This window comes from Dipteris shenzhenensis, chromosome 14 (assembly GCF_047967505.1).
Source record: "Dipteris shenzhenensis isolate YYH24624 ecotype China chromosome 14, Dip_SZ_1.0, whole genome shotgun sequence".
Classification (NCBI taxonomy): Eukaryota; Viridiplantae; Streptophyta; class Polypodiopsida; order Gleicheniales; family Dipteridaceae; genus Dipteris; species Dipteris shenzhenensis.
The window spans coordinates 12,405,428-12,549,606 of NC_141609.1; the positions used below are offsets into that span (position 1 = coordinate 12,405,428).

At 42.1% G+C, this 144,179-nt stretch overlaps 2 protein-coding genes across 2 annotated transcripts; one reads left to right on the forward strand and one right to left on the reverse strand.

Annotated features, from left to right (window-relative positions):
* Positions 1-16,856: 16,856 nt before the first annotated feature.
* On the forward strand, positions 16,857-97,216 carry LOC147894206 (uncharacterized). The gene is made up of 5 exons (XM_087384687.1): positions 16,857-16,941; positions 89,064-89,137; positions 94,477-94,535; positions 95,970-96,056; positions 96,142-97,216. The coding sequence occupies exons 1-5, from the start codon at positions 16,857-16,859 to the stop codon at positions 96,962-96,964; spliced, it is 1,128 nt and encodes a 375-aa protein (XP_087240813.1). The 3' UTR covers positions 96,965-97,216.
* Positions 97,217-117,883: 20,667 nt separating this feature from the next.
* Positions 117,884-120,005, reverse strand: LOC147894207 (UDP-glycosyltransferase 74E2-like). The gene is made up of 2 exons (XM_087385146.1): positions 119,475-120,005; positions 117,884-119,317 (listed from the first exon to the last, which is right to left on the reverse strand). The coding sequence occupies exons 1-2, from the start codon at positions 119,989-119,991 to the stop codon at positions 118,347-118,349; spliced, it is 1,488 nt and encodes a 495-aa protein (XP_087241272.1). The 5' UTR covers positions 119,992-120,005; the 3' UTR covers positions 117,884-118,346.
* Between the last annotated feature and the right edge of the window lie 24,174 nt (positions 120,006-144,179).

The following is a 144,179-nucleotide window of genomic DNA, read 5'->3' on the forward strand; positions in this document are numbered from 1 at the left end:
AATACTTTGCACCTCACTCGACATAGGTGGGATAGACATATGTGCAAAGAGGGATATCCATCGCATATGCAAATAAAACACTTGCAAGCATGTTTTTTTAATGATTATGCATGACACTAGGTAAAAAACATGGTTTAATGTGTGATCAAGCATGTGAACCACATCTGATGGGCACGATATTTGCACATGTCTGAAAATAGGTGGGATTGACTCATGTGCAAAGGGATACATCCATCGGATATGTGTAGGTTTGAATAACACACCTGCAAGCGTGTTTTTTTTAGATTATGCATAACGCTAGGTGAAAAACATGGTTTAATGCGTGATGGACTATACAAGCCACATTTGATGGGCATGATATGTTGTACATGGATCAACGTAGGTGGTATTTACGTGCATGAAATCTAGAATGCTCTTCGGATAACACACCTTGGAGCATGTTTTTTTATGATTGTGTATTACACTTTGGTGAAAAACATGGTTTGATGGGTGATCGACCATGCGAACCATATCCAATGGGAATGATAATTTACATGTGCCTCAATGTAGGTGGTATTGATATGTGTGCAAAGGGGGATGACCATTGGATATGTGTAGGTTTGAATAACACACCTTGAGGCGTGTTTTTTGACGATTGTGCATGACACTAGGTGAAAAACATGATTTAATGCATAATCGACCATGGGAACCACATCCGATGGGCATGATACCTTGCACATGACTGATCATAGGTTGGATTGGCATGTATGCAAAGGGGTATTCCCATCAGATACGTGTAGGTTTAAATAACACACCTCAAGGCGTGTTTTTTTATGATTGTGCCTGACACTATTTTAAAAACATATTTTAATGCATGATCGATCATGCAAACCAATCAAATGGGCATGATACTTTGCACATGACTCACATAGGTTAGATTGACATGTGTACAAAGCATGATGCCTATCGGATATGTGATCCTTTGAATAACACACCTCGGAGCATATTTTTCGATGATTGTGTATGACACTGGGTGAGAACATGGTTTGATGGGGGTAATCGATCATGCAGACTATATCTGATGGGCATGATACTTTGTAATGCCTCAACATAGGTGGGGTTGATGTTCATGCAAAGCAAAGTGCTTATTGGATACGTTCATGTTCAAATAACACACTTGGAAGCGAGTTTTTTGATGATTGTGTAGGACACGGTGAAAAACATGGTTTCATGCGTTATCGATCGTATAGACCTCATCTGATGGGAACCCTACTTTGCACATGCCTCAACATAGGTGGGAAAGCACATGCAAAGAGGGATGCCCATGGAATACATTCAACTTTGAATAACACACCTCAGAGCGTGTTTTTTGACGATTGTGCATGACACTAGGTGAAAAATATGGTTTAATGCATGATCGACTATGCGAACCACATCCGATGGGCACGATAATTTGTAGTTGCCTCAAAATAGGTGGGATTAACACCTATGCAAAGGGGTATGTCCTTCGAATACATGCAGATTTGAATGATACAATTGCAAGCGTGTTTTCTGAATATTATGCATGAAACTAGGTGAAAAACATGGTTTAATGCGTGATCAACCATGCGAACTACATCCAATGGGCAGGACACTTTACATGTTCCTCAACATAGATGATATTGACACACGTGCAAAGGGGGATGTCCATCGGATATGTTTAGATCTGAATAACACACCTGCAAGCGTGTTTTTTTATGATTATGCATGACACTAATTGAAAAACATGGTTTAATGCATGATCGACCATACAAACCGTTTTTTATTGGCATGATAATTTGCACATGCCTCAATATAGGTTCTATTGATGCATGTGCAAAACGGTATGCCCTTCGAATAACACACTTCGGAACATTTTTTTAATGATTATGCATGACACCCTTAGGTGAAAAACATGGTTTGATGGGTGATCGACCATGCAAACCATATCAAATAATCATGATACTTTGCGTGTGCCTCAACATAGGAGATATTGACATGTGTGTGAAGGGAGATGCCCATCGAATATGTGCAAGTTCGAATAACACACCTCAAAACATGTTTTTTAATGATTGTACCCAAAAGAGGTGAAAAACATGGTTTAATGCATTATCGACTATGCGAACCACATCCTATGGGCACGATACTTTGCACATGCCTCAACATAGGTGGTATTGACATGGATATAGATAAATATGCCCATAGGATACGTGCGCCTTTGAATAACACACCTCGGAGCGTATTTTTTTACGATTGTGCATGACACTAGGCGAGAAACATGGTTTGATGGGTGATCGACCATGCGAACCATATTTGATGGGCACTATACATTGAACGTGCCTCAAAATAGGTGGGATTGATGCACGTGCAATGCGGGGTGCTCATCGGATACGTGCATGTGCAAATAACACACCTGGAAGTAGGTTTTTTGATGATTGTGTAGGACACTAGTTGAAAAACATGGGTTCATGCATGATTGACCATATGAACCACATCCAATGGGCATAACACTTGTCACATGCCTCAAGATAGGTGGGATTGACGTGCGTACAAATTGAGATGCGCATCAGATACATGCACTTGATGATTATGCATGACAATATTAGGTGAGAAACATGTGATCGACCATGCGAACCATATTGGATTAGCATGATACTTTGCACTTGCCTCAAAATGGTGATATTGACATGCATGCAATAGGATACTCCCATTAGATACATGTAGGTTTGAATAACACACCTCGAGGCATGTTTTTTGACGATTGTGCCTGAAACTAGGTGGAAAACATGGTTTAATGCATGATCGACCATGCAAACCACATCTGATAAGCATGATAATTTGCATGTGCCTCAACAAAGGTAGTATTGATGTGCAAATAATACCTGATGCCCATCGGATACGTGCACCTTTAAATAACAACCTCAAAGCGTATTTTTTGACGATTGTGCATGACACTAGGCGAGAAGCATGGATTGATGTGTGATCGACCATGCACACCATATCTGATGGGTAAGATACTTTGGACGTTCCTTAAAATAGGTGGGATTGATGTGTGTGCGAAGCGGGGTTCTCATCGAATATGTACATGTGTGAATAACACACTTGGAAGCAATTTTTTGATGATTTTGTAGGACACTATGTGAAAAAAATGGGTTCATGTGTGATCGACCATATGAACCACATCCGATGGGCACAATGCTTGTCACGTGCCTCAAGGAACATACAATTTATACACGTGTAAATCAGGATGCCCATTGGATACATGCGCCATTGAATAACACACCTCGAAACATGTTTTTTGACTATTATGCATGACACTATTAGGTGAAAAACATGCTTTGATGGGTGGTTGACGATGCGAACCACATCTTCTTGGCACAATCCTTTGTGCTTGCCTCAACATAGGTGGGATTGATAGGTATGCAAAGGGGAATGCCCATTGGATACGCACAGGTTTGAATAAAACACCTCAAGGTGTATTTTTTGACGATTGTGCTTTACACGAGGTGAAAAACATGGTTTAACGCTTGATCGATCATGTGAACCACATCCAATGGGCAAAATTATTTGCATGTGGCTCAACATTTTTGGTATTATATGTGTGCAAAGTGGGAAGCCCATCAGAAACACCTTGAAGCATTCTTTTTAATGATTATGCATGACACTAGGTGAAAAACATGGTTTAACGAGTGATCGACCATGCAAACCACATCCGATGGGCACAATACTTTGCACGTGCTTCCACATAGGGGAGATTAACACACATGTAAAGTGAGATGCCCATCAGATACATGTGCCTTTGAATAACACACCTCAGAGCATGCTTTTTGACGTTTATGCATGACACCCTAAGGTGAAAAACATGGTTTGATGGGTGATTGGCCATGCGAACCATATCCTATGGGCATGACACTTTGCACATTCCTCTACATAGGTAGGACTGATGAGCATGCAAAGGGGGGTGCTCATTGGATACATGCATGAGCAAATAACACACCTTGAAGTGGGGTTTTTGACAATTGTGTAGTATACTAGGTGAAAAACATGGTTTTATGAGTGATCGGCCATACGGACCACATACGATGGGTAAGATAATTTGCACATGCCTAAACATAGGTGGTATGATTTGCGTACAAAGCGGGATGCCCATCTGATACATGTGCCTTCCAATAATTCATCTCGGAGCGTGTTTTTTAATGATTATGCATGACACTTTAAGGTGAAAAACATGGTTTGATGGGTGATCAACCATGCGAACCATATCCAATAAACACAATAACTTGCACGCACCTCCACATAGGTGGTATTGTTGTGCGTGCAAAAGGGGATGCCGAGAGAATATATGCAGGTTTGAATAACATACCTCGAGACATGTTTTTTTATGATTGTGCCTGACACTAGGTGAAAAACATGGTTTAATGCATGATTGACCGTAAAAACTAGATCTGATGGAAACTATACTTTGTACATGTCACAACATATGTGGGATTGACATGCGTATGAAGGGGGATGTCTATCGGGTACGTGCAAGTTCGAATAACACACCTGCATGTCACTAGGTGAAAAACATGGTTTAATGCGTGAGCGACCATACAAACCACATCCGATGGGCATGATACTTTGCACATGCATCAAGATAGGTGGTATTTTTGCATGTGCAAAGTGGGATGCCATTCGAATAACACACCTCAGAGCGTGTTTTTTGATGATTGTGCATGGCACTCTTAGGTGAAAAACATGGTTTGATGGGTGATTGACCATGCAAACCATATCCGATGGGCACAATACTTTTCATTTGCCTCAACATAGATGATATTAACTTGTGTGAAATGGGAGATGACCATTGGATACGTGAAGGTTCAAATAACATACCTCGACGCCTGTTTTTTAATGATTCCCAACACTAGGTGTAAAACATAGTTTAATGCATGATCGACCATGCGAAGCACATCTGAAGGGCATGATACTTTGCACATGCCTCAACATAGGTGGTATTGATCTACATAAAAAGCAAGTTGCCCATCAAAAATGTGCACCCTCAAATAACACACCTCGGAGTGTATCTTTTTACGATATTCATGACACTAGGTGAGAAACATGGTTTGATGTGTGAACGATCATGCAAACCATTTTTGATAGGCACGATACTTTGAATGTGCCTCGACATAGGTGGTATTGATGCAAGTACAAAGTGGGGTGCTCATCGGATACATGCATGTACTAATAACACACCAGGTAGTGTGTTTTTTGATGATTGTGTAGGACACTAGGTGAAAAATATGTGTTCATGCATGATCGAACATATGAACCACATCCAATGGGCACAATACTTTTCATGTGTCTCAACATAGGTGGCATTGACATGCGTGGAAATTAAGATGCCCATTGGATACGTGCTCCTTTGAGAAACACACCTTATAGCATGTCTTTGATGATTGTGCAAGTTCGAATAGCACACTTCGATGTGTGTTTTTTTACGATTGTGTCCAACACAAGGTGAAAAACATGGTTTAATGCATGATCGACCATGGGAACCACATTCAATGGGCACTATACTTTGCACATGCCTGAAAATAGGTGCGATTACCATGCATGAAAAGCAAGATGGCCATCGAATTCATGCACCTTTGCATAACACACCTTGGAGCGTGTTTTTTGACAATTGTGCATGACACTAGGTGAAAAACATGGTTTGATGGGTGATCGAACATGCGAACCATATCTAATGGGAACGACACTTTGCTCGTGCCTTGAAAGAGATGGGAGTGCTGAGTGTGCAAAGGGGTGTACTCATCAAAAATGTGCATGTGTGAATAACACACCTAGAAGTGGGTTTTTTTACGATTGTGTAGGACACTAGGTGAAAAACATGGTCTCATGCGTGATTGACCATACAAATTGTTGGTTCATAAATGGAACAATGAAGCAAAGATGAAACACAATGAACAAAACTTTATTCATGAGTGGTTACATATATAAGCAACTGCCTCCATGTAGGTAGATCTCAGATCCACAATCATCTCCCTAATTATCTCAACCAATCACCTCCTATGATCACTCACTCATCACACCAACCTGACACACCTAACTAGAATCTTCTAGCACACATACACACACACTTCTTGCATAGGACTCCAAGCCCATAGGCACACACACACACATCAATTTGCCCCTTCATTCCCCCTCACAAATTGATGACCTCATCCCTTAGCAGTAGTACATGGGATGCTCCATGGCTTGCCCACTATCATGTGGCAACACTCATGGCCCCAACTTGTGACTCACTCATAGGATTCTTGGTTTACAACTGGGAGATGGACATTGACTGTGTATGTAAAGCCCAATGAGTCCAACAAGAAAAAATCTCAAAAGACTAACAATCATTTAAGGATGGACTATCCATGGCAGAGAACCATTATTGACTCAAAGACACAACATAAAACTAGTAGGCAGGGCCAATGCCCTCCTGGATGAAAGTCTCCTCATTGATAGAGGTCTTTGCAACATCTTGGTCTGGTTCTTTCTTCCTAATCTTCATAGTTTCCAAGAGCACAAACATGTCAATGTTGATGTAACTCTTTTTCTCTTTGTCCTCTCCACACTCTTTAATGCATCTTGTCCATATTTTGCAATACAAGATCTTTGTAGTCCTTTGCCTTCTTCGAGTGTCCAAGCCTTAAAAACATTTTGTGAATAATATGGATTGAAGAGGGTCTTACCACTTGTCATGCAAGGGCAGTGTCTACTCTTGTACAAGAGGAGGTCATGATTGGAAACCATCATTTAAGTCATGATATACTCTTTTTTCATGTAAGCTCTTGTCATAGTCAACCCACACTAGTCAACTAGTCAACTAGATAGTATGACTTGAAATCCACTTCAAAGTACCATAACTTCAATCCTCAATATAAAAGATGAAAAATGCATTCAAATGAACTTCAAAGAGCATTCTCAAAACTAAAAGAGCAATCTCTCAATCTCGAAACTATACTTTAACTCCTCAAGCATCACCTTAGCATTTAGTGTAGCATAAAACTTCAAGAAAGGTCTAGAAATGCTTGCAAAAAACAAAGGAACCTTGGAGGCTTGATACCTCACTCCACATTGCATCAAGATTGGGGCATTTGTTCCGCAATCAAAGGTACCTAGTAAGAGAAGACTTAGTATAAATCTGAGGCGAAATGGCGCGTCATACTACCCGGGGCGGCAGCATCTTCTTCAATTGTAAAAGCTATGTCTTCTCTTAAATCGACTGGTTTTTCGTCGATTTCTCCCTTGTTACTAGACCAAATCACTCCATACTTTTACTGTGGGTAGCTCTAGTAGTAGAGAAGACATGGCTAAGAGGAATTGCAAAGTGAGAGACTACAGTGACCAGCATTGCAATAACTTCATAGAGGAGATAGAGAATCGGTGCGTGAGAATGGCGATGAATGGCATCAATCCCCAGGCATAAGGAGAGTCCAGCTGAGAGGATTTCTCAATCCATTGCTTGGATGAAGAGAACTCAACTTGCCAAGGTCACGGTGGAAGAAGGAATGATGAGAAGCATTTGGGGAAGAAGAGAGAATCTTCTTGGAATCTTGTGGATACTCTTCCTAGGCACTAGGATTCTCAACAAGCTCTAATACCACATGTTGGTTCATAGATGGAACAATGAAGCAAAGATGAAACACAATGAGCAAAACTTTATTCATGAGTAGTTACATATATAGGCAACTGCCTCCATGTAGGTAGATCCACAATCATCTCCCTGATTATCTCAATCAATCGCCTCCGATGATCACTCACTCATCACACCAACCTGACACACCTAACTAGAACCTTCTAGCACACCTACACTCACACACTTCTTGCATAGGACTCCAAGCCCATAGGCACACACACATCAATTTGCCTGTTCACAAACCACATCCAATGTTCACAATACATTGCACCTACCTCAACATAGGTGGGATTGATGCATGTGCAAAGGGGGATACCCATCGGATACGTGCACATTGGAATAACACACCTCAAGGTGTGATTTTTGATGATTGTGCATGACACTAGGTTAAAAACATGGTTTAACGCGTGATCGACCATGCAAACCATATTTGATGGGCACCTGCACATTCCTCGACATAGGTGGGATTGGCGCACGTGTAAAGAGGGATGTCCATTTGATATGTGCAATTTTAACTAACACACCTGCAAGCGTGTTTTTTAATGATTGTGTAGGACACTAGGTGAAAAACATGGTTTCATGCATGATCGACCATACAAACCACATCCAATGTTCATGATAATTTGCACTTCCCTCAACATATGTGGGATTGATGTGCAATCTTTATATCTACCTCAACATAGGTGGGATTGACATGTGTGCAAAGGCGGATGCCCCTCGAATACATGCAGATTCGAATAACACACCTACAAGCCTGTTTTTTGACGATTATGCATGACACTAGGTGAAAAACATGGGTCAATGTGTGATCGACCATACAAACCACATCCAATGGGAATGATACTTTACACATGCCTCAAAATAGGTAGTATTGATGCACATGCAAAGTAGGAGGCCCAGCAAGTTCACATATGCCTTCGAATAACACACCTCGGAGCAGGTTTTTTGACGACTATGCATGACACTAGGTGAAAAATATGGATTGATGCATGATCGACCATGTGAATCACATTCGATGGGCACAATACTTTTCATGCACCTCCACATAGGTGGGATTAACCTGTGGGCAAAGCATGATGCCCATCGGATATGTGCAGGTTTGAATAACACATCTCATGGTGTTTTTTGATGATTATGTATGACACTATGTGAAAAACAAGGTTTAATCCGCAATCGACCATACAAAACACATCTGATGTTCTCGGATACTTTGCACCTATGTCTACATAAGTGGGATTGACATTTGTGCAAAGGAGGATGCCCATCGGATACGTGCACCTTGGAATAACACACCTTGAGGTGTGTTTTTTGATGATTGTGCATGACATGACTAGGTGAAAAACATGGTTTAATGCGTAATCGACCATGGGAACCACATCGAATGGGCATGATACTTTGAAGGTGCCTCAACAAAGGTAAAATTGACATGCACACAAAGGGGTATGTTATGTGCAGGTTTGAATAACACACCTCGAGGAGTGTTTTTATCGATTGTGCATGACATTAGTTGGTGAAAAACATGGTCTAATGCGTGATCGACCATGTGAACCACATTTGATGGGCACGATACTTTGCACGTGCCTCAACATAGGTGGGATTGACATGCACGCAAAGTGGAATGTCCATCGGTTACGTGCAGGTTCGCATAAGACACCTGTAAGTGCGTTTTTTTACGATTATGCATGACTCTAGGTGAAAAACATGGTTTATGCAAAGTAGGATGCCATCGGATACATGCACCTTTGAATAACACACCTCGGAGCGTGTTTTTTGATGATTGTGCATGACACTAGGTGAAAAACATGGTTTGATGGGTGATTGATGATGTGAAACATATCGAATGGGCATGACACTTTGCACATGCCTTGAAATAGGTGGGACTGATGAGTGTGCAAAGGGGTGTGCTCATCGGATATGTGCATGTGCAAATAATAGTACACCTAGAAGCGGGTTTTTTGATGATTGTGTAGGACACTAGGTGAAAAACATGGTCTCATGCATGATCGACAATACAAACCACATCCGATGTTCACAATACATTACATCTACCTCAACATAGGTGGGATTGATGCGCGTGCAAAGGGGGATTCCCATCAGATACATGTATGTTGGAATCACACACCTCGAGGCATGTTTTTGACGATTGTGCATGACACTAGGTAAAGAACTTGGTTTAACGCTTGTTCGACCATGCAAACCATATCCAATGGGCATGATAATTTTCATGTGCCTCAACATAGGTGGAATTGATATACATGCAAAGGGGGATGCCCATCGGATACGTTTAGCTTTGAATATCACACTTCGAGGAGTGTTTGTTGGTGATTCTGCATGACACTAGGTAAAAAACATGGTTCAATGCGTGATCAACCATGCAAACCACATCTGATGGGCATGATACTTTGCATGTGCATCAACATAGGTGGGATTGACATGTGTGCAAAGGGTAATGTCCATCTCATATGTGCAGGTTCGACTAACAAACCTACACTTAGCGTGTTTTTTGATGATTCTGCATGACACTAGATGAAAACTTAGATTTGAAACTTTATTTAGCATGCTTGAAAATAAAAACGATTTCAATGAGCTATCATTTTTTATAGTGTGTTTATAAGTATATAAAACACATAAGAGTGACAAAATTTTATTTAAAAATCATTTTAGCAAGATTGATTTGGCAATTAACAAGAGTGGTTAGCCTAGCGGGTTGCATTGTAAGTCACATTTCATAAAGAAGCATCGTTACATACTACACATAATAGCCACAATGTGTCATACCTTAACTATAACAATATTATATGATAAGGAAAGTCACCACATCATAGTAAAGGCTAAAACTGAAATAGATTATATGCTCCTAATTTGAACTACTAAAGCAGGTTCCATATTAAACCTCGCTTTTATAGTTTTGAATTATCTCGCATATAATTGTTCCACATATAGCTTTTTAATTGGTATCACTCATTCATGATTAGAGTAACCCTATAAGTATAATTTAAAGTCTTGAAGGTTCTTATGATACCATTTAACCCTTGCACCTTGAAATCAACATCAATTACATCATGTAATGAACAATCAAAATATGGTTTGAATTTTGTGTTCTACATGATATTAAGCCCCTTAAAACTCACACTACTCCATAACATCCTATTCAAGACATATACAAAGTATGGTTGAGTTTGGAACTTATTATATGTGTCAAAGAATTTGCAAAAGATCAAATTTTGCCTTGTTGGCCAGCATTCTCTAAAATTATGATTGAGGCCATAAATCATAATAAATATGATTATCTAGCTTTAAAGCAATCTAAATAGATGTCAAAACTCATTCTAATGAAGAAGTATGGCCCATTTATCTAAAACTAGAGAAAATAGCTTGAGATTTTGGTGTTAGGTTGACCTTAAAACTTTCGGTAGAACTCAAAGTAATAGGTGCAAGTTTTAATCCATAATAATTCCAAGTTTTTTTTCAGCATATAAGGTATTATAGAAGATTATAAAAATCCCAAAATAGCTTATGGATGATTTTGAATAATTCTAGGAAGTGGCAAAGTTAACAGGACATAAAAGTGTCCTAGGACATTTTTATGTCCTTCTACCAAACTAGTGCTAAAGATTGGAACCTGGCTATGGCCTAAAGTTCAAAACTCTCCCATAGTGTGCTATAAGCTAGAAAAAAGAAAAGAAAATAGAAACTTCTATATATAGCTAAATACTTAACTTACTATGCATGCATTTGTGAACAATTGCATGCGATGCAATTGTTCATGTGGCCTGCAAAATTAGCAATAGGATATGGACCTCACATGCAGCAGCAATCTTCTGATGCTCACAATTTTTGTAAAATGAGCTTCTTAGTATAAATTTTTGGCCACTTAATATATATATAACTATAAATTTTGGAAACTGAGCACATGTCTACTTTTCACCGAGCGACTATGGCTTGAAATGTAAACTATGATCAAACTCAATACCGTGTATACTAATATGATAATGATCCATTATTATGTTTGTTGATGTAGAAATTTGCATGTTTGAAAATTATCATAGATTGTCATTGAAATTATAAATATTTCACAAACACTTTGATATCAAATTAAACTGCATATCAAATACTTTACATATCAAATAAATTGCATTTTAAGTGGCATTTTTAATTGCATTTTAAATAAATTGCATTTTAGAAGGATTTCATGTCAAAAAAATTGCAATCGCAACATGTTCCAATTATAGCCAACCATCAAACCAACATCTCCTCTTCTGAGTCACTAGAATTTGGCTCAGGGTGACTTAGTACAAGGGCATCATGCAAGGGACTTGGAAGATCAGTATGTACCCACTTTGGCATATCACCGTCACTAGATACCCCTTTCACATCATCCAAAACTCTACCGTTCGCATAGAGGTAAACTAGCTTTTCCAATCTTTCTGATGTCAAGCGTGAAAGTGCTCTCAACCGAAGCAAGAAAGGAAGAGGGAGAGAGAGAAACAGAGAGCCACACAAGTTTTGGTGGGTGCAAAACACACTAATCTTCTTTTTCATTCATTTATATATGCATTTGAGTATTGTACATAACCGGGGTAAAGGCAGAGTGACCTTTAACCCCCACAACCTCCCACTTAAAGGACAATGTGCCTTTAAGGGAGAACAACCAGTGAGCATACTATCCAATGCCCATCAATACACGACAATACTCAAACCACTAACTAGGTAGACTCTTCATCAGCATATCTATAGGGTTATCATCTGTATGAACCTTGACAAGCTCTATGCGCTTGTCCTCAAGTACCTCCCTGATGAAATGTTACCTAACCTCAATGTGTTTGGTCTTTGCATGAAAGACCGGATTTTGTGCTAGCTGAATAGCACTCATGGAATCACTATGCAATGTCGGTACACCTGTATGAATCCCCAAATCTCCCACTAGCTGATCAAGCCATATAGCCTCCTTGCAACCCTCTATGGCTGCAACATACTCACCCTCTATGGTAGACAAAGCAATGCACTTCTGTGCGCGAGACATCCACGACACTGCACCACCTACAAAGGTGAACACATAACCAGAAGTGGATCTCCTACTATCCACATGCCCTGCATAGTCTGAATCTGTGTACCCAAGTACACACATGTCTCCTTTACAAAAGCAGATGCACATCTCCATGGTACCCTTCATGTACCTCATTATGCACTTAACTACCTCCCAATGCCTCTTTCCTAGATTAGCCATATACCGGCTAACAACTCTCACTGCAAATGCAATGTTTGGTCTAGTAGCTATCATAGCATACATAAGACTCCCAACCACTGATGCATAAGGAACCTTGGCCATCATGGCCCTCTCCTCATCTGATTTGGGACTATTTATATGACTCAGTTTCACATATGGAGGCAATGGAGTACTCACTGCCTTCCCCCCCTCCATATTGAAATGTTGCAATACTTTTGTAACATACTCCTTCTGTGAAAGCCAAAGGAGCTTCCTACTCCGATCACACGTGATGCGCATACCAAGAATATGACCTGCAAGTCCCAAATCCTTCATATAAAAGGCCTCATGCAACTTGGCCTTTAATGCATCTAGCTCATAAGTATTCTTACTAGCCAATAGCATATCATCCACATATAGTGCCAGGATTATTAGGCTATTATCCTTAGCTCTTTTAGTGTAGAGACAATGATCAATTTCACTCCTTCAAAAACCCTGGGACCGAATGAAAGCATCAAACTTCCATTCTCTAGGCACTTGCTTAAGACCATAGAGACTCTTCCTCAGCTTTTAAACTAAATGCTCTTTGCCCTTTTCTTCAAAGCCTTTCGGCTGCACCATGTAAATTTCCTCATGCAAATCCCCATGCAAGAAAGCTATCTTGACATCCATCTACATAAGCTCCATATCCTCTGATGCCACTAGTCCAAGCATGCATCTAAGTGTGGTCATCTTCACAACCAGAGAGAATATCTCATCAAAGTCCACACCCTTCTCTTGCTTGAACCCTTTAGCGACCAAACAGGCCTTGTACCTAGGCACATCATCACCTGTGACCTTCATCTTGTAGACCCATTTACATGGCAATGCTTTATTTCCATGTGGAAAAGAAACCAAGTCCCAAGTCTTATTCTTCATAAGTGAACTCATCTCTGATTGCATAGCATACTCCCACTTGCATTGATCCTCGTGCATCATAGCCTCTCTGTAGCAAGAAGGCTCCCTGCAATCAGTAAGCATCACATAGTCTACCCCTGGAACAAACCTATCAAGCGGTCTAGACACTCTAGATGATCTTCTCAAGGGCATTTTAGTTTGCTGTCCCACCTGCATATCAGCCACATTTGGCTCATCATTTCCACCAATAGATGATCCATCATCTACCCTTGATTGTATACCTGTGGGAGTACTTGGTGGTACCATTTCTTGCACATTTGGTGCATGGACAGCTTGCTGTCTATCAACATATGCAAGTGGATTCACATCCTAGAAAGTGATTCTTCTCATTTCCACATCCCTCATGGGTGCCTTATGCATCTTCTTCTCATTGAAGACTACATCATGGCTGCGTATGATCTTCTTTGCTTCTCGATCCCAGAGACGAGAGCCCATCTCTCCACTTTCAACATAACCCAGAAAGATGCATTTCCTAGACTTAGGACCTAGCTTCTTTTGAAGCTCTTTTGGCACATGTGCATATGCCTCACACCCAAATATATGCAAATGAGAGTAAGAGGGCTTCTTGCCACTCCATGCCTCTTCAGGAATACCACCATCCAAACTTTTACTAGGTGATCTATTGATCACATGCACTGCAGTCTTCATTGCCTTAGCCCAAGTGACAAGGAAGTAGGTCCTTCACAATGCCAATGCTTTTCATTTTGATGTTTAGGATTTTGGTTTTACTTTTAATGTGATGGATTTAGGGTATTGCATAGTGTTTGAAGTTCAAATTGATGCATGTATTTAGGTTTTAAGTATTAGGATGGGATGCAAATGATTTACTTTGAATTAAATTTGTATTGTTTAGGATTTACTTTCAATTTTAATGTTTTGGGTTTAAGGAACCCTAATGTTTGGGATTTAGGGTTTACGATTGCATAATATTTAAGATTTAGGGTTAATGGTTGCATCATGTTTAAGGATTTAATACGATGGATTTAGGGTTTGCATAGTGTTTTAAATTTGAATTGATGCATGGGTTTAGGTTTTAAGTATTAGGATGGGATGCCAATTCTTTGGGATGCAAATGGTCTGCTTTGAGTTTAATTTTATTATGTTTAGGATTTAACTTCATTTTTTAATGTTCAGGGATTAGGGAACCCTAATGTTTAGGATTTAGGGTTTATGGTTGCATAACGTTTAGGATTTAGCATTAATAGTTGCATCATGTTTAAGGATCTAATGTGATGGATTTAGGGTTGGCATTGTGTTATAAATTTGAATTGATACATGGGTTTACGTTTTAAGTATTAGGATGGGATGCAAATGGTCTACTTCGAATTTAATTTGCGTTATGTTTAGGTCTATTTTTAATTTAATTTGCATCCCATAGTAGGTAACCAAGCAACTCTTTCAACGAGGTTTCCTCAAATGCATTAATATATTGATATATTAGCAACTAAAAATGATTATGATTGTTGGATGCATAAATTATCAGAATATGGCCATTGGATTATAATTGTTAGATGGAGATTAGAATATGTCCATTGGATTAGATTTGTTTTTAGGTTTAGTCTTAATTGACCATAGCCTTCCTAAAATTCTTTATTATGAAATAATCTATTGACACTACTCCTTAGTTAAACAAGTAGTTGTTTCAACAAGGAAAGAATTAATTGATCATAGCTTTCCCCAAATGGACCATTATCAAATATTCTAGTCATACATTAGAAATGTAAAATGATTATGAACATTGGATGCTTAAATGATTAGTGCATGGCCATTGGATTATATTTGTTCAATGTAGAAAAGTAAAATTGGAGTTCCATACAATGATTATGGCCTACGGTGCCAAAACTCCAAGTATTCCACTAGATCATATAGTTGAAGTTTATTTTGCCTCTGAAAAATAAAATTTCATTTTCATGAGCAAGGACACAAAGTATAGAATAATTATGATAGCCATCCAATGAGAAAAGTTAATCCCTAAGCACAAAATCATATAGTTGAAGTTTTTTTTGTCTCTGAAAAATAAATTTTAATTTTCATGAGCAAGGACATAAAGTATAGAATGGCTATGATAGCCATCCAGAAAGAGAAAAACTCATCCCTAAGCACATAAATAAGGTACAAATCATATTATAACAATTAACAAATGTCAAAATTGATGAGGAACCCATGAACTTTGACTTGTGATGCAAATCAAGGCCATACTATTATGTTTTATAAATGAATTCCACGAGATCATATAGTACAATTTCTTTTGTCTTTGAAAAATATTATGAAAATTTCATGAGCAAGGACATAGATATAAAGACACATTCATTGTATTGCACAATTCATGAGAATTCTTTTGGATTGCACATGTCTCATTAAGAGTAGTCTAAGGTAGATTTTAGTAGACTAAAGCGAGGCACAAAGAGCTTCTACAATGATACCAAAAAAGGCTCTAGGATATATGTACATACTTTAATATTTAAACCATTAAGAATAGTATAGATACAACAATCTAGCATCTTGCACATGAGTTAAATGGATTGTTAGCCATCTTATATATTTTTTATGTGCTTGTGCTCACATTTACTATGTTCAATGGCATTTTTCAATTCATCACATGTCTTGAATTTTGACATCCTTTGCTTTGATGGTGTCTTGACATGGAAAAACTGTCCACGCCAAATTTTATACAAGGTTGCCCTTGAAATCATGCTCTCTTCTCTATCTTGTAAATTTTTATTGTCTATTTCTAGCACAGCCTTCTTTGTCATTCCCAAAGGAAGATGATGTTGGCATTCCACACTTCCATCCAACATTGTTTGTGGAAGATGAGGCTATGGTAATGCATGATCGCCAAGGATTTGCTTTAATTTTGTAGTTGCATTTCTAGTGCTTCTTTTTTCTTTAAGCTTGTAGGAATTTTCATCAATTTTATGAACTTTATGAACCATTTTTCCTTTTACCTCTACCTAGATGGTCCAATATATACCATGTGATAGTCCAATTAACCATTGATATCCTCGATTACATATAGATGTCCCATTAACCATGGGTTTCAATTTGGGTAAATACAGTTTCTTGTTCTCGAGTCCTTATCACCTTGATGAAGAAAACAAGAAAACTCTTGAAGAAGGTAGGTATGTCTACTAGTCCCTGCCTTACTCCAAGTGCTGATGCACATGGCTTCATAATCATCTTTTCCAACTTTTCTTATGCAACGTTTCCTGCAAACAAACGTACATAAGAGTCCTTTCTATATTCTCCTTAGATAACATTGCATGTCTCTTGGGTTCTAGAATTGGTGCCATGATTCATTGCCTCCTGACACTCACAAAAAGAAATGCCATGATTCATCACCTCTTGACACTCACATACTTTCTTTTGTTGAATAGTTTCTTGTGTTTCCGAGTTGTGGGTCCATTATCTGGAATTGAATCTAATTCTCTTGAATCTTCATCTCTAAAATCAAATGCAGAGTGCCTTTGGGAATTATTTGATGTCACTTTATAATATCTTGGAATCGACAATCTAGAGACAACTTGTTCATTAAAGTCAACATGTTGCCAATGCCTCTTGAATATTTTGGTTGAACTGTTTCTCCTTCACAAATAGATGTTCTTCCACATTTGCTTGGGTGTATCCAATTGCAAAACTATTTTCAAGGCCATTTTGGGGCTGCAATGCAATGCACTCCTAGGTAAATATTTGAATTTTGTGCAGACCCCCACTCTCGTCGGAAATTTTCCCAATGTCATGAAGGCGCATTGACGTAATAATGAGATGCAATCTATTTGTTTTGAACACCGCATAGCTCAACACATGACATCTCTACACTACCTCATGTAGCACAGTCTCTAGCCTATGCCGCCTCATCACTTATCATTGTGTAGCCATTTGCCATAGCTTTGCCACCTATCACTGGGCACCGCACCCATGCAGATCATTAAAAGTGAAGGTTGGCTTGGAGAAACCACTGTGTTGGTTCTTAGCATAAAAATTAGATGCAATCTATCATTCTACACATCGCTGAATGCAGTCTTGGTATGACCATGTCTCATCATGTAACCTTTTGCTGCATCTTTGCCCGCAGCCCATGCAAATCATAGGTTGGCTTGGAGAGACCACCGTGCTTGTTTTTTGCATAATAATGAGATGCAATCTATCATTTTAGTCCTTATCATAGTAAATATAAATGAGGGCAAAAGTATAATTTATCGAGTGAAATTAAGCAAAAGAGATTACAATGTACATATACATCCAAGAACAGGTTATCTAAAAATTATCAACTTATACCAAGAAAAAATGGAACAGAGGATAAAACTTGATAATTGCTAAGAGCCTTAAAGGCCAAAAGATTATAGGTAGCAGCCATGACCATTCAAATATAAAAGTTAACAACAATGCATACTGAGAGCCTCAAATTGAACAAAAAGAGATTACATAAATGCCTTAGCGACCAAAACATTATATCTATTGAGCCAAAATATCATTGAGAGTCCAAAGGATTACATCCAGCCATTTCTGAGAGCCTCGTCTAAGTAAGAGGGAATTTATACAACTCAATTTTCCGTCAGTCTAGTGTTGCATTAAAACTTTTTAGGGAGCTAAAGGAGGATATGATGGAGAGCCCAAAGACCATGTACATTGCCAAGACTCACATTACGACCCCCCCAACAAGTTGAGAGTACTATGTTTTGAAAATACTGAGGCCTTTGTTGACATCTAGGGGGAGGAACCCACACAACACAGCCATAAAGAGGCCCTCTGGGTGTAAAGAAAGAGGGAGAGAGATAGGAGACTCAAGTTCAGCTTTCTTCACCACACACAAAAGAGAGAGGACACAAGGTTGGAGGGTGAAGCTTTTCTTCACTTTTGCACAAACCAACAATAATACAATAGAAGAGGGAAATACCCTATATGTCAAAACCTAGAATACGTGGTTCATATGTGAACACAAACCAAAAACATACGTGGTAGTCTAACTACACCACGAGTACAACTAACATAGGCGGTGACATAAATGATAGTCATCCAAGAGATGTATCGGAGGTAGAGCTTGATATCTCAACACTCCCCCTCAAGCTCAAATCCATCTCACGTACACCAAGCAAGCTCCTAAATCTGCGAAGCTTCTCGGTACCCAATGCCTTCGTAAAAATATCAGCCACCTGCTCCTCAGTGCTGACATAGACAAGATCAATCTCACCAGCTAGAACCTTCTCTCTCACAAAGTGATAATGCACCTCAATGTGCTTCGTTCTAGCATGATAAACTGGGTTATTAGCAAGCATGATGCTGCTAATGTTGTCACAATGAATGACAACTGCTGCATGAACTGACTGTCCCATATCTCCAAGTAGCTTCCGTAACCAAGCTACCTCACATGCAGCCATTGCTGCACCCCTGTACTCAGCCTCTGTGCTCGACAAGGCAACTGTTGGCTGCTTCTTGCTGCTCCAACTGATGGCACCACTCCCAAGGGAAAACATAAAACCACTAGTAGATCTCCTGTCTGAGACACTACCAGCCCAGTCAGCATCTGTGTATCCATGTACCTGTAATGCACACCCAGCTTCATAAAACAGTCCATAATGCAATGTGGACTTCACATACCGCAGTATGCGCCTAGCCGCATCCAAATGTGGCTTCCTTGGTGCCTGCATAAACTGACTCACCAGCCCCACAGCATAGCTCAAATCTGGTCTGGTTATAGTCATGTAAATCAAGCTACCTACTATGCGCCTGTACATAGTAATATCTTCAAGAAGCTCACCTGTCTCTGCATTGAGCTTCACATTCTGCTCCAATGGAACAGAAATAGGCTTACAGCCTGTCATCCCATATTTGGACAGCATGTCCAAACCGTATTGCCTTTGCAACAGCCATATCCCACTCGGGGATCTAATAACCTCAATGCCCAAGAAGTAACGCAGCTCTCCCAAATCCTTCATCTCAAATTTCTGCTTCAACAGCAGCTTCACTTCATTAATGTCTGCATCACTATCACCTGTAATAATCAAGTCATCAACATAGATGACTATAAGCACAATCCCTCTGTTTGTCCTTTTCACATAAAGTGAAAAATCTGAATTGGAAATCTGAAATCCTATAGTGACAAGATATTGCCCTATCTTGTCTGACCATGCCCTTGGTGCCTGTTTTAAGCCATACAAGGCTTTGCGCAACCTGCATACAAAATCGGGGTGTGAGTTATCTTCATAACCCTCTGGCTGCATCATATAAACCTCTTCCTGCAAATCACCATGCAAGAAGGCATTTTTCACATCCATCTGATGCAAAGACCATCCCTTTGCAGCAGCCATAGCAATTACTACTCTCACGGTTGCCATCCTTGCAACTGGGCTGAAAGTTTCCTCATAGTCAATTCCATATGTCTGCGCAAAACCTTTGGCAACCAATCTTGCCTTGTACCTGCTAACAGACCCATCAGCATTGTGCTTTACTTTGTAAACCCACTTGCAGCCAATAGCCTTCTTATCATGAGCCAAAGGCATCAAATCCCAAGTGTGGTTTGCATCCAAGGCAGCCATCTCTTCATCCATAGCTGCTTCCCAATTTTTATGCCCTGCTGCATCCTCAAAACATGTGGGCTCTGGCTCCTCTAGAACCTTGACCATATAAGCATAGTGATGTGCTGTATACCCATCATATCTCAGCCTATCAACTGGATACTTAATACGAGTGGACCTCCGTACAACTGGATCAGTTGCAGGAGTCTTTAAATCATGCCTGCTTTTCCTTGCACCAGGTGTAACAACAGAAGGAATCCCAAGTTCCTCATCAAGGCTCATTTCAGAGCCACTTGACTCTCCATCAACATGAGAGCTACCAGCAGACACATCAAACACTGGAGCATGGTCCACTTTTTCTTTTCCCTTATGTGATACCTGCACAACACTATTAGGACTGCCATGTGACGATTCACTAGATCTCAATCTCCCTGTCCATGCATTAGATCCACTAGTAGAGGACTCTCTGGGTCCACTCAAGGCTTGAGATTGCTGCTCTGCATTTATTGCAGCATTCCCATTTCCTACATCTGCATCTCCTACCATAACAGTTGGTGCATACCAGCTGCTCATTTCATCAAAAACAACATCTCTGCTCACTTGCATTTTGCGGGTGGAAGGGTTATAACAGCGATACCCTTTCTGGTGCTGAGCATATCCAATAAAGATGCATTTTTCTGCCTTTGGATCCAGCTTTGTTCTCTTCTCATCAGGAACATGAACATAAGCTATGCAACCAAATACCTTCAAGTGAGAAATATCTGGTTTTTGGCCTGTATACATTTCTTCAGGCGTCATGCCATGGACAGCTGCAGTGGGGGTTCTGTTCATAATATAAATAGCAGTTGCTACTGCTTCAGCCCAAAAATAATCAGGCATGTTTTTCTCATTTAGGATCGCCCGTCCTACTTCTGCAATATGCCTGTTCTTCCTTTCTGCAACCCCATTCTGCTGAGGGGTAGACCTGCATGAGTACTTCCTTTGAATTCCCTGTTCTTTCAGATATTCACAAAATTCTTCTGAAAAGTACTCTCCCCCTCCATCAGATCTTAGCACTTTAATATGCACACCTTTCTCTTTTTCAACCATGGCCTTAAAAGCCTTGAAATGGCTGAACACTTCACTTTTGTGCTTCATAAAATAAATCCACACCTTCCTAGTGTAGTCATCAATAAACGTCACATAATAATGGCATCCACCAAGAGAAGCAGCTTTGGTTGTCCAAACATCCGAATGGATCACTTCCAAAGGTCTTCTGCTCACCTTAGCATTTTTGGGAAATGCATGTCTGGCCTGCTTACCCATTTGGCATGCTTCACATACCTTTTGCATTCCCTCAACTCTGAACTTAGGCAAACCTGCAACAATGTTTTTCGTTTGCATAGATTTCAGCCTTTGTATATTCACGTGCCCAATGCGCTTGTGCCATATCTCAATATCTGCAATGACACCTCTCCCATGCGCAAACATAGCAGCTTTCACCTCAGGCATATCAACATCCAAGGTGAACATTCTTCCATTTTTGTTGCCTTTCGCAACCAAGCGGCATTTATTTTTCAAGTCCTCAACAAAGCATCCATCAGGATTAAATCTAACCTGCAGACCTTGCTCAACCATCTGGCCAACTGAAACCAGGTTCTTAGTGATTTTTGGAACATGAAGTACATCTGCCAAGTACTTCGTTTTGCCATCCTGCATAGCCAATGGCACTTTACCAACCTGCGTAATTGGGTGCGCAGTATCATCACCTGTTTCAACATAACCTGGCTTATCCAAATTTCTAACATCATGAAACCACTCACCATGACTGGTCATGTGGTTAGAGGCACCTGAATCAACATACCAAACGTCATTGCAAGCTGCAGCATCTCCTGACATGGAGTTAACCATATGCTGCATCACAAAAAGGTGCTCATTTCTGTCGTCACCATGCCCACTTGATGATGCATAGTTGCTTTGTTGCAACTTCCCACTTTTGATGTCATTCTGTTTTTTATAGCATGTATTCTCCTTGTGTCCAGGCTTTCCACAATAATAGCATTCTGTGCTGCTATTTACTTGCTGGTTCCTTTGCCATGAACCACGGCCTCTTTGGCTCCCCCTGCCTCTAGAACTACCACGTCCTCCTCCATAGGACTGGTTTTCCTGTTGTTGCTGTTGATTCTGATTTCCTGCACGGCCACCAAAACGGCCTCTTCCTCTACCCCTGCCTCTACCTGTATTCGAGTAGAAAGCAATCTCTTGAGAAGTTGAGGTGGCTGAACCACCATTCCTTTGCTCTTCACTCAGCAAGAGAGCAATAAGTTCCTGAAAATCAGGAAATGTTTCACGGACTCCAATGGATGTCCGAAATTGTGCATAATCTTTCCCAAGACCATTCAAGGTCACAGACACTAAGTCCTCATCATCAACAGGTGCTCCAATGGAGGCAAGAGAATCTGCAAGGCCTTTCACCTTCAAGGAATACTCATTTATATTCAGATTTTTCCTTTGCACATTGTGCAACTCCTGCTTTAGCTGCATCTTTCGTGCTTTGGTATTTGTGCTATACAGCTTCACCAATGTATCCCATGCTTCCTTAGGCATCTCTACATCCTGTATATGCACAATCATAGAATCTGAAATGCTAACAGATAGCCAATACAAGCATTTTCTGGCTTTTTCATGCCATTCCTTAAAGGCCTTCAATTCAGCAGGAGTGGGAGCAGTACCCAAAACTGGTTCTGCAGTTTCACCACTGATGTAATCCCAAACTCCCTTTCCCATAAGGAAGTTTGTCATCCTGAACTTCCATGCTTGGAAGTTGTTCTTGTCAAGCTTCTCACTGACAATGGTAGACAGATTCTCAGACATTTTACAAATCACGAATTGCAACAGCAACCTGTAAACACAGCAAATGCCTCACAAGGGCAAATAGCAAAACTTCTGCGAAAAGCCTCACAGGGGCAGATCTGCAACACTGACGAAAGTGGTATTTCACCACACAGTCACTTCCTCGTGACGATTTTGCATCAACAGGCAACAGGCATGAATCTGCAACTCCCAATATCTCTGCACATAGGCATACGATGCAATTTCTATGGCACCTTTCCACCGACTAGCCGCGCGGTGGTCGCACAGCAAAAACAGGGCCTTTTTCTGAGTGCCTGCGAAGAACTTCCGCCTCCAAAACGGGCTTCGAAACGGCCTCAATTCAAAAAAATAATGTCACCAAGGGCTTCGCCCGCTCCCGCAGCATATACTGCGCTCTCGCCACACCGCGAAGGGCCTCTCAATCTGAAACAGTGCACTCCTGCACTTCTGGCTGTGCTACCTGCAGAGATTTGCTCCCAAACTCGAAATAGGAAAGCAACACTGGTCCTCTTACCAGGACACCACAAACTTGGCTTGCTTTCTTGAGCTCCTTACCACGAACAAGGCTCTGATACCATGTAAAGAAAGAGGGAGAGAGATAGGAGACTCAAGTTCAGCTTTCTTCACCACACACAAAAGAGAGAGGACACAAGGTTGGAGGGTGAAGCTTTTCTTCACTTTTGCACACACCAACAATAATACAATAGAAGAGGGAAATACCCTATATGTCAAAACCTAGAATACGTGGTTCATATGTGAACACAAACCAAAAACATACGTGGTAGTCTAACTACACCACGAGTACAACTAACATAGGCGGTGACATAAATGATAGTCATCCAGGAGATGTATCGGAGGTAGAGCTTGATATCTCAACACTGGGAGCATGTCATCTAACGTGGTGACATGCAGATGTGTGGGGAATCAACTATGGGAACGAAGGGTCTCCACTAGTGGTAGCATTTCCACTCTAAGAGCTGAGTGCAATGCAATCACCTTATATGAGAAGACAGATAACATTGGGATCACAGGGGTGGTTGTAGGCATGCTGAAGATGAGTGGGTGAGTAGCAAATGAGCAGGGGAGCAGATGAGTGATGAGAGTTAGAGGAGGCAATGTGGAGCAAAGTAGAGTAGGGGCGGAAAAGATCTAGAGTGTGGAGCAAAGTAGTAGAGCATGTGGAGGAAAGTAGTAAGCATGGGCAGATCAAAGAAACGTAGTAAAATGCCAACCATCAAAGCGCAGTTGACCAAATGTTCCTGCGGCCTTCTTTGCTCCTTTAATCTCTTGGACTAGCGGTGTTCGGATGGTTCCTCCTCAATGGCTGGAGGTTCTCTGTGGTCCAAATGCTCCTTTACCCCACTTCGGGAATGGCTGTTGCCGTTGTGGGTCCGCAAGCTCTTCTTCCTCTTATTTATCTTGAATCCTCCCAAGCACCATTGGGGGAGTTCGGTTTGCTATTGGTAGTTGTATTGGATGGATATCCTGGTCTTGGTTGTCTGGAAAGGAAGCATCCTCCTCCAATTGATGCGGCTGTTCTGAGAAGACCACATCGCAACTTACTATTACCTTCTTGGTAACAGGATTATAGAGACGGTAACCCTGTGCCTCTTCACTGTAGCCCAAGAAAATACATTTTCGGCTCTTCGGTTCCCATTTGGTCCTATTAGCATCAGGGACATGCACAAAACAATCACATCGAAAAACTCTGAAATGTGCAGGTGAAGGTTTCTTACCAGAAAAGGCCATTCACATCCTTCGTGTAGCTATGAATCAGAATGTAAACTACTGTGTTACATGCTTCAGCCCAGAAAGTCTTTGGCAAATCTTTCCCTTGCATCATACTCCTGCCCATTTCACAGATGATGTGCATCTTGCGCTCTACTACTCCATTTTGTTGTGGTGTATGTGGCGGGGGTTTCTGCCTCTTGATCCCGTGACTTTTGTAGTAACTTTCGAATTCACTTGATGTGAACTCACCACCTCTATCTGATCTCAACTTCTTCACCTTCCTCCCCATTTCTTTCTTAACCATTACATGCCATTCTTTGAACTTACTAAAATCCTCATCTTTAGTCTTCAAGAAGTATATCCATATCCTTCTACTGTAGTCATCGATCAGTGTCATGAAGTAGTAGGAACCACCCAAAGCTTCCATCTCCATCTTTCCACAGAGGTTCGTGTGAACGAGCTCTAGAGGAGCCTTTGCCCTGCTGGCCTCTTTAGGAAAGGGATGCCGATGCTGCTTGCCCATCATGCAAGCTTCACATACATCGGGCAGATCTGTAATTTCTGGTAGGTCTGCAATCATTCCACTTTTATGCATCTTCTTTAAAGAACTAAGGTTTAGATGACCAAACCTCTCATGCCACAATTTAGTGTTCTTCACATCAGCTTGAGCACTGAAAGCTGAGAGTTCATAAATGTTGTTGTGCCGTGTACCTTTACCAATGACCTTCCCTTGAAGATCCAAAATTTGTGCACCATTCTTATCGAATTGAACTTTGAGGTCTTGATCCGTGATCGCAGAAACGGACAACAAGTTCCTCTTGATATCTGGCACATAAAGAACATCAGACAACTGTTTTACAACTCCATCTGACTTGAGAGCAATCATACATTTTCCTTTTGCTGGACATTTTGCATCATGGTCGACTGCTACCAGGATGTCATTCCCTATCGGATGTAGAGAGGTATACCAATCCTTCTGACTGGTCATGTGGCACGATGCACCACTGTCAATAATCCAAGGTTCTTCCACAGGTACATGAACTGCCTCCATGTAAATCTCCTCAATTGCTACGAATAGCTCTATTGGTATTGCCTATGCGCTATTGTTGGACTCTTTCTTTACTCCATTCTTCTCATCTACAATCTTCTTCCAGCACTCATTCTGCTTGTGCCCTGCCTTATTGCAATAGAAGCACTTGATCTTCTTCTTTCTCTTTTTATCATTAGAAGAAGATGGATTACCAGAGTCCTTACCCTTACCTTTCTTTGATCCAACCAAGAAAGCCGAATCTTCTCCAGTCCTCATCTTTTGACGCATCTCATTCTCCAGAAGCATTGCGCTAAAATCCTCAAAGTTGAGGGGCGGATTTCTATTCTGCATATTTAGCGCCATAACAAGACCATCGTACTTTGGTGGGAGAATCCGTATGCACCTTCATGCTAGATTCTTGCTGGTGATGGTGATGCTAATCGCAGTCATCTGATCACGCAGATTCTTCACCCTGGTGATGAACTTCTCTGCCGCTTCAGACTCAGACAATTTCTCGTTCGTGAGTTGAGTCTCTAGATTCTGAATCCGCGTTTGATTCATGGTCTTGTACTGATTTTTCAAGACCCTCCATGCCTCCTCCGCTGTGGTGACATGTTGAATTAACGCCATGACGAAATCACTTACACTGCAGACAATAGAACATAGTGCATCTGCATTTCTTCTTATCCACACGAGAATCTCATCTACAGTTGGTACTATCTGTTGTCTTGCATTGGCTAGATCTGGTCTCACAACTAGCTTCACGTCCACCCCAGTAGCAGTATCCCAAAGCTTGTATGTGCTTAGGATGGTCTTCATCTTGAACTTCCAGAGTGGATAGTTAGTGCCATCCAACTTTCCACTTTCGTCGAACAGTGGGATTCGCAGTCTTGCGGGCTCGGCCATCTCTCACAATCTGCTCGCAAACAGAAACACACTACCAAATCTTCTTGCTAGAGCCCAAGCTCTGATACCATGTAAGAAAACAATACAACGTCTGTGCTCAATAGATAACAGGATCTCGTATGCAATAGAGAAAAGCAGATAGTATGGAGAATCAAAAATTTGATTACTATAGCACTGATACAATAGGTGGCGCTGCCTTCCAGCCGTGCGCTTCTATGAGAGAAGCCTCAATGGAATGCGAGAAACAGTAGAGGACGGAGGCTGGATGCTAAGGAATCAGGGTTGTTGTAGCCAGTGATGAAATGGGCTTCACGGGCTTGCTCTTATATAGCCACCAGTCGTAGTTGGTTAGACCCAATTGGGTGACCGACCCAGTCCGCCCAAAATGGCCGACTGGGGGTCTATCATGAAATAGGCCATCGACCACACGATAGAACCGTGGCACAAAATATAGCAACTCACCTACAGTATCCGTTCAGCTCAGAGCCATCCGAGATCATCTGGGGCTCCAAACGGGCCCCGTAACCTGAGAGTGGGCTTCCCTAAGAAATGCTCCGTCTACCCTCAGTGCGGTCAGTCATGGGATGCTTTCCCCCACTTGCATGTAGCCTAGTTGGCAGTGTGCCAACTCTATCTGAAGCCGTCCAGCCATCAGGCCACACATGGCCCCCATCTGGTGTCCAAACCAGGACCTACTAGATAACCGAGCTACTCAAATGCCTTCTCCTCATATGGGGGGCTTACAAGTAGAGTTAGCTGGTTCCCACGTAGTTACACGAGAGTGGAGCATTGATATCTAACAGTCTCTTTCTCAAGGACAATTTCCAAGAGCATGATAATCAACTTGAAGAATTGCATAGATGGCAAATATAAATTGTCATCTCATTCCAATGGAGTTGCAATGCACCTGATGACATCTACCCTCAAAGAAATTTTTGAGCAATATGATAAGAAGATGTCTCAAACTTTTCTATAAGAGAAAGCCACCAATGTAGCAAAGGCATGGCTACATGAGGAAATTCTCAAGAGGGGTGCAGAAGACAAGGTAGAGCAGAAGAGTAGAAGAAGAAGAACATAAAGGAGCTCTAGGATAGTAGGCTTGAAGATGTTGATCTAGTGATAGCTTTTGCGTGGACCGAATGCCAGAAGGTTTGTGAGGGGCAAGTTGCTGCAATGATTTGGTGAAAGGAATGGATGGGGACATTGCGAAGAAGGAGCTAGCAATGATGCAAAAACATCTTGAAGATCAGAGAGCCAAAAAGGAGGCTCTTTACAAATGGCTCTACAACATGCAGAACGTATTGAACATTGAAAAAGACTAGATGATGGATGAACTGAAAAGGGAGAATATAGAAACTAGAGACATGATGCAAGAGCTGGAGAGAGATTCAAGGCTAGGGAGGATGGGGTAGAGAGCACCCATAGTGGAGAAGACAATGAGGCAATTTTCCAGCCCAAGAAGGATGCAGAGAGGGATCTCAAAGAAAGGAAAGAGAAAGCAACATGAAGGGATGGGTCGGGCCCCTCAAGGGATGAACCAACCCCCTTCAAGAAAGGAGCAAGGAGGGCCAAGCTTACAATCAACTTGCCCTTGAAGGGAGGAACCTTTCCCCTTGAAGGGAGGAACCATCCACCTTCAGGAAAGTACCAAAAGGAGGGCTGATCCTATAGTCAAGGAGTTCAAAAAGGTGATCTCCTCAATGTAATGTGGAACCAACCCTTGAAGGTGGGAACCAGTCCCCTTCAGGAAAGGAGCAAGGAGGGCCGAGCCTACAATCAGGGAGCTAAAAGACGTGACTTGCTCAAATCAATGTAGAACTAGCCCTCCATAGGAAAGGAGTCTTTGAGATGTAATCTATGTAATGTATTGAATTATTAACATTATACAAATTTTACTTGGGCAATGTATCTATTTTAGGATAGCACTTTGCAAAAATGCAATTCGTTTAAGTATAGCATAAGTTGGTTGCAGTGATTGCACACTAGCATATTAGCTGCCACTAGCATGGTGGTTTGCTTCTATTATTATGAGATGAATGGAATACAATTCATTAGTCTAGGATTTGTGGTAACCAGCCCGATGGTTGAAATTTGATAATACAAAATAACACAAAGCACCCATAGACGCGCACACAGATGCGTTTCCTTAATTGAAAAAAAAACTTACAGGCGCATCTATGTACGCGTCTATAGACCCGCATCTATCAACGCATCCATATAACAGACATGCACCTATAGACGTGCTTTTAGATGCTCTGTAGAATTTTAAAAAAATAGAAAGACGCGTACATAGATGGGCTTATAGACGTTCTACAGAATCTTTTTTTTAAAATAAAAGTAAAATTTTGTGTGGTTGAATAGAATGATGTGTATGTTGTGTATGCTATGTTGTTACAACCATTATCGTGTTGTGTAATTCAATTCTTATAGCCAACCGCATTTTGATTAGCATGATTCCAAGCACGTCTATAGCTGACAATTACAATTCTGAATAAAACATTACAACTCCAAAATGTTTAGTTCACAAGGCATTCATTGATAGAACGTTGCACAATGAAATTGAAAGCCAAAAAAAATAAAAGGAGTGTATATTAATTCATAGCCCAAAAAGTGCTTGTATATACATATAGCATGAAGCCAAAGCCACGTCCTGTGGCTTCAAGTATAAAAAATAAGAGTGTATATACAAGAGAGGATGAAGCCAAGCCAATGGCTTCAAGTATAAAAAACTAGCACTACTTCTACGACTAATTTAAGTTCTCCGCATCCTCGCTCCCTTCTTCACTCCCTTCTTCCTCATCTTCTTCCTCCCAATTAGCCCTAGGGCCCTGTAAACGAGGGACATCTATCAATGTATGAAAAATCAAATCTTTATTTACAATATTGACATTATTTAATTACTTTTAAATACCTGGAGGCCCACATACACTGCTCCTCAGTAATCAATCCGTCATCATAGAAGTGCCTCCATGTATCTCCTCTGCGATGGTGTCACTGTATCAACAAGAGTAGGGTACCTGCCCACGATATCAAGCTACAAGATAACACAATTTGCGGAGGGGTTAGTACAAAGAAACAACTTCCTAATAAACCACATAAACACAATATAATTTGAGATCGATACAAACAAATTGGGCCTCCCATGATTCAACACCCCCTGCTCCAAAATGCACGTTTCCATATTGCTCCATTTGGATCCTTCTTGCCTCCACATGTTGTAGAATAGGGTCCGCCGCCTTCACTGCTTTCATTGCTTTCTTCCACTCACGCTTATGAGCGGTGTGGGGCTGGCCCCTTGGTGGTTGACCTCCCTCTTTCCTAGCAATCTCGACTAGTGCCTGTCTGTTAAGCGAAGATCTTTTATTGGCAAGTATCATAACAATATTTGACTTTGCCCATTTACTTGTGAACTAAACATTGGGGGGATTGAGATACCTAGAGCGAACACAGTGATGGTCTCATCAGCCAACCTTTTTTGCTACTCTTTGTAGTGAATCAAGCAATCTCTGTAGTTGTTAGCAATTACAAAGTGCATGAAGGCCATGATGTCCTTCCCTCGTGCATCCATCAAGATGCCTCCTATCTAAGTGATGTCATAGAAGATCGTACCATCACCCTGTGGCACATTTGCATCATCTGAATCATCCCTGCACCCACCACTACCCCCCCAAAGCACTGTGCCATGCATCCCCCACCGCTCTCCCTGCTACTACTCTTGCTGCCCTATCATGTTGAGCTAGTACGTTGGCCACTCGTAGAGCTGGAGAAGCGACTCTCGATTGTACGGGAGTACATTGGCCACTCGTAGCTGGAGAAGCCACTCGCGACTGCACGGGAGTACGCCAATGGCTTTGCGAGGCAGAAGGGCCTCCTAACCATAAGGGGGGAGAAGGGGCTCGGCTCTGTAGCCTACTGGGCTATCTCGACTCCACTAGGGTAATCTCAGCTGGTGTGGGATTGGCGTGGTTTGGAGTCTGTACTGACGAATCCTGGGGGGTGTTTAGAGTACCCGCAGGTCATGTATGTGTATAACTCTCCAGGAGTGGGAGGGTGCCCCAAAATGTTATATAACTCCCAAAAGATGGCATCCCGAAGATCAGGTGAGGCTGAAGAGCTTCCTGTCCACATGATGAACTGAATAAAAGAAAAGAACAAGATTATTATCGAGCATGCCCTCTTTCTATCATGCATGCCCTCTTTCCATCATGCAAAAGAAAAAATAGAGTGACAACCTGACATTGAGCAAGCATTTACAGACTCCTGCATTAGTTGAATTAGAGCGACAGAATTCTGTATCTGCTTGCTCAAATGTCTGGCTATTGAAGCTTCACGTGGGGAAAAAGAGAGAAGGAAAGAGAGGAAAAAAGAGAGGAAAAGAGAGGGAAAAAGAGAAAGAGAGAGAGGAGAAAAGAGAGGAAAAGATAGGAAAAGAGAGGTAAAAAGAGAGGAGAAAAAAAAGAGAAAAAGAGAGGATAAAAGAGATTAAAAGAGATTTAAAGGAGAAAAGAGACGAAAAGAGAGAAAAGAGAGAAAGTGAAAAGAAAAAAAGTGAGGATAAAAGAGAGAAAAAGAGAGAAGGAAAGAGAGGAAAAAAGAGACGAAAAGAGAGGAAAAGAGAGGAGAAAAAAGAGAGAAAATGAGAAGAAATAAGAGAGAAAAAGAGAGGAGAAAAGAGAGGAAAAGAGACAAAAAGAGAGGATAAAAGAGAGAAGGAAAAAGAGAGAAAAAGTGAGGATAAAAGAGAGAAAAAGAGAGGTGGATTCACATCCTGGAAAGTGATTCTTCTCATTTCAACATCCCTCATGGGTGCCTTATGCATCTTCTTCTCATGGAAGACTACATCATGGCTGCGTATGATCTTCTTTGCTTCTGGATCCCAGAGACGATAGCCCATCTCTCCACTTTCACCATAACTCAGAAAGATGCATTTCCTAGACTTAGGATCTAGCTTCTTTTGAAGCTCTTTTGGCACATGTGCATATGCCTCACACCCAAATATATACAAATGAGAGTAAGAGGGCTTCTTGCCACTCCATGCCTCTTCAGGAATACCACCATCCAAACTCTTACTAGGTGATCTATTGATCACATGCACTGTAGTCTTCATTGCCTTAGCCCAAAAACCACCAGAAAGACTTGCATTGGAAAGCATGCATTGCAACCTTTCTTGAATGGTACGGTTCATCTTTTTTGCAACTGGATTTTGCTCTAGAGTAAGAGGGGATGTGAGCTCCCTCTTAATCCCACATGTATCACAAAAATGCTGAAAGTCATGAGAGAGATACTCTCCACCATTGTCAGTCCATAGGCATTTAAGCGTTCTACCTGACTGATTCTCAACCAAGGCCAGCCATTTCTGAAATACCTGGAACACATCACTCTTCCAAGCTATAGCATAAGCCCACACTTTCCTAATTGCATCATCAATGAATGTCACATAGTATTCAGCCCTGCCTAATGACCGTGTAGGCATGGGACCACATACGTTTGAATGCACCAAATCAAGCTTTTCAAACTCTTTCTTTCCCCTTCTTTTATGGGCTGATTTAGTCTTCTTCCCATAGAGACAGTGCTCACAAAATTCAAAATCAGAGAAACTCAATACGGTACATAACCCAAATGGCATAAGAGTTTCATTCCATTCTGCTCATGTGCCCCAACTTGCAATGCCACAAAGAAGTGCTTGGCTGCTCGGTTATTGCAACAACATGATCAAATACCCCTGATACATGTAAGGGATATAAAGTCCCACACTTGGCACCCCTGGCCAAAAGCATAGAGCCCTTCTGAATTTTCCAACTCTGAAAGCCAACAGTGGTGTGAGAACCAGCATCATCTAGCTGACCCACTGAAATAAGACTCTTGGTCAACTTAGGCACATGTCTCACATGTTTCAAAATAAATGCAGACCCATTTGCAAAAGAAAACTTTATGTCACCTACTCCCACTATGTCACATGCATAGTCATTTCCAAGATGCACACAACCTGTCTTTCCACTATCATAACTGGAGAACCATTCCCTATGGGGAGTAACATGGAATGAAGCACCAAAATCCAAAATCCAATCCTGGGAATATGCATCATCTGAAGTGGTAAGCAACTCTGTAGATAAACTAGACATGAAGAGAACGTCATTGTCACTATCATGTGTGACTGCATTGATCTCCTCGATCTTCACTTTTCCTTTTTCCTCCCTTGGACTCTCTTCCTTTTGATTTGCACCCCAATTTGCATTCTTTTTCTTATCCTTTTGCTCTCTTTTCAGCTTGTAGCAATCCTTTTTCATATGGCCCTTCTTGCCACAATGGTAACACTCAATGTTCCGTGCCTTGGATTTGCTATGAGACTTCCCTCTTTCTTGGGACTTCCCCCTGAACTGTCCCCTTTGCACATTTAAGGTTGCATCTTGCTTGTTGCCATCCATAGACTTCCATCTAATCTCCTTGGCCAACAAGCTACCCACAACATCATCAAACTTTAGTACTCCACCAGGTGCAGAGTTACTGACAGCTGTACAAAGGTATCCCATGAGGATGGCAATGAACATAAGAGAAATATTGCCTTAGTCTCCGCATCAAAATTCATCTTCTGAGCCTGAAGCTGGCTGAAAATAATATTGAATTCATTCAAGTGAGAAGCAATGGAGACCCCTTCCTTCATCTGCAGCTCAAACAACCTCTTCATGAGGTAAACTTTATTAGAGGTTGTTTCCTTCTCATAAGTGGCACATAGTTTCTTCCACAAATCTTCCATAGTGTGCTCATTTACTACTGTGAAATAAACTGACTCTGCAAGATGAAGTCTAATAGTAGACTTTGCTAATGCATCCAATGCATTCCAATCATCCTCAGACATATTTGTAGGCTTAGCTTTAATACCTGCCAAGGGTTTAATCTGCTTCTTTTGAATAAGCACATCCCTTATTTGTTCTTTCCACAAAGAAAAGTTTGTCCCATCAAACTTCTTAATGTTGCAAAACTCCTTTTCAGACATGGAAGAGGATGCCATGATGCAAATAAAGCAAAATCCCAAATGCTAGTGCCTGTAAGAGAGAATCACACCAAATACCAGGTGCACCCAAATGTGTATGCCACAATAGAATGAAATATCACCAAAACTCAAAGCTCAAAGCATCAAAAGATGCAGTTGACTCATGTGCATGTACTATGCATCCATATGAGCAAATCTGGCCCAAAAGAAAATGCCAACTACAATGGTAATCCAAAATGCCAATAGGTGCCAAATGGCTCAAGCATAAACACCGTCCATGGGCATATGCATTAATAATATCTCATCCAAGAGAGCATAACACTATCAGTGCATCACCTACAATGTGTCAAAGCTGTCCCTCAGCATAAAATAGCATCCATGTGCAAAGCGTCCATAAAAATAGCATCTCACAAGGCAATCTAGGCCTATGAGCGCATCCAATAAGGATTGCAATGCATCCAAATGGCCTATAAATCATCCACTGCAACCCAATGCACACCATGAATGAGTGCACATGGCTCAAAGTGCAACCAGAGTGATCTGCATAAGGTATGCTCAAGAAATCATGGTCCCACGAAAAAGACCACTACTAAAAATAGAACCTGAGATGCCTGAAAACATGGGCGCTAATGCATAATCGGACTCATCAAGAAAATCTGCAAATATCTCTCTTCTGTCGGAACTCCAAAATCCCAACCGGTGAGAGAAATGGGAGTCAACACTTATCCACTACCATGTGGCATAAATCTAAGGTTTCAAAACCTTGGAATGAAAATTGCATAACAGAGAGACGAAATCGAATACACAGAGATCTATAACTCTGAAAATACTCCACCGAATCATGAAATAACTGATAGGTAGGGGTTTTTAGGCGTCAGGAACACAATGGGACAGACGGTTTTGGAAACCGTGGTCTCAATCACTGGGTCCAACACACAGACTAAAAAACTTTTTTGGAAACAGAGCTATTTGTAAACTCCACCGGAGTGCGAATGATGAGCAACATAGAAGTTTTCGAACCTCCTCAGTCCACCAGAACAGACAGATCTACAAATGGTTGCTCCAAACTTGAGTTCCAACACCCAGGCAGAAAAAACGTAGGAACTGACACAGTGAGTCAGAAATCCAATGAAATGATCCCAGATTCAAGAATGAAGGTGTTTCCAAGCTCTTGAAGTGAAGTGGACACCAAAAGCAAGCAATAGTTTCCTCTACAAGTCAATGCGGAGTTCTGTCATCGAACGGAATAGGAAAAAGCTCAAAAAATGACTTTTTCTTTGAAAACACTTAACAGGCTCTCAAAACCACTTCACAAAACCAAAGTGACTTTTGCAAAGGTCCTTCCAAGGTCTCTACACACTCAGATGCAAGTAAAGTCACCCACAAAGCTTCCCACAGAGCTTCTCCTTCCTCCCATAGAGCTGCTAAACTTCCAAGCATTCACGCACACTCAGCTAGATCACCCGGGCTCTGATACCAGTTGAGAGTGCTCTCAATGGAAGCAAGAATAAAAGAGGGAGAGAGAGATAGAGAGCCACACAAGTTTTGGTGGGTGCAGAACACCCTAATCTTCTTTTTCATTCATTTATATATGCATTTGAGTATTGTACATAACCGGGGTAAAGGCACAGTGACCTTTAACCCCCACAGGAAGCTCTTGTCCTTCTTCAAAGCTGCTTCTCTTTCTTCTCTTCCTTGTTCACCCTCTTCTCTTGTATTCTTGGGGAGGATTGTGTAAGCCTAGAGATGAGTGTGGGTGCTTGGGGATGATTGTGGAGTTGTGTCTGTTAATAGGAAAGCAAGCCGCGCGATGCTAAAAGTATGTGAAGGAAAGCAAGCGCGCTAAAAGTAGGTTTGAAAATTAGCTCGCAGTTTGCGTGTCTAAAAGCGTGTCTAAACACGCATCTAAAAGCACGTCTAAACATGCGTCAATTAGTGCGGCTACACTATGTTTTAGACGTGCTTATAGACATGTCTCATAGTACAGACATGGTGTTAGACACACTTTTAGATGCTACACAGAGTTTTAACATTTATAACTCATGCAAGAACACATTTTTTGGGTTTTTTATCTGTAGGATGCCTTCATCTTCAACAAGTAGCTCTAGTGAGGATGAATCCCTCTATATCCACCATCGCAAAATGTGGTTGGAGCAAAAAATCAAATGTATGTGTGATCAATGTCGAGGAAACATGTATCGTGCATGCAAAATTACACTCAATCATGGAGATGGAGACAGGGACAGAAAGAGGGAGATGGAGAGTGGGATAGAGAGAGAGAGAGAGAGAGAGAGAGAGGGGGGGGGGGGGGGGAGAGGGAGAGAGGGGGGGGGAGAGAGTTAAGATTGCATTTATTCATTTGCACCTCTAAGTTAAGAAAGACAAAAAATAAGAAAGTTAATTAAGGTCTCCGAGAGACTATGAGACTGAAAAAATCCCAAATACAATTGATCTAAAGGGTGGAGCCGCTAACAAAATACAAAAAATGTATATGTAAAATCTAGTGTCCAATGTCCATTCATAGCTAAGGGCAACAAGGCAACAAGATGATCATCGGGTGCCACAGAGAGAGAGAGAGAGAGAGAGAGAATAGGGACACAAAGAGAGAGAGAGAGAGAGAGACAAAGGGAGGGAAAGAAAGAAAGAAATATTAACGTCCTTGGAAGACCTTGCGGGTCTATGGGACAAAGTACAATCATAGATCGACATGCAAAGCCATTGTGGGCTGAGGTAGAGAGAGGGAAGAGACTCAAGGGAGGGAAAGATGGATTCGGAGAGGGAAGAGAGAGAGAGAGAGAGAGAGAGAGAAACTTTCCAAAGTAAAAACAATATATATAAAAATATTTTAATTAAAAGAATTTGTAACGGCAATGCCCATTTTATAAAATACACTTCTAAGGTCATTTTCACATTTTCAGTTTTTCACTCTTGAGTAATCTTGCATTCCACAACCTCCTCTTTCGTCTTCCCAAGCATCCTCCTGCACTCATGGCTTCCCCTAGAGAGCTTTTTGATGAGTGGATTTCATCCACTGATTCCCATGCCTCTGCAGCTCAGGTTTATCCTATCTTTTGCAAGGCATTCCAGCTTGATTCTCACTTGAGAGCTCTCCATCCTGCTAATAATCCCTCTCTCCAGTTTTTTTATAGATTTATCTATGGGCAATCTGTCGCGATTGCTGACTCCCCTCACCAATGGGTTTCATTGCATATTTTGAGCTCTTTTGACCAGAGTGCTAAATTGAAGAAGACACTAGGTAGGGCCATGGATAATGTCCCTATATCTCTCCATGAGTATGCTATTCCCATTGAGGATGATTCATTTTTCCCAATTCATTTGATCGATAGAGATGCAGCCCTTACCGTTCTCCTTGCAACTAGCAAGTTTGATGATGATGTTGGCGAGTAGCCCGAGGGTCCTTCTGCATCCACAAGTGGTGGAGCAGGTCTATCAACAAGTGGAGGAGATGACGTAAACCTAGACATAGAACCTGAGGAGCATACTATTAACCTAGCTGAGGAGCAAGTTGAGAGCAAGGTCATCTTATCATCATATCTGACTCATGCATACCCATCCTCCACCTATAATCCAGATGAGGCAGCAACCAAGCCACATCTCACTTTGGTTGATCCAATCAGAATTGAGTGTGAGGAATACCTTACCCTATTGGAAGTCATGGAAGAAATTGGTCTTCGAGAGAATGAGGTGCTATGTCGGCTCTCGAATGACACCTTTGATGATGTCACTGACTTTGATGCTCCAGTTGATCCAGCAATCGATGATATTGCACGCTTTGATGACTCAAGCCTCATCAATCTGCCAATGAACATGGAAGGCAATCAAGGATGCCGCACTAGAGTATGACATGTCCGATGAGGAGTTCATGAATTTGTAGAGGGAATTGTTTGGGGAGAGACATGAAGAAGCTGGCACCTCAAGCTAGCATGAAGTTCAAGATCAACCACAAAAGGGAGTCTAGTTGGACAATGTAGCTGACATAGTCCGTGATGAGGAAGAAAAGGTATGTAGCTTTGCCAGCTTCGTCATGTGATTCGATATCATCTGTATAATTCTAGGTTCCATTTCAGCAACGAAAATCCATGCTTTGTCTTCAATTGGTAGGGAATTAAATATAGGGTTTAGGGTTTAGTGTTCGAACCCCAACCAAATTTTGTTATTTTAAACCCAGGCCATGCATACCAAGCATATTTATGCATTTTCTGAGAGTGCTCTCAATGGAAGCAAGAACGGAAGAGGGAGAGAGAGAAACAGAGAGCCACACAATTTTTGGTGGGTGCAGAACCACCCTAATCTTCTTTTTTCATTCATTTATATGTGTTTGAGTATTGTACATAACCGGGGTAAAATCACAATGACCTTTAACCCCCACAACATCCCACTTAAAGGACAATGTACCTTTAAGGGAGAACAACCAGTGAGCATACTATCCAATGCCCATCAATACATGACAATACTCAAACCGCTGACTAGGTAGACTCTTCGTCAGCATATCTGCAGGGTTATCATCTGTATGAACCTTGACAAGCTCTATGCGCTTGTCCTCAAGTACCTCCCTGATGAAATGGTACCTGACCTCAATGTGTTTGGTCTTTGCATGAAAGATTGGATTCCGTGCTAGCTGAATAGCACTCATGGAATCACTATGCAATGTCGGTACACCTGTATGAATCCCCAAATCTCCCACTAGCCGATCAAGCCATATAGCCTCCTTGCAACCCTCTGTGGCTGCAACATACTCAGCCTCTGTGGTAGACAAAGCAACGCACTTCTGTGCACTAGACATCCACAACACTGCACCACCTGTAAAGGTGAACACATAACCAGAAGTGGATCTCCTACTATCCACATGCCCTGCATAGTCTGAATCTGTGTACCCAAGTACACGCATGTCTCCTCTACCAAAGCAGATGCACATCTCCTTGGTACCCTTCATGTACCTCATGATACACTTAACTGCCTCCCAATGCCTCTTTCCTGGATTAGCCATATACCGGCTAACAACTCCCACTGCAAATGCAATGTCTGGTCTAGCAGCTATCATAGCATACATAAGACTCCCAACTGCTGATGCATAAGGACATTGCAACCTTTCTTGAATGGTACGGTTCATCTTTTCTGCAACTGGATTTTGCCCTAGAGTATGAGGGGATGTGAGCTCCCTCTTAATCCCACGTGTATCACAAAAATGCTGAAAGTCATGAGAGAGATACTCTCCACCATTGTCAGTCTGTAGGCATTTAAGCATTCTACCTGACTGATTCTCAACCAAGCCCAGCCATTTTTGAAATTCCTGGAACACATCACTCTTCCGAGCTATACCATAAGCCCACACTTTTCTAGTTGCATCATCAATGAATGTCACATAGTATTCAGCCCGCCTAATGACCGTGTAGGCATGGGACCACATACGTCTGAATGCACCAAATCAAGCTTTTCAAACTCTTTCTTTCCCCTTCTTTTATGGGCTGATTTAGTCTGCTTCCCATAGAGACATTGCTCACAAAATTCAAAATCAGAGAAACTCAAATGCGATACATAACCCAAACGGCATAAGAGTTTCATCCCATTTTGGCTCATATAGCCCAGTCGGCAATGCCATAAAGAAGTGCTCGGCTGCTCGGTTATTGCAACAACATGATCAAATACCCCTGATACATGTAAGGGATACAAAGTCCCACACTGGGCACCCCTAGCCAAAAGTATAGAGCCCTTCTGAATTTTCCAACTCTGAAAGCCAAAAGTGGTGTGAAAACCAGCATCATCTAGCTGACCCACTGAAATAAGACTCTTGGTCAACTTAGGCACATGTCTCACATGTTTCAAAATAAATGCAGACCCATTTGCAGCAAAAGAAAACTTTATGTCACCTACTCCCACTATGTCACATGCATAGTCATTTCCAAGATGCGCACAACCTGTCTTTCCACTGTCATAAGTGGAGAACCATTCCCTATGGAGAGTAACATGGAATGAAGCACCAGAATCCAAAATCCAATCCTAGGAATATGCATCATCTAAAGTGGTAAGCAACTCTGCAGATAAACTAGACATGAAGAGAACGTCATTGTCACTATCATGTGTGACTGCATTGATCTCCTCGATCTTCACTTTTCCTTTGTCCTCCCTTGGACTCTATTCCTTTTGATTTGCACCCCAATTTGCATTTTTTTTCTTATCTTTTTGCTCTCTTTTCAGCTTGTAGCAATCCTTTTTCATATGGCCCTTCTTGCCACAGTGGTAACACTCAATATTCCGTGCCCTGAATTTGCTACGAGACTTCCCTCTTTCTTGGGACTTCCCCCTAAATTGTGATTTGCCCCTTTGCACATTTAAGGTTGCATCCTGCTTGTTGCTGTCCATAGACTTCCGTCTAATCTCCTCGACCAACAAGCTACCCATAACATCATAAAATTTTAGAACTCCACCAGGTGCAGAGTTTTTGACAGCTGTACGGAAGGTATCCCACGAGGATGGCAATGAACATAAGAGAAATATTGCCTTAGTCTCCGCATCAAAATTCATCTTCTGAGCTTGAAGCTGGCTGAAAATAATATTGAATTCATTCAAGTGAGAAGCAATGGAGACCCCTTCCTTCATATGTAGCTCAAACAACCTCTTCATGAGGTAAACTTTATTAGAAGCAGTTTTCTTTTCATAAGTGGCACACAGTTTCTTCCACAAATCTTCCGTAGTCTGCTCATTTACTACTGTGAAATAAACTGATTTTGCAAGATGAAGTCTGATAGTAGATTTTGCTAATGCATCCAACTCATTCCAATCATCCTCAGACATATTTGCAGGCTTAGCTTCAATCCCTGCCAAGGGTTTAATCTGCTTCTTTTGAATAAGCACATCCCTTATTTGTTCTTTCCACAAAGAAAAGTTTGTCCCATCAAACTTTTTAATGCTAAAAAACTCCTTTTCAGACATGGAAGAGGATGCCATGATGCAAATGAAGCAAAAATCCCAAATGCTAGTGCCTACAAGAGAGAATCACACCAAATACTAGGTTATCACCAAAACTCAAAGCTCAAAGCATCAAAAGATGCAGCTGACTCATGTGCATGTACTATGCATTCATATGAGCAAATCTGGCCCAAAATAAAATGCCAACTGTAATGGCAATCCAAAATGCCAATAAGTGCCAAATGACTCAAGCATAAGCACCATCCACTGGCATATGCATTAATAATATCTCATCCAAGAGAGCATAGCACTATCAGTGCATCACCTACAATGTGTCAAAGCTGTCCCTCAGCATAAAATAGCATCCATGTGCAAAGCGTCCATAAAAAATAGCATCCCACAAGGCAATTCGGGCCTATCATCGCATCCAATAAGCACCACAATGCATCCAAATGGCCTATAAATCATCCACTACAACCCAATGCACACCAGAGTGATCTGCATAAGGTATGCTCAAGAAATCATAGTCCCACGGTAATGACTGCTACTAAAAATAGAACCTGAGATGCCTCAAAACATGGGCGCCATTGCATAATCGGACTCAACAAGAAAATCTGCAAATATCTCTCTTCTACCGGAACTCCAAAATCCCAACCGATGAGTGAGAAATGGGAGTCAACACTTATCCACTGCCATGTGGCATAAATCTAAGGTTTCAAAACCTTAGAATGAAAAATGCATAACAGAGAGACAAAATCGAATACATAGAGATCTATAACTCTGAAAATCCTCCACCAAATTGCGTAATAACTGACAGGTAGGGGTTTTTGGGCATCCGGAACGCAATGGGACAGACGGTTTTGGAAACCGTGGTCTCAATCACTGGGTCCAACACATGGACTGAAAAACGTTTTTGGAAACAGAGCTGTTTGTAAACTCCACCAGAGTGCAAATGATGAGCAACATAGAAGTTTTAGGACTCCTGAGTCCACCGGAACTGACAGATCTGCAAATGGTTGCTCCAAACTTGAGTTCCAACACCCGGGCAGAAAAACGCAGAAACTAACACAGAGAGTCAGAAATCCAATGAAATGATCCCAGATTCAAGAATGAAGGTGTTTCCAAGCTCCTGAAGTGAAGTGGACACCATAAGCAAGCAATAGTTGCCTCTACAACTCAATACGGAGTCTCTGTCATCGAACGGAACAGGGAAAAGCTTAAAAAACGACTTTTTCTTTGAAAACACTTAACAGGCTCTCAAAACCACTTCGCAAAACCAAAGTGACTTTTCCAAAGGTTCCTCCAAGGTCTCTACACACTCGGATGCAAGTAAAGTCACCCACAAAGCTTCCCACAAAGCCTCTCCTTCCTCCCACAGAGCTACTGAGCTTCAAGCATTCACGCACGCTCAGCTAGATCACCCGGGCTCTGATACCAATTGAGAGTGCTCTCAACGGAAGAAAGAAGGGAAGAGGGAGAGAGAGAAACAGAGAGCCACACAATTTTTGGTGGGTGCAGAACCACCTAATCTTCTTTTTTCATTCATTTATATATGTGTTTGAGTATTGTACATAACCGGGGTAAAGGCACAGTGACCTTTAACCCCCACATTTTTAGTCCAAAATATGCCTTGGAAGCATGATATCCGACATCCTGTGACCAATGCCCTATTTTTAAACATGATTTTCAGTCCAAAATATGCCCTGGAGCATGATATCCAACATTGTGCGACCAGGCACCTGGTTTTGAAAAATCAGGACCCTGGTTGCACGATGTCGGATATCATGCTTGCTTCTAGGGCATATTTTAGGCTGAAAATCCATATACATGCCTGGTATGCATGAAAGATAGCCTGGGCTTAAGTAAAAAAATTTGGTTGGGGTTTGAACCCTAAATTATATCTTTTATTGTTGCTACCACTTGAAATTGAATAAATTAAACTCTCCACTCCCACAACCCTCCCCTTGTTCTCGACACTCCATTTGTGGAAAAGATTAGGGTTAGGGTTTTCTCACATAGGGGAAAAAATAGGTTTAGGATTTTTATTCAACCAATAGGGGATACAATAAGGTTAGGGTTTTCTCACACAGGAAAAATAATCTATTAAAACAATCCTTTCTGGGGGACCATTGAGACATAAGTTACCATGCGCATGAATTTTATGCAAAGAACCCCCCTTCAAACCCTAAATCCGACATCGGGCCCTGGTTGCACGATGTCGGATTTAGGGTTTGAAGGGGGGTTCTTTGCATAAAATTCATGCACATGGTAACTTATGTCTCAATGGTCCCCCAGAAAGGATTGTTTTAATAGATTATTTTTCGTGTGTGAAAATCCTAATTCTTATTAATTCTTGAAAAATGAGTGTTTTCTTAATTTATATAATCATGATTCATGGTTTAGGGTTTTTATGTAAGATGTTGGTTGCAGGATATCTTATGGGTTGATGAATATGCTGGATGCAAGGGTGGAACCAGAGGGTCTTCTAGTTGGGGATGGCTTCGATTGTGGCCACACTTTAACAGAGTGGCTCAACACATTTTGGTCTTCCATCGACAATTATCGCCAGCTAGAAAGTTGAACGTTATGAAGTTTAGGGTACTTAGTCGATGAATGGTGAAGATGAGGGTCATTCATCCTACTGCGTGTCGTGTTGTTTTGGTTAGGCGTAGTGTAGCTTTATTTTTGTCCTCAGACACACGATCCAACCCTCTCTTCTTTAGTAAGCAAAAAAGGTATCTGCTGAACCAAGCAAGAAGAAGCGTTGGCTATAGTAACTTGTTCCCTAAAGTGGATTCTCTTTGTAATACCACTCTATGTCAATAAAGAATACAATTTTTAAATTATTTTCTTGTTTGATACGGAATATTGTTTCCTTTTGCATGTAAGTCAATTTGAGTATTATTTCCTTTTGCATGTTCCATTGAGATTTGTTGTTTATTATTTCATTTTACATGTAAGTAAATTGAGATTGCATGTAAGTAAATTGTAGATTGCAAATACAATGAAAATAAATTTGAGATTGCACTTACAAAGACAATGCAAAAAAAGACACTTTATTATATTGAAAAGAGGATGATACAAAATTGATGCCCAAAGGCAAAGTGCATGAACTCTACCTATCGCCCAAGGAGTATATACAAAAACCTAAGGGTTCTTGGGCTTCCTAATACAGACAATAAATTGCATATCTTTGGCGGTCATAGTGATCCTTTTCCTATGGATTGCAGCCAGCTGGGTGTCATCCATGAGGTCTACTAGGTAGGCCTCGATTGCATGCTGCAAGGCAAGCGTGACATATCTAGAAATATGCTATGGAGCCTCCACAAGTCCATGCCTATAATACTGAGACATGGGGCTATTGTTGAAGTTATGCATGACCTCGTGTACCAACCTTACGAAGCTTGCCATTGGGATGGATAGATCGATAGATTTTTAAAACTTTCTGATTTCTTGAAGTGTCATAGTCTCTAGCTTGAACCTGTATCTCCTCACTGGAGGAGGACCTCTTTGCGCTTGACTTGGAGGGTCTCTTCCTGGATGGGGAGGGCATCTTTGCCCTAGACCTAGAGGTGGGTTTCCTCTCCCCCGTGGACGTGGACGTTGATTATCTACTCTTGACTTGGTCCTCTACTCCATCCTTCGTTGTTGCTCTTCTTGGTGCTTCCACCTCCAATGCAGTACATGGGGTGGCAGCAGTGAGAGCTGCCATCTCTTGTCAAAGTTGGTGCATCTCCTCACCCATACTCTGAATAATACGAGTATGCTCCATCTCCATGTCTCACAGATGATGTACTCTATGGTGTTTGCTGGGATCTAGTGATGTGCCTTGGGTGAGGGGACATGTGGCATGGTGTATGTTTGGGATGTATGAGCCAGAGACTGATAATGGGCCGGAGTTACCGAGGCAAGGCCGGTTGTATATGGGGGAGGGGTGGGAAAAGGCGGCTATGTGAGGGCCAATGGTGACATGAAAGCTGTCCGAATTGGATAGGACTATGAAATAGAGGGTGAGCTAAGAGAAATATAGCATCAAAGGCCAGGGGGGGGGGGGCAAAGCAACAAGGGAGGGGGGACTGAAAAGACATGCCGGGTAGACTGTAGGCATGCAGGGTAGGGCAGAATGGCCACGCAGGGCAGGGCGGAATGGCCATGCAGGGGGGGTGCGAATAGGGCACTTGCTAATCTACCAAAGATTGACGTGCCACAGTCGGGGGGGGGGGGCATGGCAAAGCAATGGGAGGGGGGCTGAAAAGACATGCAGGGTAGGCTAGAGGCATGCAAGGCAAGGCAGAATAGCCACGCAGGGGGGGTGCAAATAGGGCACTTGCGAGACAAGGTAGGTTCAAGTATCGACTTTGACCCCTTTTAATGTTCGAGTCATCCAAGTCTTCAAGTCTTGTTTGAGTCTTTGGCTTGTACACTTGGACCTTAACAAGAACTCCAAAGACTCAAACAAGAACCTTGAGACTTTGGCTTGTACACTTAAACCTTTTAATGTACGAGTCATCCAAGTCTTCAAGTCTTGTTTGAGTCTTTGGCTTGTACACTTGAACCTTGACAAGAACTCCAAAGACTCAAACAAGACTTGGAAGATTGGAACGACTTCAAAGACCATGAAAGGCCCAAACGACTAGCTCGTTCAAGTCTTTTGCATGACAATCAAAGTTTGAAAGTTGAAACTTTAAACTTTGCATTTACTATTTACTATTTTCAGTTTGATCATGTTAATTGTGTGCAACTTGTAAGTTGTGTATTTGAATTTAACAATTAAACAATGAAGTTATGTAACCGATTCAAGAACATGACACTGGTGATTGTAGTTACTGGTTAGAATTTAAAACTTAATAGTTACGACATACTAGTATCATGTACACACTATTTACATTGTATAGGACATGTGTCACATACTGAAAAGTTTAGCAGAAAAGAAAACTGTAGTAGGAATGACTCCATTGAATTTTAAAGACTTCGAAGATTTGAACGACTCGAACAACTTGAATGACGGCTCTAAAGACTTGAAATGAGTCCGAGTGACTTTATCGACTTAATCTGATCGAGTCGTTCCAATCCCGACTCCGAACAATTACAACAACTTGAACCACCATGCTGCAAGAGGGGCTGAAGCGTGCGAGGGGGGGCAAGGCCACACAAGGGAGGTGAAAGGGATGCAAGGGGGGGGGCAGGCTAGGGTGCAAAATATGTGTATGAAGAAAGGAATATGAAAGATTCTCCTTGCTTTGCTACTAGTGTATTATTAGCATCATAATGCATTAGCTTGTGTAATGATTGTTAGAAATGACCCAAAAGAGGGTACACAAAACGGAAGACTTATAGTAATGCCGAGGAGCTCACATAGTGTGCATGTGGGGTGTGGAATCACTTTATTTAATGTGCATCACATAGATTAGATGTGCAGACTCATCAATAGACAATGAACCAGCTAGATAGAGAAACCACCAAAATAAAATATTTCCATCCAAAACTATGGACACAATACAAAAGAGATAGATCCAGAGTGCCACCAATGGTGTGGTCCTTTGATCTAACCACAAGGTCCTTCTCCTATCTACTAGCTATCTCTAGACTCGAGCCCGCATGCTCCACCTCGAGCGTTTATAGACTTTTCATCCAGTGTGTTCTTCTCCACCTTACTGCTTATGAATCAGCCTAGGTGGGCAGCCCCTGCCAAGCTTTGTCTGCAGCACACAAGTCCCTGTTCCACTGCTCCAACCTGCTTGTGAATGGCTGCTCCAGAAGGTATGATGATCTCAGCACCTTGCTACCCTAGAAGACAGCCAAGGTCCAGCCTTTCCTAGAGCTAAGTCTGCAGCACCTGTTGCACTCTCTCACCTCCTGTAGATAGGCTTAGAGAGTAGGCTTCCTACTGCTCCTTTCTGCCCTGGAACTGCTGGCTGCTGGATGTATTGTGAGGCATCAAGCCTCTCCTTTTATAGGCCTAGGGGCCTGTCAAAAAAACCGACCAGCCTACCCTAATCTGGTCGACCAGACTGTGGTTGGTCCAGGCCCTTTGGCCCTCCAATCTAGGCAAGGGCCCAGTCCTATATAAGGCATGCCACTGCCCACTGGCAGCACCATGTGCTGCTCCACCAGGCCCCAGCCATGTTAGCACCTGTTCACCCTGCTGCTGCTGGTTCTACCCTCTGCCAGGCTCTTCTCCATCCACGTGTGCAGCGTTGTATTGAACCGTACTGTTGCTGATGTCATCGCACCTTGGCAGGTCAGATCTAGGGCTTGCTGTCCCCGCCTTCTACTCCTTCCACAGGTTCTGTCCTTTGCAACCTTCTTCTCTTGTGAGGTGTTGCCCATGTGGCAGCCCCCTCTCTCTCTCTTCTCTAGGCATCTTTTGCCCTAGGTCTCCATCCCCCACGCTCTCCTCATTTGGGGGCTTACAGATGGGGAGGTGACCTTTCCGACAATGATGACTTCTTGTGTCTGATCCTTTACAAAGCTAATCTGAAAATACACAAAGCTTTGACAATCAACAAAATGCCTTAGAGAAATGGTTAAAGTATGACCTCATTACCTCACCTTATTACATGTAAAAAGGTATTATATTTTGCTTTTGGAATCCCCCCATGTTTCTATCCAAGTGGGCATTATGTACTTGTAAAAGTTACATGCGTATACTTATGATTTGCAGTAATCACCTGTTCATAAATATGAGCATTTTTTATTGCATTGAGAAATACCTGTGTGCCAATGTGCCATCTTCTGAATCTCAAATTTTCAATACCAAGCACAAGGTGTTGCAAGAAATTGAAGGTATCAACTTGTCATATCAAATATCTAAACGTAGAGGCTTGCTTAAAGAAAACAAATAATACAAATTTTTGAATTGATTCCTCTTTGCCAAGAAGCCTTAAAAGGAAGTTGCTAAAAGTCAGAGCATTATTTGGCTTCATGAATAACTTGCAATATGAAGTCTTTGCTTCTCATATGAATATTTTTTGCATGCAAAGAGAGTGTTGTCAACAAGAGATACATTATAGGAGATCATGTGATCTCAAAATACACTTGACATTCATAATTTAAGTATATCAAAGGATGGCTAATGGCATTCCTACTATGAGCAATATTGAAGAATAGTGATTATGGTGGTGTATACATATCCATCTCGATATTTAATCCAAAATAAATAAAATTGCATAGAGCATATGCACTTAAAGCATATAGTTCTCATGGTAGCAGCCTAAAAATCTCCATTGCAATGTATCCATTGTTATTGATGATCTCTTTGTCTTTGTATACAGCTCCTTGAAAAGAGGAAGTAAGGTACTAGTGAAGTGGATGAAAAGAGAAACTAATGTGATGGAAGCCAATCGAATGTTGTCAAGTTGGGAAATATGACCTGTTAAAGAGAAGGTCCACTTAGAGTCCTCTTTGCCTTGCATAGTAGGCAAGTAGGAAGTACATAAACAATTCTTCCTCATGCAAGAACAAATGGAGCCTTTCTTATAGCAATTATGAATCTACAAGAAGCTTGCCATATGAGGGCAAGTGGGTAAGACTAAAGGAAATGCTTGCCCGTTTCCTTGCCTTGCGTGCACATCTAGCAAAATGGGGATTGGTTGAGCATTAGTATGTTAGAGAAGTTATGAGGAAGAAAATGATTGTATTCAGAGAGTGTGCCTCAAAATGAGTGAAAGAGTATTTAAAGTAGCAAGGCAAAAGAAACCTCTTGAACCTTTGTCTTGATCTTGTGAACCCACTTCGTACCAATGGCCTTATTGCTAGAAGGCAAATCATTCAAATACCAAGTGTCATTCTTGAGATCTTGCATGGTACACATCAATTGTTCACACGTGTACTTTGTGAAACGGAAAAGGTTGCTCTTTGTTGGATATGTGAGCATTGAAGGTTCAAAGACTTGAGGGGGGGGGGGGGGAATGTGTCTCACTAACATGGTCTCATGCATGCTTGCCATGCAAAGGCTATGTGGTGGACCAATGACAAGGCAATGGTCTCGCAGTTCAAAGTTTAAGGCAGTGAATATTGGTTTCATAGTGAGTCTTGGTTGCATCAGATGGGTGTACCCTCTTTATGTTTGAGGTGTCTGCTTGCAAAGGAGTCGTGTAAGCATGGTTTGTGAAACTGTCACAGTGTTTTGGTGGTGTGGATAGGTGTATTCAAACTATACTTTTATGTCACTTCTGAGTCTTTCATCATGGCTTGTGGTGCAATGGTATGGGGCAGAGGGTACAGAGCTTTTGCCTTAGATAAGTCCGAGCCCAATGACTTAAGTTTCTTTATGCAGCATCGATGGGAAGATGAGGCCCCACCAGCTCCACTCGTATGGATCCACAACCCTTTTTTTAGATTCCAGCACAGCACAGATCATTTGCATCCTTCTATGGCAGGATCGGCTTGAGAGGTTATTTCTAGTATTACTTTGTGGCGGATTGGTGTTCCAAGTGCTCTCATGTTTTGGGAGGCCACCACAGTATGGCAGCATACATTTTGTCTTCCATCTGGGTAGATATCATCTTCATGATTAGGAGCCAATGGGAGAGATGTACAGGTTCCTTAGCTACACAAGAAGTTCTTCAGGGCTCACTGGCCGAGGTCAGCAAGGGACTGGATCTGCAGCCTCAGAGACCAGGAGGGCCATCTACACATCGCACCAGAGGAGGTCATGGGGTTAGCCATAGATTATTATAGGACTCTCTTTCAGCAGGAGCAGCTAGCCCTGCGAGCTGCGAGATGTAGAGAGGAGGTCTGGAGCCATATGCCACAGGTGGTTTCGTCCTAGATGGGAGTCTCTGATGGCGCCCTTCATGTGAAGATAGTGGGAGAGAGGGAAGGAGTCTCACTTGAGGCTTTCTCACAATCACAATGGGGGAATATACACAAAGGTGGAGGCTGAAAACAGTTTTCCTCTTCTTAGTTGTGAAAGCCAAAAGAACTCAAGTACAAAGAAATAGAAGAACCCTATATGTGGGTCTCAAACCAAACTCAACTAACTAAGGTGGCATACTAACTGAGCCACGAACTAGTGTAGATAAGGATAGCTGTCATCCAGCTATTATTCGTGGGCGGTGTACCAACCGCATCTGTAGCTAACAAGTCAGTGACATAAATGCACAACGGTCACCCTGGCATATCGCGAGTGGAGCTCGATATCTCAACACTCCCCCTCGAGCTCAATCCCAATTCCTGCACACCAAGCAAGTCTCTGAACTTGCGCAGCTTCTCTGCGCCCAATGCTTTTGTGAAGATGTCAGCTACCTGATCCTCTATGCTGACATAAACTAGATCAATAAGACCTAGTAACACTTTCTCCCGCACATAGTGATAATGCACCTCAATGTGCTTTGTTCTAGCATGAAAGACTGGGTTCTTTGCCAAGTGTATACTGCTCATGTTGTCACAATAAATGACAATTGGCCCATCTGTAGACTGATGCATATCATAGAGTAGCTTATGCAACCAAGCTACCTCACATGCAGCCATTGCTGCACCCCTGTACTCAGCCTCTGTGCTCGACAAGGCAACTGTAGGCTGTTTCTTGCTACTCCAAGTGATTGCAGCACTCCCAAAAGAGAACACATACCCACTGGTAGATCGTCTATCAGAAATACTACCAACCCAATCAGCATCAGTGTATCCATGCAACTGTATCTGAACCCCAGCCTCATAAAATAGTCCATACTGCAATGTGGACTTCACATACCTGAGTATGCATCTAGCCGCATCCAAATGCGGTTTCCTTGGAGCCTGCATAAACTGACTTACCAACCCAACAGCATAGCTCAAATCTGGCCTGGTAATAGTCATGTAAATCAAACTTCCTACTATGCGTTTGTACATAGTAGAGTCTTCCAGAAGCTCACCTGCATCTGCGCTCAGCTTCACATTCTGCTCCAAAGGAACTGAAATAGGCTTACAGCCTATCATCCCATATTTGGACAGCATGTCCAGTCCATACTGCCTCTGCAAGAGCTGTATCCCACTTGGTGATCTAATCACCTCAATGCCCAAGAAATAACGCAGCTCTCCCAAATCCTTCATCTCAAACTTCTGCCTCAATAGCATTTTCACATGAAGGATATCTTCATCACTATCACCTGTGATGATCAAATCATCAACATAAATGACAAGCAGCATAATCCCTTTCTCTGTTTTTTTCACATAGAGTGAGAAATCTGCCTTGGAAATCTGAAAGCCAATAGTGACAAGATACTGTCCTATCTTGTCAGACCATGCTCTAGGTGCTTGCTTCAAGCCATACAAGGCTTTCTTCAACCTGCAAACAAACTCAGGATGAATAGCATGAACATAACCTGCTGGCTGCTCCATAAAGACCTCTTCTTGCAAATCACCATGCAAGAAGGCATTCTTTACATCCATCTGATGTAAAGACCATCCCTTTGATGCATCCATAGCAATGATTGCTCTTACGGTTGCCATCCTTGCAACCGGGCTGAAAGTTTCTTCATAATCAATGCCATATGTCTGTGCATACCCCTTGACAACTAATCTTGCCTTGTATCTATTCACAGAACCATCTACATTGTGCTTGATCTTATAAACCCACTTACAGCCAATTGCATTCTTTTCTTTAGGCAAAGGCACCAATTTCCATGTAGCATTTGCATCCAAGGCATCCATTTCTTCATCCATGGCTTTCTCCCATTTTTCATTTCCCATGGTTTGCTCAAAAGAAGTGGGTTCTGGTTCCTGTATCACTTTGACCATATAGGCATAGTGAATGGCTGTAAATCCATCATATTTCAGCCTATCCACAGGATACCTAACCCTGGTAGACCTGCGCAAAATAGGCTCACTTCCAGGTGCTCTCAAAACATCCCTGGTCTTCCTTACTCTAGGTGTAACAATAGAAGGAATACCCAACTCATCATCAATGCTCTGCTCTGAGCCACTGGATTCACCATCCACATAAGAGTGACCTGCATTCACATCAAACTGTTGAGATATCAAGCTCTATCCCCGACATATCTCTTGGATGACTATCATTTATGTCACCGTCTATGTTAGTTGTACTCGTGGTGTAGTTAGACTACCACGTATGTTTTGGTTTGGGTTCACATATGAACCACGTATTCTAGGTTTTGACATATAGGGTATTTCCCTCTTCTATTGTATTGTTGTTGTGTGCAAAAGTGAAGAAAGGCTTCACCCTCCAACCTTGTGTCCTCTCTCTTTTGTGTGTTGTGAAGAAAGCTGAACTTGAGTCTCCTATCTCTCTCCCTCTTTCTTTACATGGTATCAGAGCCTTGTTCGTGGTAAGGAGCTCAAGAAAGCTAGCCAAGTTTCTGGTGTCCTGGTAAGAGGACCAGTGTAGCTTTCCTATTTCGAGTTTGGGAGCAAATCTCTGCAGGTAGCACAGCCAAAAGTGCAGGAGTGCACTGCTTCAGATTGAGAGGCCCTTCGCGGTGCGGCGAGAGCGTAGTATATGCTGCGGGAAAGGGCAAAGCCCTTGGTGACTTTATTTTTCTGATTTGAGGCCATTTCGGGGCCCGTTTTGAAGGCGGAAGTTCTTCGCAGGCACTCAGAAAAAGGCCCTGTTTTTGCTGTGCGACCACCGCGCGGCTAGTCGGTGGAAAGGTGCCACAGAAATTGCATCGTATGCCTATGTGCAGAGATATTGGGAGTTGCAGATTCATGCCTGTTGCCTGTTGATGCAAAATCGTCACGAGGAAGTGACTGTGTGGTGAAATACCACTTTCGTCAGTGTTGCAGATCTGCCCCTGTGAGGCTTTTCGCAGAAGTTTTGCTATTTGCCCTTGTGAGGCATTTGCTGTGTTTACAGGTTGCTGTTGCAATTCGTGATTTGTAAAATGTCTGAGAATCTGTCTACCATTGTCAGTGAGAAGCTTGACAAGAACAACTTCCAAGCATGGAAGTTCAGGATGACAAACTTCCTTATGGGAAAGGGAGTTTGGGATTACATCAGTGGTGAAACTGCAGAACCAGTTTTGGGTACTGCTCCCACTCCTGCTGAATTGAAGGCCTTTAAGGAATGGCATGAAAAAGCCAGAAAATGCTTGTATTGGCTATCTGTTAGCATTTCAGATTCTATGATTGTGCATATACAGGATCTAGAGATGCCTAAGGAAGCATGGGATACATTGGTGAAGCTGTATAGCACAAATACCAAAGCACGAAAGATGCAGCTAAAGCAGGAGTTGCACAATGTGCAAAGGAAAAATCTGAATATAAATGAGTATTCCTTGAAGGTGAAAGGCCTTGCAGATTCTCTTGCCTCCATTGGAGCACCTGTTGATGATGAGGACTTAGTGTCCGTGACCTTGAATGGTCTTGGGAAAGATTATGCACAATTTCGGACATCCATTGGAGTCCGTGAAACATTTCCTGATTTTCAGGAACTTATTGCTCTCTTGCTGAGTGAAGAGCAAAGGAATGGTGGTTCAGCCACCTCAACTTCTCAAGAGACTGCTTTCTACTCGAATACAGGTAGAGGCAGGGGTAGAGGAAGAGGCCGTTCTGGTGGCCGTGCAGGAAATCAGAACCAACAGCAACAACAGGAAAACCAGTCCTATGGAGGAGGACGTGGTAGTTCTAGAGGCAGGGGGAGCCAAAGAGGCCGTGGTTCATGGCAAAGGAACCAGCAAGTAAATAGCAGCACAGAATGCTATTATTGTGGAAAGCCTGGACACAAGGAGAATACATGCTATAAAAAGCAGAATGACATCAAAAGTGGAAAGTTGCAGCAAAGCAATTATGCATCATCAAGTGGGCATGGTGACGACAGAAATGAGCACCTTTTTGTGATGCAGCATATGGTTAACTCCATGTCAGGAGATGCTGTAGCTTGCAATGATGTTTGGTATGTTGATTCAGGTGCCTCTAACCACATGACCAGTCATGGTGAGTGGTTTCATGATGTCAGAAATTTGGATAAGCCAGGTTATGTTGAAACAGGTGATGATACTGCGCACCCAATTACGCAGGTTGGTAAAGTGCCATTGGCTATGCAGGATGGCAAAACGAAGTACTTGGCAGATGTACTTCATGTTCCAAAAATCACTAAGAACCTGGTTTCAGTTGGCCAGATGGTTGAGCAAGGTCTGCAGGTTAGATTTAATCCTGATGGATGCTTTGTTGAAGACCTGAAAAATAAATGCCGCTTGGTTGCGAAAGGCAACAAAAATGGAATAATGTTCACCTTGGATGTTGATATGCCTGAGGTGAAAGCTGCTATGTTTGCGCATGGGAGAGGTGTCATTGCAGATATTGAGATATGGCACAAGCGCATTGGGCACGTGAATATACAAAGGCTAAAATCTATGCAAACGAAAAACATTGTTGCAGGTTTGCCTAAATTCAGAGTTGAGGGAATGCAAAAGGTATGTGAAGCATGCCAAATGGGTAAGCAGGCCAGACATGCATTTCCCAAAAATGCTAAGGTGAGCAGAAGACCTTTGGAAGTGATCCATTCAGATGTTTGGACAACCAAAGCTGCTTCTATTGGTGGATGCCATTATTATGTGACGTTTATTGATGACTACACTAGGAAGGTGTGGATTTATTTTATGAAGCACAAAAGTGAAGTGTTCAGCCATTTCAAGGCTTTTAAGGCCATGGTTGAAAAAGAGAAAGGTGTGCATATTAAAGTGCTAAGATCTGATGGAGGGGGAGAGTATTTTTCAGAAGAATTTTGTGAATATCTGAAAGAACAGGGAATTCAAAGGAAGTACTCATGCAGGTCTACCCCTCAGCAGAATGGGGTTGCAGAAAGGAAGAACAGGCATATTGCAGAAGTAGGACGGGCGATCCTAAATGAGAAAAACATGCCTGATTATTTTTGGGCTGAAGCAGTAGCAACTGCTGTTTATATTATGAACAGAACCCCCACTGCAGCTGTCCATGGCATGACGCCTGAAGAAATGTATACAGGCCAAAAACCAGATATTTCTCACTTGAAGGTATTTGGTTGCATAGCTTATGTTCATGTTCCTGATGAGAAGAGAACAAAGCTGGATCCAAAGGTAGAAAAATGCATCTTTATTGGATATGCTCAGCACCAGAAAGGGTATCGCTGTTATAACCCTTCCACCCGCAAAATGCAAGTGAGCAGAGATGTTGTTTTTGATGAAATGAGCAGCTGGTATGCACCAACTGTTATGGTAGGAGATGCAGATGCAGGAAATGGGAATGCTGCAATAAATGCAGAGCAGCAATCTCAAGCCTTGAGTGGACCCAGAGAGTCCTCTACTAGTGGATCTAATGCATGGACAGGGAGATTGAGATCTAGTGAATCGTCACATGGCAGTCCTGATAGTGTTGTGCAGGTATCACATAAGGGAAAAGAAAAAGTGGACCATGCTCCAGTATTTGATGTGTCTGCTGGTAGCTCTCATGTTGATGGAGAGTCAAGCGGCTCTGAAATGAGCCTTGATAAGGAACTTGGGATTCCTTCTGTTGTTACACCTGGTGCAAGGAAAAGCAGGCATGATTTAAAGACTCTTGCAACTGATCCAGTTGTACGGAGGTCCACTCGTATTAAGTATCCAGTTGACAGGCTGAGATATGATGGGTATACAGCACATCACTATGCTTATATGGTCAAGGTTCTAGAGGAGCCAGAGCCCACATGTTTTGAGGATGCAGCAGGGCATAAAAATTGGGAAGCAGCTATGGATGAAGAGATGGCTGCCTTGGATGCAAACCACACTTGGGATTTGATGCCTTTGCCTCATGATAAGAAGGCTATTGGCTGCAAGTGGGTTTACAAAGTAAAGCACAATGCTGATGGGTCTGTTAGCAGGTACAAGGCAAGATTGGTTGCCAAAGGTTTTGCACAGACATATGGAATTGACTATGAGGAAACTTTCAGCCCAGTTGCAAGGATGGCAACCGTGAGAGCAGTAATTGCTATGGCTGCTACAAAGGGATGGTCTTTGCATCAGATGGATGTGAAAAATGCCTTCTTGCATGGTGACTTGCAGGAAGAGGTTTATATGATGCAGCCAGAAGGTTATGAGGATAAAGCACACCCCGATTTTGTATGCAGGTTGCGCAAAGCCTTGTATGGCTTAAAACAGGCGCCGAGGGCATGGTCAGACAAGATAGGGCAATATCTTGTCACTATTGGATTTCAGATTTCCAATTCAGATTTTTCACTTTATGTGAAAAGGACAAACAGAGGGATTGTGCTTATAGTCATCTATGTTGATGACTTGATTATTACAGGTGATAGTGATGCAGACATTAATGAAGTGAAGCTGCTGTTGAAGCAGAAATTTGAGATGAAGGATTTGGGAGAGCTGCGTTACTTCTTGGGCATTGAGGTTATTAGATCCCCGAGTGGGATATGGCTGTTGCAAAGGCAATACGGTTTGGACATGCTGTCCAAATATGGGATGACAGGCTGTAAGCCTATCTCTGTTCCATTGGAGCAGAATGTGAAGCTCAATGCAGAGTCAGGTGAGCTTCTTGAAGATATTACTATGTACAGGCGCATAGTAGGTAGCTTGATTTACATGACTATAACCCGACCAGATTTGAGCTATGCTGTGGGGCTGGTGAGTCAGTTTATGCAGGCACCGAGGAAGCCACATTTGGATGCGGCTAGGCGCATACTGCGGTATGTGAAGTCCACATTGCATTATGGACTGTTTTATGAAGCTGGGTGTGCATTACAGGTATATGGATACACAGATGCTGACTGGGCTGGTAGTGTCTCAGACAGGAGATCTACTAGTGGTTTTATGTTTTCCCTTGGGAGTGGTGCCATCAGTTGGAGCAGCAAGAAGCAGCCAACAGTTGCCTTGTCGAGTACAGAGGCAGAGTACAGGGGTGCAGCAATGGCTGCATGTGAGGTAGCTTGGCTACGGAAGCTACTTGCAGATATGGGACAGTCAGTTCATGCAGTAGTTGTCATTCATTGTGACAACATTAGCAGCATCATGCTTGCTAATAACCCAGTTTATCATGCTAGAACGAAGCACATTGAGGTGCATTATCACTTTGTGAGAGAGAAGGTTCTAGCTGGTGAGATTGATCTTGTCTATGTCAGCACTGAGGAGCAGGTGGCTGATATCTTTACGAAGGCATTGGGTACCAAGAAGCTTCGCATATTTTCTCTCTGCACATTGTGCAGCTCCTGCTTGAGCTGCATTTTCCTGGCCTGCGTATTTGTGCTGTACATTTTTGCCAAAGTATCCCATGCCTCCTTTGGTGTACTTGCGTCCTGAATATGCACAATCATGGAGTCTGAAATACTGATAGACAGCCAGTACATAACTTTCCTGGCTCTCTCATGCCATCCTTTGAATGCCTGCATTTCCTGTTGATTGGGAACATTAGGAAGAATAGGTTCTTCTTCATTTCCTATAATGAACTCCCAATAGCCTTTTCCCATCAAGAAATTCGTCATTCTAAACTTCCATGCCTGGAAGTTGTTCTTGTCAAGCTTTTCAGTGACAATCTATGAAAGAGAATCAAATGCCATTACAGAACACTGCAAAATATTCTGTCATTGCAAAAAACACAGCTTTTGCCTCACACGGGCAGATCTGCAAAACTGACGAAAGTGGTATTTCACCACACAGTCACTTCCTAGTGACGATTTTGCATCAACAGGTAACAAGCATGAATCTGCAACTCCCAATGTCTCTGCGCACAGGCATACGATGCAATTTCTGCGGCATCTTTTGACCGACCTGCAGAACAATGGTCGCACAGCAAAAACAGGGCCTTTTTTTGAGTGCCTGCAGAGAACTTCCGCCTCCAAAATGGGCCCCGAAATGACCCTGCAGCATATAATGCCCTCTCGCCACACCGCGAAGGGTGTCTCAATCTGAGACAGTGCACTCTTGCACTTCCGGCTGTGCTACCTGCAGAGATTTGCTCCCAAACTCGAAAAAGGAAAGCAACACTGGTCCTCTTACCAGGACACTACGAACTTGGTTTGCTTTCTTGAGCTCCTTACCACGAACAAGGCTCTGATACCATGTGAAGATAGTGGGAGAGAGGGAAGGAGTCTCACTTGAGGCTTTCTCACAATCACAATGGGGGAATACACGTAAAGGTGGAGGCTGAAAACAGTTTTCCTCTTCTTAGTTGTGAAAGCCAAAAGAACTCAAGTACAAAAAAATAGAAGAACCCTATATGTGGGTCTCAAACCAAACTCAACTAACTAAGGTGGCATACTAACTGAGCCACGAACTAGTGTAGATAAGGATAGCTGTCATCCAGCTATTATTCGTGGGTGGTGTAGCAACCGCATCTGTAGCTAACAAGTCGGTGACATAAATGCACAACGGTCACCCTGGCATATCGCGAGTGGAGCTCGATATCTCAACACTTCACAGCACAAGAGCTCCTCGATGCTTTCAGGGAGCAGGATGGGCAGAAATGCTTAGGGCAAGATGGGCTCTCCTTAGCCTTCTTCCTTACCTTTTGGGATAGATTGCATCAGCCTCTTCTAGCGGCATTTCAGGAGATTTTCAGGACTGATAGTATGTCAGAGAGCCTCTCCGTAGGACTCATTTGTTTGCTCCCTAGGGGGGGCAACAGACAAGAGATCATACAGTGGCAACCCATTACCCTCCGTTCCACTGCCTACAAGGCCATTGCTAAAATGATCAGCGCCTGATTCCGACCTCTCTTGCTAGACATCATTCATGATACCCACATAGGCTTTGTCCAAGACAGGAGCATGCTGGACAACATCTTCACCTTCTCGGAGGCGATCGAGTGGGCTTAGCACAGCGGATGACATATTGCTGTCCTTCTCGACTTCAAGAAGGCCGGTCTATTGGTCCTTTTTGGAGGGTACACTATAACGGTTGGGATTTCCTGCGTAGTGGATCCTGGGTGTCCCGGCACTTTATCGTTCGGCTACCATCCGAGTAATCATTGGTGGGAGGATGGGGGAGAGCTTCCATCTGGAGTGCTCTGTGCGACATGGTTGCCCTCTTGCCCCTTATCTCTTCCTCTTCTTCACAAAGGGTATGACCTACTTTTTGAGGGCTTGGGCCACAGGACTCTGATTTGTATGGTCACAGAGATCCTGGACTCAGAGTACGCAGATGACACAGAAGATATCCTGCTAGCCCCAAAGGCAAAGAAAACATTTCCTCCGAGTATGCCTTGCTCGTGAGTCACCCTGTTACTGACCCTTGAGCAAGTGAACTGATTCGTTCCAAATATATGCCAGAACTTGGGATGTAGAAGGCTTCTCTCCGTCGAGAACATGTGTAGAATTGGACTTCCAAAGTCTGGCCCCCCACAATACTGCTAACTATCTCCCACACTTGGTACCACTCATGGACCCCTACATTTGATAATGAGCATGCCAAGGGGATCACCTCCATCTGCAACCAAGTGCCATCCATGATGTGGTCGACTAGATCCTAGACCTCGGCCTTGAAAACAAGATGTACCCCATCCGCCGTGCTAACCTAATAGAACGCTCCCCAAGTATCAAAACCAAGATCTGAGGCAGCATGAGCCAAAATCCTAAGTGCGCCATACCACACCTCCTATGCACGAGAGACAATGCTTTGGGGTCTCGAGGAGACAACTCGTGCACCTTTGACACATTCCATCTTGCCCCATCTGGGCTAGCGCCCACTGGCAACCCATTGTACGCTAGAAGTCAACTACCAAGATCCGAGGCAGCATGAGCCAAAATCCTAAGTGAGCCACTGTTGGCTCTTTCCTACTGCTTTTGTAGGAAGAGCTGGGTATTCTATGTTGCAGGGTTCCGAGGCTTTTTGTCACCTACAGATATATTGGGATTGTCATTGTAGTATATGTGTAGCTTAGGACCTCGAGTCGTGTTCCGGTGAGAGACGTAGGCTTAAGTGTGGTGAGTAAACAAAATGCAAGCATGTGTAAAAGGCACGTAAACCATTGTTGTTGGGGTAATGAAGGCTTTCGCCTTCATTGGGGGTTGTAGGGTTTAGGAGGAGTTTAAGGGTTCAGAAGGAGGTTCCAGGGTTTAGAAAGAGTTCAAGGGTTCAGAAGGAGGATCCAGGGTTTAGAAAGAGTTCAGGGTTAGAAAGAGTTCCAGGGTTTAGAAGGAGGCCAGGGTTAGAAGGAGGGTCCAAGGTTCAGAGTAGAGTACATGGTGGAGAACTCGTCTCCCTCGTAGATCATGGAGTTTAAGGGTTTAGGAAAGCATAGGAGTGGGAGAGGAAGAAGGTGTAAGAGCATGGGAGAAGGAAGAGAGAGAGGAGGAAGGAGGAGGAGGGAAGAGGAGGAGGGAGAGGGAGGAGAGAGGAGGAGGAGGAGGAGGGAGGAGGAGGAGGAGGAGGGAGGAGGAGGAGGAGGAGGGAGGAGGAGGAGGGAGGAGGAGGAGGGAGAAGGGAGGAGGAGAGGAAGAGGGTGGGTTGCAGGGTTGGAGGAGAGGGGAGAAGGGTTGCAAGGTTAGGACATGCTTTTGGACGTGCAGTGCAAGGAAGCATGGACACTTGAGACAAATGCTTGGAATACCAATGTAGACTCAACACAATGCCCCAAGAGTGTGGGCTTCATTCCATTATGGGGTATTTATACAAGTTGGAGAGCTTCTCTCTCTGCATGTAACACAAAGTCGTATCACAAAGTTGTAACACAAAGTTGTATCACAAAGTTGTAACACAAAGTTGTGTCACAAAGTCGTAACACATTCTCTCTCTTCATGTAAAAGATGTAACACAAAGTTATTACACAAAATTGTTACACAAAGTTGTAACACAAAGTTGTGTCACAAAGTCGTAACACATTCTCTCTCTTCATGTAGACAAACTTGTAACACAAAGTTGTTACACAAAGTCGTAACACAAAGTTGTGTCTAGAAGTTGTAACACAAAGTTGTGTCTAGAAGTTGTAACACAAAGTTGTAACACAAAGTTGTATCACAAAGTTGTATCACAAAGATGTATCACAAAGTTGTAACACCTTCTCTTTCTTCATAAGTTCATGTTGGCACAGAGTCAACATACTCCCGGATCCATTTTATTACCCGTCCTCGGGTTATGGATTATTTTGATTTCAGAGTTGGGATGCCATGTGCGTAATCCAGTGGTGATTTAGCTTGTGGTATGCGAGTTGTTCCTGCTGTAATTCTTTTGCACCACACAATGTGTAGTCAATAGTCAAGAAACTTATCTCCTCTTAAGGAGGGGTAGATGACTATGAATGTCAGAGGGGATCTCGTTGCTGAGGTTGCGGACGCTGCCATCGAATCTTCTTGGGAAGAGGTTTAGCGGGGGTCTCGTTGTGGAAGATTGGTATAAAAGGATGTTGGTCAAGAAGCTTATCTCCACTTAAGGAGGGGTAGATGACTATGAATGTCAGAGGGGATCTCGTTGCTGAGGTTGCGGACGCTGCCATCGAATCTTCTTGGGAAGAGGTTTGGCGGGGGTCTCGTTGTTGAGGCTGTCATTTCTTGCTATCTTGCATACATGTTGGATGCGATTGCACCCGTAGCATTGAGCTTGTAGATAATTAGTATGCAAGTTTGATATTTTTGCATATAGGAGACGGCTGTGATGTTTGGCGGGGGTCTCGTTGCGGAGGCTGCAGACTCTGTTGCCAATTCATCTTGAGTTTTGGCATAGCTTCGTGTACTGCGTGTGAATTCATTGCATGCTTTGAGAGTATGGAATGAAAGTGTGTGATACTATTTTTTATGCAATCTATTATGTGCCTATGCAAAATCATGTGAGTGCAGGTGATGTGTCTAACTATATGCTTATTTGTGGGATTTGATAGGGAAACTAAGACTCAAACATCCCTAATGTGCAAAAAACGTGCGTATGCAGTGAGTGTGCGTGTAACAATCTAGTGCAAACTATATGTGCAAAAACGTGCATATGCGAGTGAGTGCTTGTGATACAATCTAATCCTAACTAAGGAAGACTTGGTTTCCCAAATCTTCGTTTTTGTTGGGGATGGCTCGCGTGTTGATGTAGTAGCGCTTCAGTCGGCTCTCGTTTATTGTTGTGTTGAATTGGACTCCATCTAGTGTTTCAAGTAGCACAGCTCCAATGGGATTCATCTTTCGTACTCGGTAGGGTCCTTGACCTAGATACTTCAGTTTTCCCTTGTGTACTTTAGCATTGTATAACAGGACTAAGTCGCCTTCCTTGATGTCTTTAGCTTTCAGATTCCTGTCAAACCATGCCTTTCTCCGACGTTTTTCTGTTGTCATGGCATGATAAGCGACTAGTCTTGTCTCTGTATGCTTTTCCAACTGACAGAGCCTTTCTTTCAAGGACTCATGATCACCCATGCGTTCCTGTATTGCGATGCGTAGACTTGGTATTACAAATTCGAGTGGGACCACGGCTTCAAGGCCGTACACCAATTGAAAAGGTGTGTTCCCTGTACTGACCTTGAATGTGGTTCTGTATGCCCATAAGGCTGCATTCAGTTTCTCTGCCCAATCAGAACGCTGTGGTTCTACTACCTTGGTGAGGATATTGCATATGATTTTGTTTGTGGATTCTGCTAGTCCATTCCCTTGGGGGTAGTAGGGTGTGCTTTTTCTATGAATGACCATGAAGCCAGACAAGAGTTATTGGATTACATCATTGACAAAATGTGTGCCTCTATCCGACACAATTTCAATGGGGCATCCGAATCGGGTGATCACATGTTCGTACAAGAATCTTGCTGTGCTTTTGGCATCAGCCTTTCTGACTGCTTTAGCTTCAGCCCATTTTGTAAAGTAATCAGTGGCCACAATGATGTAGCGTGCCTGTGTTCCTTTTGCTGCTGGATGTATGGGACCCACATAATCAATCCCCCATTTTTCAAATGGCTGTTGTGCAACAACTGTTGTTAGGGGATTGGAGTCTTTGTGTTGTGGTTTAATAGTTCGTTGGCATACATCACAGCCTTTTACATATTCATAGGCATCTACCCACAGTGTTGGCCACCAGTAGCCTGTGAGGAGAACTTTTCTTGCTGTGGCTTCCTCTTGGAAGTGTCAACCTGCAATGCCTTCATGGACTTCACTCAGGATTGGCAGGATCTCATGAGGCATTACACATCTTCTTAATATCTGGTCCTTGCCCATCTTGTATAGTTGTCCTACAATGAGTTGATAGGGTGCAGCCTTTAGAATCAATTTTCTGGCATCTACTGCTTTCATGTCTTGGGGTGGTCCTCCTGCCATCAAGTACCCAATGATATCTCCACACCATTCTGGAACAGCATCTATTTGAAATAGTGTGGCATCTGGTAAGTCATCTTCTACTCCAGTGGCTTCTTCTCCTGTCTTGACTCGAGACATGTGATCGGCAATGTAGTGTTGGGCACCTTTGCGGACCACAATTTTGAAGTTGAATTCTTGCAGCAAGAGGAGCCATCTGGTTATTCTTCCTGTGGTACACGGACGGTTCACAAGATATAGCAAAGCTTGATGATCGGTGTAGAAGACAAAATCATTTGCAAGGAGATAGTGCCGAAATTTCTTTACACTGTACACCATTGCTAGGGCTTCTCTTTCTGTGGTTGTATAGTTGATCTCTGCATCATTGAGTTGTCGACTGGCGAAGTAGACGGGGTAGTCTTTCTTATGTTCACCCGGTTGACAAAGCACACTCCCAATTGCATACTTGGATCCATCAGTATGAACATGAAAATCAATATCCCAATTGGGAGATAGAAGGATGGGTGCTGTGATTAGGCGCCACTTTAAAAGCTCAAAGGCTTGGTCGCACTCTTCGGTCCATAAGAACTCCACTAATAATTTGTAAAGTGGTCTAGCTATCATGGCATACCGCAATATAAATCTTCTATAATAGCCGGCATGTCCCATAAAGACCTGTACACCTTTGGAATTTGTAGGAGGAGGCAATTCCATGATGATCTTGATTTTGTCCATGTCAGTTGCAATCCCATGTTGAGAGACGATGTGTCCCAAAACAACTCCGTGGGTGACCATGAACTGGCATTTTGTTGGATTTAGGGAGATGCCATACTCCCTGCATTTGATTAGTACTTCTTCCAGACATTTGAAGTGGTCCTGTTTGGTTGAATGGATGCACAAATCATCCAAGAAGACCTGTAAAAACTTATTCAAAAATGACTTGAAAGCTGTGAACATGACTCGCTGGAATGAGGCTGGGGCATTACAAAGGCCGAATGGCATGACTCTATATGCAAAAATACCCCATTCTGTAGCAAATGCTGTTTTTGATTGGTCTTGAGGAGCAATTTGTACTTGGTTATAGCCACTGAAGCCATCCAAGAAGCTATATATTTCGGTTCCTGCCACCTTTTCCAACACTGTTTCTGTTAAGGGTAGGGGGTAGTGATCCCTAATTGTGGCGGCATTCACATTTTTCAAGTTTACGCATATTCTGAGCTTCTTGTTGCGTTTAGGCACAATGACAATGGGTGAAACCCAATCAGTGTGCTCTATCTCGTAGATGAATCCAGCATCTAGGAGTTTTTCCAGCTCGTCATAAACCATGGTGCCATATTTAGGATTTGTGCAATAAGGTCCACATACCTTAGGGAGAGCACCTTCCCTTATAGGGATCGTGTGAGCTGCCACTTCTGGTGAAATTCCTTTCATCTCTTTATATGACCATGCTAGGCAGTCACGGTATTCCATTAGGAGGTCTTTGAGTTTGCTTTCATCTTCTTGACGGAGTTGTTTCCCAATGAAAACCAACTTTTCTTCCTCCCCTTCAAGGGCGAGGTTTATTGTGTGTGTTTTTGCCGGTTCCTCATAGATTGGAGTTTCTCCAATGCTATCGGTTTCTTGAACTTCAGATTCTCTGATTGGTCTTGGCATTGCTATTGGTGCACTGCCACTTGTATAATTCTTAAAGTATTCCGGCACTTCTCGAAGATCGGCCTCTGATGGGGTTGAACTAGCTTGAGATGTGTCATATGTACTGGGTGGCATAGTTGCATTTAGCAATTTGTTAGGCTCTTCTTTTCTTTCTTTGTCTGAAGTCTCTTGATCGAGCTTCATCCGCACATGTGGCTTATATTTCCGAAACTTCTTACGTTGGGAACTGTGGGGTAACTTTTCCACTGGCAAGGTGTTTCCAAGTAAGGGTTCATGTGCTGCACATACTCCTTCCAGTCCCTCAGGGGACTATTCAAGAGGTGGTGGTTTTGACTTTGAGGGGACTGCCTTTGCAAGATACAATTCCACAATCCGTGTTTGGACTCGTTCGAATTCATTGAAGTGCTCGGCCTTGGCTCTTCTGCGATTTCCTCCGGCAGCTTTCTTGCGGGATCCTCTGCTGTTATTCAACTGTGGAGGTTCAACTTTTGGGAGCTCAACTGCCATTAGGGCATGCAGAATGGCTAGGTCATTAGCAAAGATTTGATCTTCAATTTCAGCATTTGCAGCCTCTGTTTCAAGGTCCCAAGGAAAATCTGAGTCATCATTGGTATGGGGACCTTCTTCAGGTTCATTATCCCATTCGAGGTCAACCATAAAGAATGGCATCTCTAGATCGATTTGTTCTTCATGTGTCGGTGGAGGATCGACCTGTAGTGCGTTAACATCTATCTGTGAGAAGATGGGGTCTAATGAATGGCAGTTGTCGATGGTTGCCAATGTTTGTATCCAGTTATTGACATTGCTTTGTGAGTCACCTGCTATGGCATGCTGTTGCAAGGGATCTGATTTGCTCGAGATTGTCGTGGAAGATGTGTCATCCAATGCTCTAGGAACAATTGGTTTAATAGCTCCTGTCCCCACATTCACCCTGACTACAGTGTCGCGATTCTGGATTGTCAATCTATCCGTTCCCCAGTCATGGAGGACTGATGCTTCCCGTAACCAAGGACGTCCCAGTAAGATTTGATAGGATTTTTTGGGGAGATCCAAGATTGTGAATTGAAGGGAAAAGCGGACTCCTGCGATCTTTGTGGACACGCCATTCACTATTCTTAAGGGTTTAGCCCGTGAATCATCGGCAAGGCGTATGTTGAAATTAGCCTTTTGCATTGGTGGGAGACCCCATTCTTCGTAAAGCTCCTTTGATAGGACATTGACACCTGCTCCACCATCCACTATGGCTTGGATTTCATTATATGCCTTGTGGATCAAAGGCACAGTGATGTTGCATATGTCATCTTTCTCACCCATCCGCACAGGGATATCTTCAATGTCGTTCATAGGTGGAGGGGGATTTGCGAGTTCAATCCATCCTTTGAAACTCTCCCAGAGATTGGGACAATTTCGTAAGAGGATTCCGATGGGAATGGACACAGGGCAACTCAGGATGCTAGAGAGTGCAGCTCCTTCAAGTTGACGTGGCGGTACATTCTGTTGTGGAGTCTGTTGTTGGAACAAAGGCTCGAGTACAGTATCAATACTTTGTGGGGCCAAGTCATGGAGTGGGTCTTGAGCTTGTTTCTGAGCCTCAAATTGAGCTTGTTCATTTTGGACCCATTGCTGAAGTGCCTGAAAACGAGCCTTCTCCACCTCTGCATTCGGGAATGGAGCTTCTTTTATTCGAGGCTCGGGAGTTGATGTGGATGAGCTCGGCTGCTCATTGCTTGGCGGAGGTGGAGGCACTTGTGCTTTCTTTTTCAGAAGTCGCTTCGGTTGGATTGGAATGATAGGGTCCTTCGTAGCCGCTTTCTGTTGGCGTGTAATTACATTGATAGGTTGTGACCTTAGACTTGCCGGACCCAGACTTTGATGGTCCACCCCAATGATGCCGATGGGGATGTCAGGCTTAACCTCTGTTTGTTCTGGGACCTTATTTTTCATGGGACAATCCATACAGGCATGTCCTATGCCACAATCTCTACAGAGCGGTTGGAAAGTGGCTGGGCTACCACGATGAGGGCACTCTGCGATCCTATGATTTTCTCCACAACCGTAACACTTGATTGGTGCTCGAAATGTGTTGGGTCGCACTTGATTCGCATAGACTGGTATTAGACCCTCTGCACCTTCTACATAGTACACTGGGTACTCTGCTTTATACTCAAATAGTGAATCTACTTCTTCGACTTGTAATTGATGTATGGGAACTGCCTGAGGAGCTGGATTTGGTGCTCTTGGATACGGTCGTGGATTCAGATTCCTGAGTAGTTGTGGGACTTGTGTCCGAACGGGAACAGGATTTAGTCTCGGAACTGGGGGCGCTTGTGCAAGTGCCGGTTGCCTGTATACTGGCATGGGTGCCGCTTGGTATTGTGGTGGTCGAGGCGGATTGTTGCGCATGTTGAAGATGCAACTGGTCTCATCATGGCCGCCGATGACACAAATATGGCACCACAACCGTGGCGGTGGATTTGCTTGTGCAGTGATTCTTGCTCTTAGGACTGGGCATTCATTTGCTGTATGATTTGCCAAGCAGTGTGGGCACCAGACATTTTCTCGCCGTGGATATGTTTGAGTTGGCGGCTGAGACAAGTGAAGTTTTTGATCCATGGCCTGCATCATATCTTCTTTCAGCTTCAAGGTCATAGCCTCGAGGCGATCTTAATTGGATGTTTCGGCAATGTCCTTTGATTTACCTTTTTTCGAGCGCTTATCTCGTGTATTTGATCTGGCATCATCACTGCTAGTGTCTGAATCTGTCATGCCATCTTCGATGTCAATGGCTGCCGCATGAGCAGCACTGAATGTTTCATAGCTACTTATCTTTTTCATATCCTTGCGGATTTTCTTTCTTAGACCTGCTATGAACCATGCCGTGAGGTACTTTGCATCTGGGCGTGGGTCACATTTGGCGATGAATCTCTTCATCTTTCCCAGGTATGTGCGTACATCTTCCCTCCGGCCTTGTTCGATCTTGCTGAGTTGGAGAGCGGGATCATCTTGTAGCCTCTCCGTTTGAAAGCGACGTTTGAATTCGGTTTGAAGTAAGTCCCATGTAGCACGTTCTTCCACAAGAAGGTCGAGGTACCATTCTGACGCCTCATCAGTTAAGGCCATTGGAAACCAAGCCACCTTAGTTTCATGGGATTGATCACCACCTGCTCGACATGCGGCATCAAAATGTTGGAGGAAGCGAGCAGGGTCTCCCCTACCATTATATTTGGGAAGTTCCAGTTTTCCCAAGGGGCGTCGGCCGTGATTGTTGTGATTTCGTCGATTGAAGAAGTTGTCAGCCTCGGCATCGAGCTCGATGTCCCCATCATGCTCATGACGGCGTCCAGCCATGTTGGGGCGTGGAGGAGTTAAAGGAAGTTGTTGAACCTCAGGGGAGGATTCGGGGTAGAGGATTGGCGGGGGCGGTTGTTGCAGTGGAGTAAGTTGCGGATTGGGCGAGCGTTGGAGTCGAAGTCGTTGGCCGGAACGTAACTGCATGTAGATGGTGCGTGATTGGCCAAGGGGATCGCTACCCCAAGGGCGGGCATGGAGGTGGTGTCGTTAGGAGAGTTAGAGTGATGTTAGTTTGTGTAGGGACCGTCGTGTTAATAATGTGCCTAGGATTGTCCTACGTGTGTAGGGAAATGTGCCGGTGCAGACGGATCGTTAATCGGAGGTCGCGGCGTGAAAATACGAGTGAATTAATGCAAAATGAGACCCACACGGGGGCGCGAATGAACGTGTGCTAGGGATAGGTGTGCAATGGGCTGGAAAAATACCCCGTAACGTGGTGTTTCCGTGTGTGAAATCTGGGTTCAAACGGGTTCAATTTGGGTCCCAAACGGATGAGTTTCGAGGGGTTAAAGGAGGGCTAAATTTGGCGTTTTGGGGGGTCCTAATGGTGGTGTGAATGGACTTTAAGTCCAACCGAGGGGTTGAAACCAAGTGACTCTAGTTAGACTAACTAACCTAGATCCTCCCAGTTACTGTAACTGGGAGGTTTAACTAACTGTAGTTAGATACTAACTGAAGAGTTAGTCTAACCTAACTGAGGGCTAACTAAACTAACCTAACTTCAAGTACCTACGTCAACTAATCTAACCGAGGTTAACTAACCAGCCTAGTTATCCTAACCTAACTAACCTAACCTAATTGTAGTTAGGACTAACTATCTAGGCTTAATCGGCTAACCTAACCGTAGTTAGTAACTAACCTGAGGTTAGTTTTAGGTTAGGTTTTTTTTTTTTTTTTTTTTTTTGGGTGGTTCTGAGGGGGGCTGCCCGACGGCGGCGCCCTCGGGGGCTGCCCGAGGTGGCGCGGGGGCGGGACGGGGGTGCGCGGGGGGCGGGGTGGGTGCGGGGGGTGGGAGGGGGGAGCGAATGCGGGCGCGGGGCGGGGGAGGGCGGGGGGTGCGTGAGGAGAGGGGGCGGGGCGGGGGGGGGGCGGCGCTGTGTGCGTCGCCGCGGGGGCGGGGGGCGGGTGGCGGGGGGTGCGTGAGGCGAGGGGGCGGGGTGGGTGCGGGGGGTGGGAGAGGAGAGGGGGCGGGTTGAGTACGGGGCGCGGGGGGGGGAACGTGCGAGGGGGAGGGCGGCGGTGGCTGCGGCGGGGGTGGCGAGCGGCGGGGCGGGGACGTGCGAGGGGGAGGGCGGGGGCGCCGCCGCAGGGCGGCGGTGGCTGCGGCGGGGGCAGGCGGGCGGGCGGGCGGGCGGGGGGGGCGCTGGGCGGGCGGCGCTGCATGCGCCGCCGCGGGGGGGTGGGGGGTCGAGAGGGGGTTTACAGAGAGGGGAGAGGGGGGTAAGGGGGAGGGGGTAAGCGGGAGAGAGAGGAGAGGGGGCGGGGTGAGAACGAGGGGGAGAGAGGAGAGAGGGAGTGAGAGAGGGGGTGGGAGAGGGAACGAGGGGGAGAGAGGAGAGAGGGAGTGAGAGAGGGGGTGGGGGAGAGAACGAGGGGGTGGAGAGAGAGGGGGAGGGGGAGGGGGAGAGGGGGAGGGGGGAGGTGGTAGTGGAGGGGGGGAGGGGAGGTGGTAGTGGAGGGGGAGGGGGAGAGGGGGAGGGGGGAAAGATGGTGGTGGAGGGGGAGAGGGGGAGGGGGAGGGGGAAGAGGGGGAGGTGAGGGGGAGGTGAGGGGGAAGTGGAGATGAAGGGGGGGGAAGAGGGGAGGTGGTAGTGAAGGGGGAGGGGGAGAGGGGGAGGTGAGGGGGAGGTGGAGATGAAGGGGGAGGGGGAAGAGGGGAGGTGGTAGTGGAGGGGGAGGGGTAAAAGAGCAACAACAAAAAAAACTGAAAGACGGAAATTGAAAAGCAAGGCGAAGTGGTTACCTGACGCTCTCCAAGTCTTTCTCGTTGGAACGGGATTGTCGCGGAACAATGGACGGTGGGTGGAAGGCTAGGTCATCGCTGCGAGAAGGGCTCGATGTCAGTTACATGGCGAGGATAGGAGTAAGGGGGCGGTCGATGGAGAGGGAGGAGTGTCTTGCGTGGGGCTCGGAAGGAGGAAGAGAATGGAGGCAAAAAGTGAAAGATGAAGAATGAGGGGGGGTGGAGTAGGTTTTTATAGGTTTGGATTTTAGGTTTAGGGTTTAGGTTTAGGGTTTAACCCTAAACTCTTCCCGAGCCATAACTCTTTATGGAGAGCTCGGTTTGCCTTTCTGTAAAAAGGTAAAATGATCGTAATTGAAAGCTCTACGCAACCGTGTCCACTACCTAGCCTAATTGTACATCATGTGGCTTTTACACCTACCTACGCATGTTTACTCGCTACTTGAGACGCTAGTCTCCCCGGCAACGGCGCCAAATGTTTGCTCTTCCCTACTGCTTTCGCAGGAAGAGCTGGGTATTCTATGTTGCAGGGTTCCGAGGCTTTTTGTCACCTACAGATATATTGGGATTGTCATTGTAGTATATGTGTAGCTTAGGACCTCGAGTCGTGTTCCGGTGAGAGACATAGGCTTAAGTGTGGTGAGTAAACAAAATGCAAGCATGTGTAAAAGGCACGTAAACCATTGTTGTTGGGGTAATGAAGGCTTTCGCCTTCATTGGGGGTTGTAGGGTTTAGGAGGAGTTTAAGGGTTCAGAAGGAGGTTCCAGGGTTTAGAAAGAGTTCAAGGGTTCAGAAGGAGGATCCAGGGTTTAGAAAGAGTTCAGGGTTAGAAAGAGTTCCAGGGTTTAGAAGGAGGCCAGGGTTAGAAGGAGGGTCCAAGGTTCAGAGTAGAGTACATGGTGCAGAACTCGTCTCCCTCGTAGATCATGGAGTTTAAGGGTTTAGGAAAGCATAGGAGTGGGAGAGGAAGAAGGTGTAAGAGCATGGGAGAAGGAAGAGAGAGAGGAGGAAGGAGGAGGAGGGAAGAGGAGGAGGGAGAGGGAGGAGAGAGGAGGAGGAGGAGGAGGAGGGAGGAGGAGGAGGAGGAGGAGGGAGGAGGAGGAGGAGGAGGGAGAAGGGAGGAGGAGAGGAAGAGGGTGGGTTGCAGGGTTGGAGGAGAGGGGAGAAGGGTTGCAAGGTTAGGACATGCTTTTGGACGTGCAGTGCAAGGAAGCATGGACACTTGAGACAAATGCTTGGAATACCAATGTAGACTCAACACAATGCCCCAAGAGTGTGGGCTTCATTCCATTATGGGGTATTTATACAAGTTGGAGAGCTTCTCTCTCTGCATGTAACACAAAGTCGTATCACAAAGTTGTAACACAAAGTTGTATCACAAAGTTGTAACACAAAGTTGTGTCACAAAGTCGTAACACATTCTCTCTCTTCATGTAGAAGATGTAACACAAAGTTGTTACACAAAGTTGTTACACAAAGTTGTAACACAAAGTTGTGTCACAAAGTCGTAACACATTCTCTCTCTTCATGTAGACAAACTTGTAACACAAAGTTGTTACACAAAGTCGTAACACAAAGTTGTGTCTAGAAGTTGTAACACAAAGTTGTGTCTAGAAGTTGTAACACAAAGTTGTAACACAAAGTTGTATCACAAAGTTGTATCACAAAGATGTATCACAAAGTTGTAACACCTTCTCTTTCTTCATAAGTTCATGTTGGCACAGAGTCAACAGCCACACTAGACCTCCTGTGTACCCCAAAGACACCCCAAAGACAATGCTTTGGGGTCTCGAGGAGACAACTCGCACACCTTAGACACATTCCATCATGCCCCATCTGAACAAGACAACTGCCCACTGGCAACCCACTGTACGCTAGAAGCCAGAGGAAAAAAGTAATGTGATGGGGTTGGTGCTTAGATGGTGGATTCCTACTGCAAGTGTTGTTAGTTATGCATATTTCAGCCATGTTGGGCTGTGAAGATTGATGTCAGAGTGATGATGTGAATTGGATGCTTCTTGACTGCGATGTGGCAGAGGGTTCAATTGCCAGTGAAACTTGTAAATATTGTTTGCTCAAAGAAGTAAAGAAACACTGAAACGGGCACCAATGTTTGGGGCCAATCGGCTGTATTATGTATTGAGTAGGAGCACTCTAGCTACCCTGTTGTTTTATGCACTTGTGTTATTGAGGCAAAATTGTTATTTGTCTATAGATAATTGTTATTTTACCACCCTTATATTTGTAGAGGCCGGTTGCACAAAGATGTATACCCCACTATGAGGTGGTGCTCGGGTTAGTGAGAAAACTAACTGACATGTGCCAGTTGATTTTGGCGCTGGCTGCAAGGCAAGAAACTTCTAGAGCTAGCCTAACTCTCTCTAACATGACAATATCATCTTGGACATACAAAGCTATGTCGTTGCATACTTTGAGTCAAGAAGCTCTACTGCATTCTAGAGATAGGTAGTCGAAGACCATTGAGCCTAGTAGCTGGGCACGAAGGAAATATGCCATCGCCTCGATGAAGAAGAGAAAGAGATAGGGGACAAGTGGGCAGTCTTGCCTAACAGACTACTCCAAGGAGAACCACTCCCCCATTTTTTGATAATCATCATACTAAAAGACATTCAATAAAGAGCTAACACTCTAGAGATCCACTGCTCGAGGAAGCCAATCCTAAGTAAGGTGTCCTGCAAGAAGGACCAGTCTACTCAGTCATAAGCCTTCTCGAAATTGAGTAAAACCGCAAGGTGCTGGCTGTTGTGCTATGCCCACTTGATAAAGGCCCATGCTCTATAAAAGGCGTGACCATAGACTAGTGCATCCTAGGGGTATGACTCAACACCTGCTCTTTGAGAGCAGGGTGGGTCGCTCTGGAAGGTTCCTGTAGTAGTCAGTGAGATGACGATGCCCATAGCCTCCTTTGGCCATGTTTGGAAACTCCCGTCCTTAGCACGTAAGCACTTGATCTACTCTGTTGGCACACGGAAGAACTCTTTGCTCATACAATCACCCTTCCTTGTCCAAAAGAATGTGGAGGTGTGAAAAGAAAACTCTGACATCTTGAGTGTGATCTCCTCCAAAGCTCTGATTTGTTGTATTCGGAGCTCCTTGGCCGCAAGGAGGATTGCAAGAGCCTTTGAATTGAAGCAAGGTCCTTATCGAGGCCCCTCTCTTGGGCCCACATCTCTTGCTTGGCTCAGATGGTATCAAGGCAAATTTGGAAGGGCTTGGATGACCTGACATGCTATCCTCTTTGAATCATCCCAATCATGGGTCTACACATCTTTGATGCGGCTCCTCACCTCCTCCTGATTGTATATAGAATCAAGTATGCCCCATGATCGTGGGGTGGGGCTAGGCCCTAAGGGGGGGAGTCCAAAACTAGCAAGGTTGGAGTATGATCCGAAAGCGTGGTCCCTGGGACAATCACTGACTGACCACCTCGTGCCGCAGTCCACTTGCTGATGTAGAAGTCATCCGACCTCTCCAACATCTCCCACCCAATAAACTTGACATGTCTAGGTACACATATCAAGTCTTCTTTCCTATAGAATGCCCAAGAACTTCGATGATATATCAAACATAAATAGAGCTCTCATGATAGATGTGGATATGTGTACCTATGTCATTAGTAAATTATGGCATGAGAGGTCTACATACATACATACATATATATAATTGAGTGCTTACATGTAGATATGTTTACAAAGGCTAAGATATACATGTATGTATGAAGATTACACAAATTGGATGCTTAAGTGTATGTATGCTTGTCTAACTTTTGTACATGTGCACACCAATATGTCCAGATATGTATACGCATGTGTTTGCCTACATGGGCATCCTTTCATAGATGTCTGCAAGATGGGTTGTCCTCTCTTACCGTGCTAGTGCATATAATATATTCTATGCACGGCAAACAGGACCTTGTCATTGAATCATCCAACCCTTAAGGCAATCAAGATTATTGGGTGGGAGATGTTGGAGAGTCAAATATACATTGTTAACAATCTATTTAAACACATTGTTATTTTCCATATGAGTACCTACATGCAAGAAATAAACTTAATTTATTTTCAAGTTTAGAATGTTAAATTTTTCAAGAAGAGATTTCTTGAGGGGTTCACTATGTATAAACCCTATGTACTATGTGCATTCAAGGATTATATTATAAAATCACTTATCTATGAGCTTTGCATAAATACAATGCACCCTTTTCCTATTCAATCTTTTTCTCAAAATCGTTTTGACAATACGTTGTTTTTTATGAGATGAGCAGCTGGCATAAACCAGTAAATGTGGTTGATGATGTAGATGCACAAAATGGTAATTTCACAGCAGCAATCACAAAATATTAGTGGACCTGTAGTAACCTCTAGCAGTGGTTCACATACTTCACCATGGGCAGGCAGATTCAGATCAAGAGAATCTCTTCAAAGCAATGCAGATAGTGGTATGCAGGTATCACGAAAAGGAAAAGAGAAAGTAGATTAGCCCATGGTTGATGTGAATGCAGGTCACTCTTATGAGGATGGTGAATCCAATGGCTCAGAACATAGCATTGATGATAAATTGGGTATTCCTTCTATTATTACACTTGGAGTAAGGAAGATCAGGGATGTTTTGAGAGCACCTAGTAGTGAGCCTAATTTGCGCAGGTCTACCATAGTCAAGTATCCTGTGGATAGGCTGAAATATGATGGATTTACAGCCATTCACTATGCCTATATGGTCAAAGTGATACAAGAACCAGAACCCACTTCTTTTGAGCAAGCCATGGGAAAAGAAAACTGGGAGAAAGCCATGGATGAAGAAATGGATGCCTTGGAAGCAAATGCTACATGGGAATTGGTGCCTTTGCCTAAAGACAAGAATGCAATTGGCTGCAAGTGGGTCTATAAGGTGAAGCAGAATGCAGATGGTTCTGTGAGCATATACAAGGCAAGATTAGTTGTCAACGGGTATGCACAGAGATATGGCATTGATTATGAAGAAACAATCAGTCTGGTTGCAAGGATGGCAACTGTGAGAGCAGTCATTGCTATGGCTGCATTCAAGGGATGGTCTTTACATCAGATGGATGTAAAGAATGCTTTCTTGCATGGTGATTTGCAAGAAGAGGTCTATATGGAGCAGCCACTAGGTTATGTGCATGCTGTTCATCCTGAGTTTGTTTGTAGGTTGAAGAAAGCCTTGTATGGCTTGAAGCAAGCACCCAGAGCATGGTCTGACAAGATAGGACAGTATATTGTCACTATTGGCTTTCAGATTTCCACGACAAATTTCTCACTTTATGTGAGAAAAACAATGAAAGGTATTATGTTGCTTGTCATTTATGTTGATGATTTAATCATCACAGGTGAAAGTGATGAAGATATCCTTCATGTGAAAATGCTATTGAAGGAAAAGTTTGAGATGAAGGATTTGGGAGAGCTGCGTTACTTCTTGGGCATTGAGGTAATTAGATCCACAAGTGGGATATGGCTCTTGCAGAGGCAGTATGGATTGGACATGCTGTCCAAATATGGGATGACAGGCTGTAAGCCTATTTCAGTTCCTTTGGAGCAGAATGTGAAGCTGAGTGCAGATGCAGGTGAGCTTCTGGACGATCCTACTATGTACAAACGCATAGTAGGAAGTTTGATTTATATGACTATTACCAGGCCAGATTTGAGCTATGCTATTGGGTTGGTAAGTCAGTTTATGCAGGCTCCAAGAAAACCGCATTTGGATGCGGCTAGACGCATACTGAGGTATGTGAAGTCCACATTGCAGTATGGACTATTTTATGAGACTGGGGTTCAGATACAGTTGCATTGATATACTGATGCTGATTGGGCTGGTAGTATTTCTGATAGACGATCTACCAGTGGATATGTGTTTTCTTTTGGGAGTGCTGCAGTCACTTGGAGCAGCAAGAAACAGCCTACAGTTGCCCTGTCGAGCACAGAGGCTGAATACAGGGGTGCAACAATGGCTGCATGTGAGGCAGCTTGGTTGCATAAGCTGCTTTATGATATGCATCAGTCTATAGATGGGCCAGTTGTCATTTATTGTGACAACATGAGCAGTATACACTTGGCAAATAACCCATTCTATCATGCTAGAACAAAGCACATTGAGGTGCATTACCACTATGTGCTGGAGAAGGTTCTAGTAGGTTTTATTGATCTAGTTTATGTCAGCATAGAGGGTCAGGTAGCTGACATATTCATGAAGGCATTGGGCACAACGAAGTTGTGCAAGTTCAGAGACCTGCTTGGTGTGCAGGAATTGGGATTGAGCTCGAGGAGGAGTGTTAAGATATCAAGCTCCACACTCGTGATATGCCAGGGTGATCGTTGTGCATTTATGTCACCGACTTGTTAGCTGCAGATGCGGTTGGTACACCGCCCATGAATAATAGCTGGATGACAGCTATCTTTATGTACTCTAGTTAGTGGCTCAGTTAGTATGCCACCTAGATTAGTTGAGTTTGGTTTGAGACCCACATATAGGGTTCATCTATTCCTTTTTGTAAGAAAGAGAGTTTTTTGGCTTTCACAACTAAGAAGAGGAAAACTGTTTTCAGCCTCCACCTTTGTACGTATTCCCCCATTGTGTATGTGAGAAAGCTGCAAGTGAGACTCCTTACCTCTCTCCCACTCTCTTCACACTTTTACCTTCCTTTGGCTCACTTATATATAGAGGGCTTACCCCTCTTCTTTGTATTAGTTTCTACTCGGGCTACTACAAGGGTGATGTCTAATACCTTATGAAGATCACCTCGAGTTCTACATGCAAGGTGTGAGGATTTTAATAAGGTTCCAAACTCTTATCAACAAGTATGTGATGAATTCAAGGGTTTAATGTGTGTTTACATATCTCTCTTGAGATAAAATTTTATGGTGTGTTGTATACTTGTACATTTCATTGCTTTTCTTTGGACATCGATAACAAGTCCATCGCCATGTTGAAGGCTATCTTCCCAACTAGGCCTAGTTGGTCTCTACTAATTTTGTCTTTTTGGATGGTGGGAGGTGAGTGATGATGGTTAAAGAAGAGGCAGATGACAAAGATAAGTTCATCTATTTTGAACTATGTAGCATTCCATTAAAAAACATTTCATTCAATGTGTGATATATTAGTGGTCCATTCATTTGGGATTCTTTTCTAATTTATACACACGTGCACATGCACATGCTTGCACAACAAATATATAGGCAAGGGATACACACACATACACATATTGTACACGTGTACACATAGGCACTAGGCAAACACACATATAGAAATGTACACATCCACATGCTTACACAACATATACATAGGCAAGGAGTGCACACACATACACATACACACATGCAAGTACATACTCACACATACACACACATGTGTATGCAAAGGCACAGTCATATGTGCTAATAGATGCATATGTACACACACACACCCACACACACATTCTCAAATGCATATGCACATCTTCATGTGGTCACACATACACATATGGACATGCATACACATGCGTACACAACACACAGAGGTAGCACATGCATGTACTCACATATACACATAGGCATGGGACATACACACATACACACACATACACATGCACATGCTTATACAACACATTTATATGCACGTGATGCACACATATACACATATTGTACACACATGTACACATAGACACGAGGAAAAGACACATATACATATGTACACATGCACATGCTTACATGTCAAATAATGTAAAATGAATTTGCACATTCCAATGTGGGTGGAGTTTATTGAGTTTATTGACTTGCCTGTTGCTTTGAGACCTTTGCTGCATACAATTTCCTCTTCTTTGGGTGAAGTTAATGATGACGCCCAAATTAGTTGAGACAAAATTGTAGAGGGCCACACATATTGCAATTACCAAGAGATTATAGAAACCTCATTAGAGACAAGGACTTAGCTTTGTATGAGTCTCTAAGATATGGCAATACTACAAATATAACATATCACTCCATTGATGATGAATCAAGTGACGATGCGACATATGACATACTACATGATCATTTTTAAGACTGTGGATTTTACAATGCAATAGAGGGACAAGGACATTGATAAAAAACAAGAAGGCATCTACAGAAGTCATTCATACCTTGAAAAGGAGGGCTTGACACTTGTGTTGAAGGATGCAAAGCTATCAAGATTATCAACTATTCTTTGGATTTTCAATCTTCAAACCAAGCATAGATGGAGCAATAGCTCGGTCACTGACATTCTTGAGTGGAAAATGTATGAAATAGTTCGTAGAGGGCATAGTAGTTTTCTTATTTCAATTCATCATGAGCAATGCAAATTTCAGCAACTATGTTAGATGAGAGTATGTATTTCATATTTAAATATTTGCATGGTTTATGTCTTCGCCCTCACAGGTTCTTGTCGACACAGTTGCTTCCCGATAGTAATACTCTACCAAAATTAAGAGAGGAAGCAAAGTCTATGCTATTAGCTCTAGGGATGACATATAATGAAATTCATGCCTGTGTGAATGATTGTATTATTATAGAGGAGAGTACATGAACAACATCCACTGTCCAATTTGTGATAAATCACGATATAAGAAGGCCTCAACAAATAGATAGCTTTCTCAAAAAATCCTTCATCATTACCCTCTTAAACCATGACTTAGATTCATGTTCTCTTGTCCTTCAATTGTAGAGGACCTGGACTGGTATTCACATTACAAAAGTACGGATGGAATGTTGTGAATTTTGGTGGGTTGTGAAGCATTTCAACATATTGAGAGGGAGCGGCCTATTTTAAAAGATGAGGCACGCAACTTGAGGCTCAGGTTACGGCACTTGATGGAATAAATCCCTTCTTAGTACAGTCCACCAAGTGGTCAACATGGCTTGTCATTCTTGTGAGCTACAATCTTGCCCCATATTTATCCATAAAGAAGGAACACCTACTTCTTAGTCTACTACTTCTAGGTAAGTTGGTTGATTTAAGTTTACATCAATCTAAATGTGGACAATGCTCTTCAATTCTCACTACCTTTACATTCGATACTTCTTGTGAACCAAGAAAGTGACAAGTTAAGGATATGAGCATGTACTTAGTGCCATTGATCGATGAGCTAAAGGAGCTTTGGAATGGATTTCAAGTCCATGATGCAAGCAGGGATGAAAACTTTATGTTACAGGGCATACTCACTTGGACCATGCATGGCTATTCAGGATTTTCTATGTGTTCAGGTTTGTTTCAACTACACTCTCTACTTTTTGAAGAATGTAATGTTACTCTCAAAATTTCATGTGTTCTCTCTATTATATGAAATGGTAGGTCTCGCAACAAAAGCCTATTACAAATTCCCTGCTTGTGGGCCTCAAATTCCATCAGTATATAGAAAAATCTTGTAGAAGTGTGTGTTTCCCTGTTATAGGAGGTTCTTGCCTTTAAACCATCCATTTTGCATTGGGCACATAGATTTTTAGAAATGGGTAAAGTGGTTGAGGAAACAAAAGTACTTCCATCCAAAATGAGTCCACATGACTAGGAGTTACAATGGGATGCTTTTGTAGAAGCCCATGCACAAAATCCAAGGATAACACCAAAAGGAATGAAGGAACATAAGTCCATTTTTTACGAGTTGGAGTATTGGAACAAGTTGAAAGTTGTACACCTACTAGATCCAATGCACAATTTCAAGAATGTAGGAAAGTCTTTATGGAGACACCTCTCATGTGAGAAGAATACACTTGCAAGCAAGGTAGATCTTCAAGAAGCGAGAAGAAAACCACAACTATGGGCAAGATTCTCTAGAGGAAGTGACAATGTCATCTAGCAACTTGCTCCATGGGTCTTCTCTAAACAAGAGCATGCAAATGTTTTGGAGCGAATAAAGAGAGTGTGAACACCTACTAGCTATGTGGCCTCATTTTGTAATCTTCTACCAAAGAGGATGATAATCTCTCAGGCCTCAAAAGCCATGAAGTCCATTTTTTATGAGTTGGAGTAATGGAACAAGTTAAAAATTGTACACCTGCTAGATCTAATGCACAATTTCAAGAATGTAGGAAAGTCTTTATGGAGACACCTCTCATGTGAGAAGGATACAACTACAAGTAGGGTAGATCCTTAAGAAGCGAGAAGAAAACTGCAACTATGGGCAAGGTGCTCTAGAGGAAGTGACAATGTCATCTAGTGACTTGCTCCATGGGTCTTCTCTAAACAAGAGCATGCAAAAGTTTTGGAGCGAATAAAGAGAGTGTGAACACCTGCTAGCTATGCGGCCTCATTTTGTAATCTTCTACCGAAGAGGATGATAATCTCTCAAGTCTCAAAAGCCACGACTCGCATAACTTCATATAGGTACATGTAATAATGCAGCTGCAAATTCATTTTGACTTTCATTATATCACATTTGTTGACATATTGCAACAACTCACATCACATTCTTTCCTTACCAACCAAAGGTTTTGCCTTACACCTACGATACACGATATTGTTTCTTGACTCGGCATGCTTGCTCGGTAATATCTTTTTTTGTTGAGTCTTGCAATGATGGTCATTAATTCCGTTGAACATTTTGAGAGTGCTCTCAACAGAAGCAAGAACGGAAGAAGGAGAGAGAGAGAGATAGAGAGACAAAGAGCCACAAGTTTTGGTGGGTGCAGAACCACCCTAATCTTCTTTTTCATTCATTTATATATGTGTTTGAGTATTGTACATAACCAGGGTAAAGGCACAGTGACCTTTAACCCCCACAACCTCCCACTTAAAGGACAATGTGCCTTTAAGGAAGAACAACCAATGAGCATACTATCCGATGCCCATCAATGCACGATAATACTCAAACCGCTGACTAGGTAGACTCTTCGTGAGCATATTTGCAGGGTTATCATCTGTATGAACCTTCACAAGCTCTATGCGCTTGTCCTCGAGTACCTCCCTAATGAAATGGTACTTGACCTCAATGTGTTTGGTCTTTACATGAAAGACCGGATTCCGTGCTAGCTGAGTAGCACTCATGGAATCACTATGCAATGTCGGTACACCTGTATGAATCCCCAAATCTCCCACTAGCCGATCAAGCCATATAGCCTCCTTGCAACCCTCTGTGGCTGCAACATACTCAGCCTTTGTGGTAGACAAAGCAACGCACTTATGTGCGCGAGACATCCATGACACTGCACCACCTACAAAGGTGAACACATAACCAGAAGTGGATCTCCTACTATTCACATGCCCTGCATAGTCTGAATCTGTGTACCCAAGTACACGCATGTCTCCTCTACCAAAGCAGATGCACATCTCCTTGATACCCTTCATGTACCTCATGATGCACTTAACTGCCTCCCAATGCCTCTTTCCAGGATTAGCCATATACCGGCTAACAACTCCCACTGCAAATGCAATGTCTGGTCTAGTAGCTATCATAGCATACATAAGACTCCCAACTGCTGATGCATAAGGAACCTTGGCCATCATGGCCCTCTCCTCATCTGATTTGGGACTATCTGTATGACTCAGTTTCACATATGGAGGAAATAGAGTACTCGCTGCCTTCCCCCCCTCCATATTGAAACGCTGCAATACTTTTGTAACATACTCCTTCTGTGAAAGCCAAAGGAGTTTCCTACTCCGATCACGCGTGATGCGCATACCAAGAATATGACTTGCAAGTCCCAAATCCTTCATATCAAAGGCCTCATGCAACTTGGCCTTTAATGCATCTAGATCATAAGTATTCTTGCTAGCCAATAGCATATCGTCCACATATAGTGCCAGGATTATCAGACTACTATCCTTACCCCTTTTAGTGTAGAGGCAGTGATCAATTTCACTCCTTCTAAAACCCTGGGACCGAATGAAAGCATCAAACTTCTGATACCATTCTCTAGGCGCTTGCTTAAGACCATAGAGACTCTTCTTCAGCTTGCAAACTAAATGCTCTTTGCCCTCTTCTTCAAAGCCTTCCGGCTGCACCATGTAAATTTCCTCATGCAAATCCCCATGCAAGAAAGCTGTCTTGACATCCATCTGCATAAGCTCCATATCCTCTGATGCAACTAGTCCAAGCATGCATCTAAGTGTGGTTATCTTCACAACTGGAGAGATTATCTCATCAAAGTCCACACCCTTCTCTTGCTTGAACCCTTTAGCAACCAAACGGGCCTTGTACCTAGGCACATCATCACCTGTGACCATTTTGTAGACCCATTTACATGGCAATGCTTTCTTTCCATGTGGCAAAGAAACCAAGTCCCAAGTCTTATTCTTCATAAGTGAACTCATCTCTGATTGCATAGCATGCTCCCACTTGCGTTGATCCTCACGCATCATAGCTTCTCTGTAGCAAGAAGGCTCCCTGCAATCAGTGAGCATCACATAGTCTACCCCTGGAACAAACTTATCAGGCGGTCTAGACACTCTAGAAGATCTTCTCAAGGGCATTTCAGCTTGCTGTCCCACCTGCATATCAGCCACATTTGGCTCATCATTTCCACCAATAGATGATCCATCATCTACCCTTGATTGTATACCTGTGGGAGTACTTGGTGGTACCATTTCTTGCACATTTGGTGCATGGACAGCTTGCTGTCTATCAACATATGCAGGTGGATTCACATCCTGGAAAGTGATTCTCCTCATTTCCACATCCCTCATGGGTGCCTTATGCATCTTCTTCTCATTGAAGACCACATCATGGCTGCGTATGATCTTCTTTGCTTCTGGATCCCAGAGACGATAGCCCATCTCTCCACTTTCACCATAACCCAGAAAGATGCATTTCCTAGACTTAGGATCTAGCTTCTTTCGAAGCTCTTTTGGCACATGTGCATATGCCTCACACCCAAATATATGCAAATGAGAGTAAGAGGGCTTCTTGCCACTCCATGCCTCTTCAGGAATACCACCATCCAAACTCTTACTAGGTGATCTATTGATCACATGCACTGCAGTCTTCATTGCCTCAGCCCAAAAACCACCAGAAAGACTTGCATTGGAAAGCATGCATTGCAACCTTTCTTGTATGGTACGGTTCATCTTTTCTGCAACTGGATTTTGCTCTGGAGTATGAGGGGATGTGAGCTCCCTCTTAATCCCACGTGTATCACAGAAATGCTGAAAGTCATGAGAGAGATACTCTCCACCATTGTCAGTCCATAGGCATTTAAGAGTTCTACCTAACTGATTCTCAACCAAGGCTAGCCATTTCTGAAATACCTGGAACACATCACTCTTCCGAGCTATAGCATAAGCCCACACTTTCCTAGTTGCATCATCAATGAATGTCACATAGTATTCAGCCCCGCTTAATGACCGTGTAGGCATGGGACCACATACATCTGAATGCACCAAATCAAGCTTTTCAAACTCTTTCTTTCCCCTTCTTTTATGGGCTGATTTAGTATGCTTCCCATAGAGACAGTGCTCACAAAATTCAAAATCAGAGCAACTCAAATGCGGTACATAACCCAAATGGCATAAGAGTTTCATTCCATTCTGGCTCATGTGTCCCAACCTGCAATGCCACAAAGAAGTGCTTGGCTGCTTGGTTATTGCAACAACATGATCAAATACCCCTGATACATGTAAGGGATACAAAGTCCCACACTTGGCACCCCTGGCCAAAAGCATAGAGCCCTTCTGAATTTTCCAACTCTGAAAGCCAAAAGTGGTGTGAAAACCAGCATCATCTAGCTGACCCACTGAAATAAGACTCTTGGTCAGCTTAGGCACATGTCTCACATGTTTCAAAACAAATGCAGACCCATTTGCAAAAGAAAACTTTATGTCACCTGCTCCCACTATGTCACATGCATAGTCATTTCCAAGATGCACACAACCTGTCTTTCCACTGTCATAAGTGGAGAACCATTCCCTATGGGGAGTAACATGGAATGAAGAACCAGAATCCAAAATCCAATCCCAGGAATATGCATCAACTCTGTAGATGAACTAGACATGAAGAGAACGTCATTGTCACTATCATGTGTGACTGCATTGATCTCCTCGATCTTCACTTTTCTTTGTCCTCCCTTGGACTCTCTTCCTTTTGATTTGCACCCCAATTTGCATTCTTTTTCTTATCCTTTTTCTCTCTTTTCAGCTTGTAGCAATCGTTTTTCATATGGCCCTTCTTGCCACAATGGTAACACTCAATGTTCCGTGCCCTGGATTTGCTACGAGACTTCCCTCTTTCTTGGGACTTCCCCCTGAACTGTGATCTACCCCTTTGCACATTTAAGGCTGCATCCTGCTTGTTGTCATCCATAGACTTCCGTCTAATCTCCTCGGCCAACAAGCTGCCCACAACATCATCAAATTTCAGTACTCCACCAGGTGCAGAGTTACTGACAGCTGTACGAAAGGTATCCCATGAGGATGGCAATGAACATAAGAGAAATATTGCCTTAGTCTCCACATCAAAATTCATCTTCTGAGCCTGAAGCTAGCTGAAAATAATATTGAATTAATTCAAGTGAGAAGCAATGGAGACCCCTTCCTTCATCTGCAGCTCAAACAACCTCTTCATGAGGTAAACTTTATTAGAGGCAGTTTCCTTCTCATAAGTGGCACACAGTTTCTTCCACAAATCTTCCGTAGTCTGCTCATTTACTACTGTGAAATAAACTGACTCTACAAGATGAAGTCTAATAGTAGACTTTGCTAATGCATCCAACTCATTCCAATCATCCTCAGACATATTTGCAGGCTTAGCTTCAATCCCTGCAAAGGGTTTAATCTGCTTCTTTTGAATAAGCACATCCCTTATTTGTTCTTTCCATAAAGAAAAGTTTGTCCCATCAAAATTTTTAATGCCTTTTCAGACATGGAAGAGGATGCCATGATGCAAATGAAACAAAATCCCAAATGCTAGTGCCTGCAAGAGAGAATCACACCAAATACCAGGTGCACCCAAATGTGTATGCCACAATAGAGTGAAATATCACCAAAACTCAAAGCTCAAAGCATCAAAAGATGCATCTGACTCATGTGCATATACTATGCATCCATATGAGCAAATCTGGCCCAAAAGAAAATGCCAATAAGTTCCAAATGACTCAAGCATAAACACCGTCCACTAGCATATGCATTAATAATATCTCATCCAAGAGAGCATAGCACTATCAATGCATCACCTGCAATGTGTCAAAGCTATCCCTCAGCATAAAATAGCATCCATGTGCAAAGCGTCCATAAAAAATAGCATCCCACAATTGCAATTTGGGCCTATCAGCGCATCCAATAAGGACCGTAATGCATCCAAATGGCCTATAAATCATCCACTGCAACCCAATGCATACCACGAATGAGCGCACACTGCTCAAACTGCAACTAGAGTGATATGCATAAGGTATGCTCAAGAAATCATAGTCCTACGATAATGACCGCTACTGAAAATAGAACCTGAGATGCCTCAAAACATGGGTGCCATTGCATAATCGGACTCAGCAAGAAAATTTGCAAATATCTCTCTTCTGCCAAAAGTCCAAAATCCCAACCGATGAGTGAGAAATGGGAGTCAACACTTATCCACTGCCATGTGGCATAAATCTAAGGTTTCAAAACCTTAGAATGAAAAATGCATAACAGAGAGACGAAATCGAATACACAGAGATCTATAACTCTGAAAATCCTCCACCGAATTGCGCAAGAACTGACAGGTGGGGGTTTTTTGGTGTCCGGAACGCAATGGGACATACGGTTTTGGAAACCGTGGTCTCAATCACTAGGTCCAACACACGGACTGAAAAACGTTTTTGGAAACAGAGCTGTTTGTAAACTCCACCGAAGTGCAAATGATGAGCAACATAGAAGTTTTAGGACCTCCTGAGTCCACTGGAACTGACAGATCTGCAAATGGTTGCTCCAAACTTGAGTTCCAACACCCGGGCAAAAAACGCAAAAACTGACCCAGTGGGTCAGAAATCCAATGAAATGATCCCAGATTCAAGAATGAAGGTGTTTCCAAGCTCTTGAAGTGAAGTGGACACCAAAAGTAAGCAATAGTTGCCTCTACAAGTCAATACGGAGTCTCTGTCATCGAACAGAACAGGAAAAAGTCACTTTGGTTTTGCGAAGTGGTTTTGAGAGCCTGTTAAGAGTTTTCAAAGAAAAAGTCGTTTTCAGGTAAAGTCACCCACAAAGCTTCCCACAGAGCTTCTCCTTCCTCCCACAGAGTTGCTGAGCTTCAAGCATTCACGCACGCTCAGTTAGTCACCCGAGCTCTAATACCAGTTGAGAGTGCTCTCAACGGAAGCAAGAACGGAAGAAGGAGAGAGAGAGAGATAGAGAGACAGAGAGCCACAAGTGGTGGGTGCAAAACCACCCTAATCTTATTTTTCATTCATTTATATATGTGTTTGAGTATTGTACATAACTGGGGTAAAGGCACAGTGACCTTTAACCCCCACACATTTTGTTAATGTTGTTGGTCATGCAACAGGTTCTTTTGTTTGAAGGAGATCGACCCTACACTTCTTCCCAAAATGAAGGATGACACAGCCATGCTATTGTGTCTCATGGAAGTGGAGTTTTGCAAAGAGGATTCTTTGACATACAAGTGAATTGCCTCATCCACTTGATTGTTCAATTGGCTTGCATCATTAGTAGCCATTGGATGTTCTTCTTGGAGCGATTCATGAAGACCATCAAAGGCTTTATATAACAAAGAGCTAGACCAGAGGGCTCCATGGCACAAGGTTGGTTAGTCCATCCGACTTTGTGTTTTGTGACATAGTATTTGTCTCATATGGATGCGGGGGCTCCGACATTGTGGAAAGTCGAGGAAGATCACAAGATGACAAAAAATGTGCTATCGGGCAAGGGCAAGGTTGTGGCTATCTCTCATCAACTACGAGAGGATATAAGTGCATTTATAATTTATAATTCAGAATGCATGCAAAAATGGCTGGACATGTATGAAACAGAAAAGAAGGAATGAAGCACAATAAGACATCGATAATAGGAAATTGCCATGCCTCCAGTAAGGGAATGGATTCAACATAAAATCACGTTTTTAAAGAATGATGGGGCAGACATTCCGGTGGAAGAAGAAGAGTTGTCAATTACCTACAAAAAGGATGTGAGTTTCTAGCAATCATGGTAACATTCACATGAGTCTTGTATGCATATATTTTGCTCTATCTTACACTTGCAAAAAAACATGGATACATGCATGTTAGATTCTTTAGTAGTATGTGGGCTTCGGGTTATCACCTGCGCATTGAACGGCTTGACACTCAAAGAGTCACTTTTGATTCTAGGATTGTGGCATGATCTTAGCAAGGTAGTCCTGCTAGCATAAATGATCTGAATGTGATTAAAGGAAACATTGGATACATGAGTGTGCTCACGGACATTTGGAAGTCAAGTACCAGACTCATTCTACACATATTCTGTTAAAAGTGAGGTGGTTTAGTATGCAGTATAGGGGAAAGAATGCAAGGGTGCAAAAGGAGGAGAATGGATTTTATGCCATTGACTTGAGTTAGCTTATGTCTGAATGAAGTGAGACTTTTGTTTTTCTAGACCACTATGAACAAGCATTCCTTCATCTAGATGCAATAGATCCTAGATGGTTACATGTTGCCCATGTGAATCTATGTGGGAGGCGAGTTTTTTAAGGCTCGCATGGCATTGAAGGTTTGTTGACTATGGATCTATAAATGTGTACTTCTTGGGCTTTGATTGGTTCAAGACAATAAAGTGTAATGTACCTGATTATGTTTGTGGCCAGATGAGGAAACACATGATGTGTCTACATCCATGCAATCCCTTGAGGATAATCCCTCAAGAACACGACATTGCGAGTTGCCGATAACCTTGATGATGGGAATGATGTAACAAATGGCTCCGACGATAACCTTGCCACTGAAGACAGCCCCAATGACAGAGATCATGTTGATGACATCATTAACCTGCCCAAGGTTAGGAAAAACAAGGATGCAATTTCAGAACACGATTTGGATGTACATATTTAAGAGGCAAAAGCCCGGTTCGATGAAGGAGACCCCTTTGAAGTCGATGAGTAGTTGTATCCTTACATGCACTTTTTTTTCCAATGTATTCTTTGTGTATTAAGGAGATACTCACAAATGATGGTACAATATTTTAGAGAGTCTACAAACTTTTTATAGATGATGAGAACACTATGTATATTAGCACACTAAAGCACATTATGTATGATGTATGGGCACATCTAGATTTACACCTAGGAAGCATGACTAAGATGGAACATTGTTTTTTTTTTGCATGTATGTTTTATTTGTACTAGCAATGCTTGAAATAAATAAAATGCTTGGTGGGAACCCAATTGCGGGAAGTGATGACATGAATCCATTTTCTTGATGATCAATTGGATGCTCATTGGACTTGATGTGGATCTTGGGAGGTGGATACTGAAGGGTACATGTAGTGTGAGTCCTTGTGGTGTATGTCTTTGTTGCAGAGGTGCATGGAAAAGGTGCTTCGCCGAAAAGCTATATGATTTTGTTTGCATGGTAACTCAAGAGTTTTTGAGAAAAGCATGGTAATACCTTGTGGCTTGCATGGGTCTAAAGGTTGAGGAGCCAAGACTGGAGTTGATACGGTAGTAAATGGGCATGTGTAGGTAGATTTCTACCTTCACACCATGGATAATTTTTTCCAATTAGTTTCATGAAGAAGCGAAACTTTTATATTGGTGTCAAAAGTTTGTATGCCTGGATAAAAATAAAGTTTTGAAAAATTCGCCAAGATTTGAAACTTTTATGAGAAAAACTTTTAAGTTTCGCCAGGATTTACAACTTTTTCTTTAAAATTCAAAAGAAAATAGATTAATTTGTAATATGTTCTACAGATATTGTGAAACTAAAAAAACTAGCTCGATAAAATTTTGCTAAGATTTTATATTAATATATAAGTATAGCTTCGATAAAAACATCCTTGCTTCACACTCGTGTAGGGGAGTCTAGAAGAAGATACGTCGATCTTGTGGGGGAGAGGAGTATTTTGATCAAACCAGAAAACTGTCATAGCCGTTGAGAGCACCTAGGAATAGAGAAGAGGAGAAAGATCTCGTTGTTATTGGTCTACAAATCGTGGTCTACAGACGATGCCTGAGAGAGAGCATCAGTTTTTCCCTTGGGCTAGGGGATGCAAAGATTCATAAGCTGAATTGAGCAAGCTTCAGGGTGGTTTCTAATGTTCGGGTCAAGGTTTCAAGAGCATCTTAGCATCTACCTGTTTTTTTGTAGGGGTTGCTGCTCTCTTGATGGTTGGAGTCTTGTATGGACTGGTGAATGAGGAAAGTAGCCCTTCAGGCAATAAGGTGAGTTGAATATGAGATTGAATAGATCAACGATATCTTCACAAAAGTTCATGAGCATCCAAATGATTATGGTAAGTAAATGACTAACCAAAAGCGTGGATCTGGTATGTAAGGGAGAAAGCTATCAATTGCTTAGCTTCTTAAGCAATTACTCATGTGGATACAAACTCTCTAGTGGGTGGTGCTGCTATGTCACAGCAAAAGAAGAGCATTCAAGGAGGTAAAAGGAAGAGAGAACCTAAAAAGGAATTTCCCAAGTTCTCCTCGATGAAGCATTTTTCACCAAAGAGACCCCACCAAGAGAAGAGTGAGAATGAGAAAAGGCCTGCTCAATCGTCAACGGAGAGAAATGCAACTTCTGACACAAAAACTAAAATGACAGGCTTGAGGAGCCCTCGAGCAAAAAGAAAGGTGGAGTTAGGGATGCCTTCCGTAAAAGAACATGAGAAAATTGAAAACACCTCTAGCCCAAGCGGACAAGGGGATGTACCAAGTGCAGAAGAGAAAAAGGAAGATGTAAATCCGATATAAATCTTTCAATATTTTCCACACTAAAATGTAACCATGCACAGTATTTTAACTATGTTGACGCTAACGAGAGCAATGATTTCTACTTTCTTTATCTTGTATGTGACTTCTCAAAGGATAACCATGCATAGATTTTTTAGCTTCCAATTCAAAAAAAAATTATTCATTTCTTGAAATTGGTCCAAATACAAGAGACTTTGGAGGTGAGCATTTCATACAAGAGAAGGACTTTTCAGCCCTTCTTGTCATTGTAACACCATCCACTTTAAACATGTACTCATAGTTTGCAAGGTCAAACAATTCCAACGATGCTCGTATATCTTTCAACATCCAATTCTTATTCATAAGAAGGGCCCGATGTAAATGTCGGAAGTTTGATATCGAGCTGAATTTCAATACTACCTTCTTCTGAGTCAATGGACACCCATTTTTCACCACGTTTTCTCCACCTCCTGTAATTAAAACTTAGGGCCATCGATTGTCGAGATATTTGACAGAATATGGTCATGGAGTCAAGGCTAACCTTGCACCTTATAGTGTCCCCAAGATGAAAGCTTTCCTTTGTCTTCCATTTGTCACCCAAGACAATGTCCAGCTCATCCTTTGCCAATCTCTTACTCAACCACTTGTTTTTTGTCCTGTGCAACTCTATTGACTTGAAACAAGACACAAAGACATGCAGTGGCAAAAACTACAAAATCCTTACTCGTCTTGAAATTCTCCCAGGTGTCATTGCCCTGTGAAAATCTTCTGAGATTTTCTCTTTGAAACTCAATAGAGTGGCTATATCCGGGATCAGAAATGGGACGGGACAATATTCTAGCCTTCCATATGCAGTTGCTTTAGAAGGAAATTTGTACTCTACATTGTAGACAAACAATCCTTTCTTAAGAAAGAAAGTTGGAGGCTGTCTAGGGTACAAAATGTCACTTATTTCCTTATGAACAGCCTAGAATGATCCACTAAGCTCTCGACAGGCTACCATTCCACACTTGTTGATGGGAAAACGTCTACAAAACAAGATGTCAAATCAAAGGTGCAAAACAAGATGTCGAATCAAACCACGTGCTTCTATATTGCATCAACTTACAATGTGAGTGGAGCGGTGGCTGCATTGCTGGGTCCAAAAACAAGTCCCTCACCATGTAAATGTGCTGAACTTTCACAAACCAACCTTTCTCTGACACCTTGAATGATAATATGTAGCCCTTCCAATGGTTTCGAATGTCCTCTCGTTTGGTTCTCTTCACCTTGTGGGAGCCCTTACAAGATGGAAGCATTGTCACCCAATCGTTGATATTCAATGTAATAGGCTCCAGACTCCATCTTCACGTGTGTTATGAAAAGTGCAACAAGTAACACAATGAGGTGGGCGATGAGAGGACGCCATCAAAGCATGGTGGAAAACTTATGGAACAAGGTGACAGGAGTAGCAAGGTGGATGGAAATGTTTTGCAATTCGTCTGTGAAGCTAAGACCCAGATGGGAGATGAGGATATCCACCAAAAAGGAGAGTTTTGAATTCAAATTCAAAATATGGATGATAAATGCACTGACTTTTGATGAAGTGAAAGGTGCATCTTGCCTTGTTTCTAATGATTCTCCTGGCTAAGTTAGAGAATGATAGGATGGTTTTTTCTACCAATTCAAGCAGAAAACACCAAAATAGAGGAGACAAGAATGTCATATTTGCATGCACGTGGCAGCTTCGTATTCGTCCACTCCTTAATCATGAGATTAAGAAACGGCCCTTTTTTAAGCGAGTTTGGCCCTAATGAATCTCCAAAATGTCTGCCTCGTATCTTTCACAAGTGACTACACATTGACCACACACAAAGAACAAAAAAGAAAACACCCAAGAATAATACGCTTCAATAAGTATAACAAAGACAAAGACCCAGAGAATTACTATAGAGAACTTTGCCTGATGTACTTACCATTTCAGAACAATGAGCATTCACTAACCATTGAACTGTCGACATGGCATGACAAGTACTCACTCAAAACAAACTATCGAACAAAACCATCACATGTTCAATAAGTTGTTGCCACACCAAACCACATCATTAAGTAGTGCCACAAGAATGAGCACAACTAGTGACACAAGAACATCAATTAAAAGCAGTGAGAAGTTTGATATGAAAACAGAAGCACAATGCATGAACAGGCCAACAAGTCAACCCATCGAGCTGAGCCACTACATTCACCCTGTCATGCATAATAGCGAATACTACACGATGGTGCGAAAACTGAATCATGAACAAGGTGTAATCCTAGGACATCCTCCTTAAAAAAAGAATAGACCCCGGAACGCCTTTCCATTTATTTTAGGTGATGCAGGATGCGTGGGAAAACCTTCGCACTGTTGGTTATCACACAAACACTCCAACATAACACAGACATTCTCATGCTAAACCAGGCACACCTCAAAAACCCCCCAAGCAAACACGAAGCCCCCCATAAATAGTGCAAAAGATAAACATAATGCGTACGTGTTTCAAACATTGTAGACACAACCCCAGATTCTGAAAGTAAAAGATAGCAGACATAATACCTATAGCAAAACAATATCGATCCCAGTTGATTCAAAACAAACAAGCGGCTTGCATAGTGAGCTCCACCTAAAACCAGGTATGGTTGTGGAGATTTGCTCAAGCAATTTGGACTTACAAGATGGCATCGTCAATGATGTAGATGGCATATTCAAAGGCTCCAACACTCAGAGAAAACCATACACTATGGGTTCAATTCATGAAAGAAAGCATGGGCGCCCAATCTCGGTCAAAGTATGACTTTTTATATGACCGCCACTCCCAAGACTTGGTCACCTATAGTGCAAATCACACGAGTTCCAAATTGGCAAGAACTACCTCAACACTGTTTTGAGAATACAATTCCCAATTCAACTTGCAGTAGGTAGGACTATCCATCGTTCGCAAGGACTAACCATGGAATCCCTTGCATTTGATCCTACCAACATTAAATCTCATGGACTAGTGTACACTGCACTATCTCGAGTGACAGACCCATCCAACCTCTACCGCATATCAAGACTGGAACAAAAACACATAAAAGTTGGCCCATTGGTTTTACAAGAAATCAAAAGACTCCAAACAAACTGTGTGTAACCAAGCACACCTCAAAAAGCCACCAACCCACCACGGAGTCCCACATTTGTTCTCAACATGGATGTGTTTTGCAGACTCAAGACGCAACCCCACATTCTCGAAACAAAAGACAAGGCGCAAAAAACTTGCAACAAAACAATATCAAACCCAATTGATCCAAAACAAACAACTACAACACACCCATCAAAATGAATTAAAACGCCCTTCCAAGTAAGGGGTGTGATTTTTTTGTGAGCTTTTTGTCATGAGCTTTTTTTCAATTTTCATGAATATTGCGAGCTTTTCATTCACCTGAGAGAGAGAGAGAGAGGGGGGGGGGGTCATGGAGTGGGGTGGGTTGAAAGTTTGGGTTGTGGTTGTAGTTAAGAGGAGAGAGGGGGGGAGGGGAGATAAAGGAAAGGGGGAGGGACGGGCGCATGGGTAAGGTGGCATGGAGAAGGGAGGGGAGGGGAGTTGGAACATATATTCATTATCATAGTGGAGAACGTAGAGGGGGAACTTATAAGGTATGCAAAGAGGAGTGCAAGGAGGAGAGAGAGGATGAGGAATGTGAAAGTTATGTTCATCTACTAAATGTAAAGGGGAAGGGAGAGCATGTGGGAAATATGTTTATTTTAAAAGTGTATAATTTGACAGATTTGACCTCATATTTGGATTCCTCGTCGAATTCCGGTCATTTTGAGTACCAACATGACCATATTCTGATAAAAGTTGGAAAAATGGTGTTTTTGTCATTTTGGCCTGTTTGGGGCCTGTTTTGAGTATGCGCTATATGCCCGAAGGAAGATTCCATATATGCCTAAAGAATAATCAAAGCCTTGAGAGAAAGAGTCTACTTCTAAAGCATCACAACCGAGTCCACAACAAGCATCAGAATCCACTTCATTGTGAAGATTTATGATGGGGTTTAGCATGTACATGAGTTTTTTTTTAAGTAGGAAAAACTTTATTGGCAAGTGATGCATGTACAAGTGCAAAGTGGCAAAACTTTCATGTATTTGTGATTTTGTTGCTCATAATGTTATTTTGGTTGATTTTATTAAGTATATAAATACATAATGATGGATACATATTAAATGTGTGATTTGTTTTCCTTGGCTCGCGCAGACTCAAAACAGGCCCCAAACAGGCCAAAATGACAAAAACACCATTTTTCCAACTTTTATCAGAATATGGTCATGTTGGTACTCAAAATGACCGGAATTCGACGAGGAATCCAAATATGAGGTCAAATCTGTCAAATTATACACTTTTAAAATAAACATATCTCCCATAGTTCCTCCCTTCTACTTTGAATATGGACATATCTTCCATAATTTTTTGCCTCCTACTGCCACTCATATCCGCCCCCCCCTTGTGCATAGTATACACTCTTCCACCCCTCCCACATGCTATGAAAATGAACATATCCTATATTCTCTCCCCCTCTTTCTAACCTCCCCATCTTTCTTATAACAAAAACATGTATGGATTTCTAAAAAAAGCTCGCAAAAACAAAGGAAATGGTAAAAAAGCTCACATTAAAAAGCTCGCCAAAAGATTTCCCCCCCAAGTAACGACATGCCCTGTTTCTCTATTTCTACTTTCCTTGCCTTTTATTGGAAATTCTTACAGTAGTCACCTTGTTCGCGTAAAAGGACAAAGAAACAGAGTTTTCTCTACCGGTGTTCTCTGTTCTGCTAGAGGTCGATTTCTGTAACAGAAATTCTCCAGGCTTGCTTATCCTTGGAAGATTTCCACAGGTATCAGAAGTCCCTTTTCCTTCCACCAAAACTCGTTTGCTTTTGATCTTATCAGGAACGCCTTTATCTGCAAACTCCGATACGCTCAAGATTCGAATTAGATATGAGGATTTCGTTTATATTGGCAAGTGAATTCCGTTTACATATGGCGAGTGGATAGCTCTGCAACCTGAAGCCGGGAATTAGATATGCAAATTCCGTTTATGCATGGCGAGTCAATTCCGTTTATGCATGGCGAGTGGATAGCTCTGGCCCATTGATTTGTCGATTCGTCCGGGAAGGCTGGAGGGATTGGGCGAAATTCGAAGGTTTCCAAGATGAATCGAGGGCGATTCGGGCAATTCGCAGAGACCCAAGATGCAGGAAGGGGCAGGGAAGCTATGGCAGAGGGGAGGAGGGCAGATATATGTCCTCGGATTGCCATCCAGTCCCAAGTAGGGTGTCTGATTGGTGCATCACTGGAACTATCACCTGCCGAAATAGCGATGCCGCAACTGCTGAAATTGAGGAAGAATTGGGCTCCAATATGGGCATATACGGATTTGGTAGTTAATTTTGAGGAAAGGGGACAGGGTGGCTTGTAGCTTCCTGACCTTTTAGCCAAGTTAGCTATCGATGAGCATGCTGCTAATATGCCTATATCGAGAGACATGATCTCCTGTCTTTTTTGCGAGAACGCATGAGAAAGAAACAACTGACTGCCGGTTGCCGATTCCTTGGGGATTGAGATTGAACGTAGGAGACTGATGATACTGATACTTGCTTGTAATGGTGATTGCCCGAACTATACACACAGAAGCTGTGACTGTGTACAAAAGGAAGCACGTACTCGGCCTATAATCCCATTTGCTAGTCTCTGGGGGGTCATAATATTTCTAATCTGCTAAACTAACACTTCTCCGGCTTGTTTTGTTGTGTAAAAGCTAGCTAATCTGTTTGAACCTAGTTGATAGTCTCTTGTATTATTCGTGGTTGACGATGTTGAATCTGGAACTTTAAGGATTACATTGAATGATCTGCAAAGACTCTTATATGCAGGATTTGACGTTTCTTTGTTGGTAGGCTTATACATTGTCTGAATCAGATGTGCTCCTTTGGGGCAAGATTAGTGGCAAGCCCATGAAAATTACTGTGTTTGCCTATATCCTAAGATTGATGTGGAAGTGACAACCATGGCAAGTCTATGCTTAGACGGTACACCTATTTTGGTGTGAATGTTTGTTTGTTGCAAGCATCAGTTAACCTCATCAAATTGAACAAAGTTCTAATAAATTGAGACGAGAACTTGTGGAAATTGTGGATGCCATCAGGCTTTTATAAGATGGACTGTCCCACAGCAATGCGGGGTATTCTATTACTGTCCTCTTATTTTTGCTTTCTACAAGTTGTATCTTCTCGACCAAGTAATCTAATCTAATCTGTATTTGATTGTAGTTTGGACGCAAATTTGGACAGCCAGGTGGTTTATTCATCAAGAGTCTTTGAGGGATTTCTTCATCGAGATCAAGTTTCCTGCTTCAGGTTTGTGTAACCAGTATTGCTCTGTTTTCCTCTTATTTTTGCATTTCTCAACGAGTTGTATCCTTCAACCAAGTCATCCATGCAGGATGGCAGGAACATTATCACCAGTCCAGTACCACAGGATCTACAATGGGACACCCTTGAAAGTAAAAGGTGCCAAAAGGCTTCTTGAGATCTCTGCCACAGACTCGGTACCCTTATATAGGGCAAAGCTTCTACAGATGGAGCCATCGGAGTTTGAGCCTGAGTTGGACCTCGGGGAGGTACTAATTACTCATACAAAAATAAAGACTGAAGAGGACAAGCTGCAGGCTCTTTACTTTGCTGGATGCTCTGAAACAGTTATCATTGTGGAAGCCCTACTTGTGCTGGAAGAGAGATTCAATGTGGAGTATGTCAGCTTGTCTAGGATCAGAGAATACTCATCAGATCTGGAACTTTTGCTTAAGCACATCAACAAAGAATGTGAACATGGGTTTGCAAGATTTTGTTATGGAATTTTTCAAGCTTTTTGTAATGACACACTTCATCAAGCTCGCATCACTGCAAAACAGGTCTTCCAAGATGTTTGTGACAGTGTTGTATTGGAACATCCTGAGCTCACACCTATTTGCAAGTGGAGTAAAGAGGTGATAATTGCATGGAAGAACTTGTTTCAAATGCAAACAGAACGGCACCAGAAGTCACATCCATTCAAGCTCATCAGAGGTGATATATCCACTGCAGCTGCAGCTTTGTCAATACTTAAGTACATAGAGCCTTCTGATAAATACAAGGACCTTCGATGCTTGATCAAGGCGTCCATCCCTCTTCTCTCGACAGTTATTGCGCAGGAAATGAGGACGTCTGAAGAGTTGAAACAAAAAGCAATTGAAGAGGAGGATTGTTTCAACATGCACTTCGAATAAGTGCATAGCTTTGTACCTTCAGTTCATAGTGGGCCCTGTTATGTACAATTTTTCAACGTACATGGGTGCTGCTGTTTTACAAGTATGCACATATGTCTGGTGGGTTTGGAATCCTGCCGTGCCTACCTTGCTCAATATGGTTCTAAGTTTGTAAAAAAAACTCTCTCAAGCAACTGTTGTTTTACTCTGGCATTGTACACTTTGACTGTGAACAGCTAGGCTGCACTCACTTGAGCATGTTCTATGTTGTTTTTTTATTAACTATTGGCAAAATTGCTACAGAATGAATAGATACATGATATAAAAGGTTTTGTGATTTGATATAATTTTTCTGGTTATATTGCTCTGTCAAGAGGGATATTACTGAATGAAAAGGGGATAACAGCATATTATTGCAGGTTGACGCTTGACTTAACATTAAGTATGACTGCCCATTCAACATATACTAATCAAGGTTGTTTTCACACAGAAGGATTTTAGGTCCCCATCATCGGTGTATGCGGCCTGCATTGGCTTAATATTCATAAGCCTACATAAGCTGAAAGCATTGTTCAGCCTGGCTGATGTCTACACACAAGTGCCACAACACTAACAGTATGTTGCGCGTGTTACACCGACAATTTGAAGCACCGGTCAAGCTTAGGATAATTCTAACTGCTGATATATATTGATAGTGTATAGACGGGTTAATAATGGAACAATCAATCTAGCTTGGAACACACTAATACAATTTTCGCATCCATAAATACGGCCTTTATCTCTCAGAATTGTGAACATTGTATACCAGTATAATGTAGGGATGCGCTGAGACATCCTACTCATCAATACATAACTATAACTGCATTATTATATCCTTTAGTAAATATGAATATGAAACTGTGTTGTTGGAGGCATCTTGACACACACCAATTAAGTATGTTCCCGCCGTCTTTGGTTTTTTGGTTTTCAAGTTAGTAATGAAATGGTGTAGATGCTTGTTATATCATTTCTAATTTCCTTTTTCAGATAGGTGTTTTGCAGCTAATGTTGCCTCTTAAATGATTTCTTTCCTAACATATTTGTTTCTACGTCTGTATTAGGATGAATACATTACATTTGCTAAATTGTTAAGAATGATAACTTGTCTGATGGCTACATTGGAGGCAGTCCATAGAGCGAGCGAGGAAAAGCGAGCGGGCCCAAAAAAGCGAGCAAGCTTTTCTACAATTTCCTTATCGAGGTACTCAACATAGCTTTGTCTACCTTAACTTCCAATTGGAGCCATACTCACATTATGCAACAATAGTATGTGGGTTTGAAAGAAACCGAATTTTCACTCCAAAGCATATTTCATTACTGATAGCATTTGAAATGGGTCTTATTATTAAACTCCTTCAATAATCAAAACAAATGCGTTGCTTGATATGTTAAACTTAGTAACGTAAACATCACTTCACCCATATGCGGGGAAAAAAAACTTTCTATAGACTTCATAGCATGGGATTGCATCAACACTTATGACATTCAAAATGGTTCTTCTTATTAAAAGTGTTATCAACCATGAAAGAAGTGAATGTTTAAAAATAGTTCAACCGTATGTTGAAAAACCCGTGTCATTTATGACATTCAAAATTGTTCTTGCAACCATCCTGTAGTTCCTAGAGATTTTGCTCATACTTCCAACCCCTTCCCTTCAACCACTAAGAGGTATCTAATAGTTTTATAGAACACTTGAGATATCATCACCTCCTAATACAAAACCATTATTACTATTTGTAGAACACTTGAGATATCATCACCTCTTAATACAAGACCATTCTTACTATTTGTAGAACAGTTGAGATATCATCACTCCTTCCCTTCAGCCACTAAAAGGTACCTAATACTTTTGTAGAACACTTGAACCATTCTTACTATTTGTAGAACACTTGAGATATCATCACCTTTTAATACAAAACTATTGTTACGATTTGTATAACACTTGAGATATCATCACCTCTTAATATAAGACCATTCTTAGTATTTGTAGATCACTTTAGATATCATCGCCTCTTAATACAAGACCATTCTTACTATTTGAGAGATTAATGGATTAAAGGTTTGAAGCTCATAGGAGACTCTAACATCCATCATTCAAATGCATCACAATGAAAAGTCTCTATAAGAAAACTCCTATTTTTCACCAGAGATTGCAAAGTGTAGAAGTACATGGCAAATCTCATGGTTGCTGGAAATTGCAACATGGTAGAACCATCACGAGACATAAAGATTGCTTCGAGACATTGCTTCGATCGTACTAACTTGACAATGTATTGAGCCTCACAAACAATCTCTTTGAACCATGACACTTGTTTATACCTATCTTTCAATGCAAGATTTAAAGTATGTGTACAACACGCCGATGCATATAAATTGGTATACTCCCTTTGCAATATTCTTCCCACCTTTTTACAACTCTTGGCATTATTTATGACAACTTGAACAACCTTTTCAAGGCCTAACTTTCTATGCAGCTCTCATATCATCGTTATCGACCATACTCAGTGGATGTCCTGATTGCAAGACTGATCTACCAAGTACATACTGTGCATTCTCCAAGTTTTGAATCCAGATGCTCTCACTATCGTGGGTTGCCTCAAGTTAGGAGTAGCAGTTGCCAATCTAGCTTCACAAGCCATAGGTGGCGATCTATCTTGCATGCTAGTATCCACACAAGGAGTTCTGGCATGGGAGCTTGCAACACTAGTACTTCCGTCACCGTGTATGCTTATAGACTCTACTCCACTTCTACCTTAACTTTCCCAAATTGATCTTCTTCATATTTTTCCAGAAGCTTGCATCTTCTCTGTCAAGGTGCGAGCTGTTGCAGCAGCTCCTGGGGCCACACAACGCTGAATGCTCTTTCTTGAGTCACCAAGCAAGTGGCCCCTTATGCAAGGTGCTCCCCCAGATTTTTGTATTCCACAATACTTGCATTTCCACTCAATGTAGTCATGAATATTAATAACAAAGTCCCACTCTGGACCATGTGACTTACGTTTTTTCCCCTGTGCAAGTGGAACAACTCTTTGAGAGGATTGTGACACCCCACATAAATCCTCTCCCCGTTTCTTGGTTAAAAACCTCACAGGGTGGATCAAGCGTTGGGGTAGTGCCCATTTCGGAAATGATATCCTCTTTTGCAACTCCTTCTTCAACCCCAAGAACATTTTCAGGAATATCAATACTAGCATGGGCATGGCTCGATGCATCCACAGTTTGCCTAGTCACAAGTCCTCTTGAAGATTGTGAACGAGCATTTCTAATTTCAAGCATTTTCGATTGTGCATTTGTAGTCGCAACACATGCCCTATTTTTGCTCAAGTCATTGCCATCTCATCTCCCCCTTCTCTCCATACCTAAGGCCCTTAGCTTAAGAGTCAAGAATGCTCACTAACAATCGCATTCATTGGTGCTCATGATCGTGGTCTGCAAGTTCCCCAAAATGCAAGGTGTCGGCCACCCTCAAGAACACACAACAAACACTCACATCCACTAGCCCTCGTGTTTGTGTTCTATAATTTCTCCAAGATGTAATGAATCAAAGGAGCAAACCACACACAGAGGTATAATGAATGCTAACTCACGCTAACCCACTTAGCCTTATAACTATTTAGATCCAAATCGTGGCTCAATTTCTTTCCCAACTTATCGGGATATTGGATCTAATGGCGAGCCTCTATTGTCATTTCCATCGATATATAGCCTCAGGGTGCGCGGGAAATTGAGAATCTGCACCCCATAGCATTGTCGATACCCAAGACACTACTGGCGGTAGAATTAATATTCCCGGTGATAATATTAATTATCCCGGTGCTGTAAATACCGACGGTAATATATACCACTGGGATAATTAATATTACCATTGGGAATAATAATTTTACCACCGGTAGTGTCTTGGGTACCGACGATACCTTTCTCTGATTTATCAGTGATTTTTTCCGATAACCTATGTGATCCCATTGTTTTCACGCTACTTGGAAGAGTAATTAACAAACGTTAATAAACCATTAACACAACCATGAAAATGTGATCGTAATCCTTGGGCATGAGCATGAGGGAAGAGGATAATGGATGAGCATGAGGGAGGAGGAGGAGCAGGGAAAAGCAGCAGGGGGGGAGGAGGAGGATGCATATGGGAGGAGGGAGGAGGAGGATGCATGAGGGAGGAGGGAGGAGGTGGCATGTAGACAAAGGTAGGAGGAGGGGGGGAGGGAGGAGGGAGGAGGGAGGCAAGGGAAGGGAGGAGGAGGAGGAGGTGGAATGGCACGTGTGGAAGAGGAGTAGGGAGGAGGGAGACAAGGAGGAGGATGGGGGGGGGAGAGGAGGGAATTCAAATTCAAAATTCAAAATTCAAAAGTTTGACTTTGGAGGATGGGGGGAGGAGGGAGAGAGGGAATTCAAATTCAAAATTCAAAATTTTGACTTTGAGAAAAGTACCCCCTCATTGGTGTAAGAGGTGGCCCCCTCCTAGGTGTAAGAGGTGGGATCAACTAGGCTGGTGTGTGATGTAATCAAGCTGATGTAATCAAGCTAGAGGTAGAGCAACAATCTCTATGCATATAGTGCCATGTGTAGAGCTTTGCGTTGTTGACAATAATAATATTGTATCTCATTATTACGCCAATATTGCAATCATGATGCCGAAAAAACTTTCTGCGAGAGTGAGGGTCCACGTAAAAGAAAAAAATTCACCCAGTAACATGTCGTATCATGGCCCCAAAATGGCCCCAAAAATAGTGCCGCGATTGGCTACACCCAAGCAAATGTTGACCCATAGATGATTGGTAGATTAGTGAATGCTTGAAAAACATGGATTTCATAGTATCATGTGCTATATATGATTTATATATGGTATACCATGTTGAGATATCGAGCTCCACTCGTGATATGCTAGGGTGACCGTTGTGCATTTATGTCACCGACTTGTTAGCTGCAGATGCGGTTGGTACACTGCCCATGAATAATAGCTGGATGATAGCTATCTTTATGTACTCTAGTTAGTGGCTTAGGTAGTATGCCACCTAGGTTAGGTGAGTTTGGTTTGAAACCCACATATAGGGTTCACCTATTCCTTTTGTACTAAGAGAGAGTTCTTTTGGCTTTCACAACTAAGAAGAGGAAAACTGTCTTTAGCCTTTGAACACCTTTGTGTGTATTCTCCCATTGTGTATGTGAGAAAGCTGCAAGTGAGACTCCTTACTTCTCTCCCACTCTCTTCACATGGTATCAGAGCTCAGTTTATGGTAACGAGCTCAAGAAAGCGAACCAAGTTCGCGATGTCTTGGTAAGAGGATCAGTGTTGCTTTCCTTTTTCGAGTTTGGGAGCAAATCTCTGCAGGTAGCATAGACGAAAAGTGCAAGAGTGCACTATCTCAGATTGGGACGCCCTTCGCGGTGTGGCGAGAGGGCCCGTTTTGGTGGCAGAAGTTTTCCGCAGGCACTTAGAAAAGTGCCCTATTTTTGCAGTGCGACCACTGTTCTGCAGGTCGGTGAAAAGTTGCCACCGAAATTGCATTGTATGCCTATGCACAGAGATATTGGGAGTGACAGAATAATTCTTATTGCCTATTGATGCAAAATCATCACTAAGAAGTGAATGTGTGGTCAAATACCACTTTTGTCAGTTTTGCAGATTTGCCCTTGTGAGGTAGAAGTTGTGTTTTTTACAGTGACATAATATTTTTGTAGTGTTTTGTAATGGCATCTGATGCTCTTTCACGGATAGTCACTAAAAAGCTTGACAAGAACAACTTCCAAGCATGGAAGTTTAGAATGACAAATTTCCTTAAGGGAAAAGGCTATTGGGAGTTCATTACTAGAGTTGAACAAGAACCGGTTATTCCTAATGTTCCCAATCAACACGAGTTGCAGGCATTTAAAGGATGGCATGAGAGAGCCAGAAAAGTTATGTACTGGCTGTCTATCAGTATTTCAGATTTTATGATTGTGCATATTCAAGATGCAAGCACGCCGAAGGAGGCATGGGATACTTTGACAAAAATGTATAGCACACACATGCAAGCCAGGAAAATGCAGCTCAAGTAGGAGTTACATAATGTGTAGAGAGAAAATATGAGCATCAATGACTACCACATGAAGGTGAAGAAGATTGCAGATGCACTTGCTTCCATTGGGTCACTAGTGGAAGATGATGATTTAGTTTCTGTGACCTTGAATGGTCTAGGAAAGGATCATGCACAATTCCAGACATCCATTGCCATCCGTGAAAAATTTCCTGATTTTGAGGAGTTGATTGCTCTTCTAATTTCTGAAGAGCAGAGAAATGGCGGTGCACCTTCTTCAGGAGTAACTTCAAAAGAAGCTGTCTTCTACTCAAATGCTAGAAGAGGTAGAGGTAGAGGTAGAGCAGGCCGATCTGGAGGCCGCGTGGCAAAAATCAGAATATGTAACAAATTCAAGAAAATCGGTTCTATGCAGAAGGACATGGTAACCTTAGAGGCAGGGGGAGACAAAAAGGTCATGGTAGATGGCAGAGAGGCCAAAATGCAAACAGCAATGTTGAATGCTACTACTATGGTTAAATGGGTCATATGGTTAAAGACTGCTATAAAAAGTAGAATGACATCATGACTAGAAAATTGCAGCAAGGCAATTATGCATCCTCTAGTAGACAAGGTGATGACAGAAATGAGCATTTGTTTATGGTCCAACACATGACCAATTCTATGACAAGTGTAGAAGAAAGCAATGATGTGTGGTATGTTGACTCAGGTGCGTCAAACCACATGACAGGTAATGCAGAATGGATGCAGGATGCAAGGAAAATGGAAAGACTAGGATTTGTGGAGACTAGTGATGATACTGCACATCCTATTATGCAGATTGGTAAAATTCCTTTGTCTATGCAAGATGGGAAAAAGAAATACCTGTCTGATGTATTTCATGTCCTGAATATCCCAAGGACTTGGTTTCTGTTGGTCAAATGGTTGAGCAGGGCCTGCAGGTCAGATTTAATCCTCATGGGTGCTTTGTTGAGGATATGAAAAATAAAGGTCGCTTGATAGCATTTTGATGTTTTTGAATAAATTTATATACCATTAGGAAAGAAGGGAACTCATTTTGGGGCCCTCTAATAAATTCACTATTTACCTATTTTTTTTGCACTCAAAATATGGGAAATACCGTAAAATACGGATACTTAGTGCAAAAATGTCAGTCTAGTACTCAGGCTTCACATCAAATGTACATATAAGATCCTTGATTTTATGTATAGTATTTGATGATTTTGACATTGCCAGTGCATCCGAAGCAGGCCAAAACCCACAAATCGACCCTAGAGACATCCAAAATCGGCGGTCAGTTGCCAAATCACATTTTTGTGCAAATCCCCCATTCCGAGCATTTTTTCATTTTTTCGGGCCTCGGAGCATCGGTTTTCGATGTCTCCAGGGTTGATTTTGGGGTTTTGCCTACTCCAATGGATTTTCTGGTGATGTCAAAATCATCAAATACTGCACAAAAAATCATCTTTTGAAGATCGCATATGTCATACATAATAAAAGAAAAAGGTTTTGAATATGACTTATTTTATATTTTTACATGGTTTTTGGTATTTTTCCAATGTTACATTGGTCCTCTTCTGATTGGTCGAGAGCCTATTTTTCTAAACCCTAAAAGGCCCCAAAATGAGCTCCCTTTTTTCCTAATGCCTATAGTCTTCAGGATGCATGCTTCACATACAATATAGCACTTGTATTGCTTTAACTACCTTGTTCCAGATCCTTATTTGATAATTTTTTGGTCTCATGTTGAAGTTTGGACTATGTACTACAACTTGAATACAAAATTTGCCGAATTCCATTGAGCAATGCATAAGTTATGGATTATGCAAGATACCTATATATAAAAAATTCCCTAAACCTCACCAAAAATGGCTACACCCAAGCAAACAATGACCCCAACAAAAAAAAAACCTTGATTGATTTATGTTTTAAATGGTTTTTATTTTAAAATTTGATATAATAGATTTAAATCACCGTTTTAAATCCAATGATTTAAATCCTTTGAAAATCCTTCTGTATGCTCAATTGTCATGATATGAAGGTTGTCTGATGTGTGCATAGCTAAACATCCATCAACGTAGGATGAGCATTTGTCATAGGCTTTTCAAGAAGGAGCTAACAGTAAGAAGGCCTAAAAGAATTTTATAATCCTAGATCCTTGACCACTAATCTGCATCAACAAGTATGGACTGCATACTACAGCCATAAGTGCATGCTGAAACACTGAGGTTCCCTAGGTTGCGCCATGGATGAGCTTCATGATGTCAACTACACTAGGGAAGGAATACAATGATTCAAATATCCTCATGTTGAGGAATGATATGCTGATCAAAATAGGTGGTGAGCACTGGATCCAAGGGCGGTGCAATGTAGCATGATTGGGCCAAAATTAAATTCTCGATAGACGAATGTGATGATCTGTACTAGAGGCTTACCCGTGCACTAATGAGAATGTTAACCCATGAGAACGCTATATGAGAGCTGCCACTGGGGGTGTATGCTACACAGCCAAAACCAAGTCATGTGTGAGAATCAATCATGTGCCAAGGATCGAGCTTGTAAGAAAGATGACAAATGTGTGGTGGGAGTATCAAAGAGGTTGTACAATGCTGATGGATATATATAAGTACCAATGCCATACAATATTCAATAAATATGATTGTATAGGGGTGGAATGTGAGTTCAAGATGTGTGCAACAATCCAAGGAAATCTCTCTACAAAGTGTCACACTAAAGTGGTGAAGTGCCGAATGCCAAGGGATTGAGCTCATGTTAGATATCAGAACGTGTAACCGATGATATATGCAATGGGATTAACGCTGGTGGGAACTAATAGGTTGATGTGGCAATGGGTCACTTGTTTTAGTGGAGTTGAATTTCCTCTAAGGTGGTATTAGTTGACAACCAAACTACACATCGGAGTGTAAAATGTAGCAAATGAATTTCATCTGGATTCATTTATGTGCTAGGTAGGTTGCAAGGGATCAAGAGGTGGTTCTCATGATGACTCATGAGGATTTCATGATGCTGACTTGTGGAAATTTCATACTCCAAATTTGGGATGCTTAGCGCATAGAGCACGATCTAGTGATCATTTTCTTTTTGGATCTATGAAATTCCCTCTGGATCAAAAGTTTTGGCTCTCGGAATGATAGCCAAATTTTTATCCCAAGTAGGGTGATCAAAATGATGAGGTGTGCAATGGTGAGGTGGTAGGTTGAGGTCACATGCAAAAATGCATTATGACTATCAAGAGGCAACTGTGCCTGGCTAGCACTCTGCCACATCGCAGTGCTGACTGACCTACTGACTGGGCAGTTGAGTTGGACATGATGATTGGGTATAGATAACATGGCATACCTACATGGCATGATGACATGTCTAAATGACATGTCCATCTGGTTGCTGATGTGGCATTAGGGCTTACATGGCATCGTCTGATGTACTAATGATGTGGAATGGATGACTAGGTTGATGATGTCAATGATGATGTGGCACTATGTTGCCATTATTCACATGGCAGATAAGATGAAATGGGACACGTGCCATGTGTCAACTGGCTAGCCAACCCTCTTTTAGGAGTGCTGCAGTCACTTGGAGCAGCAAGAAACAGCCTATAGTTGCCTTGTCGAGCACAGAGGCTGAGTACAAGGGTGCAACAATGGCTGCATGTGAGGTATCTTGGTTGTGTAAGCTACTTTATGATATGCATCAGTCTACAAATGGGCCAGTTGTCATTTAATGTGACAACATGAGCAGTATACACTTAGCAAATAACCCAGTCTATCATGCTAGAACAAAGCGCATTGAGGTGCATTATCACTATGTGCGGGCAAAGGTTCTAGTAGGTTTTATTGATCTAGTTTATGTCAGCATAGAGGATCAGATAGCTGACATATTCACAAAGGCATTGGGCACAGAGAAGCTGCACAAGTTCCGAGACCTGCTTGGTGTGTAGGAATTGGGATTGAGCTCGAGGGGGAGTGTTGAGATATCGAGCTCCACTCATGATATGTGATATGGCAAGGTGACCGTTGTGCATTTATGTCACCGACTTGTTAGCTGTAGATGCGGTTGATACACCACTCATGAATAATAGCTGGATGACACCTATCTTTATGTACTCTAGTTAGTGGCTTAGTTAGTATGCTACCTTAGTTAGCTGAGTTTGGTTTGAGACCCACATATAGGGTTCACCTATTATTTTGTACTAAGAGAGAGTTCTTTTGGCTTTCACAACTAAGATTTTCAGCCTCCACCTTTGTGTGTATTACCCCATTGTGTATGTGAGAAAGCTACCAGTGAGACTCCTTACTTCTCTCCCACTCTCTTCACATCAGTGTCCTAGGTAATCCCACAATAAAATCCATGAAGATGCTTTCCCATTTGCTAGATAGAATCTCCAATGGGTGTAGGAGACCTCCTACCTTAAGGGACTCAGCCTTATTGACCATGCATTTTTGGGACTTCAATACATAATCTTGCACGTATTCAGAAGCGCATATGTCTTCTCAATTCCCAGGTGTCCAGTAGTCAGAGTATCATGACATTCAGAAAGAATTTGGCACCTAATGTCAGTATTATCTGGGACACATACTCTACCCTTGTAGAGCAGGTAGCCATCTTCAATAGTATATTTTTTCCACTTGAGTCCTTTATCACCAACCTATGGTGTGTTGCCATTTCCATGCGACTCCTCAGTGAAAGCGTGTCGATTTTTTAGATCCCTATTTCTAATTTCTTTCCATATTTCAGGGAAGTGAAGATCAAACTCACATTTACCCTTTAAGGACTCTAGGAAATCATTCTGAAATTGAGTAAAACTCTATTCATTAACAATTGGCATTTAGCTAAGGGATTCTACTACCACATTGAACTTCCCCTTTCGATATGTCAATTGTATATCAAAATTTTGCATTAATTCAACCCATCTAGCTTTTTTACCTTTAAGCTCTTGTTGATTGCAAATCTACTCGATGCTCTCTTGATCAAAGATGATCTCGAATTTGGCACCATACAAATAGTGCCTCTACTTGTTTAAAGCATAAACTATAGCATATAATTCCTTGTCATATGCGGAGTGATTCTATTGGGCACGGCGGTCTAACTTTTTGCTTTCCAAAGCCACAGGTCGACCTTTTTGTAAAAGTACTGCCCCAACAGCAAAATCACTGGCATCTGTCTCAACCATGAATGGCTCATTGGGATCCACCACCTTTAAGAAAGGAGTTGTTGCTATAGCTACTTTTAATTTATAAAAACTAATCTTTTAAGGTTCATCACATACGAAGGTGCTTCCCTTCCCCTTAAGCTGGTTCATCATCGTCGAAATAGCAATCTTAGCATAATCTTGGATGAATCCCCTATAGAATCCGAATAAACCTAAGAATATCTATAATTCTTCTAGGTTTGTAGGATGTGTCCATTCCAATATGGCCCTTACTTTGTCAAGGTCTATACGAACCCCTTCTTGGGATATTATATGTCCCAAGTATTTCAATTCTTTTACAAAGAATTCACATCTGGATTCTTTAGCAAAGAGTGAATTATCTCTAAGTAGCTAGAACACTTTTCACAAATGTTCCAAATGTTTTTTTTTTGGTTTTACTATAAATAAGGATATCGTCTAAAAATACTACATAAAATTTTCCTAAATATGGCCTTAAGACACTATTCATAAGTGTCATGAAAGTTACTTGAACATTTGTTAATCCAAATGGCATTACTTTAAATTGATAATGCCCATACCTAATACGAAATGATGTCTTAGGGACATCCTCGTCCCTAATTCATACTTGGTCACTATCCTGACCTTAAATCAATTTAAGTAAAATAGTTTTCCCCTTGCAATTGATCAAAGAGCTCATTAATGCGAGGCATAGGATACTTATTTTTTATGGTGATTTTATTTAGTGCTCGATAATCTATGCATAAATGCATAGTACCATCCTTTTTCTTTACCAGTAAAATTGGTGTAGACCAAGGTGAGCTACTTGGTGGAATTTGACCCTTCCTAAGATATTTCGTTAATTGTCTTTCGACTTCACATTCCTCCATTTGACTAAGCCTATATGGGGGTTTACAAATAGGGGTAGATCTAGGAATCAAATCTATTTGATGATATACCTTGCTTGAGAATCAAATCTATTTTATGATCTACCTCTCTCTCAAGGGGTAACCCATCAGCCAAATTAGACAGAAAAACATCTTTAAATTCAAACATTAAATCATTGAAAGAAGATTTATGCTTTTTAACATTATAAAAAACAATATTTCTTCTTTCCAATGCAAAAGACATAAAATAACTAGTAAAAGTAAGTTCAGAGTGATATACCTTGCATTCTTATTGGTGTAGCAGTCGTTCCAATTCCATTGAACAAATAAGAGAAGAGATGGGCACATCATGTTCTCCTTGAATCTGGAAGACTCTACCCTCTTTTTCAGACATAATGTAGTTATTAAGATAACTCTGCTGTAACCTATGCCCAAGACTATACAACCATTCTCAACCAAGCACTACATCTGCTCGGTTGAGATGCATGATTTGGAAGTCCAAGGCATCTTGATAACCTTGAATATCGACCTCTACACCATGTACCATGGTGTCCCAAACTTTTTTATCACTACCCTTTGCCAAAGAGACCACATATTTACATCAACTTGGACTCCCAGGCAATTTTAATTTCTTAACTAACAAGTAGTTCAAGAAATTATTTGTTGGACTATCATCAACCATAACTTTCTCTTTGCCCCTTAATTTTTCCATGCATCCTCATTAAATCATGAGGACCAAAGGTGGGCTTCCAATGGTCGATGATAGACAACACATGTGGGTGTTATCCTCATGATAGACCTCTACCTCATTGTACTTCTCAATACCATTAATTGAAAACACTTGCACCGCATGTACTTGTGTTTGTGGAGGTCTATTTGGGGCTTTAGCTCCCGCTTGTTTATTTTTAGAGTAGTTCCAAGCAGCATGGTCTTTGACCCAACATTTGAAGAAAAGATTTTCCTACCTAGCCCTTTCATAATGCTCTTTCTTTAGGAGAGGATAATTTTTTGTTTTAGATTTCTTAGGTGGTATTTGTGAAAAGTCCTTCTTAAAGTGTCTCTGAGGAAACTCCTTCTTAAAGTGCCCCTTCCTTTTCAAATTGGGAAGTTTGTTGAACTTAGGAACAAAATATGTTTGCTTTGAAGTTCCAACTTTGGATTTCTCTGTCATATCGTTGTACATTTGGGCATACTTAATTGCTTCCTCAAAGATTTTGGGAGAATTTCTTTTCACTTAAACCTTATAAGTGTCTTTGAGACCTCTCACGAAACAGATTATATTTTGGAATTCATCAATTCCATTCAACTTAAGGAGTACCTGTACTAGATTAGAGTGTTTTGACCCATTGTGCAATTGTCCCAAGCCTCCCATGCTCTTTCTAATTCATTTTTCGGTAAAAGCTCTTTTAAGAAGGCTTGTTCAAACTCAACCCAATACCTAGGAATTCTATCATTTTCTTAGAGGCTCATCCACCATTTATAGGCCCTATTTCCAAGGGAAATACTTGCTTCGACAACTTGATTTTTAGGAGGGGTATTCCTAAATCAATGGAAGTCTTGTCACTTTTCCAAGAATGTATTAATCACATCTTTATTGCACTCCTTTTCTTCCCCATTGAAAATTGGCTGTTTCAAGTCCTTAAGGATGTTAGAGGTTTCTCTAAGTTAAGAGGTGGACCTCTCAACTTGATTAGGAGGAGTCGTTGATTTATCTATAGTAGTTTCTGATTGAGAATCGACTAACTTGGTTATAGCTTCAGCTAGGATTTTCAAGGTATCACTGATAGTTCCTAGCTGTGTTTCTATATTTAGCATTTGAGTTTCAAGTTTAGTGAATTCTCTATATGGAATTCCATAATCACCCTAGTTTATGTCCTCCATTTCCAAGTTATCCTCTTGATTTTCATTTTGTACCTCCTCATGTATTTCCTCTCCAACTGTAGCTTTTCCTTTCCTAGCTCTTTCCTCACTCTCCCTAACCCTTTCATATCTTTCTGGAGTTGTCATTTTAAAAATGCGTATTTTTCCAAAAATTATAAAGCAAGAAGCTTTATACTATAGAAAGAAAACTATGATGGCCACTTCCCTGGTATTTGCTCGAGACTTGGAGTTGGGATTTGACTTCGATTTGCTCTCTTCAAGACTTTGTCTTTTAATCCCACTCCTCACTTTCCAACTTCAATGCACTGGATTTCGTCGATTTAGTTCTTCGATCTTTTGCTTTAAGTCAGCTAGGCTAAAAAAATTTGGGGTAGCTTGGAAAGAAAGAGGATACCCTTAGAAAGGGGGGAAAGAAGAGGCTTCAAGACCTCTTAAAGAAAGAACTTTGGAGAGGGGTATAAAAACAATGATGAGGTGGCTTTTCTCTCTCTAGAGGTTTGGACTTTGGATGATGTGGCCTCCTTCTATTCTTTGTGATTTCATGCAAATCGTCGTGACGACCGAATTCGTCTTCTCTGTGCGGATGATGATGCAGACGTCAACCGCTGCTTCCTTTTCTTTGAATGTCAAGCTACTTCTCCTCAACCACCACTCCTCCCCCTTGCTCAGCACTTACCACTTGGCCTATGGCTTTGGTGCCACATGCCCCACAAGGGACTCCTTTCTTTTTAGCCCTCTCCTTTCTTTTTAGCCCTCTCCTTTCTTTTTAGCCCTCTCCTTTCTTTTCGAACATCAAGCTACTTCTCCTCATCCACCACTCCTCCCCCTTGCTCAGCACTTGCCACTTGGCCTATGGTTTGGTGCCACATGCCCCACAAGGGACTCCTTTCTTTTTAGCCCTCTCTTGGGCTGCCCTATGCACCTCCTCATAAATGCCTACTCCTAGGCATGAGCCTAGACCCAAGCCATCTAGGCCCTACTAGTGCAAGTGCTACCAAGCCGTCTGGCTTCCCGCCTTATACCATGGTCAAGGTATTATACTTGACATAACACAGAGAGAGAGAGAGAGAGAGAGAGAGAGAGAGAGAGAGAGAGAGAGAGAGAGAGAGAGAGAGAGAGGAATCACTAGAATAGGTGGACCAAAAATTAGTGGGTTGCCAAAAAAAACTCCCTCCAAAAACTCGCATCTCGCACACATTCAGATATTACATGCAAAGCTTGGCAACTACTCTACGAACACAATGATCTCATCATAATTGCTCTAGACTGCATTTCTAGTCCTTGTTGTCACAGGGCTAACAATAGTTGTCTCAAATAACATGACAAAAAAGCATTCAACAATTTGTATTTTGATGATTAAATGCATTCAGTCATGTCAATCCATGACAAAAGAGCATTCAACAAGAGCTCTTTTTTACCTTTTTTTTTTTTTTGAGAGAGACTAAAATGAAATAATTATTTAGCTTTTTCTTCACAAGAAATTCTAGCTTACATGAAGAGTTTGTGATTAGGGCTAGGTTTCATCATGGCTAAGTTTTCCTTGCATCTTTGGAACTTTGAGAGAAACTCAATACAGAGGATCAGTGTTGCTTTCCTTTTTCAAGTTTGGGAGCAAATCTCTGCAGCCAGCACAGCCAGAAAGTGCAAGAGTGCACTATCTCAGATTGGGATGCCCTTCGCGGTGCGACGAGAGGGCAGTATCTGCTACGGGTCATTTTGGGGCCCAGTTTGGTGGCGGAAGTTTTTCACAAGCACTCAGGAAAGTGCCCTATTTTTCCTGTGCAACCACTGTTCTGCAGGTTGGTGAAAAGTTACCACACAAATTGCATCGTATGCCTGTGCGCAGAGATATTGGAAGTGATAAAATCATTCTTATTGCCTATTGATGCATAATCGTCACTAGGAAGTGACTGTGTGGTCAAATACCACTTTTGTCAGTTTTGCAGATTTACCCTTATTTGGCAAAAGTTGCGTTTTTTGCAGTGATAGAATATTTTTGCAGTGTTCTATAATCGCGGCTGATACTCTTTCACAGATTGCCACTGAAAAGCTTGACAAGAACAACTTCCAAGCATGGAAGTTTAAAATGGCAAATTTCCTTAAAGGAAAAGGCTATTAGGAGTTCATTACTGGAGCTGAACAAGAACCAGTTATTCCTAATGTTCCCAATCAACAAGAGTTACAGGCATTTAAAGGATGGCATGAGAGAGCTAGAAAAGTTATGTACTAGTTGTCTATCAGTATTTCAGATTCTATGATTGTGCATATTCAGGATGCAAGCATGCCGAAGGAGGCATGGGATACTTTAACAAAAATGTATAGCACAAATACGCACGCCAGGAAAATGCAACTCAAGCACGAGTTGCATAATGTGCAGAGAGAAAATATGAGCATCAATGACTACCACGTGAAGGTGAAGAAGATTGCAGATGCACTTGCTTCCATTGGGTCGCCAATGGAAGATGATGATTTAGTTTTTGTGACCTTGAATGGTCTAGGAAAGGATTACGCATAGTTTCGGACATCCATTGCTGTCCCTGGAAAATTTCCTGATTTTGAGGAGTTGATTGCTCTTCTGATTTCTGAAGAGCAGAGAAATGGTGGTGCATCTTCTTCAAGAGGAACTTCAAAAGAAGCTATCTTCTACTCAAATGTTGGAAGAGGTAGAGGCAGAGGTAGAGCAAGCCAATCTGGAGGCCATGACAGAAATCAGAATATGCAGCAAATTCAAGAAAACCAGTCCTATGGAGGAGGACATGGTAACCTTAGAGGTAGGGGGAGCCAAAGAGGTCATGGTGGATGGCAGAGAGGCCAAAATGCAAACAACAATGTTGAATGCTACTGCTGTGGTAAAATGGGTCATATGGTTAAAGACTGCTATAAAAAGCAAAATGACATCATGACTGGGAAATTGTAGTAAGACAATTATGCATCCTCTAGTAGACAGGGTGATGATAACAATCAGCATTTGTTTATGGTGCACCACATGACCAATTCTGTGACAAGTGCAGAAGAAAGCAATGATGTGTGGTATGTTGACTCAGGTGTGTCAAACCACATGATAGGTCATGCAGAATGGATGCAAGATACAAGAAAAATGAAAAGACCGGGATTTGTGGAGACTGGTGATGATACTGTACATCCTATTGTGCAGATTGGTAAAATTCCTTTTTCTATGCAGGATGGGAAAAAGAAATACCTGTCTGATGTATTTCATGTCCCGAATATTACCAAGAACTTGGTTTCTATTGGCTAAATGGTTGAGCGGGGCTTGCAGGTCAGATTTAATCCTCATGGATGCTTTGTTGAGGATATGAAAAATAAAGGTTGCTTGATAGCAAAAGGGAAGAAGAAGGATAGGATGTTTACGTTGGATGCGGACATGCCTGAATTGAGTGCAGCAATGTTTGCACATGGGACCGGAGTAGCTGCAGATATTGATATCTAGCATAAATGCATTTTTCATGTTAATGTATAGCGACTTAAATTAATGCAGGCCCAAAACATTGTTGCAAGATTGCCTAAGTTCAAGGTCGTAGAAATGCATAAGGCATGTGAAGCCTATCAATTTGAAAAGCAGGCAAGGAAACCATTTCCTAGACATGTTCAAGAGAGTAAGAAGCCATTGGAATTAATCCACTCTAATGTGTGGACTACTAAAGCTGCTTCTATTGGAGACTATCATTATTTTGTCACTTTTATTGATGACTACAACAGAAAAATTTGGGTGTATTTTATGAAAAAGAAAAGTGGTGTTTGGGCATTTCAAAGCTTTTAAAGCTATGGTTGAAAAAGAAACAGGCCTGCAAATAAAAAGCCTAAGGTCAGACGGAGAGAGAGAGTACCTCTCAAATGAGTTTGCAAGGTTCCTGCAAGAGCATGGCATAAAGCAGCAATAATCATGCAGTCATACCCCACAACAAAATGGACTTGCAGAAGGAAAAACAAGCATATTGGAGAGGTATCTCGTGCCATGCTCAATGAAAAAGACCTACCAAATTATTATTGGGCCGAAGCGGTTGCTTTAGCAGTCTACATAATGAACAAGACTCCCACTGCAGCAATACATGGCATAACGCCAGAGGAGAGGTATACTGGTAGGAAACCAGATATTTCACATTTGAAAGATTTTGGTTGCATTACCTATGTTCATGTGCTAGATGAGTTGAGATCCAAGTTGGATCCAAAGGCTGAGAAGTGCATCTTTATTGATTATTCTCTGTAACATAAAGGATATAGATGCTATAACCCTTCTACTCGTAAGTTTACAGTGAGCAGAGATGTTTTTTATGAGATGAGTAGCCGGTATAAACCAGTAAATGTGATTGATGATGTAGATGCACAAAATGGTAATGCTGCATAGAATTCACAGCAGTAATCACAAAATATTAGTGGACTTGTAGTGTCCTCTAGCAATGGTTCACATACTTCGCCATGGACAGGCAGATTAAAATCAGAAGAATCTCCTCAAAGCAATGCAGGTAGTGGTATGCAAGTATCACGATAAGGAAAAGAGGAAGTAGATCAGCCCATGGTTGATGTGAATGCAGGTCACTGTTATATGGATGGTGAATCCAATGGCTCAGAACAGAGACTTGATGATGAGTTGGGATGTTTTGAGAGCACCTGGTAGTGAGCCTATTTTGCACAGGCCTACCAAAGTTAAGTATCCTGTGGATAGGCTGAAATATGATGGATTTACAGCCATTCACTATGCCTATATGGTCAAAGTGATACATGAACCAAAACCCACTTCTTTTGAGCAAGCCATGGAAAAAGAAAAATGGGAGAAAGCCATGGATGAAGAAATGGATTCCTTGGAAGCAAATGCTACATGGGAATTGGTGTCTTTGCCTAAAGACAAGAATGCAATTAGCTACAAGTGGGTTTATAAAGAGAAGCACAATGCAGATGGTTCTGTGAACAGATACAAGGCAAGATTAGATGTCAAGGGGTATGCACAGACATATGGCATTGATTATAGTTGGGATTTGAATTTGATTTACTCTCTTCATGCCTTTGTCTTTTAATCCCGCTCTTCACTTTCCAACTTCAATGCACCACTAGATTGCCTCGATTTAGTTCTTCAATTTTGTGCTTTAAATCAGTGAGGCTAAAAAAATTTGAGGTAGCTTGGAAAGAAAGAGGATACCCTTGGAAAGAGGGGAAAGAAGAGATTTCAAGACCACATTTAAAAGAAAGAACTTTGGAGAGGGGTATAAAAACAATGATGAGATGGCTTTTTTTTTCTAAAGGTTTGGACTTTGGATGATGTGGCCTCCTTCTATTCTCTGTGATTTTTTGCAAAGCTTGTGACGACCAAATTTGTACTCTGTGTGCAGATGACGATGCAAACGTCGACTGCAATTTCTTTCTCTTTGCCCATCAAGCTACTTCTCCTCAACCACCACTATAAGAGGTTGCATAATCAATGTTTTCTCTATGTAGGTTGGCAAATGGTGACGAATCTGACTGCTTCAAAGTACCTTTCCATTGCTAGTGGTCTTTATAGAGGTGTAGAGTGGATTTCCAAGAGAGATCTCTTCTGCAAAGAAGCCCTATGAAACGAGTCGATCTTCCAATGAGCTAACTTTTGCTACTTCAATGTGGTAGTTGGAGACACTCTAAAAGAACACAAACAAGAACAACTTTTTCTTGCGTTTCCACCTGTGCTGCCTCAATTGTAAGAATGATAGAAGATCCAAAACTCCTTGGCACTTGAATTGCTCTTCTTCTCTCTAAAAGTCAGCGAAAACATCATAGTTCTTCTCTCAGCCGGCTCTATGTTCTTAACAATTTCCATCTTCGTCTATCCACACAGCCTACTGCAAGAAATCCCATTACCATGTCGTCCAACTCTGATACCAATGTTATAACTTCGAGGGCTTCGCCATATTTCTCCTAATAACCATGTTACGACTCTGAGATTTCTCCACCCAATCACAGATTCCGATGAGCTCCCTCTTGCATCCATGAACTCCCTAATTGAGTTCCCTCTCTCTCACACTTTCCATGTGGAGCTCTCTTTCTAGAATCCTCCCCCTTGCTCAACACTTGCCACTTGTCCTATGGCTTTGGTGCCACATGTCCCACAAGGGACTTCTTTCTTTTTAGCCCTCTCTTGGGATGCCCTATGCACCTCCTCATAAATGCCTAGGCCTAATCATGACCCTAGACCCAAGCCCTCTAGGCCCTACTAATGCAAGTGCTTCTAAGCCCTCTGGCTTCCGACCTTATACCATGGACACAGTATTATAGTTGACGTAACACAAAGAGAGAGAGAGAGAGAGAGAGAGAGTTGGGGGGGGGGGAGAGAGAGAGGAATAATTGAAATACGTAAACCAAAAATTAATGGGTTGCCAAAAAAAACTCACTCTAAAAACTCGCTCCTCGCACACATTTAGATATTACAAGCAAAGCTGGGCCGCTACTCTACGCACACAATAATCTCATGGTAATTGCTCTACACTGCACTTCTAGTCGTTATTCCCTCAAGGTTAACAATAGTTGTGTTGAATAACATGACAAAAAAGCATTCAACATATTGTATTTTGATGATTAAATGCATGCACTCATGTCAATCCATGACACAAGAGCATTCAACAAGAGCTCTTTTTTACTTTGATTTTTTTTTTGGAGAGACTAAAATGAAATGATTATTTAACTTTTTCTTCACAAGCCATTCTAGCTTGCATCCACAGCTTGCGATTAGGGCTAGGTTTCATCATGGCTAAGTTTTCCTTGCATCTTTGAAGCTTTCAGAGAAACTCAATACATAGACCTTGTATGAATGTATGCTCTTGTGTACATGCATATGTGTACATAAACATGTATTTATAGAAAGTGCTTACCCACTATTGAGTAGTAGAAAGTGCTTATCCACTATTGAGTGCTAAACATATATTTATAGAAAGTGCTTATAACCCACTACTGAGTGCTAATGATGTTAGTTGGAATGCCATAGTAGCTAGTCCCTCATATGCATGAGGGAGATAGAGGTGATATGATGTTTAGTAATGAAGAAGCATTGTGGCATTTTCGTTGATGTGAGAACTTTAGGAGGCATTCCCTCGCTTTACCTATATTATAGGAGGCTTTCACGGTTGAAGAGCCTCACGAAAACATGGGAATACAATTGAGTTTGCTCTTCCTAGTCTCCCAATGGCTCTGACATTGCTTTCATCCTCGCTGAGATGTTCCTCGAGTCTCGTAGAGGCTTGCAACTGGATCAAATTCTCCTACAGTTCACGCTCCCCTATTTCTCCGCTTAACATCAAAGAAATTCTTGACATTAATGGGGGGGCTTCTCGGGAGTGACGAGGGAGGCGAATCCCTTGCAAGCGGCCTATTTTGGGCTTTTCTATCATTTAGATAATCGAAATCTCCTTAGTGGGAATGCTCTCTTAAGAAGGAGAAGCGTTGTGGGTGATGAAAGAAGGGTTCCTCAGCTGTAAGGAAGTGTGGGAGAGGTCAAGGATGCATTGTGCCAAAGAAGAGTGTGAGGAGCCTCCTTCCTCCACTGCAGTTCGAGCTGCCACCTTCCATTTGTGTGCTGCCCTCCGAGGCTCCCCATCCCTCTCCATCACCCTCTTCACCGCCCTTTCCACCTCCTCCCCCCTCACCACCCCATCCTCCCCTTTCCCTAGCTTCACCCCCACCTTCCATACCTTCGTCATCAGTAGCTCATTCAATGGTTGGTCCGCGAAAATCGGATAGCACACCATTGGCACTCCCATCGATATGCTCTCCAGCGTCGAATTCCACCCGCAGTGCGTCACAAACCCCCCTACTGCACCATGCCCAAGCACCCTCAGCTGCGGTGCCCACTCGATCACCAGGCCTCTATCTCTTGTTCGCTCCAGAAAACCTTCAGGAAACACTCCTTGGCTATCTTCTCGTGCCACCCACAGATATGGCTGCTTGCTCGCCTCAACGCCCCAAGCGAGCTCTGCTAATTGTTCTGTCGTCAAGGAAGCGACGCTACCGAAGGAGATGTAAAGGACTGAAGCCAAGTCCTGCTTATCCAGCCATTGCAGGCAGTCGGCAGCATCTTCCTTAACCAAATGCTCGCTGGGAGTAGGGCCAGTAAGCTTTGTATTTACAGAATCGTAAAATTCCGGCGGCATCAGAGGACCCACATATCTGATCGGAGTCTTGAAAGCAGAGACCTGTAAATTAAAGCCTTCCAGTTCTTCAAACGTGTTAACCACCATACAAACTGCATCCTCAATGCCGTCAAGACGAGCAGTGAATATCTTGAGACGCTCAGGGTCACGAAACGGCAGAATCGACCGAAATTCGGATTGGCGAATGCCAAAAAAAGCGCTGTGTCCTTCAATCTCCTCATCAGGATCTCCTTCTGTAGAAATGTCAGCTGGGAAAATGCGAATTCAAGAGGTCTCAGCAGCTACTTCAGAGATCTCTAGCATTTTGTATTTTGTGCCACTCGGATGCTCACAAGTTTTGTGCGAAGGGGAAAGATCTGAAACAAGTAATGTCAACCACATAACAGAACCAGCTTGTTTACTTACCGGTAGGCTGCCAGAAGCCGGCCTTGAGTTGCATACAAACGGCCGCACTTGTTCGATTTGACGCCCAGAAAGCCACTCTTCCGATTCCAAGCTGGTTAGCGAGATCTTGCGTCCATGGGAAGAAAGAATCGGAAACGATGGAAGAAATGGGATGCAAGGAAGCCTGGGAGTCGAGTATCATTTGCTCGATGAGTCCTCGCTGAGCTTCAATGGCCTTGAGGATCTGCACCATGCTTCCAAAGTTCAAAGGGACGTTGAGGAGGAGGGAAGGCGGCGACGCATTGGGGATGGAAAGGAATCGGATGTCGAGAAGAGGTTTGTGGAGGGGGGGAACGATTTGAGAGTAGGCGTGGAGGGTGCGGGAGTGATTTTCTTGAGTGGTGACGAAGGTGATGATGGATCCACGGAGGGCGAGCTGGATGGAGAAGAGGAGCATGGGGTTGATATGGCCTTGAGCAGGCACCGGGAGCACGAAAGCGTGAGGCTGATGGGCAACAAGAGCAGGGGCGGCAGCCATAGCTGGAGCTTGCGGTTGAGGACTGCCTGTCGAATGGGTGATCAAGGCCTGGCTCTTCATAGTCATAGATCTACGTATTATTCTCAATTTCAAATTCTTATAGCATCACCTACCAAATCATCAATGAGGTCACTCTCCTAATCTAACGGTGAGGTTGTCCCATCTCCTTTGGCATGCCTAGTGAAATTTTCACCGTATTGGACTATGAAATTTTCACCTTTTCCGACTATCACGTTGTTTATTGCATGCTTAACAACTTTCTTGTTTGTTGCTTATGTGTCATTTCTTAATGGATTTATTTTTTCCGTTCTTTTACGTTTTACTTTTTTTTTCACCTTAGTTTAATTTAGAATAGGTTTGGACTATACAATGGAGATTTGTTTACCATTGACCTCCGACTTAACATGTGTTAGATATTCCATTGTGTACATGCTTCCAAGGAGGCCTAGGTGACATAAGTATTATTTACATCATACTTATTCACTCACTTGATGACACACATTTGTAAAGAGCCACACCAAAAGCCAAGCTTTGATTTTAAACTTTTAATTTTGTACGTAAAGCTTTACCCCATGCATATGTCATCCATGACGTTGCATAACTCATCCAAGACGTTGGTAGTGTCACCTACACAATCTTGTCAAATCACGAATAAGGTCGATGGCAATATCTCACACTCATGCAAAGGCATGCTGATTGTTTAATTTTTAGATCTTCTTGAGGTAGATGCGCAAGATGAGGAATTTGTAATAAATTTATTGGAATTTGGCAAGAGGATTTTCAAATGTATTTTGGTGATAATTTCTACCTATCGAACGAACAAAAGTTATTTTTATGTAAAAACTGTATATTTCTTTGTAAGTTCTCAATTTTTATAACTTGGCATCTCTCATCCTCTCACTTCAACATGCTTTATGAGCTAAAAATGACTTGAAACATGGCATCCAAGACTTTGATAGTGTCACCTATGCAATCTTGTCAAATCACCAATAAGGTCGACGGCAATATCCCACACTCATGCAAAGGTATGCTGATTGTTTAATTTTTAGATCTTCTTGAGGTAGACGTGCAAGGTGAGGAATTTGTAATAAATTTATTGGAATTTGGCAAGAGGATTTTCAAATGTATTTTGGTTATAATTTCTACCTATCGAACGAACAAAAGTTATTTTTTATGTAAAAACTGTATAAATATTTCTTTGTAAGTTCTCAGTTTTTATAACTTGGCATCTCTCATCCTCTCGCTTCAACATGCTTTATGAGCTAAAAATGACTTGAAACATGGCATCCAAGACATTGGTAGTGTCACCTACGCAATCTTGTCAAATCACCAATAAGGTCGACGACAATATCCCACACTCATGCAAAGGCATGCTGATTGTTTAATTTTTAGATCTTCTTGAGGTAGACATGCAAGGTGAGGAATTTGTAATAATTTATTTATTGGAATTTGGCAAGAGGATTTTCAAATGTATTTTGGTTGTAATTTCTAACTATCGAACGAACAAAAGTTTTTTTATATGTAAAAACCATATATTTCTTTGTAAGTTCTCAGTTTCCATAACTTGGCATCTCTCATCCTCTCACTTCGGCATGCTTTATGAGCTAAAAATAACTTGAAACATGGTCCTCTAATAAGTAGATCTATGACTATAAAGAGCCAGGCCTTGATCACCCATTTGACAGGCAGCAGTCCTCAACCGCAAGCTCCAGCTATGGCTGCTACCCCTGCTCTTGTTGCTCATCAGCCTCATGCTTTGGTGCTCCCGGTGCCTGCTCAAGGCCATATCAACCCCATGCTCCTCTTCTCCATCCAGCTCACCCTCCATGGATCCATCATCACCTTCATCACCACTCAAGCAAATCACTCCCGCACCCTCCACTCCTACTCTCAAGTCGTTCCCCCCCTCCACAAACCTCTTCTCGACATCCGATTCCTTTCCATCCCCAATGCGTCATGGCCTTCCCCCTCCACAACGTCCCTTTCAACTTCGGAAGCATGATGCAAATCCTCAAACTAATCCTCTACTTACTAAAATTTTGTACTTGAAACATGTCCAACGATTAAAATGTTGAACATTGTCACATGTCAACTTTCCTTCCAATTAGGATTCACATATTGAAATGAGTGAGACACATAAATGAGAGCTTGACATAGTTTGAGACCTAGTATCATTCTCAAAAGATGAGACATGCTATTGATCCAAATTGGTAATTTAATTGTCCCACTATAATATTATGACTATAGAGAATAAAATGAGAATTGCTAACATCTCGGAAGGTTGAGTGGAGGAGTTGAGTTTCCCTGTGCATGCACGATTCTTCCAATCTCTGGGATCCTCCCAGCTCCCTGAAGATAGCGCGGTTGGATTCAAAGACTCTATATAGTGTAAAGGACATGAGTATTGAGGTGGAGAGGGTGGGTGCCTTGAATGAGGAGGTAGAGATTAGTTTGGCTGGTGTGAGAGATTAGGAGAACATTGTAGTGGAGGAGTTGCCAACGCCGACATCTTATGTGGATCTATTGGGAAAGAAACTTAGGGCAAGTTTTACAAGGCTGTAAGAGGATGAAACCAAGAAACTATTGCAAGCTGAGGTCGTTTGCAGGTCTAAAGAAGTGGCAAGAAAGGATTGGTTTGAGAACTCGGGGCATTCACCTCACAAAATTTTATTGTACCATGTGCATTCAAAAGGAGGGGTATCTTAATTTTTCTTCTCGTAAAAATTTAATAGGTTTAAAATAACAGGAGGGGTTTTTTAATTCAAATTTAGAAAAAAATCACTTAGTTCATAAGTAAAGAGTGGTATTTTTATTGGGGAAGAAATTTTAGTTGAGGGGTTTTTTAAATACCCCTTGCACACACATGATACATAGGGTTTTCTAGTAGTGCACCCCCTCAGTTTGAGAATGGGAATAAACATGCGATTCTCTATAGATTGCAAGTGAAGGATGTTAGACCACAATTGAAACAGTTGTCTAGAGGTGCTGTGTATTTGTTTTCCATAGGAGTGACTTCCCACGTTCGAAGAGGTGTGTCAGTTTATTCGGTTTATGTTACATCCTAGCCAATGCATATGTGGCCGGTTTTCTTGGGAAGGGGTCTTTGTTGGTTTGATGTGTATCAGAGGAGCTACAAAATGACATTATGGGTAGGACATCAAACCAGAGGAGCTACAAAATGACTTTGTGGGTAGGTCATCTTACCTGTATGCAATGGCCTCAGTTCTGGCAACCCCTTCGAGCCCATCATTTTGTGTGGGTGAATTCATCCTCCATGATTATCTGGTTTGGGTCGAATTCCTATTGAGAGATCACGCTCAACATCATGTTATCATATGTGCATAGCACTAACACTTATAGAGTGCTATAAAGGAAAGGGTTAGATGCCCTAACCCTAACCCTAAATGGGTTTGTATATATTCTACATTTTCAACTAAATCTAGTGTACAATTAGTCATTTGTGGTGTGCTTTCTAGCTGTGCCCTCTCTCCTCATCTCCACTCTTCTCCTCTCCCCTCTTCATATTTTGTCATTTTCATTCAATTCATTGTGATCTTGAGTGTTCTCTTCCATTGAGAGAACTTCATCCATTGCATGTCTGACAAGTTCACTCATTCTTATTGTGTGAGAGAGATGTCTTCTTTCTGAGTTAGAGAGGATTTCCATTAAGAGTTTCTTGAGAGACTTTGAATTCTACTACAAGAGAGAATGAGAGTATTCACTAGTCTGAGAGAGAGAGACGATTCATTAGAGAGGTTTGTCTCTTTGAGGGCAACAAGCACTACTCAGTGCTCAATTTCTACAACAAAGACTCCAACTACAATGAGGTAGCTTCCGTCCTGCAACCGACACCTAAGTCTCATGTGAGACTTTAGCACACGCTCCATTGAAGGATCCACTACAAGGCCTCCAAAGCTGCTCCATTGAAGGCTCTACTACTACAAAGCTTCATTTCTCTACAACTGCCATATCCAAACGTCAAGCTCCCACAGATGATCAGCAAACAGTTCTATCTTCACCGACAGTTCAGATTTCACTTGCCACAGTTATTGTTTTGCAGTTGATTTAAAGAGTGATTTTCACGACACTTTGAGTACATTTCTTGCACCATGTCTACATCTAGCAATCTCAATCTGGAGGCATCTGCTAAGCTAGACAACTTCAATTACGGCACATGGAAATACCGAATAGAGATCATTCTTGTACTTTAGGACAAATGGGAGTATGTCGATAGATCTACACCTAGACCATTGGATGATCTAGCCCTAGCAGTAGCTCTACTCCACCTATTGTCACAACACCAGTAGTAGTGGGATCTATAGTAGGATCTCCAGCTACACCAGGAGTTTCCACACTTGTAGCAAATCTCACTATTGCCTGAGCACAGGCAGAATGGGATAAGAAAGATAAGTATGCATATCATTTGATCAAGCATAATGTGCAAGACGTCATGCTAAGACAACTCAACACCATCAAGACATCAAAAGAAGCATGGTATATGTTTGCAGCTCTCTACGGAGTCCAAGAATACTTCCAAGATTCTCACACTGAGAAACCAAATCAACCAGAGTTTCTGCAACAACAGTGAAACTGGTCATGCTTATGTATTCCGGATCAAAGACTACAACAATCAACTCACAACAGAGCAGGAGAGACTATGAATCCAATAAAAATGGTTCAAATCATCCTGAATGTGGACTAGGAGAGGGATATGAGAATCTAGTCTAGAGTATTGCCTTCTGATACTGGAAGAACTTCAGTTAGTCTTACTTGGTGAAGAACTCATGGCTGAAGCCATTCATGCATGCAAAGGGCATTCTAATGATCAGGCATTCACAGCTTCAGACAAAAGTTGAGGCTAAGGCTGAGGCAGAGGCAGAGGTAGATCATTTTAGAGAAGTGGTCATCATAAGCAAAGTCAGCATTAGCATCAACATCATCCTTAGCAACATCACAATCAACAAAGAGGAAATCATTCCAATTGAGGAAGATTTTAAGGACAAGGGAATGCACCCACCAACATGTCAAACATTCAGTGCAACTATTGTCATAAGTTTGGACACTATGAAAGAGATTGTAGCAAGAAGCAGTACGACCAAGGCAATCAATCTAGTAGCAATTGAGGGAATTTCTATGGAAGAGTAAATCAATCATGGTGGACATTCTAGTCATAGTCATTTTGCAAAATATGTTTCTTGCCAAATGAGGAAATGCAAAAGATTGATACAATGTACCAAGCAAAAGAGGAAATGCAAAAGAGGATTTTAGCTATCAAGTCGACCAAGTAGATCAAGATCCTTGGTATATCCTTGGGATTTTGACCCCCATATACCCCAAGGCTAGTGATTGCAAGCAATGTGCACATGGAAGGAGTATAGCTCAAGCTCAAGGAGTTTGATCCCCAACTATCCCAAAGCCAAAGATTCCAGGCAATGTGCACAAATTGTATGTTCTAGCTAACACCCAAGACCAAAGATCGCAGGCAACGTACACATTTCAGGTCTATGTCCACGAAAATAGCCACATCAACGAAAATAGCCATGAAACGAGTACATCTCAAACTCAGGGAGTTTGATCCCCAAATATCCCGAGGCAACTTGCATAGGTTGTATGTTCCAGCTGCAAGCTGTTGTTAAGTGCGTCTCATAGAAGTTAAGCCTCACCACTCCAGGTTTTGAGCCTCATTCATGGGGTTCAAGCCCCAAATGGCTTAAGGAGTGAGGGCCCTTAGGGAGTTTGAGCCCCAAATCACCTAAGCCTTAGAGGCACGAGGCTAACACAAGCACTATTTGGGAACCGGTTAGGACCACCTCCTAATGCCAGGTTTGTCCCAAGCTCTTTAATATGGTTAACACAAGTGATATTTCCGCCAGTAGGGAGAGATGGAAAGAATAGCAATATGCCTTGGCACACTAAGGCCCCAAGAGCCTTTGGTTGTAAAGAGAAGGAGAGTGCTAAAATGGAAAAGGGTTGGCCCTCCCTTCAAAAGGTAACTTGTATAAAAGGCCAAAGTGTTGACTTTGGTCTTCATTGTTGTTTGCACAGGTTTGAATACAAGCTCCCTCTTCTCTTCCAAGAGAGTGTTTTGGGTGTTCTCTTATTTCCATTGTAGTGCCCTTGTGTTTGCCACTCCATCCCCCTTCACTCTCCTCTTCCTTTCTGCTTCTCCCTCCCTTCTCCCCTCTCGCACCGCTGTCGGGGAGAAAAGGTATGCTTTTGCATTGCATGTGTCTTCCTTCGTTATCCACTCATTGCACAAGGCTTCAAGCTTAACTTGGAGCTTTGTTAGTGGAGTTGTAGGAGAGGAAAGAGTGAAGAAGTGAGAGGTTTGGACAGAAAACTAGGAAAACTATCATTTCTTGTTGGAAAGTCATTTTGGAGCATTTGAAGCTTGTTTTTATGCTTTTTAGTGTCTTGAGTTGATAGGAACTTAGTGTGTGAGATTTCTAAGGAGTGTGTGAGGTCCAAACACATTAAAAAACAACAAAAATGTTGATTCTTGTTGAATTTTGAAGTTGTTTTGTGTTCTAGAACTCACCCCTCATGAAATTTTACATTTTTGCTTGCAAAAAGTGTTTTTTCTTCAAGTTGTTTTGATTGTGTAGGTGAACAAGGTAGTGTAGCACCCCCCTAGCATAACAAAACCAAAACAGAAACTCAAAATCTTCAGTAAATCCAAAAAAATCAGTCGATGACATTGTGTTTCACTATCCCACTGAGTCGGCGCCATAGGGCTATCCCGCCAACCGGTGCATTAGCCTTATCCCATTGGTCAAACCACGTTGACCTAATGCCATAGCCGTATCCCACTGAACTAGCTTCTGACCATGGCCTAACCCGCTGCCCCGATTAAATCAGATTTGGCATGAGTCTATCAACAAATCTCTCGATCTTTAATACTTCGGGTGGGACTTCAAGATGCAAAGAAGCCTTCCATTCCTACCACGGCCCACAGCTCAACAATGTGGCTCAGGTAGTGGTCCACTTCCTGATTGAGTTCCTGATTGAGTGCTTGCTGGCGATTTCACAACTTTGTCAATATTTGATTAGGATCCTTTCATATGCATACTAGACCAAAAATGTATTTCTTACCTCCTGATATTCAACATCCCGATTTTGGGTTCCTGGAACACATTCAATAGAACTCTGAAAGCATATCCTTGCTTCACCTTGTAGATAGTAGCCTAGGATTTGCAAAAGAACTATGGGTCTATCTTTGCCTTTTAGTAGCGTTGTCAACTCCAAGTCTTTGCTAAATTGAGAAGCATTCTCATTAGGCAAACCAAGAAAATTGGGGAAATATCAAGGCATCTCACTCTTGCAACTCTGTCATAGCTTGTATTCTATGTTTGCAGTCATTCTGCTTTTCCATGGTGCCTTTAAAGCTCTTGTGCTCATGGGATTCTTCAATCAAATTTAGAGGTGGTTGCATTGCTGAAGTAGAAGGGAGTGCCTCCATATTGACTTCATCCATTTCTTCTCCCTCTATTGCCTGTAAACAAAATATGAGAGATTAGATTCATTATCTTTAAATTTAAATCTTATTTAAAAAATTGTATTTAGTTAAGAAATAGAGAGTTCATACCGTAAGTATTGTCGTAGTGGCCTTTTTTCATAACCCTGTGAGCCATAATTATCAAAGAAGGCATCATCATGTTTGTCTTCATCCACCAACCTCTCTCTGAACGGGTCATGTAAGTCCATCTTTTCATCATCATCAACTGAGACATTATGATCTTCAAGGTAGTCATCCATGTCATCAGTGTCCTTGTGGTCTATCTCTTTTTCATAGCCTGTGGTTAGATCTGCTTGAAGCTGAAAATAAGCCATGAAATGCTTGTTTTCAATAATATTTGTGGAGTTGCCTTTTCTGAGGAGATCCTCAAATAAATATCCCATCCTACACAAGTTGACCTCCCAACCTGCCGGTAGCAAATTCTCCATCATGGTAAGCAAGAGACTCCCGCTTTTTTCAGGACTTCCATAGTTGTTTCTTTGATAATGTATGGACCTGGGAATATCTTGCTCTTCTAGCATCAATCTCAAATTATTTGAATTTCCTCTCATGTTCTTTTGTAAGGAGTGATCAGGGTTGGGACTCCGCATACACAAAAAGAATGATTCAAGAGATTGAATCGCTATGCCACATTCTCTCTTGCCTCTCTTTGCTGCATAAACACCACTATAGATCTTCAAATCTGATGAATATGCTCGCTCTAGAGTAACCTGCATGGCTTCTTCGTCTTTTTTATCAACAAAAATGACAATGTTGCAAATTGCCACTTTGCTAATGGTGGTATATACTATTCTATCAATGAAGTTGTGGATATCGTCGCTAGAAACTTCATTGATAAAGAATAGTTGTGGCTTATCCCATGCTGACTCATTCTTGATGAAGTCATCTTCTGAGACTCCCCTGAAGTTCACAAGCTTTCCAGACTCTGCTATAACCTCTACATTGAATTGAAAGCTTTGGTGCATATCTGTCGGCATCCTTATCTCGCTGATTAATCTTTCCACATATGCAACCACCTATTGTGGGATTTCTTTTCTCATGTAAGAGGTTACTATTTCTGACCCATCTTCATCCTTTTTAATCCACCTGTTTGCCCATAGCTTTACCTTGGGTTTTGACAAAGAAGCTATATTCTTGACCACATTATAGTCAATGTTACAATGAGTAAGTGGAATTTGTTTCTCTGACAGCAAATACTTAATGGCACTATGCACTGCATCACGCCTCACCTGTACATTGATGCATTCTTCCATGCAGTGGTCTTTGTCTTTTTTTCCAAAAAACCATTCTTTCTTTAAAATTTTTTGTGCTGCCATGGATGCATACTTATCAGGTAAGTACTTTATAGGCCTCCACATCCTTGCCATCAACTCCTTCTTATCCATTACCTTTGACTTTCTGGAGATAAACAAAGGAGCTTCATAGGTCAACTGTCCATGCTCACAAGCAATGCATGTTTCAAGCATCTCATTGAACACTTCAACAGGATGAAATATGATAGAAGTGTAGTCGGCATATCTGTCCCTCACCACCTTGAGGCTTGTCATATTCTCTTCTCGCTCTTGAGTTCCCCTAGGCACAACTACACTCAAAGAAGTATAGAAGTTCGTGAGTGTGTCGGCGTCTGCTTTTGTGACCTTTCGCTTCAAATCAGGATTTGGAGAACCAAATGTTGTCCATATAACCCTTGCCTTCTATAAGACCTATGATGTTGAGGATATCTTATGCTTTCCATGGACATAATGATTAAGTCTTTCGGACTCAATCAAATACTTGATCTCATGCTTGAATATACAGATTGTTGCAGGATAATAATGGAATGAACTTATCTTTGCCAATTGTTCTGAAGTGAGTCTTTTGACCTCCTTTGCTTCCTTTGCGATCTGATTACAAGCATAAGCCCAATGTTGACCATCAATGGGCTGGAATCTACAATGAAGTAGGAATTCCTTCTTTGCTTCCTTTAGCATATTCTCACCTTGTGCCTCTTCGCCTTGTTCATGTGGAATATTTTTAAGAGTGTCTTTAAAGGATCGACTAAAGGTTTCCTCGAGATGTGTAGGCTTTGTAAATGTTATTTGATCCAGAAAACTATTTTTGATTGGACAAAACATTATTGGGCGCAGGACCACATTGCTTGCCACAGGTTTCTTACCATCTCTCAAAGCCTCGTATATTTGCAGTGCATAGGATATATCAAGGCTTCGGCTATTAGTAAAGATAGTTGTAGCTTCCACATCTTTGGCATTCACAAACCACGTCCTTTGACCCCAGATACATCCCACATCATCATCTGTAACTCCTTCATTAAGATGTAGATTAAGATTTTTGATTGATGTGAGTTCATCCTGATCATCTTCAGCCTCGGGTTCTGAGTCTTCTTCATTTTTCTATTCTTTTAACCATTTTTCATCCACATTATCTCTCTCTACAGTGGGACAATGCCTTTTTTTACTGCTTGGAACCGTGGCTCTTGCAGTACTAGCCTTTTGCATTTCACGTCGTGGTTTGCTAGCAAGAGCTTCTAGCATAACTGCAGTGGATCGACCTTGATCTTCTTCAAATTTTTTTAATTCCCGTGCACTCAAGGCTTGTGTTTCATCATCCTTAGTTACATCCACCATTTCTTGCTCTAGAAGTTTGCGCTCATGTTCTACACGTTTGTGACAGTGTGCGTGTTCTTCTTGTCCCTGCATCGAAGTCTGAGCTTTTTGATCTCCTTCATGGAGCCTTCATGTGAAGATCCTTGAATATGAGGAGCATATTGTGCATCCTGAAAGTACTCAAACATTATCTTTGCATGCATCCTTTTTGCCACCACACTAGGAAATTAACCTAATTGAAATTGACTTTCTTGCAAAGTGGCTCCCCCATCTGACAAGTACTTTTCAGAATATCACACCTAGGACCATGTTTTTTATTGGTTGTTGTCCATGACACTAAGGCAAAAACGCTGTTTTATGCTTAATCGACAATGCAACGCATATCTCATCATCACAATACTTTGCACACATCTCAACCTTGGTATTATTGACTTACATGCAAAGTGGCGTGCCCATCCCATAAGTACTTAATCGAATAACACATCTAGGACCGCGTTTTTTGACGGTTGTGCATGACACTAAGGCCAAAACAGTGTTTAATGCTTGTTCGACAATGAAAAGCATATCCGATGGGCACAATACTTTGCATCAGTCTCAACAATTATGGTATTGCATTGCATGCAAAGTGGTACACCCATCTGATAAGCAGTTGGTTGGATAACACACCTAAAAGCGTGCTTTTTTATGGTTGTGCATGACATTGAGGCACAAACGGAGTTTAATACGTGATATACCATGCAAAGTACATCCGATGGGCACAATACTTTGCATCCACCTCAACCTAGGTGTTATTGAATTGCATGAAAAGTGGCATGTCGGTTAGATAAGTACTTGATTCGATAACACACCTAGGACCGTGTTTTTTTACAAATGTGCTTGACACCAAGGCAAGAACGGTGTTTTATGCTTGATCAACAATGCAAAGCATATCCGATGGGCACAATACTTTGCACACACCTTCAACTAGGTGTAATTGACTTACATGCAAAGTGGCATGCCCATCCCATAAGTGCTTGATCGGATAACATACCTAGCAGCGTGTTTTCTTACGGATGTGCATGACACTAGAGCAAAAATAGTATTTAATGCTCGATCGACCATGCAAAGGATATCTGATGGGCACAACACTTTTCCTACACTGCAACCTAGGTGGTATTGAAATTTTCTCAAAGAGGCACACCCATCCGATAAGTACTTGGTCAGATAACATACCTAAGGGCGTGTTTTTTTGCAGATGTGCATATCACTAGGGAAAAAATAGTGTATAATGCATGATCGACCATGCAAAGCATATCCGATGGTGACAATACTTTGCACGCACCTCAACGTAGTTGAAACGGACTTGCGTGAAAAGTGGAGCCCCCATTCGATAAGTACTTGTTTGATTAACATACCTAGGACCGTGTTTTTTCATGGTTGTGCATGACACTAAGGCAAAAATGGTGTTTTATGCTTGATCGACAACGCAAATGATAACATACCTAGCAGCGTGTTTTTCTACGGATGTGCATGGCACTAGAGCAAAAATAGTATTTAATGCTCGATCGACCACGCAAAGGATATCCGATGGGCACAACACTTTTCCTACACCGCAACCTAGGTGGTATTGAAATTTTCTCAAAGAAGCACACCCATCCGATAAGTACTTGGTCAGATAACACACCTAAGGGCGTGTATTTTTGCAGATGTGCATATCACTAGGGGAAAAACGATGTATCATGCGTAATCGGCCATGCAAAGCATATCCGATGGTCACAATACTTTGCACGTACCTCAACCTAGTTGAAAGATACTTGCGTGCAAAGTGGATCCCCCATCTGATAAGTACTTGTTTGAATAACACACCTAGGACCGTGTTTTTTTATGGTTGTGCATTACACTAAGGCAAAAACGGTATTTTATGCTTGATCGACAATGAAAAGCATATCTGATGGGCACAATACTTTGCACACACCTTCAACTAGGTGGAATTGAATTATATGCAAAGTGGCATTCCCATCGCATAAGTACTTGATCGGATAACACACCTAGCAGTGTGTTTTCTTACGGATGTGCATGACACACAGGCAAAAATGGTATTTAATGCTCGATCGACCATGCAAAGCATATCCCATGGGCACAATACTTTTCCTATACCTTAACCTAGGTGGTATTGAAATGTTCTCAAAGCCACACACCCATCCGATAAGTACTTGGTCAGATAACATACCTAAGGGCGTGTTTTTTTGCCGATGTGCATATCACTACCGGAAAACTGTTGTATAATGTGTAATCGACCATGCTGAGCATATCCGATGGTGACAATACTTTGCACGCATCTCAACCTAGTTGAAACGGACTTGTGTGCAAAGTGGAGCCCCCATCCGATAAGTACTTCTTTGATTAACACACCTAGGACCGTGTTTTTTCATGGTTGTGCATGACACTAAGGCAAAAATGGTGTTTCATGCTTGATCGACAATGCAAAGCATATCCGATGGGCACAATACTTTGCACACACCTTCAACTAGGTGGAATTGACTCACATGCAAAGTGGCACTCTCATCCCATAAGTGCTTGATCGGATAACATACCTAGCAGCGTGTTCTTTTACGGATGTGCATGACACTAGAGCAAAAATAGTATTTAATGCTCGATCGACCATGCAAAGGATATCCGATGGGTACAAAACTTTTCCTACACCTCAACCTAGGTGGTATTGAAATGTTCTCAAAGAGGCACACCCATCGGATAAGTACTTGGTCAGATAACACACCTAAGGGCGTGTTTTTTTTCGGATGTGCATATCACTAGGAAGAAACGGTGTATAATGCGTGATCGACCATGCAAAGCATATCCGATGATGACAATACTTTGCAGGCACCTCAATGTAGTTGAAAGGGACTTTCATGCAAAGTGGAGCCCCCTTTTGATAAGTACTTATCTGAATAACACTCTTGGGGCCGTGTTTTTATATGGTTGTGCATGATACTAAGGCAAAAACGGTGTTTTATGCTTGATCGACAATGCAAAGCATATCCGATGGGCACAATACCTTGCACACACCTTCAACTAGGTGGAATTGACTTACATGCAAAGTGGCATTCCCATCTCATAAGTACTTGATCGGATAACACATCTAGTAGTGTGTTTTTTTATGGAAGTGCATGACACTAAGGCAAAAATGGTATTTAATGCTCGATCCACCATGCAAAGCATATACGATGGGCAAAATACTTTTCCTACACCTTAACCTAGGTGGTATTGAAATGTTCTCAAAGAGGCACACCCATCCGATAAGTACTTGGTCAGATAACATCCCTAAGGGCGTGTTTTTTTGCGGATGTGCATATCACTACGGGAAAAACATTGTATAATGTGTAATCGACCATGCAGAGCATATCTGATGGTAACAATACTTTGCACCCATCTCAACGTAGTTGAAACGGACTTGCGTGCAAATTGGAGCCCCCATCTGATAAGTACTTGTTTGATTAACACACCTAGGACCGTGTTTTTTCATGGTTATGCATGACACTAAGGCAAAAACGGTGTTTTATGCTTGATCAACAATGCAAAGCATATTCGATGGGCACAATACTTTGCACACACCTTCAACTAGGTGGAATTTAATTACATGCAAAGTGGCACGCCCATCCCATAAGTGCTTGATCGGATAACATACCTAGCAGCGTGATTTTTTATGGATGTGCATGACACTGAGGCAAAGATGGTATTTAATGCTCGATCGACCATGCAAAGCATATCCGATGGGCACAACACTTTTCCTATGCCTCATCCTAAGTGGCATTGAAATGTTCTCAAAGAGGCACACCCATCGGATAAGTACTTGGTCGGATACAACACCTAAGGACGTGTTTTTTTGCGGATGTGCATATCACTAGGGGAAAAACGGTGTATAATGCGTGATCGGCCATGCAAAGCATATCCGATGGTAACAATACTTTGGATGCAACTCAACCTAGTTGAAACGGACTTGCGTGCAAAGTGGAGCCCCCATCCGACAAGTAGTTGTTTGAATAACACACCTAGGACCGTGTTTTCATATGGTTGTGCATGACACTAAGGCAAAAACGGTGTTTTATGCTTGATCCACAATGCAAAGCATATTCGATGGGCACAATACTTTGCACACACCTTCAACTAGGTGGAATTGAATTACATGCAAAGTGGCATTCCCATCGCACAAGTACTTGATCGGATAACACACCTAGCAGCGTGTTTTTTTATGGATGTGCATGACACTAAGGCAAAAAGAGGGCAAAAATGGTATTTAATGCTCGATCGACCATGCAAAGCATATCCGATGGGCACGATACTTTTCCTATGCCTTAACCTAGGTGGTATTAAAATGTTCTCAAAGAGACACACCCATCCGATAAGTACTTGGTCAGATAACATACTAAGGGCTTGTTTTTTTGCGGATGTGCATATCACTACCGGAAAAATGTTGTATAATGCGTAATCGACCTTGCAGAGCATATCTAATGGTAACAAAACTTTGCACGCATCTCAACCTAGTTGAAACGGACTTGCGTGAAAAGTGGAGCCCCCATTCGATAAGTACTTGTTTGATTAACACACCTAGGACCGTATTTTTTATGGTTGTGCATGACACTAAGGCAAAAAGGTGTTTCATGCTTGATCGACAATGCAAAGCATATCCGATGGGCACAATACTTTGGACACACCTTCAACTAGGTGGAATTGACCTACATGCAAAGTGGCACGCCCGTCCCATAAGTGCTTGATCAGATAAGATACCTAGCAATGTGTTTTTTTCGGATGTGCATGACGCTAGAGCAAAAATAGTATTTAATGCTCGATCGACCATGCAAAGGATATCCGATGGGCATAACACTTTTCTTACGCCTCAACCTAGGTGGTATTGAAATGTTCTAAAAATGACACACCCATCCGATAAGTACTTGGTCAGATAACACACCTAAGGTCGTGTTTTTTTGTGGATGTGCATATGACTAGGGAAAAAACGGTGTATAATGCGTGATCGACCATGCAAAGCATATCTGATGGTGACAATACTTTGCACGCACCTCAATCTAGTTGAAAAGTACTTGCATACAAAGTGGAGCCCCCATCCAATAAGTACTTGTTTGATTAACGCACCTAGGACCGCGTTTTTTCATGGTTGTGCATGACACTAAGGCAAAAACGGTGTTTTATGCTTGATCAACAATGCAAAGCATATTAGATGGGAACAATAATTTGCACACACCTTCAACTAGGTGGAATTGACTTACATGCAAACTGGCACACCCATCCCATAAGTGCTTTTCGGATAACATACCCGGCAGCGTGTTTTGTTACAGATGTGCATGACACTAGAGCAAAAATAGTATTTAATGCTCGATCGACCATGCAAAGGTTATCCGATGGGCACAACACCTTTCCTATGCCTCAACATAGGTGGTATTGAAATGTTCTCAAAGAGGCACACCCATCCGATAAGTACTTGGTCAGATAACACACTTAAGGGCGTGTTTTTTTACGGATGTGCATATCATTAGGGAAAAAACGGTGTATAATGCATGATCGACCATGCAAAGCATATCCGATGGTGACAATACTTTGCACGAACCTCAACATAGTTGAAACGGACTTGCGAGCAAAGTGGAGCCCCCATATGATAAGTACTTGTTTGAATAACACACCTAGGGCTATGTTTTTATATGGTTGTGCGTGACACTAAGGCAAAAATGGTGTTTTATGCTTGATCCACAATGCAAAGAATATTCGATGGGAACAATACTTTGCACACACCTTCAACTAGGTGGAATTGACTTACATGCAAAGTGGCATTCCCACCGCATAAGTACTTGATCGGATAACACACCTAGCAACGTGTTTTTTTACGGATGTGCATGACACTAAGGCAAAAATGGTATTTAATGCTCGATCGACCATGCAAAGCATATACGATGGGCACATTACTTTTCCTATGCCTTAAACTAGGTGGTATTCAAATGTTCTCAAAGAGGCACACCCATCGGATAAGTACTTGGTCAGATAACATACCTAAGGGCGTGTTTTTTTGCGGATGTGCATATCACTACGGGAAAAACATTGTATAATGCGTAATCGACCATGCAGATCATATCCGATGGTGACAATACTTTGCACGCATCTCAACCTACTTGAAATAGACTTGCATGCAAAGTGGAGCCCCCATCCGATAAGTGCTTGTTTGATTAACACACTTAGGACCATGTTTTTTCATGGTTGTGCATGACACTAACCCAAAAACGGTGTTTTATGCTTGATCGACAATGTAAAGCATATCCGATGGGCACAATACTTTGCACACACCTTCAAATAGGTGGGATTGACTTACATGCAAAGTGGCACTCCCATCCCATAAGTGCTTGATTGGATAAAAAACCTAGCAGCGTGTTTTTTTATGGATGTGCATGACACTAGAGCAAAAATAGTATTTAATGCTCGATCGACCATGCAAAGGATATTAGATGGGCACAACACTTTTCCTACTCCTCAACCCAGGTGGTATTGAAATGTTCTCAAAGAGTCACACCGATCCGATAAGTACTTGGTCAGATAACACACCTAAGGGCGTGTTTTTTTGCGGATGTGCATATCACTAGGGAAAAAACGGTGTATAATGCGTGATCGACCATGCAAAGCATATCCGATGGTGACAATACTTTGCACGCACCTCAACATAGTTGAAATGGACTTGTGTGCAAAGTGGAGCCCCCATCGGATAAGTACTTGTTTGAATAAGACACCTAGGGCTGTGTTTTTATATGGTTGTGCATGACACTAAGGCAAAAACGGTGTTTTATGCTTGATCCACAATGCAAAGCATATCCGATGGGCACAATGCTTTGCACACACCTTCAGATAGGTGGAATTCACTTACATGCAAAGTGGCATTCCCATCGCATAAGTACTTGATTGGATAACACACCTAGCAACGTGTTTTTTAATGGATGTGCATGACACTAAGGCAAAAATGGTATTTAATGCTCGATCGACCATGCAAAGCATATCCGATGGGCACAATACTTTTCCTACACCTTAAACTAGGTGGTATTGAAATGTTCTCAAAGAGGCACACCCATCGGATAAGTACTTGGTCAGATAACATACCTAAGGGCGTGTTTTTTTGCCGATGTGCATATCACTACTGGGAAAACGTTGTATAATGCGTAATCAACCATGCAGAGCATATCCGATGGTGACAATACTTTGCACGCATCTCAACCTAGTCGAAACAAACTTGCGTGCAAAGTGGATCCCCCATCCGATAAGTACTTGTTTGATTAACACACTTAGGACCGTGTTTTTTCATGGTTGTGCATGACACTAAGCCAAAAACGGTGTTTTATCCTTGATCGACAATGCAAAGCATATCTGATGGGCACAATACTTTGCACACACCTTCAACTAGGTAGAATTGACTTACATGCAAAGTGGCACGCACATCCCATAAGTGCTTGATCGTATAACATACCTAGTAGCGTGTTTTTTTACGGATGTGCATGTCACTAGAGCAAAAATAGTATTTAATGCTCAATCGACCATGCAAAGGATATCCGATGGGCACAACACTTTTCCTATGCCTCAAAAAGTCTCTACGGCTTAAAGCAAGCACCCAGAAGTTGGTACAACAGAATTGACAAGTATTTTGCTGATCTGGGCTACATGAAGTCCAATGCAGATCATACTCTCTACTACAAAGTTCAAGGGGAAGATATTACTATTGCACTTTTGTACGTAGATGATCTGATTGTGACAGGAAGCAAGGATAGCTTCATCAGAAAATTAAAACAAGACTTATCTGCAGAGTTCGACATGAAAGATCTTGGACTTATGCACTATTGTCTTGGAATTGAGTTCTGGAGAGATTCAGATAGCACATTCATGAGTCAGCTCAAGTATGTTGACAGTCTCCTGAAGAAGTTTCATATGGCAGATTGCAAGATTGCAGCCACTCCCATGGAACAGAGTTTGAAACTTACTAAAGATTCAGAAAAGCCTACAGTCAATGACAGATACTACAGGCAACTCATTGGATCTCTTATATATCTGACAATCACACGGCTAGATATTTGTTATGCAGTAAGCTCACTAGCACAGTTTATGGCAAATCCAAAACAGTCTCACTGGAATGCAGCCAAAAGAGTCTTGAGATACATCAGAGGTACAAGACAATTTGGGATAGAATACAGAGGAAGTCATCCACGGTTGCATGGATACTGTGATAGTGACTATGCTGGAGATCATGAGACCAGGAGATCGACACAAGGATATGCATTTTTCCTTGGTCAAGGTGCTATATCATGGTTGTCAAACAAACAGCCAACTGTTTCTTTGTCTTCGACTGAAGCAGAATATAGAGCACTCACTACAGGTGCATGTGAAGCTATATGGCTCAGAAGACTATTGTCAAAAACAGATTACTTTGATGAGTCAAAGCCAACAACAATATACTGTGATAATCAATCGGCTCAAGCATTGGCCAAAAATCCAGTATATCACTCTAGAACAAAGCACATTGATGTCAGAGAGCACTTCATCAGAGAAAGAGTGTTACTTGGTGACATCACACTGCAGCATTGTGATAGCAAAGAAAATGTTGCAGACATCTTTACCAAGCCACTCGGTAAAGAGCTATTCAAGAAACACCGACTAGCTCTTGGTTTGATGCAGAGGAAGGACATTCCCATTAAAGGGGTGTGATGGAATGTAATGCTCAGTCCTTCTTCGATTCCCCAGAATCATCATCTTGAGGGAAGGCCTACTTCATGATGTTGATCTTGAGGGAAGGTGTTGAGAGTTCACGCTCAACATCATGTGATCATGTGTGCATAGCACCATCACGTGATCATATGTGCATAGCACTAACCTTATAGAGTGCTATAAAGGAAAGGGTTAGATCCCCTAACCCTAACCCTAAAAGGGTTTGTATATATTCTATTTTTTCAACTAATTCTAGTGTACAGTTAGTCATTTGTGGTGTGCTCTCTAGATGTGCCCTCTCTCCTCATCTCCACTCTTCTCCTCTCCCCTCTTCATATTTTGTCACCACCCTCAGTGCGGTTAGTCATGGGATGCCTTCCTGCACTTGCATGTAGCCTAGTTGGCAGTGTGCCAACTCTATCTGAAGCAATCCAACCATCAGGCCGTACATGGCCCCCATCTGGTGTCCAAACCAAGACCTACCGGATAACCAAGCTACTCAAATGCCTTCTCCTCATATGGGGGCCTTACAAGTAGAGTTAGCTGGTTCCCGCATAGTTACACGAGAGTGGAGCATTGATATCTAACACCCCCCCTCAATGTCCACCCACGAGTGAACTTACTTTTTCGGTCCAATGCCAAGTCGATGAAGATGCCTCTCTAGCAAGTATCTTCCAAGAGCCTTCATGAAGATGTTTGCAACATTCTCTGTAGTCGGACAGTACACCAAGTCGACCTCTCCATCCATGATGAGCTCGCGTACAAAGTGATATTGAATCTTAATGTGTTTTGTGCGAGCATGGAACACAGGGTCCTTTGCAATTGCCATGATAACTACGTAGGCTTGTTCTGCACTGCACCCATGTCCCCTAAAATCCTCCTCAATCACACTGCCTCACAAGAAGCAAAACATGTTGATTTGTACTCAACCTCTGTAGAAGAAAGAGCAACTATGGGTTGCTTCTTGTTGACCCATGACACAACTCTAGATCCAAGTGAGAAACAGTAACCTGTCACTGATCTCCTACTGTCCACGTCTCCTGCCCAATCCGAGTCACAAAATCTGGTCAAGATGTTGCCCTTGGTATAGGTGATGCCATAATCAACTGCGCCTTTGATGTATTTCAGCACCCGCATCCCTGCCCCCCAATGGTTCTCCCGAGGCTTATTAAAAAAACCTGCTTAGTACACCAGTCGCAAAACTGATGTCCGACCGTGTGTTGCACAAGTAAATGAAACTACCCACAAGCCTTCTGTACTTTGCTTCGTCCACCAGTGGTGATGAATCCTTGTTTGAGAGCTTCACGTCAACGTCCATAGGGGTGCCAACTGTCTTGCACTCAGCCATGCCAAATGCCTTCAGTATCTCTCCAGCATACTTTAGCTGTGAGATGAAGATCTGTTTTGGCTCTTGCCAAACTTCAATCCCCAAACAGAAATGCATCAGTCCGAGGTTTGTCATCATGATGAGATTTTCGTTTTTTTTTAAATAATTCCCTTTGATTTGGACATGTTGCACGCTCGCTTTAAATCATCACAGACATTGCACTTTGACATTTTTTGCCTCCTTGGGATTTTAACATATCCAAAGTTCTTCTTCCAAAGAGTATACAAAGTATGAGAAGAAGCTACAGCATCCCCTCTTTGCCTTTGCTTTTCTGCGATAGAGTCAAATACTTCGAGCTTTGTCAAGCCCATTGGAAGGTGCATTTCAGTGATCGCGTCACCGTTAGGGAGTTTGGTAGATATATGGGGTTGAGGTAAAGCATTTTCATGTATGAAGTCTTGCAAAATTGCTGCTGCCCTGACAGTTGAGATTCTTGATTTAAACCTTCCTCTATTATCGTGAATGCTAAATTTGTTGCCGCCCTTTGCCTTGGTGACTAAATCCCAATATGTACCATGGGATAATCCAGTAATATTGCGATATGCCTTATTGCAAATCTTTTTTCCATTTACGAGAGGTTTTACCTTTTGTCTTGAACTTAGCCTTTTATTGCCATTCTGAAGAAAGCAAGAGAGACTTGTGAGAAGGTATTCATTTCTTTCGCTTCCTCTTTTTTGCCACACGTGTCCTCTACATTCCCTGATGTCTGTAAGATCAATGAAGCGCATGCATCTTCGCTTGCAACATAGATATCCCAATGCATTTAACATGTTCTCCTCCTTCATTACTCTCTTCCTCTTTGGTTGCTTTTGTGGATCTACTTGGATTCGCTTTCTCTTCATGCATATGTATGACCGTTTTCGTTCCTCGTGCATGTTGTTATCTGTATTTATGCACTTCTTCTCCTCACATTTGTTTGTAACCAAGCATCCATGATTGGTCGTTGCATCCTTGGCCATATCACAATCAAAGTTAAATATTGAATAATCTTCTGTTGATCTCATCCTCGTTTTTAACATACTCTTAGGACCATTCGATGAATTCAATATTCTACGAGAGTATTGAGAACCTTGAAACTCTTCCACTCCTGAGAGAACATCACTCATTGGGACATCTTGCATGGCTTTCACAAATCCACAAGCTTGATTGACACCAGGTTTGTTAATATGCATGAACTCATCCACACTTGACAAGACATCGCTATTGAAACCTTTGCCCTTCTCACTGTGCAAGAATTCATCCACCCTAGATAAGGCTTCGCTTCTAAAATCATTTTGTTTCTCGGAATCAATGAACTCATCCACTCCAGATAAGATGTCACTTCTATAATTGAGTACATTGAAATCATCCACATTTGAAGTGATAGAGCCTGGCACATGGGCACGCTTTTTAGGTCCTTTGATATTGTAGTATACCTTGTCTTTATCATCTCATGTTTAAAAATTACATGCTCCATCTCATATTCTTGCCTACCTCATAGTAGGGATCACATAAGGATGTTATGTTATCAACCATACCATCCAGGATGCGTCAATTTTACGAGCAAAAACCTATGAGCAGGTTTATCCGAGCGTGTTTTTCAAGAGATTTAAAAAAATGTATTTCTTTAAGAAAAGTGTTGATTCCTTTAAGAAACATCCCTCATAATCACTCTCAATGTAATAATACTATGCATAGATAATTACTTATTAACACATTTATATCATATGGCACTTGGGCTTATATATCACTCTCATAAAATACATGTAATATTTAATACTATATATGCAAGATTTTTCAAAATATAACTCCGTAGATGTGCTCAAAGGGGGTGTTCCGATCAATTTGAGTGGTTGAATGACTATATTTGGACATTGGATATGAAAGTTATGTCACTTTTAAAAGTGCTGTCCAAGGTAGTTTCGCCAGCGAAACTACCTTGGGAGACCTACTTCAAAGGGGTTTCGCTGGCGAAACTACTTGGATGGCTTGCTTCAATGAGTTTTCTTTGAAGAAACCCTTTCATGAAGATAGGTTGAGAGAGGGTTTTCAATGTCACCCCCTATTAAGTAAAAGTTGTAAGAAGGATCATAAGGGAATTTTCATAGAGAAGTCTACTCTACATGTGGGTTTCTTCAAAAGCCACCCCATTATGCTCTCACCACTCCTAAAGATTCACCTAAAGATTTTTATATAAAATAGGCATTGCTATAATACTTTGCATATTTCTAAGTGAAACTATGTTTTCTTCTGATTGATTTTTGCCATATTTATTCATAGTTGGAAGCTTTTTTTTTCCTTCGCTCGGACGCTCGGAAGATTTCGCTCAAAAAATGCTCGTCCCCTACCATCATCAGTGACTTTTAGAATCTTCATCTGTGCAAATGACCATTGCTCCACTTTTTCAAATCCCAATACTTCACCTTCTGCTACAGTCTTATTTGCAAATGATCTCATTTGTAAAATGTCCCCTATAGTAAAATCCAAGGTGGTGCACTTTGTATTCTTGATAATGTATGTTGCATAAGTCTCATCTTTGTCCCATGCTATAAATGATTTGTTGGATGTATTGTAGGGCATAACATCTCCAAGTGTTTCCATATCTCCACATTTATACTTTAGCTCAACATGTGCGCTAAGAATCTTTGATACAGTAACTGCCACCTTATCTTCACCAAGTCTTCGAAAGTGGCAAACTGAATTGGGATCACTATCATGGATTGTAGCAAATGCAACTACTTCTCTTTTGCTACATAAAATCACATCCATCCCTGGAACAAAATCTATAGCCATCTCGTTTGTGAGAGTCCTTCGCGAGCAAGTCGCGAGCAAGCTGCAGTAGCAACAATTACATAAATATTAGTCTCTTTTTAATAATCTGCTCATTTATTATAATTTTTAATTAGTACTTAATTTATTGGTGAGAGAAGTTATCCGATCAAGTACTCATCAGATGGACATGCCAAGTTATCCTTTGCATGGTCGATCGAGCATTAAATACTATTTTTGCTCTAGTGTCATGCACATCTATAAAAAACACGATGCTAGGTATGTTATTCGATCAAGTACTTATGGGATGGGCGCGCCACTTTGCAGGTAAGTCAATTCCACCTAGTTGAAGGTGCTTTGCATGGTCAAGATCATTAAATACCATTTTTGCCTTAGTGTCATGCACATCCGTAAAAAAACACGTTGCTAGGTGTGTTATCCGATCAAGTACTTATGCGATGGGAATGCCACTTTGCATGTAAGTCAATTCCACCTAGTTGAAGGTGTTTGCAAAGTATTGTGCCCATCGGATATGCTTTGCATTGTCGATCAAGCATAAAACACCATTTTTGCCTTAGTGTCATGCACAATCATAAAAGAACACGGTCCTAGGTGTGTTATTCAAACAAGTACTTATTGGATGGGGGCTCCACTTTTCACACAAGTCCGTTTCAACTAGGTTGATATGCATGCAAGGTATTGTCACCATCGGATATGCTTTTCATGGTCGATCGAGCATTAAATACCATTTTTACCTTAGTGTCATGCACATCCGTAAAAAAACACGCTGCTAGGTGTGTTATCCGATCAAGTACTTATGCGATGGGAATGCCACTTTGCATGTAAGTCAATTCCACCTAGTTGAAGGTGTGTGCAAAGTATTGTGCCCATCGGATATGCTTTGCATTGTCAATCAAGCATAAAACTCCGCTTTTGCCTTAGTGTCATGCACAACCATATAAAAACACGGCCCTAGGTGTGTTATTCAAACAAGTACTTATCGTATGGGGGCTCCACTTTGCACGCAAGTTCGTTTCAACTACATTGAGGTGCGTGCAAAGTATTATCACCATCAGATATGCTTTGCATGGTCGATCACGCATTATACAGCGCTTCGTTTCAACTACATTGAGGTGCGTGCAAAGTATTATCACCATCAGATATGCTTTGCATGGTCGATCACGCATTATACAGCGTTTTTCCCCTAGTACCC

Excerpts from the sequence above, each read along its gene's own strand:
- LOC147894206 (XM_087384687.1), top strand. The coding sequence starts at position 16,857 with ATGGGTTTCAATTTGGGTAAATACAGTTTCTTGTTCTCGAGTCCTTAT. Across the intron at positions 89,138-94,476 it reads GTAGCCCTTCAGGCAATAAG|AGGTCGATTTCTGTAACAGA; the intron begins GTGAGTTGAATA and ends CTGTTCTGCTAG. Across the intron at positions 94,536-95,969 it reads TCCTTGGAAGATTTCCACAG|TTTGGACGCAAATTTGGACA; the intron begins GTATCAGAAGTC and ends ATTTGATTGTAG.
- LOC147894207 (XM_087385146.1), bottom strand. The coding sequence starts at position 119,991 with ATGGCTGCCGCCCCTGCTCTTGTTGCCCATCAGCCTCACGCTTTCGTG. Across the intron at positions 119,318-119,474 it reads CGGCTTCTGGCAGCCTACCG|CTGACATTTCTACAGAAGGA; the intron begins GTAAGTAAACAA and ends GCATTTTCCCAG.